General features: G+C 47.6%; 1 protein-coding gene across 1 annotated transcript; it reads left to right on the top strand.

Annotated features, from left to right (window-relative positions):
• Positions 1-55,156: 55,156 nt before the first annotated feature.
• napgb (N-ethylmaleimide-sensitive factor attachment protein, gamma b) lies at positions 55,157-117,508 on the top strand. The gene is made up of 12 exons (XM_038808672.1): positions 55,157-55,451; positions 65,764-65,831; positions 72,415-72,499; positions 74,004-74,021; positions 79,599-79,629; positions 95,234-95,343; positions 96,800-96,866; positions 99,918-99,988; positions 102,384-102,462; positions 104,942-105,021; positions 111,324-111,453; positions 116,302-117,508. Exons 1-12 carry the CDS (start codon positions 55,399-55,401, stop codon positions 116,449-116,451), a joined length of 942 nt encoding a protein of 313 aa, XP_038664600.1. The 5' UTR covers positions 55,157-55,398; the 3' UTR covers positions 116,452-117,508.
• The last annotated feature ends 8,168 nt before the right edge of the window (positions 117,509-125,676 follow it).

Raw genomic sequence — 125,676 nt, 5'->3', positions numbered from 1 at the left:
CCTGTTATATAGAATTCCTCAGCCTTGCAGGACACATTCTCAGTCTATTTGCTTTCGCTTTAGCATTTAGACATGGAATAAAGTCAAGCTGCTGTCAGAACTTCCCCAAGACACAAGACACATCAAAAAGATTTTCTATTCACAAGCTGTTTTAGTGAAGTAGGGCGGAGTTTTAGGGTCCTGCCCCGGCGGGGGAAGGGCAGGAAAATGCAGTGAGCCTGACGAAATTCCATTGATCTCGATGGGAATGGCAAATCCCACCGTGCACGGGGTTGGAAAATTCCACCCATATTTTCTCTTGTTTTCAGTTATTTTAAATGATCAAAGTGCAGTGATTCAGTAATATTTATATGGAAATTCCCATCCAAGCGGATTTCCTGGTCAGCTGTTATTTTATCTGTTGAATTGTAACTATTTAAATCATTAAAAAAAAGCAACAGTACTGGAAACTAATCCATATAGAAACTTCTGGTCAACTAAATTGAAATACCCGGCCTTCTATCGCCAATATTTGTCCAAACCAATAATGTTATAGGAAGTGAACTAGATTGAAGTGATCCTTGATATCCTGTTTATATTGTGGGCTGTGCACGGGCTGCATCCAATTCACATTAGAATGACCTGACCTGAGGGAAACTTAGATACAGTTCATGTGCTGGACGGAATTAGTTACTAGTCCTGGCACATGTACTGAGTTTGTCCAAGGGGCTGGTTTAGCACACTGGGCTAAATCGCTGACTTTTACAGCAGACTAAGGCAGGCCAGCAGCACGGTTCAATTCCCGTACCAGTCACCGGAATGAGGCGACTAGGGGCTTTTCACAGTAACTTCATTTGAAGCCTACTTGTGGCAATAAGCGATTTTCATTTCATTTCTTGCAGGAATTGGCAGGAGATTTACAATCGGTGTTTATACCAGTCTAATGGAAATCTCCTGAGCCACAGCGCAGCCTTGTACTAAGGGCAAGGAGCGTACGTTTGGAGTTTGATATATGATCTCGACCGCGGAGTATAATTCAGCTGTAAATCTGCAACAAATGTGAATTTTCAGCTTAGGTGAGGGCTTTAAATACATTTGTGGTCACCATTTTAAAGTGCCATTGATGTGTGGTTCTAGAGAGTAGATTGGGCACACAGTTAGATAGCTAGTTTGGTTTAATATTCAGTGTTATTTTATAGCATTTACTCTAGTTTATTTATATAGAGTTGTTTATAGAGTTTGTTTATAGAGTTTACTCTATTCACCCGTCTTCACAACCTTGCCTCTCGCCTGAGCTGTGGTGATCCTCAGGTTAAATCACCATCAGTCAGCTCTCCCCCTCAACAGGGAAAGCAGCCTATGGTCATCTGGGACAATGGCCATTGTACATACTTTATTTTATTCTATTTTGTTCCATTATCTGCACTTTTGCTCCTTTTGAGTTTAATCGCAGCACACAGCATGCACCAATCACAGCATACAGCACGCACCACTCACAGCATACAGCACGCACCAATCACAGCATACAGCACGCACCAATCATACAGCACGTACCAATCACAGCACACAGCACGCACCAATCGCAGCATACAGCACGCACCAATCACAGCACACAGCACGCACCACTCACAGCATACAGCATGCACCAATCACAGCATACAGCACGCACCAATCACAGCATACAGCACGCACCAATCACAGCATACAGCACGCACCAATCACAGCATACAGCACGCACCAATCACAGCATACAGCACGCACCAATCATACAGCACGCACCAATCACAGCACACAGCACGCACCAATCGCAGCCTACAGCACGCACCAATCATACAGCACGCACCAATCACAGCATACAGCACGCACCAATCATACAGCACGCACCAATAGCAGCATACAGCACGCACCAATCACAGCATACAGCACGCACCAATCACAGCATACAGCACGCACCAATCATACAGCACGCACCAATCACAGCATACAGCACGCACCAATCATACAGCACGCACCAATCACAGCATACAGCACGCACCAATCATACAGCACGCACCAATCACAGCATACAGCACGCACCAATCGCAGCCTACAGCATGCACCAATCATACAGCACGCACCAATCACAGCATACAGCACGCACCAATCACAGCATACAGCACGCACCAATCACAGCATACAAGCACGCACCAATCACAGCACACAGCACGCACCAATCACAGCATACAGCATGCACCAATCACAGCATACAGCACGCACCAATCACAGCATACAGCACGCACCAATCACAGCACACAGCACGCACCAATCACAGCATACAGCATGCACCAATCACAGCATACAGCACGCACCAATCACAGCACACAGCACGCACCAATCACAGCATACAGCATGCACCAATCACAGCATACAGCATGCACCAATCACAGCATACAGCACGCACCAATCGCAGCATACAGCACACACCAATCACAGCATACAGCACGCACCAATCACAGCATACAGCACGCACCAATCGCAGCATACAGCACACACCAATCACAGCATACAGCACACACCAATCACAGCATACAGCATGCACCAATCACAGCATACAGCACGCACCAATCACAGCATACAGCACGCACCAATCACAGCATACAGCACGCACCAATCACAGCACACACCAATCACAGCATACAGCATGCACCAATCACAGCATACAGCACACACCAATCACAGCACACACCAATCACAACATACAGCACGCACCAATCATACAGCATACAGCACACACCAATCATACAGCATACAGCACACACCAATCATACAGCATACAGCATGCACCAATCATACAGCATACAGCACGCACCAATCACAGCATACAGCACGCACCAATCATACAGCACACACCAATCATACAGCATACAGCATGCACCAATCATACAGCACGCACCAATCATACAGCATACAGCACGCACCAATCACAGCATACAGCACGCACCAATCACAGCATACAGCACGCACCAATCACAGCATACAGCATGCACCAATCATACAGCATACAGCACACACCAATCATACAGCATACAGCACGCACCAATCACAGCATACAGCACGCACCAATCATACAGCATACAGCACACACCAATCATACAGCACACACCAATCATACAGCATACAGCATGCACCAATCATACAGCATACAGCACGCACCAATCACAGCATACAGCACGCACCAATCACAGCATACAGCACGCACCAATCACAGCATACAGCACGCACCAATCACAGCATACAGCACGCACCAATCATACAGCACACACCAATCATACAGCATACAGCACGCACCAATCACAGCATACAGCACGCACCAATCACAGCATACAGCACGCACCAATCACAGCATACAGTACGGACCAATCATACAGCACACACCAATCATACAGCATACAGCACGCACCAATCATACAGCACACACCAATCATACAGCATACAGCACGCACCAATCACAGCATACAGCACGCACCAATCATACAGCACGGACCAATCACAGCATGAATGCAGTACTATTCAGGAATCCTGCCTCATTTACAAGCTGTACAATAACATAAATGCCATTAGAATGCTCATTAAACAGGAGATACGTGTATAAATAAATCAATTGTAGACAGCTCAGCCAGTTTTAATTTTGGAATACTTCAGACTGAACTGTCAAAATTAATTTGACACCATCTACTCAAAATTCAATATGAAAATGAAACAGAAGCATATGTTAGTATCTCTGATGTTCTCACAATGTCCCTCACACACTTGAGACAAATGGGTTGGCTTCTCCGCTTTGCGACACTGGAAGTGAGGATCGCGATCGGGCGGAGAATCATGCGAATGGAAAAAATCCATATTGCGCCCAGCACTAATTCCGATGCCAAGCTCCCTCGCTGGCGGCGATATGGAGGCTGATGTCCCATTCCAGCGGATCCATGTAAAACTGTTATTTGCATGGATTTTAGTATCATTAGCCGCTTTGACACTTCATGCCCCACCCATCACAATGCCCTGCTCCTCCCCGGCGGACGTGTTGCAGGTGCAAATTCATGCAAATATTTATAATTGGGATCTTTGTGCAATGGCTAAGAAGGGGTAGTGGGAGGCTAATAAACTCTCAAAAATCCTCAAGCATTGTTGGGCTTGCTGCGGGGGGTGGGCTTCCCGGGCCGGGGCAGTAAAAGGGAACATCTCAGTACCAAGTTCATGGACTGGGTGGCCTGGCTCAGACGGCCATTGTTTCAGTGTGTGTTTTAAACTCACCCCTCTGGTGCTACTTACAGGCTCCTGGCTGCTCACACTGCTGAGTGCTGCCTGAATGCTCAGAGAGCCTCTAGCCATCTGGGAGCCCACCCAGGCCGCCCCTCTGGACACCTTCATACCCCAGCTGCATCATCAAGGGGATGGGTGTGGCCAAACTCAATCAGGCGACCACCAGGTGTTTACATTACTTAAATGCGCTGCCCCACTGCAGAGGAAGCAGGGGATCGGCAGAATTGGAACCTCCCTGGTTCTCTGCCCCTCTCAGCCACCACCTCCCAAGTGCTGTTTAAGAGGGCAACTCTGCGGCCCACCCTGGGGAAGAGGCTGTCCCTCCACTCCTCAATGGCATAGGTCCGCCACAGGCTCCCGAGCAGGTCTTCTGTTAGCCCTCTTCGTGGCTACAATGAGTGTTAAATGGAACCATTAAAAACAGCTCCAGCTGTCAGGTGAAATGAAATGAAAATCGCTTATTGTCACGAGTAGGCTTCAATTAAGTTACTGTGAAAAGCCCCCAGTCGCCACAATCCGGCGCCTGTTCGGGGAGGCTGTTACGGGAATTGAACCGTGCTACTGGCCTGCCTTGGTCTGCTTTCAAAGCCAGCGATTTAGCCCAGTGTGCTAAATAGCCCCTAGCGCTAGCGTTCTTTAGCGCTAACTCCAACCCCAGTGGTTAGAATGCCGCTGGGCCGGGAATTGCTCTCAATTCACACCGGCAGAATGCTGGCCCATTTGTATATCATGACTTGCTGACCATATAACGCCCCAACGGAAGTGCAAGTCGCATGCTGTTCAGACCAGGCTGAAATTCAGTGGACTGAAGTTAAAATCCGCTGAACAGCACAGAGAGACATCCCACTCATCAGGGCACCATTTTGTCTGGCAACTCTGATCTCCCCCCACCCTTTCAGGCCCCCGCCCCGCTTTTTTGACCCACCCCAACCTTGGGGAGGCCCATGGAATCACTCCTCAGCTCCTCTCTACTTGACAAGTCCTCCAAGGTGGCACTACCAAGGTGCAATGTTGGCAGTGCCACGGTGCCCAGGTGCAAGGGGAGTGCCCTTCCCTGTGCTCACCATACGGGGGTCACCAATAGCCGGGGAGACCCCTCCAGGGGCTATTACGCCTGGTCCACATTTGTACAGGGCAGTACCGAAAAGTGCCCTGGCGACGTCTCCCAGGCATGGCCAGTGAGTGCCAGGCACCTAGGGAAATTGGCGTCAAAGTATTTAAATCAGCCATGACCCAGCGAAGGCGAGATCCAGATCACACCGGGCGGAGCAAGTTGAGTGAGTTGGTATTGGCCTGGCGCCCAACATCGAGCCCGATTTGGGGCTCACCTGTTGCGCCTGGAACAGCAACCTTCGTCTCCCAAACGGCGAATTCCGGCCAATGAATTACTCTATAGTGTACTCACTGTTGTTCAGTCGGCTATTACAACAAGCAAGCATGTCTCAGTCAGGAGAGGACAACACATAGCGGGGATAGTGGTCAACTTTTTTTTTTAACCAGCGTTTCCACCTTCTATTGACAAGCACCACAGTCAGTTCCAAAGTCTGTTCTTCAAGTCTCCACATGTGTGCACTCTTCATTCTGGTCAATGGATAATAATCAGTACTGAGAACTCTGGTTAATGTTGCTGTCCCTAGCCCACAATGTTGTCCCTAGCCCACAATGCTGTCCCTAGCCCACAATGCTGTCCCTAGCCCACAATGCTGTCCCTAGCCCACAATGTTGTCCCTAGCCCACAATGTTGTCCCTAGCCCACAATGTTGTCCCTAGCCCACGATGCTGTCCCTAGCCCACAATGTTGTCCTTAGCCCACAATGCTGTCCCTAGCCCACAATGTTGTCCCTAGCCCACAATGTTGTCCCTAACCCACGATGCTGTCCCAAGTCCACAATGTTGTCCCTAGCCCACAATGCTGTCCCTAGCCCACAATGCTGTCCCTAGCCCACAATGTTGTCCCTAGCCCACAATGCTGTCCCTAGCCCACGATGTTGTCCCTAGCCCACAATGTTGTCCCTAGTCCACGATGTTGCCCCAAGTCCACAATGCTGTCCCTAGCCCACAATGTTGTCCCTAGCCCACAATGTTGTCCCTAACCCACGATGCTGTCCCAAGTCCACAATGTTGTCCCTAGCCCACAATGCTGTCCCTAGCCCACAATGCTGTCCCTAGCCCACAATGTTGTCCCTAGCCCACAATGCTGTCCCTAGCCCACGATGTTGTCCCTAACCCACAATGTTGTCTCTAGTCCACGATGTTGCCCCTAGCCAATGATGCTGTCCCTAGCCCACAATGTTGTCCCTAGCCCACAATGTTGTCCCTAGCCCACAATGTTGTCCCTAGCCCACAATGCTGTCCCTAGGCCACAATGTTGTCCCTAGCCCACGATGCTGTCCCTAGCCCACAATGTTGCCCCTAGCCCACAATGCTGTCCCTAGCCCACAATGCTGTCCCTAGCCCACGATACTGTCCCTAGCCCACAATGTTGTTCTTAGCCCACGATGTTGCCCTTAGCCCACAATGTTGTCCTTAGCCCACGATGTTGTCCCTAACCCACAATGCTGTCCCTAACCCACAATGTTGTCCCTAGCCCACAATGCTGTCCCTAGCCCACAATGTTGCCCTTAGCCCACAATGTTGTCCCTAGCCCACAATGTTGCCCTTAGCCCACAATGCTGTCCCTAGCCCACAATGTTGTCCCTAGCCCACAATGCTGTCCCTAGCCCACGATACTGTCCCTAGCCCACAATGTTGTCCTTAGCCCACGATGTTGTCCCTAGCCCACAATGCTGTCCCTAGCCCACAATGTTGTCCCTAACCCACAATGTTGTCCCTAACCCACAATTCTGTCCCTAGCCCACAATGTTGTCCCTAGCCCACAATGTTGTCCCTAGCCCACAATGCTGTCCCGAGCCCACGATACTGTCCCTAGCCCACAATGTTGTCCTTAGCCCACGATGTTGTCCCTAGCCCACAATGCTGTCCCTAGCCCACAATACTGTCCCTAGCCCACAATGCTGTCCCTAGCCCACAATGCTGTCCCAAGTCCACAATGTTATCCCTCGTCCACAATGTTGTCCCTAACCCATGATGCTGTCCCTAGCCCATGATGCTGTCCCTAGCCCACGATGTTGTCCCTAGCCCATGATGCTGTCCCAAGTCCACAATGTTGTCCCTAACCCACAATGTTGTCCCTAACCCACAATGTTGTCCCTCGCCCACAATGTTGTCCCTAGCCCACAATGTTGTCCCTAGCCCACAATGTTGTCCCTAGCCCACAATGCTGTCCCAAGTCCACAATGTTGTCCCTAGCCCATGATGCTGTCCCAAGTCCACAATGTTGTCCCTAACCCACAATGTTGTCCCTCGCCCACAATGTTGTCCCTAGCCCACAATGTTGTCCCTAGCCCACAATGTTGTCCCTAGCCCACGATGCTGTCCCTAGCCCACGATGCTGTCCCTAGCCCACAATGTTGTCCCTAACCCATGATGCTGTCCCTGGCCCACAATGTTGTCCCTAGCCTACGATGTTGCCCCTAGCCAATGATGCTGTCCCAAGTCCACAATGTTGTCCCTAACCCACAATGTTTCCCCCGGCCCACGATATTGTCCACGATGTTGTCCCTAGCCCATGATGTTGTCCCTAACCCACGATGTTGCCCCCAGCCCACGATGTTGTCCACGATGTTGTCCCTAACCCACGATGTTGCCCCCAGCCCACAATGTTGTCCACGATGTTGTCCCTAGCCCATGATGTTGTCCCTAACCCACGATGTTGCCCCCAGCCCACGATGTTGTCCACGATGTTGTCCCTAACCCACGATGTTGCCCCCAGCCCACAATGTTGTCCACGATGTTGTCCCTAGCCCATGATGTTGTCCCTAACCTACGATGTTGCCCCCAGCCCACGATGTTGTTCCTAGCCCATGATGTTGTCCCTCACCTATGATGTTGCCCCTAGTGCACGATGTTGACCCTAGTCCACGATGTTGTTCCCAAGGGGACATTAGTGAACCAGATGGGTTTTTAGGACAATCGACAATGATTTAATGGTCATCATTCGACTTGTTTTTTAAATACCGGATTTTTTATTGAATTCAAACTTCATCTGCAGTGGCAAGATTTGAAACTGGGTTCCCAGAGCATTACCTTGGGTCTCTGGTTTGCTAGTCCAATGACAATACCACCACATCACCGCCTCCCCCATGAAACAGGGATTAACAAATGGAGCAGGATACGAAGCTCGATTGTCAATTCAATTGAGTTCAATTTTGTAGAAATTATGCTAAACTATTCGCTGTTCTCATTAGGCTGCATTTGGCTTATTTCCTTGTGTCTTAATTGTCACAACTAACTGCTAATGGATGAAGCATAAAGAACAGTTATATAATGTTCTTCTTGAAAACATGGGAATAAAATGTATACAACATTTAACAGGCTTAGTGGCATAAACGTTTGGGATTTGTAAATGTAGCTGAACAAGAGGTACATAATCAGCCACGATCCAGAAACAGACTCAGTAACCCTGATGGACTTCTGCTCCTCTGTCTTATCTTTTTCTGTTCTAAGGTTGTGAAGGGCACTTTAATAGAAGCATCAAGAAGTATTAATTTACACAGAGGGTGACTAACAACTGGAATGGATTGCTACAAATAGCCACTGTGGCCAGATCCGGGACTCATTTAAGAAACAATAAGATGCTGTAGCGAAGAGAGAGGAGGATTGTCGTTCTGTAAGGATGGGACCCTGGAGCTGTGAAGCACCTGTGCTAACCAATACGCTACCGTGCTGCCCTGAAGCAGCACTGCACAATGACTGCTGGGAGTCATTTTTATATTTCAAATGCCCTTTGGGGGGGGGGGGGGGGGGGGGTGACATTTCTTTTAATCTGGAATTTAAATTACTGATTTACTAATTTTGTACTTGTGTATCCATGACCCCGGTTGTCAGGTCTGGCATGTCAGCTGATGACCCATTCATGGTGGTAATTCTGATGAAATGGGCTTTTAGTGGTATCTGTTCCTGTCCAGGGCATGAAAGAGGTTTCAGCAACAGGAAACCCATAATGGAGGTTGGAAAGTTTAGCAGCCTGCGACACCTTGCAAGATAAAACATAACTTGTACATATATTGATTCCATGAAATTTAGAACAAATTCACACAGTTCAAACATCTGTTTGTACGCTATAATAGTGATAGTATGTGTTTTTATTAGACCCTAGGTGTACAAATTTATGAGCAAGCGAAACCTTCATAAATAAAAGGTGGTGTTTATAATATAGCAACATATCGACTTACTGTGCTATTTAAATCCCTTTCAGCATATGTGAAAAGTAACTTGATGGGGTGGGTTAAGGTTATTATAAAGTTAGGTGAATTGGATATTCTGAATTCTCCCTCTGTACCCGAACAGGCACCGGAGTGTGGCGACTGGGGGATTTTCACAGTAACTTCATTGCAGTGTTAATGTAAGCCTACTGTGACAATAATAAAAATGATTAAGATCAAATATTTTCGAATTGAAATTTCTATCAGTAACCATTTAGCAGATTTTAAAATCCCTCAGAAACTTTTCACTAGGGAGTGTTTTAAACTATTGCTAAATATATCCTTGGTTTGACAACTATAAAGTAAGTTTTAGAACTGTTCCATAAAACCACTTTTACAGCTTCTTAACATGGCCAGTGCCGAATTAAAAATAAACAGTGAGATGGAGCCACCTAGTGGTTACAGTGCTTTCACACCTGGTGTATGAGAATTTAAGGAATTGTAAGGGCCAGATCGCCACCATTGTACCGACGCTCACTCTGCGATTTTCATTCCTAAAATATGGAGTTGGGGTATCTATCTCCCTGGCTTGAAAACAGATATCTCCTTCTCTCATCCCTGTCTTCAAATCCCCAGGCCCTCACACCTCTCCATCTGTGTACTGTTCAAGTCCTCCACATCTGGCCTCTTGATGGTCCCTGATTGTAATTGCTTCATTTTTGGCTGCCAAGGCCTTAACCTCTGGAGTTCCTTCACTTGACCAAAATCATTGGGACAAATTCTCCCATTTTGAGACTAAGTGCGGTGGCGGGCAGCTCTGGCCGCACCTGTCCTGCTGCCTGAATATCAGCATTTGGAACCTCGTTAATTATGTGCAGGCTAGTTCTGCTCCAAATCTCCAAGCGGACTGGCAGCTGATTCATTGGCCCACCCTCAGCTGGTGAGTTCAATGGTACCTGGCGCCATATTTAAATATGAGTCCAACAGGCCCAAGAGGATGTCAGGAAACCCAAATGAAAAGGGCTAGCATCCTCAAGAAGAAGGCTTGCTAAAACTATACAAGGCCACATCTGTGAACAGTGTTGGTTCCTTTATCTAAGGAAAGATATACTGACATTGGAGGCAGTCCAGAGAAGGTTCACAAGGTTGATCCTGTCTATGGAGGGATTTTCTTATGAGTGGAGGTTGAGTAGTTTGGGCCTGTAATCATTGGGGCGACATGGTAGCGCCAGGGTTCCGGGTTCGATTCCTGGCTTGGGTCGCTGTCTGTGCGGAGTCTGCACTTCCTCCCCGTGTCTGCGTGGGTTTCCTCCCACAGTCCAAAGATATGCAGGTGGATTGGTCACACTAAATTGCCCCGTAGTGTCCAAAGGTTCGGCGGGTTGCTGGGTTACAGGGATAGGGTGGAGGTGTGGGCTTAGGTAGTTCTTTCAGGGGTCGGTGTCGACTCAATGGGCCAAATGGCCTCCTTCTGTAATATCTATGATTCTAAGAGTTTAGAAAATGAAAGGCGAACCTTACTGAGACACATAGGATGCACATGGGGCTTGACAGGGTAGATGTTGAGAGATCTTTCTCCTTGTGGGAGAGTCAAGGACCATAGCGCATAATCTCAGAGTAAGGGGTTCCCCATTTAAGACAGAGATGAGGAGGAATTTCGTCTCTCAGAAGGCAGTGAATATAGAACTGTAGAACTCCGACAGTGCAAGAGGAGGCTGAGTCCACAACAACCCTCCGAACGAGCATCCTACCTAGGCCGACTCCCCCGCCCTGTCCCCATAACCCCACCTAACCACATGAGGACCAGGCACCTTGACCTTTGGGCAGCACAGTAGCATGGTGGTTAGCATAAATGCTTCACAGCTCCAGGATCCCAGGTTCGGTTCCCGGCTGGGTCACTGTCTGTGCGGAGTCTGCACGTCCTCGCCGTGTGTGCATGGGTTTCCTCCGGGTGCTCCGGTTTCCTCCCACAGTCCAAAGATGTGCGGGTTAGGTGGACAGGGAGCACGAGAATCAGCTGGACACCCCAGGGGGGCTCCATTCAGGATACTCAAAATGTTTGCAGCCACTCAGAGTGTGCAGCACAGTGATACAGTGGTTTGCACTACTACCTCACAGCGCCAGGGACCTGAGTTTGATTCCGACCGTGGGTGACTGTGTGGAGTTTGCACATTCTCCCCGTATCTGGGGCGGTTTCCTCCCACACTCCAAAGATATGCATGATGTCTGGCTGGTTTAGCACACTGGGCTAAATAGCTAGCTTATAAAGCAAACCAAGGCAGGCCAGCAGCACAGTTCAATTCCTGTACCAGCCTCCCCGAACAGGCGCCGGAATGTGGCGACTAAGGGCTTTTCACAGTAACTTCATTTGAAGCCTACTTGTGGCAATAAGCGATTTTCATTTTCATTTCAAATCGCCATGCTAAATTACCCCTTAGTATCCAAAGATGTGTCGGTATGGTTACTATGCTGCGTGAATAGGGTGGGGGGACGAGCCTAGGTCGGGTGCTCTTTCGGAGGGTCGGTACAGACCCGATGGGCCGAATGGCCTCTTTCTGCACTGTATGGATTCTATGTCACTGCCTGTGCCTGCATTAACACCATCATCTCAATCTATTAAGGGTGCCTCCGCACCTGAACAGGAGACCTTTATGGATCCCGGCCCTTCCAGAGCTCAGGCCATCACAGGACATCTGCCAAGCTCAGCTCAGGGTTCAGGGCAGGCTGCATCCAGCCCTGCTTTCAATGTCGGGGCTGCAGTAACCTTAGAGTTCGGAAAGTGAAACGGTTTTCATGTCATCTCAAGGTCAAGGGTGTTCTATTATTATGAATAAATTGTACTTTTTGTAAATTATTCCATGGGCATATGAATGGGCGGCACAGCAGCACAGTGGCTAGCACTGTCACTTCATAGCGCCAATGTCTCGGGTTCGATTGCCACTTGGGTCACTGTCTGTGCGGAGTCTGCACGTTCTCCCTGTATCTGTGTGGGTTTCCTCCGGGTGCTCCGGTTTCCTCCCACAAGTCCCGAAAGACGCGCTGTTAGATGAATTGGATATTCTGAGTTCTCCCTCTGTGTACCCGAACAGGCGCCAGAGTTTTGCAACTAGAGGCTTTTCATAGTAATAACATTGCAGTGTTAATGTTAGCCCACTTGTGACAAGAATAATGATTATTAGATTATTATTATTATTATTATTATTATTAATGGTCAGATAAAAGCATTTTGGTTTGGATCTTTGCAATCCCCTTATTCCGATGTTCAACCTTTATTACACTCGAAGGCCCGGTCCCAGCAGGCCATGGCCCAGACCCAGCAGGCCATGACCCAGTCTCAGCAGGCCATGACCCAGTCTCAGCAGGCCATGACCCAGTCTCAGCAGGCCATGGCCCAGACCCAGCAGGCCATGGCCCAGTCCCAGCAGGCCATGACCCAGTCTCAGCAGGCCATGGCCCAGACCCAGCAGGCCATGACCCAGTCTCAGCAGGCCATGACCCAGTCTCAGCAGGCCATGACCCAGTCTCAGCAGGCCATGGCCCAAACCCAGCAGGCCATGGCCCAGTCCCAGCAGGCCATGGCCCAGACCCAGCAGGCCATGGCCCAGACCCAGTAGGCCATGACCCAGTCTCAGCAGGCCATGACCCAGTCTCAGCAGGCCATGGCCCAAACCCAGCAGGCCATGGCCCAGTCCCAGCAGGCCATGACCCAGTCTCAGCAGGCCATGACCCAGTCTCAGCAGGCCATGACCCAGTCTCAGCAGGCCATCACTGAGGGCATCGGCGCCATTGTCCAGGTGCTGGCTGGCGTCGCCCAGACACAGACAAGAAAGGCCAACTGCCTAAGCTTCATGGCTGCAAACTTGCAGACCCTTGTCGATACCAGGGCGGGCGTCCAGGATGGCAGTGCCAGGTATCGGGGATGCCCCGGTTACTGGATCCACTCGCATCCCCGTCCCATGGAGAGCCCCAGGGGCCATCAGGCACCCCGAGGGAGGAAGAGGTGCTGGGACCTGTTCTGGGACCCCCTGCAGAGGAGGTCCCGGAAAACTGCGATACCTCGGACACACCCCCCTTCCGTCCCAGGTGCATCTGGTGGGCAGCGGGCAGAACAGGCTGGCAGCCCGCCATCCCAGTCGCCCGAGCCGCAGCCTGGCCCATCCAAGCCGGGCCGCCCCAGGAAACGGCCGCAAAAAGGGACCCTTGTCACAGGGCAGGAATCACAGGAGTTCGCCTCCAGTCTGCTGTACCGTCTGGGGAAGCACCTCGACGTAGTCAGAGGGCCCGTAAGGCCAGAAAAATTAGACACGGAGTAAGTTGGCACGGGTGCAGGGCACAGACTAGTTATGGGGGGGAGGGCACGTGTATGAACTGTTTGTCATTAAAATCACTTCTACAACTATAGAAGCTGCCTCTGTGCTCTGTCCGATGCATGTGGGGGTGGGGTGGAAAGTGAGCGACAGTGTATGTGAGGGGTGATAGGACGTCAAGCTTAGATGAGTGTGGCGTGCCCACCCACCCCGGTCGCCCTCGCCACCCTGACCCCAGACAGACGACAGTCCGTGCGCTGCAGTGTCCAGGCAGCATGCAGAGACCTCCCAGGTGGAGGGTGTTACTGTGGCCATGAGTCAGACATTGTCTAACGATGTAGAGCCCGGAGTTCATCGCAGAGCGGCCTGTCATCATCCTCAACGCTGTGCAATAGACCCGCTTCCAGTGGCGACCGTGTGAGCCCAGCCCATTGTGCCACAGCGGGTGGATGTGTAATGGAGGGCTGGTGTGCATGTACTTGGTGGACTAGGTGAGGGCGGTGGGTGATGGATTGGTTGAGGGTGGTGGGTGGGGTGAGGGTGGTGGGGTGTGGTACTGTGCTGTCCATGCCCATGCTCAGCAATTCCGCCCCCCTTCCTGTCTGTGAACCGTGCGGCTATCAGCTGTTCCCGTGCCCGCTGGCCCATCCGGTATCGATGGGCAGCCTTCCATCCCTGTCCAGCCCATATGTCCCGTGCATTCCCACCCCCTTCCACATCCTTCTCACCTGGAGAGGCATGCCCATCATCGTCTTCTGCCTCCTCCTCCTCCTCTGCCTCCAGCACATCACCCCTCTGCTGGGTTATATTGTGCAGGATGCAGCAGACCACAACGATGCAGCCGACCCACTCTGACGGGTACCGAGGGCCCCTCCAGAGCGGTCCAGGCACCTGAAGGGCTTCTTCAGAAACCCAAAGCACCTCTCGACCACACCCCTGGTCGCTGCATGGGCATCATTGTAGCGGGTCTCCGCGGACATCATTGTAGCGGGTCTCCGCGGGCATCATTGTAGCGGGTCTCCGCGGGCATCATTGTAGCGGGTCTCCGCGGGCATCATTGTAGTGGGTCTCCGCGGGCATCATTGTAGCGGGTCCCCGCATCGATCTGTGTCCTCCGTATAGGCGTCATCAGCCTTGACCGCAACGGGTAACCCCTCTCACCCAGAAACCTGCCCCACAGCCGGTGGGGGGTGTCCCTCAAACATGGCAGGGGTGAACGATTGTGCCAAAATGAACGAGTCATGCACACTGCCCGGGTACCGGGTGCAGACGTGCAGGATCTTAATCCGGTGGTCACAGACCACCTGCACGTTCATGGAGTCGGCCCCCTTCCTGTTCGTGACATGGTCCTGCTATCTACTGGTGGCCGCAGGGCGACATGCACCCCATTGATCGCACCCTGGACCATGGGTATCCTGGCCACAGCAGCGAAGCCCGCTGCCCGGGCATCCTGGTGGGCACAGTTCACAGGGAACTGGATGTACCGGTCCGCAATGGCATAAAGGGAGTCAGTCACTGCACGGATGCATCGGTGTACCGATGTCTGGGAGATACCGGACAGGTCCCCACTCGGCGACTGGAACGAGCCCATGGCATAAAGGCTCAGGGCCACCGTCACCTTGACAGACACCGGGAGAGCATGTCCACCCCCAGTGCTACGCGGTGCCAGGTGTGCCATCAGGTGGCAGATATGGACGACGGTTTCCTGCTTCATCCGGAGTCTCCTCTGGCATGCATGCCCAGTCCTTGAGGTCCTGGTATGACGTGCTATGCCGGTGCACGCGGGGCCTCATTGGGCGCCTCCATCGCCGTGGCACCACCACCACCTCCTCCTCGTCCTGTTCGTCCTGTTGGGCGGCCACACGCCCAGCCTGCACGGATGCCATCTTCCCCTCTGCGGGAAGCTCCTCTGCGGCAGCCTCCGCTGCCTCCCTGGCATGTCCATGCTCCAGCTGCCATAGGGCTACATGCATGACGGAGGCCCCTGCCACGGCGGCCAACATTGCTGGGTGATTGCCAAACATAACGGTCTGCAGGTGGTGGGGGATGAGGACGTATCGTCATTGCACATACCCACCTCTGCAACCTGGTGCCATGGGCTGCATGGTTGCCACTCTGACAGGTGTCACCTGGCCACGCTAACCCACCCCCACCCTCCCCGGACACCAGCCCCGACCCTCCCCCCCCCCCCCCCCCCCTCCCCGGACACCAGCCCCGACCCTCCATCCCCACCCCCACCCTCCCCGGACACCAGCCCCGACCCTCCACCCCCACCCCCACCCTCCCCGGACACCAGCCCCGACCCTCCCTCCCACCCCACCCTCCCCGGACACCAGCCCTGACCCTCCCTCCCACCCCACCCCCACCCTCCCCGGACACCAGCCCCGACCCTCCATCCCCACCCCACCCTCCCCGGACACCAGCCCGACCCTCCCTCCCACCCCACCCCCACCCTCCCCGGACACCAGCCCCGACCCTCCCTCCCACCACGCCCACCCTCCCCAGACACCAGCCCCGACCCTCCCTCCCACCCCACCCCCACCCTCCCCAGACACCAGCCCCGACCCTCCCCCCACCACGCCCACCCTCCCCAGACACCAGCCCCGACCCTCCTCCCCCCCCACCCCCACCCTCCCCGGACACCAGCCCCGACCCTCCATCCCCACCCCCACCCTCCCCGGACACCAGCCCTGACCCTCCACCCCCACCCCCACCCTCCCCGGACACCAGCCCCAACCCTCCCTCCCATCCCACCCCCACCCTCCCCTGACACCAGTCCCGACCCTCCATCCCCACCCCCACCCTCCCCGGACACCAGCCCCGACCCTCCATCCCCACCCCCACCCTCCCCGGACACCAGCCCCGACCCTCCTCCCCCCCACCCTCCCCGGACACCAGCCCTGACCCTCCACCCCCACCCCCACCCTCCCCTGACACCAGCCCCGACCCTCCATCCCCACCCCCACCCTCCCCGGACACCAGCCCCGACCCTCCTCCCCCCCCCACCCCCACCCTCCCCGGGCACCAGCCCCGACCCCCCCCCCCACCCTCCCCGGACACCAGCCCCGACCCTCCATCCCCACCCCCACCCTCCCCGGACGCCAGCCCCAACCCTCCATCCCCACCCCCACCCTCCCCAGACACCAGCCCCGACCCTCCTCCCCCCCCACCCCCACCCTCCCCGGACACCAGCCCCGACCCTCCCCCCACCACGCCCACCCTCCCCAGACTCCAGCCCCGACCCTCCCTCCCCCCCCACCCCCACCCTCCACGGACACCAGCCCCGACCCCCCCCCCCCACCCCCACCCTCCCCGGGCACCAGCCCCGACCCCCCCCCCCCACCCTCCCCGGACACCAGCCCCGACCCTCCATCCCCACCCTCACCCTCCCCGGACACCAGCCCCGACCCTCCCACCCCACCCCCACCCTCCCCCGACCCCAGCCCCGACCCTCCCACCCCCCCCCCCCCCTCCCCAGACACCAGCCCCAACCCTCCATTCCCACCCCCACCCTCCCCGGACACCAGCCCTGACCCTCCACCCCCACCCCCACCCTCCCCGGACACCAGCCCGACCCTCCCTCCCACCCCACCCCCACCCCGGACACCAGCCCCGACCCTCCATCCCCACCCCCACCCTCCCCGGACACCAGCCCCGACCCTCCTCCCCCCCCAGCCCCACCCTCCCCGGACACCAGCCCCGACCCTCTATCCCCACCCCCACCGGACACCAGCCCCGACCCTCCCACCCCCATCCCCACCCTCCCCGGACACCAGCCCCGACCCTCCCACCCCACCCCCACCCTCCCCAGACACCAGCCCCGACCCTCCCACCCCACCCCCACCCTCCCCAGACACCAGCCCCGACCCTCCCACCCCATCCCCACCCTCCCCAGACACCAGCCCCGACCCTCCCACCCCACCCCACCTCCACCCTCCCCGGACACCAGCCCCGACCCTCCCCCCACCACGCCCACCCTCCCCAGACTCCAGCCCCGACCCTCCCTCCCCCCCCACCCCCACCCTCCACGGACAACAGCCCCGACCCTCCCACCCACCCCCACCTCCCCAGACACCAGCCCCAACCCTCCCTCCCTCCCCCCCCCCACCCCCACCCTCCCCGGACACCAGCCCTGACCCTCCCACCCCCACCCCCACCCCACCCTCCCCGGACACCAGCCCCGACCCTCCCACCCCCACCCTCCCCAGACACCAGCCCCGACCCTCCCACCCCACCCCCCCCTCCCCAGACACCAGCCCCAACCCTCCCTCCCTCCCCCCCACCCTCCCTGGACACCAGCCCTGACCCTCCCACCCCACCCCCACCCTCCCCAGACTCCAGCCCCGACCCTCCCCCCCCCCACCCCCACCCTCCAGGGACACCAGCCCCGACCCTCCCACCCCACCCCCACCCTCCCTGGACACCAGACCTGACCCTCCCCCCGCCATGCCCACCCTCCCCAGACACCAGCCCCGACACTCCCTCCCCCCCCACCCCCACCCTCCCCGGACCCCAGCCCTGACCCTCGCCCCCATCCCAACCTTCCCAAGACACCAGCCCCGACACCAGCCGACACCCCTGGCCTTGGCCGGCCTTCGCCCCCACCAGATGCACCCCCTGCCCCAGCCACGGCCCAGCCGCCTCGATATGTGGCGCCCCCCCCACACCGACCCCTACCTCCTTCTTCGCCAGCGTCATCCAGTACGACTGGTTGACGCCATTAAATACCATGTTTTATTTACGCCAGCGTGAGCTGCGGTCATGTCGGCGGGACTTCGGCCCATCTACTTGCAGCAGGCCCAGGGAACAGCTCGTCGCGCCAGGTCTGCCGATCTGCGGGCCGCGTGGCGCAATCCCTGTTGGCGAGTCTTTTCCCATTTCAGAGCATCACGGTCCAGGCTTCAGAGCGGCATGGCAGGATTCGCGCGCGCGCGCGCCCCCCCCCCCCCCCCCCGGTGATTCTCCGAGCCGGCAGGGGCTCTGAGAATCCGCCCAATTTGTTTTTTTTAGCTTGGGGAGATGGGGTCATTGCTGGATGGGGCCAAGGAAAGCAGAGAGACCATTGAGAAGCCGTGGAGAGAGAACTCTGTTTGGAGAAAACTTGTTAGAGAGCCAGGATTTTTGGAGAAAGGCTTTTGGAAGCGAATTCTGTTCTCTAATCTGGCAATCCTTGTTTTGACCAGAAGAAAAAGCAGTTGAGACAACTAATTGGAATGTCACTTAACCCATTACTTAACAGTCTCCCCTTCCTTGGAGACAAAAAATAATTAGGTGAAAAATAAATTACAGGAAACTCAAAAACACACACGCAATTTACTCTTTTTTTTTGGAAGAAAAAAAAGTCACAGAAACAGGAGCCTTTCATTAACAATATCCAAAAGTTTCTGTTAACTAGCCCCTCTTTTTGTAAAACAGTCTGACAATTGATAGCTACTGGCGACCCATTTCATTTTTGCTATTTCCCCTCTGTCCAACATCTGCTTCAAACTTGCGATGTCTATCCTTAACCTCTTTTCATTGACACTTTTTGAAGAGTGCACATTTTCCCACAGGGATTTATTGTCACATTCAATAGGTATATTACCCAAATCCTCTATTCCCAAAATTTCTGTCAATATCTGAGATAAATAAAAGGCCATATCCACCGCCTCTACAAGGCTTAACGTCTCAGCAGCCAAAGTACTTTTGACCATTCTCCTTATTGTCTTTGTTTCCCACACGAGAGGGCAACATTTACCATTGTTCCCCAAAAGGAAAATTATAAAACCTCCTGCACTTGAAACCCCATCACATAAATGTTCCCAATCCATTGTCTTGACTCCCTCCCCTGAATGCTGTACATTCAACCAATGTTTCTGGTGGCCTTCCCTGCTCTACTAATAACAGTTGCATCCTTCCATTGACTGGACCATTCTGACAAGTATGTCACTTTTGTACCAACTTTTTGGAAGTTGTCCTTTCAGAAAAACGGCCTGTTCTAATTCATCAGAAGTGTTTTGTTCCTTTACAGAAACCCTGTCTATATCAGTTAACTGGTCCTCATAGTTCTGTAAAACGAGCATACCATATGACCCAGGTTCCTCGTCATGTCTGTCTGCTCTGTCTAAATTTGAAAATTTGTAACCTGTACCCATTATCCTTGATGAATGTACCCTAACAGATTGATTGCCATGTTGCAAAATAATTGTTTTGCCATCTATGCCTATGATCTTCCCCGGGCCTTTACATTCATTAAAATTGTCTCTCTTATAGTATACTATGTCTCCTTGTGAAAAACAGTATTTGATGGCCGTACATTACGCCTTAAAGCTCTGTGAATTCTTTCAGAGACTTCTGCTTCCAAAAAAGCTTTTCTACTGCTATGTAATGCATTTAAATGCTCAGCAAAGGCAGAGCTAATTGTAGTCCCTTCCCAAGTTGGAGGCTGGTCATCCAAAATGGATGGAATTTTAGGATTTCTACCAAACACTAATTGATAAGGACTATAGCCCACAACCATCTGCAATGAATTCTTTGCATGTACCACCCATCTTACAGCTGAATTTAGCTTGCAATTCGGTCTATCTGCCAAAATTTTCCAGAGCATGTCATCAATTACAGCATGGTTTCTTTCACAGACACCATTACTAAATGGGCTTTTCCGCAGCCATATTCATAACTGCAATATTCACATTTTCACACATATCCCTAAACTCATCATTAGCAAATTCTTCCCCATTGTTCATAAGGAATTTTGCTAGTGGGCCCATTCCTGTCCCTATCCATTTTTCCATAATTTGATCCAGAATTAATCTCTTTTTTTTACTTCATACAATCGTTGATTGACTAAATCTGGTTGCTAAATCTACAAAATGCAAAATAAATATATTATTGGCTTTATCCCAGATCTTGAGGTCCATGGCCACAATGTTGTTAAAATCCCTGGCCAGCGGTAGGATTACTATTGGTCGTGCTTGCGGCCTTCTGTACTTCCTGAAAACTTCACAGCGATCACTAACCTGTTCTATCAGCTTAGAATAGTCATCATCCCTTACCCCCGCATCCTTTAATAAATTTTTCAGCCTCCGAGGAGACGGATGCGCAATTTGCCAATGCAGTTTTAATACAACAAGCTTTTTATCAGCTAAAGTCCCATTTCCAACTGCCATTCACACATCCTTAACAACTCTACTTGAAACATTATTTGTCAGTAATAGAATACAATAGCGCCCTGACTGTGTAAATTGTAAGTCCACCGTCTTTCCAAAAACTGTTGCCTTATCCTGTTCCATATCCAGTTTCATGTGTGCTTTCTTCATCGACGCTCTGCTCAGAAGCAAAGGTATCTCCCTCGATGCAACATCTGTGCTAATGAAATTATTCACTCCAGCAATACTGCAAGGGATCACCACTCTTTTCAGCGACTTCAGAGTATTATCATCCCCAAACCTGAAACTTGTGGAACTTTCAAATTCCTTAACCTTGTGATGATTTTCAGAATTCAAAGAGTCCAGGTAACATTTTAACCAGTCAATTCCACACACAGTAGATGTGCAGCCACTGTCCAATACAGCACAATTGAAAGATTCTGCAACAAACACCCTCATTACCAGAGTAAAGCTGCTTGTTAATAGGACAATGCCTTCTTTCTGGTCACTGTTATTTTCCTCTGCTGATTCTTCCGTGTCATGTGTCGCTTCAAACACTCTATTATAACGTGTTGGACAGTTGAAAGCATAATGGTATTGAGAGTCACATCAAAAACATTGATTTATCATGGCCCGTGCATTTCTGGGGTTCACATTTCTATTGTAGGTTCTAACTGGGTTTCTATCTTCATAATTTCCGGGTCCCGATCTCCTTCTATATTCTTGGAACCTGTTCGTAGTCGTACGATTTTGCCATCCTGTTAGTAGTGTATCTTCCATATTCTGCTTTATTGCAGGCTGACCTATTTGGGTCATCAGAGCCATCGGAATCAAATGTTTCCCCAGAAACTTTTTTAAAGCTTCTGTCATCTGATCAAATAAGGAATCCTTATCCGCAAACTGAACTCCTGTCAAAACCAGGAGCCTATCCATGTTGCTCACTCTAGCACAGTCAAGTAATTTAAAGACCAACACAGACTGTGGAAATTCCAGGTTGTGTTTTTGCAGCCTTTTATATAGTCTGCTCCGGGTGCTCCGGTTTCCTCTTACAATCCAAAGATGTGCAGGTTAGGTGGATTGGCCATGATAAATTACCCTTAGTGACCAAAATTGCCCTTAGTGTTGGGTGGGGAAACTGGGTTATGGGGATAGGGTGGAGGTGTTGACCTTTGGTAGGGTGCTCTTTCCAGGAGCCGGTGCAGACTCGATGGGCCGAATGGCCTCCTTTTGCACTGTAAATTCTATGAAATATAACATAATAGAGTCTGCAGACCATCTTCTGAGTCTAACTCTTCCAATTCCAGCTCAGAAAACACTTTGCTCCGGATTTTACTGTCATAAGGTAGAGAAAGAGACAATTAGAGGCTGGTTTAGCACAGGGCTAAATTGCTGTCTTTGAAAGCAGACCAAGGCAGGCCAGCAGCACGGTTCAATTCCCGTACCAGCCTCCCCGAACAGGCGCCAAAATGTGGCAACTAGGGGCTTTTCACAGTAACTTCATTTGAAGCCTACTTGTAACAATAAGTGATTTTCATTTCATTTTTTCATTTCATTCCATATCTTGTTTTCTCTTTCCCAAGGCAGTTACCTTAGTCCACATAACTACTGCACTTCTCCATTGGTCATATGATCCCCTTTCAGAAAATAAGGGGGAATAGTCATACCCAGCCATCTTTATCCTAGGTTCAGCCATATATCTTTTTGTTTTCTTCTCACTCACTCCTTGGTTTGGTCTGGAAAAGTTGTATCTTTCAACCCTTCACATTTGCACAGCAACCATCCTCTGCTACCATTTGTTGGATATTTAGCTGCTGTTGTATAAAGAGTCTAAGGTACTGCTCCTTTTCTCAAACACCTTTATTTCACTTTAACAGACTCTGCACAAAACTCTATCAACACATCACCTGACACAAAGGCCACCTGAAGCCCCTTTACATATCAGTGTCAATTATTAGCTACTTAACATAAATGAGACAACTAATTGAAATGTCTCTTCACCCATTACATAACATTATGAAGGGAATAGATAGGATAGATGCAGGGAGGTTGTTTCAATTAGCGGGTGAAAGCAGAACTAGGGGGCCTCAAAATAAGGGGAAATTGATTTAGGACTGAGCTTAGGAGAAACTTCTTCATCCAAAGGGTTATGAATCCATGGAATTCCCTGCCCAGTGAAGCAGTTGAGGCTCCTTCATTAAATGTTTTCAAGATATAGTTTTTTGAAGAATAAAGCAATAAAGGGTTATGGTGTTTGGGCAGGAAAGTTGAGCTGAGTCCACAAAATATCAGCCATGATCTCATTGAATGGCACAGCAGGCTTGAGGGGCCAGATGGCTTACTCCTGCTCCTAGTTCTTATTGAATGGCGGAGCGGGCTCGAGGGGCCAGATGGCCTATTCTAGCTCCTAGTTCTTATGTTCTTATATTAAGTTACGAAGGCGGGGGATTGGGCTTGGGTGGGGTGCTCTTTTGGTCAATGCAGACTTGAGCCGAATGGTATCCTATCTGCACTGCAGGAATTCTACGATTCTAAGAGACTAAAACTTACTTGACCTCATCCCCACCAGCCAGTCTGCTGCAGATGCATCTGTCCATGACAGTATAGCTAGGAGACAAAGTCCCATCTTAATATTGAGAATACTCTGCATCATGTTTTGTGGCATGACCACCATGCTAAATGAGATAGATTTCGAAGAAATCTCGCAACTCAAGGCTGGACATCCGTGAGGCACTGGGGACCATCAGACGCAGCAGAATTGTACTCAACTACAATTTGTAACCTCATGGGCTGGCCTATTCCTCCACTCTACTATTAGCACCAAGCCAGGGGTTCAACAGTGGTCAATGAAGAGTGCAGGAGGGCATTCATGGACCTGTTTGCTGATGATTGCACAATGTTCAAAATTGTTCACAACTCCTCAGATACTGAAATAGTCCATGTCCAAATTCAGCAAGACCTGGACAATATCCACCTCAGCTGACAAATGGCAAGTAACACTCATGCCACACAAGTGCAAGGCAATGACCATCAGCCACAAGAGAGAATTAAATCATTGTCCCTTGACATTCAATGGCATTATCATCACTGAATCCTCCACTATCAAATCCTGAAGGTTACCATTGACCAGAGACTGACTTGGATGAGTCATATAAATGCTGTGTATAAATGCAGGTCAGAGGCTCAGAATCCTGCAGTGAGTAACTCACCTCCTGACCCCCCCAAAGCCTGTCCACCATCTCCAAGGCACAAGTCAGGAATGTGATATAATACTCGCCACTTGCCTGGATGAGTGCAGCTCCAACAACACTTAAGAAGCTTCACACCAATCAGGACAAAGCAGAGCGCTTGATTGGCACCCCATCCACACACGTTCATTCCCTCTAATACCGATATGCGGTGGTTGCAGTGTGTGCCACCTTACACAATGCACTGCAGGAACTCACCAAGCCTCCTTAAATAGCACCTTTAAAACATACAACTGCTGCCATCTTGAAGGACAAGGGTAGCAGACACATGAGAACATCCCACCTGAATGTTCCCCTCCAAGCCACCAAAGTTCCAAGTTGGAAATACATCGCTAATCCCTCACTGACACTGGGTCAAAATCTGGGAACTCCCTAACCGCAATGTGGGTGTACCTACACCACATGGTCTACAGGAGTTCAAGAAGGCATCTCACCACCAGCGTGTCAACGGCAATTAGAGATGGTAGCTAGGGGTGCCCACATGCCATGACTGGACTTTGAAAAATCTCCAGTGCACAGGGAACACAGCACTGCAATCTTTCACACGAGAAATTCAACTGAAGCCCTGTCCACTCTCTCAATTGGAGACAAAAGATCCCAGGATTATTTCAAAAATATTTATCCCTTATCAATATAAACAAGGTAATCTGATATTGATCACAATGTTGTTTGTGAGAGATTACTGAGCTCAAACTGAGCTGTATCTCCTACATTACAAAAGTAATGAAATGTCTTTTACTATATTAAATATCTGATGTAAAAACAGGTTTCTGTTGTCCTCAGGTGAGAAACATTAGCTGATGGCATTGGCGGATTATCTTACTTTTCTCTTTTACATCCTTTTTATCTCTTCTCGTCCTGTCTGTCTCCCGGGTTCTAATGTTTCTTTCTTTCATTACAAATATTTTCTTTTGCTGTTCCCCCTTTGAACAGCATTCAGAGTACAGCTTAAAAATGTTAAATGATGAAGACAGGTTTCATTGACGAGACTTGCATTGCCTTGAGCGTAGGAGATTAAAGTGTGATCTAATTGAGGTGTTTAAGATGATCAAAAGAGTTCATGGGGTGGATAAAGGGAAAATATTTCCTCTGGTGGGTGAGTCCAGAACAACTTTAACTTTCATGTGTTTGGGACGGTGTCAGAAAGCTTCTCTTCTTACAAAGGAAATCTGTACCTCTTCAACCCAAAGTCTGTTGCAGCACAGTCAGTAAAAAGTTACACAACTGAATTGATAGATTTTTGTTACTTAGATATTTCAGGATAGGGAATCGAGGTGAGTAAATTGAGTTAAAGGTAGTGGTGATGGACCGCACTGTGGAACAGTGGATAGCACTGCCGCCTCATGGAGCCGAGGTCCCAGGTTCGATCCCGGCTCAGGGTCAGTGTCCGTGTGGAGTTTGCACATTCTCCCCGTATTTGCGGGGTTTCGCCCCCCCCCCCACAACCCAAAAGATGTGCAGGGTAGGTAGATTGGCCATGCCAAATTGCCCCTTAATTGGAAAAAATGAATTGGGTACTCTAAATTTTTTTTTAAAAGATAGAGGTCAGCCATGATCGAATTTAATAGCAGAATAACTCTGAGGGGCTGAATGACCTCCTCCTGTAACTAGGGTGAAAGCATTTCATTGAAGTTCCGATAATCAATATAAAAACAGGAATTTCTAATGGGAGAACTGTTAGGAATTCGAGGGATTGTGGGCATAAACAGGAGGTCACATTACTGAGGGAGGAAACCTTGATCGCATTCACAAGCATCCTTCTGAATAAGGCTCACAGAAACATAGATTGTTTACAGCACAGAAGGAGACCTTTCAGTCTGTAGTCCTGTGCCAGCTCTCTGGAAGAGCAGGTCAGGTAGTCCCACTCCTCATGCACTTTTCCATAGCCGTGCAAATTGTTCCTCTTCAGATAATTATTCAATTCCCTTTTGAAAGCCATGATTGAATCTGCCTCCACCTGGAAGAGCATTTCAGACTCTAACCAAGCTCAGCATAAACAAAGCTTTGCCTCATTGTGGCCATTGTGTCTCCTGTCGTTCACCTTAAACTGGGTCCTCTAATAATATTAATAACAAAATAATAATAATAACATTGTGTCTCCTGTCGTTCACCTTAAATCGTGTCCTCTCGTTCTCTACCCTTCCACCAACGGGAAAGGTTTCTCCTTATCTACTCTGTGCAGACCTCAATGATTTTGAAAACCTCTATCAAATTGCCTCTCAATATTCGGTTTCCTGAGGAGAAAACCCCGGCTTCTCCAATCTATCTACGTAATTGGAACTATGTTTGTGATTCTTTCCTGCACTCTATCTAATGCCTTCTACTGACCATCTCCGACAAGTTGGATTCCACCATTGCCTCTTGACATTCAATGACATTACTGTAGTATCCCCCACGGTTTACTGGGTGGGAATGATTATCTTGCCCGTGGTTCTCGCAGAATACGAGCTCCCCCATTGAGGGGTGGGAAACTCAATTTAACACTGGTACCGACCAGAAAGAGACCCGGTAGATATTTACCGGGTAGTGTACATACCATTATTGTAAATAAATCAATGTTCTTTATTTTACTTGGTGTGGACTCCCCATGTCCTTATTAAATATCCATCGCCGAATTCCACTTTCAACATCCTGAGGGGAACCAATGATCAGAAACTGAACTAGACGAGCCATATAAATACTGTGGCTACCAGAGCAGGTCAGAGGTGCAGAGTCCTGCAGTGAGTAACTCATTTCCTGACCTCCAGATAAAAATCTGGATTTAAAAGTCTAAACGTGACTGTGAAACCATTGTCAATTGTCAGGACAATCATGTGGCTCACTCCCTCCACCACCAACGAACAGTAGCAGCAGTGTGCACCATCTACAAGCTGCACAAGGATCTCACTAAGGCTCCTTCAGAACCTTCCAAACACACAATTGCTACCACCCAGAAGGACAAGGGGAGTAGATACCTGGGAACACCACCACTTGGAGATTCGCTTCCAAGTCACTCATTATTCTGACTTGGAAATATATTACCCTTCCTTCACTATCACTGGGTTAACATCCTGGAACTCCCTCCCTAACAGCACTCTAGGTGCACAAACACCTCAGAGACTTGAGACGGGATTCCCTGATGCTGAGGCTGTGTTGACGCCATCGTAAACATTGTCGGGTTTTACGACGGCGTCAACAGGCCCATAGGAGCAGCGATCCTGAGCCCTACAGGCAGCCAGCATGGCACTGGAGTGACTCACGCAGCTCCAGCTGCCGATACTGGCATCAAACAGGCGCCGTGGGTCTGCGCATGCGCGTTACGACCGGCGTGAACTTGCGCATGCGCACTAATTGTCTTCTCCGTGCCAGCCCCGATGCAACATGTCAAAGACCTACGGGGGCCCGACGCGGAGTAAAATAGGGCCTCACCAGGAGAAGCCAGCCCGCCGATCGGTAGGCCCCGATCGCGTGTCAGGCCACAGTGGAGCCACCCCCCCCCCCCCCCCTCCCTCGGGGTCGGATTCCCCCTCCCCCTCGCCAGGCCGCCACATGCAGGATGAACGCCGAGGTCCCGCCGGGTAGGACCACACGTGAACGGCGCCGGTGGGACTCGGCCGAACACGGCGGCCACTAGGCCCAACGTGCGTGGAGAATCACCAGGGGGGGCGCATAGAATCACCGGGGGGGGGCCGGCGCCACACCAACCATGCCGGCGCCAATGACGGCAATTCTCCAGTGACCGGAGAATTGGTGGACCGGCATCGGAGCGGGGTCGGCGAATCCCGCCCTTAATTTTTCTCGAAGAAGTCGATGAACGGCTGCCACCTCTTGGCAGCTCACAACCACCTTCTAAAGGGCAACGGTCAATGAATCCGGGCCTCGGCAGCAACACGCACATCCCTTCAATGAATTACAAAATCAAAATCCTCCATAAAGACTGGTGCCCAGAATTGGACACAACACTCCAGTTGAAGCTGAACCAGCAACTTATAAAGGTTCACCATAACTTCCTTGATTTTGTAATATGAGTGGAATTTAATGCCCTCTCCCGAGATGTGTTCCAAAGTTGGAGGCAGGTTTAATCAGGTGAGACAATGCTGGTGGAGACCCCACCACCTTTCAACCTCCACATGATTAAGCCTGGAGCAGAAAGGCTTGTGGATAGATGCAATGGTCAGCTGCTGGCCTCTGATGCTGTGATTTTCCAATCTACAGTCCAAGCCTTTGCTAGGAAAACTTCCCTTTAAGTGGTCATATCAACAGGATGTAGCCCACTTCAATCAAAGCAAAGATCCTTTGGAGAAATGTAATATACAAACTCTTTCACCTATCTACTTGGGGTATAATCGGATATTCACATAGTTCACATTACACAGTTAAAATTGTCCCACTCTGTACTAGGTTGATATGTGTTTTATGTTTCAATATAGTATAATGCAGTATAATATTTTAACATGGATAGGAGATAGAAAACAAAGAGTGGGTGTAAATGGAGCCTTTTAAAGTTCGCAGGCAGTGAGTAATGGAATGCTGCAAGGGACAATGCTGAGGCCTCAGTTATTTACAAACTATATTAATGACTTAAATGAAGAGACAGAGCAACGTTTCTAAATTTGCTGCTGATTCCAAGCTATTTGGGAAGGTAAGCTGTGGATAGAACACAGAGAGGCTATAAGAGATATAGAGAGGTCAAATAGTGGGCAACAAGATGGCAGTTGGAGTATAATGTAAGGAAGTATGAAGTTAACCACATTAGTCTTGTTAAGAAAACAAAGGTAGTTTTAAGGGATTTATATTTGTGTTGGTAAACATTAGAAATAGACTATAGTTTAAAGTGGGTTTAATTTAATGTCACTGTGCCTGGAAGGATAAAACCTATAGTTAGATTCATGCTGGGTTCTGGTTAATTGCCAACTGGGTTTCGATTGAGTTTAGAGCGGGCTATGCCATGAAACATAAATAAACCAGCTGTGATTGCTTAGCAACTGGGGCCTTGCAAGGTAGAGAAGCTCTTAAGTTTTTGTTTAACTGATTTGATTGCAGTTAAACATAGGCAGTTGAATATAGGTAGCTCTGCCAAAAGCAATCGGCTTGGAAGGCTAGAGGGGGAACATCTCTCTCAGCTTTGCTAGAACAAAAGCCATACCCAAGAGTAATGGCTAAGAAAACAAGTGCAGAGATCTGAAGAGTAGCTAGTTAAGGAAACTATGGAAATGAAAAGAACTGTTCAAGAAGTTAGGGGTTAAGTGAACAGAGACCAAGGTATTGTTCAAAATAATTCAAGGAAGAGTAAACAAAATGTTCTGAGTTAAAGAGACAATTGCAATAACCAGATTTAAAGTGGGATAGCAGCCTTCAAAGGTAAAATAAACATTTGATGTCATTTTAGTACAGTCTGGAAATCAAGAGTTAAAGCAATTGTGAGTAATTTGCACAGCAGTAAGAACAAATAAATCCTTATGGTGTTGGAGTGGACTGGATTCAATGTTAAAAACGGAGTGGAAACTTTGTTTAAAAATGTAATTTGGAAATCTGATCTGGATTTTGAAATACAAACCGCTAAAGGAAAGCATACTTTTGAGAGATTTAAAAGTTGTTTTTGGAAGTGAAGTTTGGAAACTCTCACATGACAACCATCTGATGAGACATCCCCAAACTTTCTGTTGGGGTTCAGTGTGGACAGTAATGGTCTTCAGGTAAGCGTTCTCCAAGACGGCCCTCAGGACGTGTGACAACGCAGTATCGCCGAGCAGAAACTTATAGCCACGTTCCGCACACATGAGTAGGGCCTCAACCGGGACCTTGGATTCATGTTGCATTACATTCACCCCCCCCCCCCCCCCCCACCCCCCCCACCCCCCACCACCACCACCACCATCTGGCCTGGGCTTGCAAAATCCTATCAACTGGGCTTGAAACAATTCACACTTCTTTAACCTGGGATTACCCACCCCCCCCCCCCCCCCCTCTGGATCTGTAAAGACTTAATTACTTGCAAACGCTCGCATTCAAAGTATCGTCTTGCATCTTTGACTTTGTCTATATATATGTTTCTGGAACCCACCTCTTCATTAACCTGAGGGAGGAGCAATGCTACGAAAGCTAGCGACTTGAAACAAACCTATTGGACTTTAACCTGGTGTTGTAAGACTTCTTACTGTGCTCACCCCAGTCTAACGCTGGCATCTCCACATCAAGGAGTCCGAGGAGGAGGAAGCAAGGACAAAAACAAAAGACAGAAAGGGGAATAAGAAAAGTGATCGGCAGGGCCACAGTGAAAAATATTACGAGTGAGAGAAGCAATGTTAAAAAGACAAGCTGACAGGCTTTGTGCCTTAATGGTGGAGCATTAGCAATAGAACGGATGATCTAATTGCGCAAATAGATGTAAACGGGTATGATTGGGATTACGGAGACATGGCTGCAGGGTGACCAAGGATGGGCCATAAGATCTAAGTCTGCTCCTATTTTCTGTGCACTTGTGTTAATTCATCTGTCCGGGGTATAATCAGACATCCACATAGTTCACAATCTACTATTAATATAGTCCCACATTGTACTGAGTTCCTTATGTGTTTTAATGAAGGTGCGCCCTACTACACCAACTTGACATTTCCACTTTCCTACACTAGCAATCTCCTATTCGGAATGATATTTTCCCACAAAGGAGGCATAAAAAACAGTTAATTATTGCCTGATAAATTAACTAAAGAATCCATCACTGTAACCACTAGTTAACAAACCAATCAGTCACACCTCAATGTTGCTTAAATGGAGTTAAAACGTGCCGCAATCCCTCTGGAAAGAAATTGTAACTTCTAAGCTCCTGAAGTATTTCATTTTATCATTTTGGAGATTATGGTTTCTTTTGTGTTACAAAATTAAGTGAAATTTCCACAGACAAAAAGTACAAAAACCTATTTTCCAATTCTGATTGCAAAAAATATAAAGTAGTAGCTTATACTGGTGTACTACAATGGTGGTATATTTTAGACAGTGTTGATCTGGGTAATATGCATTAGCTATAAATTTCATTGGCTCTCTGTTCTGATATAAGGGCTCGTGCTTGAACATGATTACAAATCTCTCAAAGTTCCTACCTATTCCCATGAGACTCAAATTACGATAACCAAATTAATGATGTAAAAACATGTGATCACAGCACACGAGGAAATGCTGTACCGTTGTACTTTTGGAATAAAACATTAAATCAGGAATCTACCTGCCGTCTCAGATCTTACATCACTGTCGGTTTCAAATAGGGGTTAATCCTGGTGCCTTGGCCAATATTTATCCCTCAATCAACATCATTAAAGCAGAGTAGCCTGGATTTCCTGGTCTCACCACCTCCCTCACCCCAACAATGTTCACCTCCTTATCTCACCCCCAACAATGTTCATCCCCGACAATGTTCACCCTTGACAATGTTCACTCTGCCTTCACACCCACCGCTGTTCACCCCATCCCTCACCCCCGACAATGTTCACCCTGTCCTTCACCCCTGACAATGTTCACCCCCCTCACCTCCGACAATGTTCACCCTGTCCCTCACCCCCGACAATGTTCACCCTGATGTGTTATCTGTGCTGGTCTAACATTGACTGCAACTGGATGCAGTAAAACAAGAAACAGGCTTCCGACACAGGAGATGGTCCAACACTGTTTTATTGAACCTGTTGACTGCTGTGCATAATCTGCCGTAGGTTGACACTCTATTAACCTAACTGATAACCTCCTATTGGCTTGACCAGACTAGCTCTCTACCACATGGTGATGATGTTAATTGGCCTGTGCACTGTGACTATCTCCCTAGCCATGTCCTGTGAGAGAGAGAAAGAGCCTTAATGCCCTGTGGGCTTTATAGTGGTGGTTTCCTGTCTGGTGATTGGTTGTTCTGTGCCGTGTGTGTTCATTGGTTATCCTGTGTGTCAATCACTGCCTGTCTGTATCTCATGACATACATGAGTGGATATTATGACACACCCTCGTCCCTCACCCCTGACAATGTTCACCCCCCCCCAGCCCCGACAATGTTCACCCCGTCCTTCACCCCCGACAATGTTCACCCCTCCCCGATCTCACTCCCGACAATGTTCAGCCCTGACAATGCTCAGCACCTCACACTCCCAGAATGTTCACCCCCAACAATGTTTATCCGCTCTCTCACCTCCAGCAATGTTCATCTCTCCCCTCACTCGTAACAATGATCACCCCCCTCACCCACAACAATATTTGCCCCATCCCTCATCCCTAACAATGTTCACGTTCTCTCTCAGCCCTGACAATGTTCACCCCCACACCTTGCCCCCCCCCCCCCACCCCCCAAAAAGAGCTAACCCCCCTCCCTCATCCACAACAAGGGGTGAATATTTTCATGACAGGTGTGGACATTGCATGGAGGGGAGGACAAAATTGCTGGGAGGGGGTGGGGTTAATGTTGTCAGGATGGGGTGAACATTGTCAGGAAGGGTGAACATTATCTTTGGAGGAGAGAACATCATTGGGAGGGGTGAAGATTATCAAGAGGGAGTGGCGAATGTTGTCTGATGGTAAGGCAATTTCTTGAAGTCTCCAGAAAACTGAGGTCCACCTTGTTCACATCACTCTTTTTCAAAAGGGTTTGGCGCCGACATGAATTCCTGCTGGCAGAACATAAGATTGGAAGGCCTGATGAGATTTTGGTGAGTCGCTGTTTCAATGAGCATTCATGAGATGCAAATGGCACTCACGCCACCAGGCAGCAGGAGAACCAACCCACCATTAATCCACCGTTGAGAGAATTTCATATTGTTACATCGGCGGTCAAACCTGTCCACGAGCAGGATGGGAGAATACCGCCCACTATGAGGGTAGAGTAACAGCCAACATGAAAGGGAGAAATCAAAAATCTTCGACTGGCTTGTAAAGAGTATGTGAGTATTACAAGTTGGAGTGGATCCTATTGGGGACAAAGGGAGTGATATAAGCTTAGAGGAGTGGAGCAAGGCTTGAACACTTAATGAGTATTTTGCATCAGTGTTTACAAAGAATGAGGAAGCTGATGAGATATCGGTGGAATCAGAGATGGTTGAGGTAATGGATGGGTTGAAAATTGAGAGTCAGGATGTACTGGAAAGTCTGGATATGCTTAGATTTGATAAGGCCACTGAAGGAAATGAGGTAGGGATGGCAGAAGAGCTTGCCATAATCTTCCAATTTTCCCGAGCTAATGGGGGAGGTGCCAGAGGATTGGATAATAATGTTCAGAAATAAAAATCAGGGGGGAAACATCAACAGCTACACCAGGTTTAAGGCAATTAAAATAGCCATCATGGATCTGTAAAAGGCAAACCAACTTGACTAATCTAATTAAAATTTTTGATCAAATAACACAGAGGATTGATTAAGGGAAAGTAAGGGATGTTGCGTAAATGGATTTTAAGAACATACCTTTCTAATTGCCTGCTGCACATGCATGTTAGCCTTCAAAGACTTATTGATGATGCCACCCAGGTCCTTTGTACATCTACACCTTCTAATCTCTTCTCATTTAACAAATACTCTGTATATCTGTTCCTCCTATCAAAGTGAATAACCTCACATTTTCCACATTCTATTCCATCTGTTCTTGCCCATTCACTATGTCTGTCCAAATCCCGTTGAAGCCGCTTTGCATCTCCCTCACAACACACACATTCATTCATAAACTTGGAAATATTACATTTGGTCCCCACATCCAAAGTACTGATCCCTGCGGTACCCCACTATTCACAGCCTGTCAAAACGAAAATTACCCATTTATTCCTACTCTCTGTTTTCGGCTTGTTAATCAATCCTTAATCAATGCCACTCTATTATCACCATCCCATATGCTTTAATTTTGCTAACCAACCTCCTGTTGGGGTTCTTTGCAAAAGCCTTCTGAAAATCCAAGTATACATCATTTACGTGGACTTTCAGATAGCCTTTGATAAGATATGCTGCACTAGATTACTTCACAAGATTTCATCTTGTAATATCAGTCGAGGTTTGAAATGCCATTTTAGAAATTAGGTCCAATTCCACTTTCAAAAGGGTATAGTTAACAGGTTATGGGGCTGGATTCTCCGTAGCCCTGTGCCAAAATCGCAGCTGGTGATTTTGGGGCCCGGCGCCGGTCTGGCGATTTTCCAGGCCCTGAAAATCGGCGTGACCACGGAGTACGCCGCGTAGCTGGGGGCCCATTGCCAGAGGCCCACCCAGCAAACCTCCGCTCCCGACCAGCCGAGTTCCCGACGGCGTGGAACTAACCACCTATTGCCGGTCGGGATGCTGGCGTGGCGGCTGCGGACAGGGGTGGGTGGATCGGAGGCCGGGGGGGGGGGGGGGGGTGGGGGGGGGGGGGGGCCTTATAGGCGGCTGGGAATTAGATCCGCGGGGTTAGATGCTCGGGTGCACGGCCAATCGGGGGAGTCTTCTTTCTTGGTGTGGCTCTGCGATCCGAGTCCACCATGGAGCCCTGCGCGGCCACTGGAGGCTGGCAGCGTGCGCATACGCGGTTTCCGAACCGGAAGTGTAGGGGCCCATGTCCGCAGCTAAAGCTTTGAGTTTTACTCTGGGTCCCTGCTAGGGCATTGAATTAGCTCAACTTGTTTATCGGAATTTTTTTTTACGCCGGCATGGGGATATAGTCCCATTTTAGGAGAATCCAGCCCATGGTTAGAGACATGTTACTATTGATGATTTTCACGGGTCAGTAGTGTGGCAACTGTTCACCATCAGGGCAGCACGGTGGCGCAGTGGTAGCGCTGCAGTCTCACGGCGCCGAGGTCGACGGTTCGATCCCAGCTCTGGGTTACTCTCCATGTGGAGTTTGCACGTTCTCCCCGTGTTTGCGTGGGTTTCGCCCCCACAACCCAAAGATGTGCAGGGTAGGTCGATTGGCCACGCTAAATTTCCCCTCAATTGGAAAAAATGAATTGGGTACTCTAAATTTAAAAAAAAACTCTTCACCATCAATGACCTGAAGAGTGATGTTGTGAGTATAATAGGTAAGTTTGTAGATGACGCCAAAATTCGTGCAAAAGTAAAATAGAATCATATCCCCAACAAATTAGATGTATTACAATGGTAGGCCACATATTGGCAAATGGTGTTTAATTTAGATAAATATTGTGTTCTGCATGTTGGGCCAACACATAGTATACATGCCATTTGCAGGGAACAATATTGAAAGAGGTGAGATAGTGTGGGCGGAATTCTCCGCTCCCGCGATAAATCGGGAAGGCCTTCGTGAACTCTGCCGAGTTTCACGACGGCCTCGGAGGCCGCTCCTCGCACCTTATTCACCCCCACCTGGGGGGCTAGGAGAGGCGCTCCATAGCTCTCGGCTGCTGGGCCATGACGCTTGCGTCAAGACGGCGCGCCGAGAATGACGTAACGGCGGCACCTAAGTGACGTCAGCCGCGCATGCGCAGGTTGGCCGGCTCCAACCCACGCTTCGTGGCTGACGTCACGACGGCTGACGGCTCAAACCCACGCATGCGCGGTTGCCGTCTTCCCCTCCGCTGCCCTGCAAGACGTGGCAGCTTGATCTTGCAGGGCGGCAGAGGGGAACGAATGCGTCGCTTTGAGACGGTGGGCACCGATCGCGGGCCAGTCACCTCCCGAGCATGGCCGTGGTGCTCACTCCCCTCTCCGCCCCCACAAGCTTCAAACAAGCATTTGGTGCCCATGTTCACGACAGCATCAACCAGGTGTGGTTGCCGCCGTCGTGAACCGGTCGGGAACGGCAGGCCGCTCGGCCCATCCGGGCCGGAGAATCGGCGGTCGCCGTGAAAAACGGCGAGCGCCCATTCTTCCAAGCGGGGGGTGGGAGAATCGCGGGGGGCGCCAGGGGGGCGTGTCATCCAGCCCTCCCGCGATTCTCCCACCCGCGTGGGGAGCAGAGAATCGCGCCCAGAGATCTGGATGATATTGTGCACTGATCATTAATGACGAATGTAGCGAAACTGTAGCTAAAATTAATAAGGTATTGGGTTTTAGCAATAGAACCATTTGGTATAAATTAAAGGACATAATTGGATTGGATTGGATTTGTTTATTGTCACGTGTACCGAGGTACAGTGAAAAGTATTTTTCTGCAAGCAGCTCAACAGATCATTCAGTACATGGGAAGAAAAGGGAATTAAACAGAATTCAAGAAAATACATGAGAATAGATAATAGGGCAACACAATATATACAATGTAACTACATAATTTTGCGATTCTACAGTTGTTGGTCAGATCACATAGAGAGATGAATTTTATGGGGCCTGCAAGAGTGGATAGAAGGTGGTGAAGGAGTGCTGGGTTAGGGGAACTGCGGTGTTGAAAGGTTGGAAAGGCGGGCTGATGGGAGGGTGGCCTCCCGTTGCCTTTCTGGTGCTGAGGCCTGCTGCCAGAGGCAGGGAACATAAAGGTTGGTTTCTTGCCCAGAGGTCAATTGTGCCACTTAAATGGCCAATTCAGGGCCTCTTCTAGCAGCTGCTGGCGTAGGCCTTCTGCTTGGTAACCTCCCTGTGGGGTTGTTGGAGATGGCTCTCCGAATTGAACTGCCTGTGATACACAGAATGGTCTTTTGGCTGCAATAGCTGCTCCTGTAGCAACAGCACCACTGCCTTCACCTACTGCCAGGTTCCCAATGATACCTTCGCTCCATTTACCTCACTGTAAAGGGAGTAGAGCGGTCTTCCATCACGGCGTGTCACACCTGGTTTCAGTATCAACAGCGGCTACCACTCCCTTTGCTGCCAGGACTGAAGAGCTTCTGGCCTTTTAATTGACCAGCAGCCCTTGGAGGCAGACTCTTGTCCTTAAAGAGTCAGGGGACTGGATTTTCCGTTCCTGAGGCTAAGTGCCGGCGCCAACGGAGGTTCCATGGGGTTTCATGATGGTAAAACCAGCCCAAAAACCTCAGCGATTCCGGTACTAATGAGGGGCCAGCACCGGCGCCGCGTGAAACAACCAAGGAACGTGCGGAAAACAGTCAGAGAATCGCCGGGCCGCACATGCACACGGCTGACAAGCTGCAACAGCACACGCCTGAAACCCCCCCACACACATACCGGTCGTGGCAGAAAACATGGTGCCGGCCATGCTGGACTGTGTACCCGCCCACCCCGACCCCACAGCCCACTTCCTGGCCACTCCCCACCACACCCCCAGCCTGAGCAGAAGCTCCACAGCCAGCGGCACGGATCGCGACCGAGTGTGGCGGCGCTGGACAAGGTCTGCAGCTGGCACGCCAGGCTCCTGACCGCTGGGACCACACGTGGCCTGCGTCGTCGGGAACCCGGCCCATCGGAGGTGGAACATTGTGGCTGGGCCGGCTGATGACACTCCAACGGGGCTGCGACTGTGCATGGTGCGCGTCCCAATGACACCAATTTGGAGGTGGCGGAGCATCATGAACCGGAGCCTGCCCCGATTTCGGCGTCAGGAGCCATTCTAAACCCCATAGCCATTCTCGATTTCAGTGTCGGGCTACGGAGAATCCCATCCAGGATCTCCAGCAACATCCGTTGCAAGATGGACCTGAAATCAACTCGGGTCCTCCGAATGGAGCTGGCAATATTCCCCAGTCTTTCCAGTACCTCTGAATTAGTTCACCCCTTAATCATCTCTAGAATTAGCACATATGCTTGCTCTGACTCTGGTTCAATGAGTAGTGCAGGAGAGCATACAAAGAGTTTTCTTATACCAAGAATCAATCTAAATTTTACAAAGTAAGAAAACTACAAATAAAATTAGTTAAATGTTCATACGAGCAGTCCGACCAGAATCATTAGTTTATGTTTTGCTGTTAGATGCTAATTGCTCTGCTGTGCATTTCCAGAACTTTGCTTTTATTCCGTATTACATATCCAGCAGTTAAGTTTGGGTGCTATGGGTTCGAACCTCGGCAGTGCCTCTATGTTTAACTCTGACATGATGGGCTGAATGGCCTCCTTCTATGCTGTAACAAATTTGCTATTGTGAGTTCCGTTTTCATTATTCAAAATGAATGTGGTAAAATAGGGATATTGTCTGTGCCATTTAAAGTTAAATATGAGCCCATTTTCAAGGTGGCCATTTTCCTTTACAATCCTTCACTATTTCAGATACTTAATTAAAAACAATAAGAACTTGAAGACATTTTTAAAAAATTCGACAGAAACAAGGAAAGAAAAATAAACTTTCTGAATTCAATTAAAAATACTTCAGCCATTTGTGAGCTTCACTCAAGTTTATTTTCCTAAAAGAACTTAAAGTATCAAATCCTTGGAAGTATTTGAATGTGTTCAAAATGATCTATCACCTTGAAGAAGACATTTCTCCCCATAATTAAACCACTCTGAAGTTAGATTTAATAATTAAGTCATATTTCGTCAATGTTCTTGCCATTTAAAGGGAAGATTGGTTGTAACAATCATCTGAGCAGAATAAATCATTACTGTGATCAGAGGCATTTCAAGCTTTTTTTTGTAAAAATGTGATTTACTTCATTTCAAATATTTCAACTTTTGTGTCAGAATTTTACTTGCTAAGTGATGTATTGATATTTAATGATAAGGCACGACTACAAAGAAGGTAATAAGAAGCAGAGAGGATAATGAAAAAAGGGCTTGTGAAGAATATCAAAGCTGTAATACAGGTTATTATAAATATATTTACAGTATAGCAGTGGTGAAAGGGATTATTGGCCTCTTGAAAAAACGATGCAGCGAAGCAAATATTGACAATACTCTGGGCTGGATTTTACAGGACGCTGTGGTCCCCACCCGCTAAATAATCAGGAGCAGCACGCCCAAGAGAAGAACACCTGCCTTGCAGTTATTTAACAGCTGATTGGCCATTAATACATTCTAGGTGGCACTTCCCTCCCTCAAGGACATGAAGTCGCACCTCAGAGAGCAGCCTGCCAGTCAAAGGTGTTTTTTGTGCTCAGGGGAGTCTCCTCGGCCTAACCATCTTCAGCTGCTTCATCAATGACCTTCCCTCCATCACAAAGTCAGAAGTTGGGTGTTCGCTGACGATTGCACAATGTTCAGCAACAGTTCCTCAGATACTGAAGCAGTCTGTGCCCATATACAGCAAGACCTACACCATGTTCAGGCTTCAGCTGATCAGTGGCAAAAAATATTACACGCCACACAAATGCAAGGCAGTGACTGTCTCCAACAAGAGAATTTTTTTTCTTTTAAATGCATTTTGTTCCAAACAGATTCAATAGTGCAATAGTGCAAAGATGTTTCACCCCTCCCACTCTCTACCCCCCCCCCCCCCCCCCATAACAAACAATTTCTCGAACATTGTCATGAACAGTCCCCACCGTGTCTCAAAGCCCTCCGCTGATTCCCTCAACTCAAACTTGATCTTTTCCAGCTGGAGAAAATGGTACAGGTCCCCCAGCTCGTCCGCCACCCCCCCAGTAGCGCTGTCGATCACCATTCCAACAGAATTCTTCGCAGGGCAACAAGAGAGGTGAAGGCCACAACATCGGCCCTCCAGCAACCCCGGCATTTCCGATAAGCCAAAAATGGCCACCATTGGATCTGGCCTGGCCTCTACCCCCCACAATCCCTGATATAGCATCCCAAACACCCACTTCCAGTATTACTCCAACTTCTCGCAGCCCCAGAACATATGTGTGTGATTTGGTGGTCCTGACCCATACTTCTCGCACTAATCTGCTACCCTCTGGAACAACCCACTCATCCTCGCCCGAGAACTCTGCACCCTGTGTACCACCTTAAACTGAATCAAACTCATCCTCACACACGAGGAGGTCGAATTTATTTTACTCGTCGCCTCACGTCTCACGCCCCATCCTATCTCCCCCACTTAATCCTCACCACCTGCACCTCCCCCTGCTCCCCCAGCCACCCATATCTATCACCAATCCTCCCCTCCCCTTCCACACCCGGGAGCAGCAACCGCTCCAACATGCTACAGTCCGGCAACTTGGGAAGCCCTCGCCATTCCTTCTGCGCAAAGACCCTCATTTATATACCTGAACTGGCTTCCCTTTGGCAGCTCAACCCTCTTCTCCAACTCTTCCAGACATGCAAACCTCTCCTCCAGATATCCTTGCCCTCACCAGCCACACCTCCCTCCACTTCCCAACATGAGAAATTCTATCCATCTCCCTTGCCATTCAATGGCATTACCATTGCTGAATTCCCCACTATCAGCATCCTGGGAGGTTATCATTGACAGAAGTTGAACTGGACTAGCCATATAAATACTACCAGGGTAGATCACTACCTTAAGCATTCACTCCCTCCACCATCGGCAGCAGTGTATCATCTTGGCAGACAGCATTACCAAGTCCACAACTTCTATCAGCTACAGGAATAGGGATAGTAGATACATGGGAACAGCACAACTCCAAGTCACACACCACCCTGTGTTGGAACTATGTCACTGCTTCTTCACCATCACTGGGTCAAAGTCCCAGAACGTCTTCCCTAAGAGCACTGTAGATGTAACTACACCACATGGACTTCAGTGGTTCAAGAAGGTGGCTCACCACATTCTCAAGTTTAATTATAGATGGGCAATCGATACTGGGCTTTCCAGCCATGTTCATGTCCCACAGATGAATTAAAGAAATTGTGCTCAAGCACATAAATCACTAAAAGCTAAATCATGGAACGCTGGCTTTTATCTCAAAGGGTTTGGAAAGCAAAGTGAAGAAGCAGTGCCTTCAGATTCCCATCTGAAGTAATGTGTTCAATATTACCCAGAGAGTGGGCGGGATTCTCTGTTGACCGACTCCAGAATCGGAATCCAGGTTGGAGAGCGAGCCGCCTGACAGGCCGAGGAGGAGGCGGTGTCAAGGAGGCGCTGCATGAGGCATCGCGTTGTGGCGCTAACAATTGCACACAAAGACTCGAATCGGTACAAGAGAGGCTTTATTACAGTGAGATGCTATTCCTTCGGCTGCAGCTATCGAATGGCATCTCAGGGAATCTCAGAGGAATGTCGGAATTCGGAGGCATAGAGGGTGTGGGAAAAGAATGCCATGGGTCTGCCAGCCTGGTTTAGAGTGGCGGCAAGGGCGACATCTGAAGCGTCGCTCTCTACTTGGAAGGGCAGTGTCTCGTCTACTGCGTGCATCCCGGCCTTGGCTATGTCTGAGCGAATACGAGCGAAGGCCTGTTGTGCCTCGGCCGTGAGGGGAAATTGCGTGGACTGCATCAGTGGGCGGGCCTTGTCTGCGTATTGTGGAACCCACTGGGCGTAGTAAGAAAAGAACCCCAGGCAGCGTTTGAGAGCTTTGGGGCAGTGGGGGAGGGGAAGCTCCATGAGGGGGCGCATGCAGTCAGGATCGGGCCCCAGTAGTCCACTTTGGACTACGTAGCCGAGGATGGCTAAGCGGTCTGTGCTGAATACGCACTTCTCTTTGTTATAAGTGAGGTTGAGGAGAGATGCGGTGTGGAGGAATTTTGCAAGGTTGGCGTCATGTTCCTGCTGGTCGTGGCCGCGGATGGTGACATTGTCTAAGTATGGAAACGTGGCCCGCAGTCCGTACTGGTCAACCATTCGGTCCATTTCTCGCTGAAATACCAAGACCCCGTTAGTGATGCCGAAGGGAACCCTAAGAAATTGATACAGTCGACCGTCCGCCTCGAAGGCTGTGTAGGGACGGTCCGATTTACAGATGGGGAGCTGGTGGTAGGCGGATTTCAGGTCAATTGTTGAGAAGACCCGGTACTGTGCAATCTGATTGACCATATCAGATATGCGAGGGATGGGGTACGCGTCGAGCTGCGTGTACCGGTTGATGGTCTTGCTGTAGTCCACGACCTTCCTGTGTTTCTCCCCAGTTTTAACCACCACCACTTGGGCTCTCCAGGGACCGTTGCTGGCCTCGATGATACGCTCCGCTGGACTTCGAACCTGATGAAGGCCTTGTCCTGGGTGCTGTCCTGGTGGCGACGGGCTTGCAATCTGCGGTCAGATTGGCAAAGAGGGAGGGAGGGTCAACCTTGAGGGTCGTGAGGCCACAAACGGTGAGGGGAGGTAGGGGTCTGCCGAATTTGAGGGTGAGGCTCTGGAGGTTACATTGGAAATCCAGGCCCAGTAACAGTGTCGCACAGAGGTTGGGGAGAACGTACAGGCGGAAACGGTTGAATTCAACGCCTTGTACGGTGGGTTTGACCAGACAGAAGCCCCGGTTCGGGACAGAGTGGGATCCGGAGACAGTGAGATCCGCTGGTTGGCGGGATGGACCGCGAGGGAGCAGCGCCTTACCGTGTCCGGATGGATGAAACTGTCCGTGCTCCCGGAGTCGATGAGGCAGGAGGTCGTTGACAAGCACCGTCGTAGAAGCGGTGGCCAGGTTGCGAGGAAGGGATTGGTCGAGCGTCATGGAGGCGAGTAGTGGGCGATCGACCGTAGAGTCCGATGAGTAGTGGCAGCGACCTGGGTCCCGTGGTCCAGTTCCGAGGGGAGGACAAAATGGTGGTGTCTGGAGTACCTGCGGGGAAGAAGATGGCGGCGCCCATGCAGCACACGTTGCGGGGGTGGGGCAAGATGTCAGTGACCATGGAGCGCACTTTGTGGGGGCGGGGCAAGATGGCAGCGACCATGGAACGCACATGGAGTCGGAGGATGAAGATGACACCGCCCATGGTGCGCACATGGCGGGGGCGGCGAAAGATGGCGGCGCCCACTGTCGGGGGGTCGGTTGCGGGGTCCACGAGGAGTAGGATGGGTGGGCCGCGTGGCGGGCGGGGTAGGATTGCACATTACGGGAAGCGGCCGTCATTGAGAGCGCTAAAGTCTTTATTGCCGCAGGGTCGAGAGTGGTCCCTTCCAGCAGTCGTTGCCGGATGGGGTCCAATGCAATACCCGTCACAAAGGCATCCCGCATGAGGAGATTCGAATGTTCCGTGGCCGAGACGGCCTGGCAGTCGCAGTCCCGTACTAGAGGGATAAGGGCCCGCCAGAAGTCCTCAATCGACTCACCTGGTTGCTGAACGCGAGTGGCGAGTACATGTCTCGCAAACAGAGTGTTCGTCGACTGGGCGTAATTCTCTTTGAGAAGTTCCATGGCCCGGGCGTAGGTAGGCGCGTCCTGAATCAGCGGGAACACGCTGGAGCTCAACCTTGAGTATAGGAGTTGTACCTTCTGAGCCTCCGATGGTGTAGGGTCCGCTGAGGTGATGTAGGCCTCGAAAACAGCCAGCCAGTGGTTAAAGTCTTTCCTGGCGTGCGGCGACTGCGGATCCAGCTGCAGGCGATCAGGCTTAATTCTGATGTCCATGATTTTGGAAAATCTCACCGTAATAAATTGTGGCGCTAACAATTGCACACAAAGACTCAAATTGGTACAAGAGAGGCTTTATTACAGTGAGATGCTATTCCTTCGGCTGCAGCTGGAGAATGGCATCTCAGGGAAACTTATGAATATTTATACAGCTCCCTGTGGGCGGGGCTAGCCGGCAGGGGCTTACCGGAAAACCTGTAATACAGGTACTGTCATACATCACCTAATGCTAGCACGCACATATATACAGTGGTAGATCACCACACGCATGTACTGGCACCACCTGTCATTTGAAGACCTGCCGGACTGGACATGCATCGAAGATTAAGCTGAGCAGAGAGACCATGCAACATATCTGCCAAATGTTGGCACACCTGGCACCACGGGCGGTATGGGGGAGGACACCAGCTTCTGCTGGCCATCAGGGTGACGATTGCTCTCAACTTTTACACGAGGCGTTGGAGTAGTGGTATTGTCACTGAACTAGTTACCCAGAGTAATGCTCAGGGAACCCAGGTTTAAATCACACCACTGCAGATGGTGAAATTTAAAATCTGGAATTAAAAGTCAAATGATGACCATGAAACAATTGTCGATTGTCGTAAAAACCCATTTGGTTCACTAATGTCCTTTAGGGAAGGAAATCTGACATCCTTACCTGATCTGGCCAACATGTGACTCCAGACCCTCAGCAATGTGGTTGACACTTTACTGCCAGCTCAAGGGCAATTAGGGCCGGCAATAAATGCTGGCACAGCCTCCAACACTTACATCCCATGAATTAATTTCAAAAAAAGGTGCCTGGACCGCTCTGGTGGGGCCCTGCAGTATGATACTGAGAGGTTCGTCCACACCATGGCAGCCTGCTGCATCCCCACATTATCGCACAGCAGTGGGACGGTGTGCTGGAGAAGGAGGAACCCCAGGCCTCATCCGACAAGGAGGATGCGGGGGAGGGAGAGGATGGGCAGGACATGGAACCCAGGCAGGCACAGGAGACCACACGCTCTGACCACCACCAGGTTCACTGACCAGGGGGGGAGGGGGACTGGCCAGGGGCATGGACACTGCATCTACCCTCACACCCCCTCCGCCACCCTCCTGCGTGCAACCCCCTCCGAGATACATACCTGCCGCACTACGGGGTAGAGCCCGAGGTTGGCAGTAACAGCGGGTCCGGTCCATGGGATGGAGGGTGATGACAACCCGCTCTGTGATGAGCTCTGGTGCTCCACATCATCTGCCAATGTCTGACTCCTGCGCATGGTGGCACTTTCCACTGTCCACCTGGGAGATCCCTGCATGCGAGCTGGCCATTACATCACACAGTCCCATCGATTCCTTGGGGTGATGATGGTGGGGACGGCCGGATGCCCCAGGTGCCGTGGTGCCATCCTATTCTGCCCGCTGCCCAACAGATGCGCCGGGGTAGGAGGGGGGGGGGAGCCCGAGGTGCTGCGGTGTGCCGGGACCTCCCCTGCGGGAGTCACCGGTCTGGGCCCCATCACCTCCTCCTCTCTTGGGGTGCCCAATTGTCCTTGGGCCTTGGGCTACTCCATGCAACGGGGGTGCAAGCAAAGCTATCCCCTGAGGCTCCCCTGCCACCTAGCGCTGCCAGCCCTGGAGGCCCACTCTGGTCTCGACCAGCGTCTACATACTCCTGGCCATAGAGCATGGGGAGTGGACCATCTCCGTCTGGAACTGCGCCACATCACCCATTGACTGTGCCACCACCTTTTGGGTTTGTGTGACATCAGCCAGTGACTGCGCCTTCTCCCTCTGGGACTGGGCCACCTCCCTTTGTGACTGCACCACGTTGGCCAGCGCTTGGGCAATGCCGCCGACGTTCCCGGCCATGGCCCGCTGTGACTGGGCCACACTCAGGTGCGTCACTGCGATGTCCAGGTGGCTCCGGCACATGGTTGCCTGTGAGGCGGAAACCCTCTCCTGGGCCTTGGCCAGCGTCCGCACAGAATTCCCCAGGCCTTGGACATGCTGATCCATAGCCAAAAATGTGCCCGCCTGCCTCCACCATGGACACCACCCGTGCGGTGTTGGCCTGGGTGGCTCGCATTGTCGGCACCACCTCCTGCCGCTGCACGCTGTTGATCTCCTCCAACTGCACCTGCAGGCATTGGATGCTCGCTGACAACCTCTCATGTAGTCCCTGGTTCTGCGACTGCATCTCCACTGTAGATGGGACTGTCCGTACCAAGAGCCCAAAACCTGTCTGGGCGGCAGCTAGTCCCTGGGATCGGCCTGACCTCCGACTGTCCGCCCCTCGGGTGTTGCTACCTCCACCTGCTGTACCAAATCAGCTGGATCTGATGAGCACCAGAGAGTGTCCCAAGAGCCTCTTCATTAAAGTGCCCAACTGAGGTGAGAGTCTCTGAGATGGTGGAGGGTGTTAGAGACACCTATGATGGGCAATCACTGTCATCCTCCAACCCAAGCTCCAGGGTCTCCACAGTCTCAGGTGGAGGATTGGTGTTCGAGCTGCTCTCGTCACTGCTCGGCTCACAGGGCGGGGGGGTTGGGGGGGGGGGGGGACACGCCAGAGGGACCCACCCCATCACTAACAGGTCCTATAAGACAAAAGACAAGATGCATGATTAGACCTTGCACCAGGGGCTGGTGGGGGTGAGCGTGTGGATGGGAGTGGGGTATGGTGAGGGTGGAGGTGGTGTAGGGTGAGGATGGTGTGGGGTGGTGTTGAGGTGGTATGGGGGTGTGGGTGATGTGTGGGGTGAGGGTGGTGTGAGGATGAGGGTGGGGGTTGACACACATGCCATGGGAACCGCACTAAGCGGGGTCTCACTTCCTTGCCCTGCGGCCGAGCTCCACCTCGGCGACCTCCATTTCCTCCGGGCTGCCGACCACATCCAGGGGCCTCTGCTCAGCCACAGTTAGGGCCATAGATCCGGCGGTCCCCCTCCTGTCTTCTCCCGCTCCCAGCGTTGTGCACGGCTTTCTCCTGGGGGAGGGGAAGAAAACAACAGCGTTAGACAGTCCGACGCATGCGGCCCAGCGAGTGGGTAGCTGGTGGCCTCAGTTGCCATGGCACATGGTGGCTGGTATGGGTACCGACATGTGGTGCTAGGTGTGGGTTCGCCCGCTCAATAGCCAATGCAAACAAAAACGCTGACAGCGGGCACCCCTGCCATATTCCCCGATACAGCCTGAAATACCCTGAATTCATCACATTCATTCTCGCACTCACCGTGGCGGCTGCATAGAGCAACTGCACTCATGAAACAAACATTGGTCCAAAACCAAACCTCCTCAGGATCTCGAACATGTACCTCCATTCTACCCAGTCAAAGGCCTCTGGGCATCCATTGTTATGATAACCTCTCGCGCTTTATCCCTTGACTGAGTCATTACCACATTCAACAGCCTCCTGATGTTGCTTGACAACTGCCGCCCTTTAACAACCCTGCTTGGTCCACCGAGACCACATTTGGCACGCACACTTCCAACCGCCTTGCCAACACCTTAGCCAATACCTTCACATCTGTATTCAGCAGGGAGATGGGCCTCTAAGACCCACACTCTGCTGGGTCCTTATCTTTCTTTGGGATCAAAGGATTGGAGCTTGCGCAAGTGTGGCCGGCGACTCCCCGCGTGCCAACTACTCGTTGTATATATCCAGGAGATGGGGGGGCAACTCTGCCAAAAACGGTGTAAAATTCTACCGGGAAGCCATCTGGCCCCGGTGCATAAACCTATGCACACTGTCATGTGAGAGTACCTTTAAGAAATGGGTGTTTAAGAAATGTACCTTTAAGAAATGAGTGTTTATCAGTGATGTCAGAGTGTGGGTGGAGCTGGGCTGTCTGCCAGCTTTTTACTTTCGTTTCAGGCTGTTTGCTGCAGGGTGTGTTTTAGTTTTGCTTTCAGAGCTGGATAGCTGCAGTCACAGCCAGAAGGGGTATTAGTCTCTCTCTCTCTGTAATCAAAAGACTGTAAATCGATCCCTTGGTGATTTACAACTAATAACTGCTCTCAGTAGTGACTTTAACCTGATGTGCTTCTGTTTAAAGGATTTTTTTAAAGTCTTATGGATGTTAAAAGGACAGCTTAAGGGTTACTTAGTGTCGTATTCTCTGGGGGTTGTATTTGAATTAATGGTCACTGAGATGTTCAATGTATGTTTTAAAAAATGTTAACTTGAGTTCATAGAATAAACAAAAATACTTTTCCATTTCTGCTGTACCATACCTGTAGAGTGGGCTGTGTGCTCCCCATACCACAATCTATTAAAAGTTGTGGGTCAGGTGAACTCCATGATACACTTTGGTGTTCTCTAAACCCTGGCCTATAACAAATCCATTATCTCCTGCAACTCCAATGGCCTCCAATCCCTGTCTCTTTCTATTCTCCACCCCGGGAAACACCAACCCATCCAAAATATGCCCCATTTCCGCGTCCTTCTCTCTGGACTCTGATTTATACAAACCCCGATCCCTGACAGCGTTGCCTTCCCCACCACAAAAAAAACAATACGGGAGTAAATCCAATGTACATGGGAGAAGAAGGAATATGCCCTCTCTCCCGGATGCCTAAGCCTCCATAAATCTACCCTTCCCATCTGATCCATAAATATCCCCAGCTCCTTTGTCTTCCCCAACATGGCCATGAACTTGGGGTTGGGTCTACCCCTCCAAGCGTCCAACACGCAATTATATGACCTCCATTATCAGTTGATATGAATTTAAGTCTGGGATGGACACTAACATCTTCTTCACAAAGTCCGCATTGTCCCAGTTGGCCGCATATACATTTTTTTTTAACAAACAATTTTAATGAGGTATTTTTGGCATTACAAACAACAACAGTATAAAAATAATGTACAAAGAACAATATTCATAGTGCAACCGCCAACATCCGTCCCTCCAAGGTCTGCCTATTTAACCCCCTACTCTATGCTACCCTAGCCCCCCTCTGCTGACGATTAATTCTCCGCAAAGAAGTCGATGAATGGTTGCCACCTCCGGGCGAACCCGAACACTGACCCTCTCAAGGCGAACTTAATCTTTTCCAGGCCGAGAAAACTCGCCATGTCGGTTAACCAGGCCTCCGACTTTGGAGGTTTAAAGTCCCTCCAAGCTAGCAGTGTCCGTCGCCGGGCTACCAGAGAGGCAAAGGCCAGAACATCTGCCTCCTTCTCCTCCTGGACTCCCGGATTTTTGAACACCCCAGAAATCGCTACCCCTGGACTCATTCCCACCCTTGTCTTCAATACTCTGCACATGATGTCCGCAAACCCCTGCCAGTATCCCCTAAGTTTGGACATGCCCAGAACATACGGACATGGTTCGCTGGTCCACCCGCACATTTTACACACTTGCCTTCCACCCCAAAGAATCTGCTTATCCGGGCCACTGTCATGTGCGCCCGGTGTACCACCTTGAATTGGATCAAGCTAAGCCTTGCGCATGTAGCGGTCGTGTTGACCCTGCTCAACGCATCCGCCCATAGGCCGTCCTCTATCTCTCCCCCCAGTTCCTCCTCCCGCTTACGCTTCAGCTCCTCGATCTGCATCTCCACCACCCCCATTAGCTCTTTGTAGATGTCTGAGACGCTCCCCTCCCCCATCCATCCCCTAGACACTACCCTGTCCTGGATCCCTCTTAGTGGCAGGAGTGGGAAGGATGATATCTGCCTGCGCAGAAAGTCCCGCACCTGTAGATATCTGAAGTAATTCCCTGTTGCCAACCCAAACTTCTTCTCCAGCGCCCTAAAGCTAGGGAAGCTCCCTTCCAGGAACAGGTCCCACATCTTCTCAATTCCTACTCTTTGCCATACCCGAAACCCCCCATCTAAGCTTCCCGGAGTAAACCGGTGGTTGTCACATATTGGGGACCAACCCGATGCACCCACTGCTACAACGTACCTCCTCCACTGACCCCAAATCCGGCGGGAATGGCAGAGGTGCCGTTATCAACGCCCCCAAGCTGGTGCCCCTGCATGAAGCTGTCTCTATCTGCTCCCAAACCCACCACATCTCCAACACCCACTTCCTTATCATAGCAATATAGCCCAGTAGTAATTACTGAAATTTGGCAGGGCAAGCCCCCCTCTCCCCGATTCCTCTCGAGCATCACCTTCTTCACCCGTGGGGACTTACCCGTCCAGACAAAGCCCAAAATGATTTTGTTAATCCTTTTAAAAAAGGACCACGGGATGAAAATCGGGAGGCATTGGAACACAACTAAAAATCTCGGCTGGACCGTCATCTTAACCGTCTGCACCCTCCCAGTCAGCGACAACGGTAGCACATCCCATCTCCGAAACTCGCCCCTCATCTGCTCGACCAACTGGGACAAGTTCAGCTTATGCAACTGCCCCAGTCGCGCACTACTTGTATCCCCAGATATCTAAAATTCTCCCCCACTAACCTAAACGGTAACTCCCCCAGCCGACCCTCCTGACCTCTTGCCTGGACTACAAACATCTCGCTCTTTGTCATATTCAGTTTGTATCCTGAAAACCGGCCAAATTCCCCCAGAATCGCCATGATCTTCCCCATCCCTGCCCCTGGATCTGTTACATATAGGAGCAGGTCATCCACATACAGCGATACCCTATGTTCCACCCCCCCCCCCCCCCACCCCCCCCCCCCCCCCACACACACAACCAGCCCCTTGAAGCTCTAAGAGCAATTGCCAGCGGCTCTATGGCTAACGCAAACAGCAGTGGGGAGAGGGGACATCCCTGTCTTGTCCCCCGGTGCAGCCTAAAATAGTCCGAAGTCACCCTGTTTGTCCTTACACTAGCCTCTGGGGCCTGGTACAGCAACCTAACCCAGTCAATAAAGCTCCTACCGAACCCAAACCGTCCCAACACCTCCTATAGATAGTCCCACTCCACCCGGTCGGACGCCTTCTCTGCATCCATGGCCACAACTACCTCAACTTCCCTGCTCTCCAGGGGCATCATAATCACGTTGAGCAGTCTTCTTATATTGGCCACCAACTGCCTACCCTTGACAAATCCGGTTTGGTCCTCCACAGGCACACAGTCTTCAATCCTGGAGGCCAAAACTTTGGCCAGCAGCTTAGCGTCCACATTAAGCAGTGAGTTCGGCCAATAGGACCCACACAGCTCCGGGTTCTTGTCCCGCTTCAATATTAACGAAATGGTGGTCTGTGACATCGTCGGGGGCAGAATCCCTCTATCCCGCACCTCGTTAAAAACCTTGACCAGCAACGGCTCCAGTATCCCCGAGAATTTCTTGCAGAATTCCACCGGGAACCTGTCCGGCCCCAGGGCTTTACCCGACTGCATTGCCTTCAAATCCTCAGATATTTCTTTGGCCCTGATCGGAGTCCCCAACCCATCCACCAGCTCCCTGCCCACCCTTGGGAAGGTTAGCCCGTCCAAAAAGTGTCTCATCTCCTCAGGCCCCGTGGGGGATTCAGAGTGATAGAGTTCGCTGTAAAAGTCCCTGAACGACCTGCTTAACCCAGCCGAATCCCCTGCCAGGTTCCCATCCCCATCAACCACCTTATCTATTCCCCTGGCCGCCTACCTCTTCCTAAACTGCTGTGCCAGCATTCTGCTGGCCTTCTCCCCATAATCATAAAACATCCCCCTCACCTTTCTAAACTGCTTCACTGCCTTGCCCGTGGACAGTATCGCAAACTCAGCCTGCAGCCTCAACGTTTCCTTAACAGTTCCACCCCGGGGTCACTGCATACCTCCAATCTATCTGTAGAATTTCATTAATCAGTCGGTCCGTCTCTGCCCTATCCGTCCTGTCCCTATGAGCTCGGATCGAAATTAGCTCTCCTCTCACCACCGCCTTCAGCGCCTCCCAGACCATCGCTGCTAAGACTTCCCCCATGTCGTTGACCTGCAGGTAGTTCTGCATTCACTTCCTTACTCTCTCGCACACCGCCTCGTCAGCCAACAAGCCCACGTCCAATCGCCATGGCGGGCGCTGGAAGCTCTCCTCACTAACTTGCAGTTCCACCCAATGTGGGGCATGATCCGAAATAGTGATGGCCGAATACCCCGCGTCCACCATCCCCGCCAGCAGATCCCTGCTCAAAATGAAAAAGTCAATCCGGGAGTACACTTTACGCACATGCGAGTAGAAAGATAACTCCCTCCCCGTCGGCTGCCTAAACCTCCATGGGTCGGGCGCATATACATTAACTAAAACAACCGATGTCCAGGCCAGGAACAAACTCAACAACACAAACCCTTCCCCCCACCCACCACCGCCCCCACCCCCGCCCCCCGGTCCCACACCTCCCTGGCCACCACAAATGCCACCATTTTGATAAACAGGATTGCAACCCCCCTCAACTTTGAGTCAAATCCCAAATGGAATGTTTGTCCCACCCATTCCTTAACTGCGTGGGGTCCTTCATCCATAGGTGTGTCTCCTGAAAGAAAACCACATCTGCCTTCAAATGTTTTAGGTGCACGAACAACCAAGACCGTTTAACCAGACCATTCAGACCTTGCATGTTCCACCGTACTATCCTCACTGTGGGGTTGCTGATCCCTACCCTGCTAAAAGGGAGAGAGAGTTGGGCTGACGGTGGGGGGGGGGGGGGGGGGGGGGGGGGGGTGGGGGGGGTGGGGGGAGTGAGACTGAAAGGGGGAGAAAGAGTTGGGTTGGAATGGAGAATGGGGTTGGAGGGGAGAGAGAGTGGTGAGGGGGAGGGAGAGTGGGGCGGGAGGGAGAGTTGGGCAGAGGGGAGAGAGTGTGCGGCAGGGGGCGAGAGTGTGGGAGGGGGAGAGAATGTGAACTAGGTTGGAAAAGAGCTTGTGTGGGAGAGTGTTGCTGGGAGAGACAGAATTGGGGGGAGAGAGTGGGAGGAAGAAGTGGGGGGTAGAAAGAGTGGGGCGAGGGAGAGTGGGGGAAAGAGCGTCGGGGAGAGAGTGGGGGAGGGAGTGGGATATAGAGTGTGGGGGGGTTCAGAGAATGGGGAGTGGAGAGGGTGGGGGGAGGCAGAGTGGAAGGTAGTATGGGATTGGGGGAGAGAGTGTGGGGGAGCGAAAGAGTGAGGTGATGGGGAGTGAGTATGTGGGGGAGGGTGTGGGGGAGAGAGTGTGGGGGGAATATAGTGGGGGTTAGTGATTGTGGGAGGGATAGTGCGTGCGGGGGAATAGAGAGTGTGGGGGAGAGATTGTGGGGGAGAGAGAGTGAGGGGATGGGGAGTGAGCATGTTGGGGAGGAAGTGTTGGGGGAGAGTGTGTGGGGGGAATAGAGTGGGGGTAGTAAGTGTGGGGGGTAGTGAGTGTGGGGGGGATAGTGAGTATGGGGGAGAGTGTGAAATGAAAAATGAAATGAAAATCGCTTATTGTCACGAGTAGGCTTCAATGAAGTTACTGTGAAAAGCCCCTAGTCGCCACATTCCGGCGCCTGTCCGGGGAGGCTGGTACGGGAATCGAACCGTGCTGCTGGCCTGCTTGAAAAGCCAGCGATTTAGCTGAGTGAGCTAAACCAGCCCCTGGGGGGATGGAGAGTGTGGAGGGATAGAGAATGTGGGGGGATAGAGAGTGTGGGAGGAGAGAAAGTGAGAGGATGGGGAGTGAGTGTGTGGGAGAGGGAATGTGGGGGGAGTGTGGGGGAAGGAGTTGGGGGAAGAGAGTGCAAAGGGGTAGAGGTGTTGAGGCATAGAGAGGGTTACAGAGTGCGTGGAGGGGTGGAGAGAGTTGTGGGGGGGGGGGCTGAGTGTGTATGCTTTTGACAGGAGTGTGTATGTGGAGGCAGAATCTAGCTCACTCCCAGTATCAGGGCTCTCTTTCACCCTCTCCCATATACGCTATCATGAACTCTCTGTAGATAAGGATGACTAAGTGAGCACGCTGAGCCTGGCAATGAGCCAGAAATACCGACTCTCATCCTCTTACTCTAATACTCTGCTTTACTTATTGCATCACTTTATTTTGCTGAGCAAATAGTTTCTTTTCACAGCTCAGTTTAAAAAAAGTTCATGTTTGATTTTTGTTTTATTTATTGATGGGATGTGGGCATTGCTGGCAGGGCCAGCATTTATTGTCCATCCCTTAGGGCACTGAAGAATTAACCACATTGCTGTGGATTTGGAGTCATATGTAGGCCGTTCAGTTTTTTTTTAAATATAATTTTTATTGGAATTTTTTACAGAAAATATAAAACATAACGACAAGCAATGAAATGCAACAAAATAACCCATAATAACTGTAACACCCCCAGACCATATGTATCCCATCCCCCCCACCCCCAATGAACAACAAAAGAACTTAAAAATAAATTAAAATTAAATAAACAAACATAGTCATTGACCGCCCCCCCCCCCCCCTTTTCCCTCCCCCTCCCCCCCCGGGTTGCTGCTGCTACTGTCCCTGTACCCTATCGTTGAGCCAGAAAGTCGAGAAAAGGTTGCCACCGCCTAAAGAACCCTTGTACCGACCCTCTCAGGGCGAATTTGACCTTCTCAAGCTTAATGAAACCCGCCATGTCATTGATCCAGGTCTCCACGCTTGGGGGCCTCGCATCCTTCCATTGTAGCAACATCCTTCGCCGGGCTACTAGGGACGCAAAGGCCAGCACACCGGCCTATTTCGCCTCCTGCACTCCCGGCTCTACCCCAACCCCAAAAATCGCGAGTCCCCAGCCTGGCTTGACCCTGGATCCCACCACCCTCGACACCGTCCTCGCCACCCCCTTCCAGAACTCCTCCAGTGCCGGGCATGCCCAGAACATATGGGCATGGTTCGCTGGACTCCCCGAGCACCTGACACACCTGTCTTCACCCCCAAAGAACCTACTCATCCTCGTCCCAGTCATGTGGGCCCGGTGCAGCACCTTGAACTGGATGAGGCTAAGCCGCGCACACGAGGAGGAAGAATTAACCCTCTCCAGAGCATCTGCCCATGTCCCGTCTTCGATCTGTTCCCCCAGTTCCCCCTCCCACTTAGCTTTCAGCTCCTCACACTGATGCCTCCTCCGCCTCCTGCATAACCTTGTAGATGTAGGCCGTTCAGTTCTCTATGAGTTTGACTCTCCTGCTAATCTAGCTATAGTAACTCAGTCTAACTAACCAGTCTGCTCTCAGCCACGTGGTGGGTGTGATGGTTCTGATCTGTCCCTGTCCTACTCTCTGAGTGTTGCCTGTGGAAACAAAAAGAGTATGGGTGCCCTGTCCTTATATATGGGTTGTGTAATTCCCCCTTGTGGTAATGTCACCTCTGGGTGTCTTGACTGCCCATTGATTGTGTCCTATTCTATGTGTTCATTAGCTGTATGTATTTACATTAACCCCTTGTGTATTTACAGTGATGCATATCACCACAGTCAGATTTTTAAAATTGAATTTGAATTTCCCCATCTGCCATGGTGGGATTCGAACCCAGATTCCCACAGCACGATTCTGGGTCACTGGCTTACTCGCCCAATGACAATACGACTACCTCCCCACACAATTTGTGCCAAATTTTGTCTTTCCGAAACTAGTTTATCGACCTCTCCGAGTGAGGAAACATTTGAAACGTGACCAAAAAGTTGGGTAAATCGGATCTACTCTATCACAGCTAGGGGAACTACCCAAAGGCAGCTGGGGCTGACGCGCCTGCGCGGCTGGAAGGAATGCGGGTGGGCGGACGCGCCTGCGCGGCTGGAAGGAATGCGGGTGGGCAGTAATGCGGGTGGGGAGACGCGCCTGCGCGGCTGGAAGGAAAGCCGGGGGCGCGCCTGCGCATTGTGGTCAGACGGCCGTTCCTACATCTTGTCGGTTTAAGCGAGTCTAGCCGGCCGAGACAAGAGGGAGGGGGGCGGACAGCAGGTCTGGGCAAGACTAGCAATATCGCTCTTCGCCTGTCATTTTTTCAGGAGGGGAGGGTAAAAAGTCTTTCCGCACGCAGATAAGTTGTTTTCTGTTCCTTCCCCCAATCTTATTTCCAAACGGAAAAGAAAGTGCGAGATTTCGTGAAGGGTGAGGCGAATGGCTCAGAAAATCAACGAGGCATTGGAACACATAGCGGCAGCCGAAAAATAGTAAGTAAGCCAACGACAGCGGTGAATCTTTTTATATTTCCCTCCCTGTTACAATGTTCAATGAGGTGACGCCAGGCCTTTAACTGAAGTGACTCGCGCGACCGCCTTCCTGACCTTCTGGGGGTCACACGGAGCATTCTGGGTGTTGTAGTCCTCTCCTCGCTGGCTGCTGCTGGCCCGTATCAGCTGACGCACTACAACCCCCGGTACCCTTTGCGGGTTGGCATGTTTCCTGGTTTCTGTCCAGCAACATCAATACTGATCAGTGAAAAAAAATTATTAGGTTCTGCTACAAAACCTGCGGCCAATCCTGTTTATGGAACTGGTGCATTACAAATAAGTCCTTAAATGCTTTCAATCATTTTTGACACCACTTAGTATCCAAGGGGCTGGTTTAGCACAGGGCTAAAGAGCTGGCTTTTAAAGCTGACCAAGGCAGTCCAGCAGCACGATTTAATTCCTGTCCCAGCCTTCCTTAACAGGCGCTGAAATGTTGCGACGAGGGGCTTTTCACAGTAACTTCATTTGAAGCCTACATTTCCATTTCAATCGAAGTGTTAACTACTGGCATCAGTTCTTAAAATCATCCTTTATCATTTCAGATATGCAGCATACCTTTATGAGTTATTTGTAATTATAAATATTATATACAGGGATGAGGAACTTCAGCTGGATAAGTGGGGAAGTTGGGGCTGTTCCCCTTGGAGAAAAGCTGAAGAGGCTTTTTAATAGATGTTTTCAAAATCATAAGGGGTCTCGGTAGATGCTGAGGAGGACGTTGGCCCTCATTGGGGAATTTAGAACGGTAGGGGGGCAAATTTAAAGATACATTTAAGATGGAGCTGGGTGGCACAGTGACACAGTGGTTAGCACTGGAGCCTCATAGTACCAGCCACTCGGGTTCGATTCCAGCCTTGTCTGTGTGGTAGTTGAATATTCTCCCTTTGTCTGTGTGGGTTTCCACTAGATGCTCCGGTTTCCTTCCACAGTCCAGGTTAGGTGGATTGGTCATGCTAAATTGCCCCTTATGTGCAGGTATATGCAGGTTGGGTTACAGGGATAAGGGTTGGGTTGGTGGGGAAGTGGATCTCGATAGAGAGCTCTATCAGAGGGTCGGTGCAGACTTTTGCACCAAATGGCCTCCTTCTGCACTGTAGGAATTCTATGAGGTGGGATTTCTTTTCTCAAGGGGTCTGTGGAATTCTCTTTCTTGGAGAGCAGTGGAGGCTAGAATAATAGAATTGTTGCGATGCAGAAGGAAGCCATTTGGTCTATTGTGTCTGTACCAGCTCTCCAAATAAACATTATGACTTATTGCCATTCACCTGCCTTTTCCTCGTCCTCCTGCATGCTGTTTCATTTCAAATAATCGTCCAATACCCTCTTAAATTCCTCGATTGAACCTGCCTTCACCACACTTCCAGACCCAATCCACTCATCGTGTGAAAAGGCTTTTTTCTCACATCTCATTTGCAATTCTCAGTTTTGTTCTCGATCCTTTTACGAGCAGGAACCATTTCTCCCTATCTACTCTGGTCAGCCCCCTCATGATTTTGAACATTGCTATTAAATCTTTTCCTAGCCTCCTCTCCAAGGACAGCCTCAACTTCTCCAATCCATCCTCATAACTGAAGTTTCTCATCCCTGGAACTATTCTTGGAAACCTCTTCTGCACACTCTCCAATGCGTTCATAACCTTTCTATAGTGTGGCATCCAGAACTGCACATAATATTACAGCTGAGGTCTAAGTGGTGTCATGTATAAGTTCAGCAACACCTCTTTGCTCTTGTCCTCTATGCCCTTATTAATAAAGCCCAGGACACAGTATGCTTCATTATAGAACAGTATAGCACAGAACAGGCCCTTCGGCCCTCGATGTTGTGCCGAGCAATGATCACCCTACTTAAACCCACGTAACCCGTATACCCGTAACCCAACAACTCCCCCATTAACCTTACACTACGGGCAATTTAGCATGGCCAATCCACCTAACCCGCACATCTTTGGACTGTGGGAGGAAACCGGAGCACCCGGAGGAAACCCACGCACACACGGGGAGAACGTGCAGACTCCACACAGACAGTGACCCAGCCGGGAATCGAACCTGGGACCCTGGAGCTGTGAAGCATTGATGCTAACCACCATGGTGGGGGGAAGCAGGCAAAAAGTGGAGTTAAGGCAAAAATCTGATCAGCCATGATCTTATTGAATTGCAGAGCAGGCTTATTGGACTGAATGGCCTACTCTGATCTTATAAGAATTGAGAACCAAGGGGTAACGATTTAAGATGTTTTTCAAAAGAAGTGAAGGTCACATGAGTAAAAACCGTTTAATGCAGAGTATGGTTAGGATCTGGAGTGCTCTGAGTACGGCGGAGGCAAATTCAACCGGGATCTTCAAAAAATAATTGGCAAATGATCTGATGTTTGCAGGGCCACTGAGACTTTTTGCCTTCGTGGACCAAGTAGGTGTGTGCTGTGAAGTCGAATACAAACATTATTGCAGATGCTGGAAATGCAGAATAAAAACTGCAAATGCTGAGTAGATCAGACTGTTTCTGGTGAGCAGTCATTAACCTGAAATGTTAACTCTGTTTCTGTCCACAGATGCTGTCTAATCTGCTCAGTGTTTCCAGCATTTTCTGCTTTTATAGTGTAGTGGAGCCCCTGGCTACATATATGAAATTTAAATCCATAAGGTTTTTAATTTTCCCAAATTTTTCTTACTAATTAAACTGGTTGTTGTAATTCACCAGTACTGTAACACCACTTAAACAGCCCTTCTCAATCTCTAGGTCTGAAAATTGAAGCAGGCCACACCAGGTAAAAAGGGCTTTAAGAACTGAATTGTGAACGATATTATGGCTGTTAAGCTAGATGAGCAGCATTTGTGCAGATGGTGATTTGTGATCCACTTATTTTTAGGTTTAGCACCCAAACTTCCAGAAATGGCATGGATTACAGTTTAGTTCCTACAAGCGTTAATTTTTCTCATCTTTTGATTTTAAAAACACTTCTATTGGGATCACTTGATGCAGGCGTAGGAATAGCAGCATTTCCATGAGCAGCTTTTCCATTCATTTATTAATGCTTGCCTAAACTGGGAGTTATTGTATGTCCCAAGAAGACTTTTAGTTGAGTGCTGGTGGAAAAATGCCGAGGAATCATAGAATCCCTACAGTGCAGAAGGAGGCCATTCGGCCCATCGATTCTGCACCGACCCTTTAAATGAGTACTCTAACCATGTCCACCCCACTCTATCCCATAACCTAACCTGCACATCCCTGGACACTTAAGGGGCAATTTAGCATAGATAATCCACCATGCCCGCACATCTTTGGTCTGTGCGAGGAAACCGGTGCGCCCGGAGGAAACCCACGCAGACATGGAAAAAACGTGCAAACTCCATACATAGTGACCCAAGGCCGGAATTGAACTCGGGTCCCTAGCACTGCGAGGCAGCAGTGCTAACCACTGTGGCTGCCCTTAATTCTCCGTAAAACTTCACATACCCTGCATCATTCTCTGCTCACACGGAGACAGGCAAATCTGTTCCGAAGGTCTAGGATAAGGAAATCCAGGTGAAGCAGAGCATGTATAAGCAAAAGTAAGTGAAGAAATATGCACTGATGATATATACATATAGCCTTTCAAGCCAATTACTTTATTCCCTGCTCCGCAATAGTAAAAGTTATAACAAAGCAAGTTGGAGGGTCATCTTGTGCTTCCCTACGAAGAAGCAGATGCCCACTGTAATCCAAATCTTGCAATTATTTTCATTGTCTCAGAAAAATCAATGATTGGGCTTCTTCTGACAAAATATTCCTCCATAGGGAAAGTGCTTCCAAATCTTGAACTATTTGAAATTGCATCACAAAAACATTTTCCGAAAACAAAAACCCTGTGTCTCTTTAGACTGACTTCCTCACGCTCTGAATGAAAAGCACTTCCAGCTAAACATCAGGAAAATAAGGAGCCAATTGAAAGGTCCTTGTTGGCATGTGAAATCAGCTAGTGATAAAAAGGGGTAGTCGGATGCAACGGGAGTGGAGCCGTCATCTCAATGTGGTGACCTGATCCTCAAGCAGGCTCTTGACTCATCAGAAATCCTGGAGAACCGAGGCCAGAGGAAGAAGGTCCAGGTCATCGGTCTGCCAGAAGCAGCATGGTATGTCAGAAATCCTGGAGGAGATCTGAAGAACCGAGGCCAGTGGAAGAATGTCCAGGCCATCGGTCTGCCACAAGTTACGTGGTATGTCAGAAATCCTGGAGAACCGAGGCAGGAGGAAGAATGTCCAGGCCATTGGCCGGCCAGAAGGAGTAGAGGGGAAGAACCTCTTTGAGAGCTGGCTATCGTGTTTCCTTAAGCTGGATGTGAAAACTGGGCATTTCAAAAGTGCTAGAACGGGAAAGGGCACATTGTTTGTTGTATTGGAGGCTGGGGCAATCAATATGCCAGACCCATATTGATTTGCTTTCACAACTTCAAAGATCGGCAGAAGGCTCTGGGTCAGTGAGACGTGGCAGGATCTGGTTCCATGAGGGGACGAAGATCTAATTTTTCCAGGACTTCTCAGCAGTGACACAGGAAAGTGTAGACACTTCAATGAAGTCAGAAAACAGCTCCAGACAGCTGGAGTGAATTATGCTCTGCTTTATCCATGCGACACCGAGGGTGATATTCGACAACTCCATTAAGTCTTTTGACAATCCGGTTAGTGCCTTGGCCTTCGTAAAGTTCATAGAAGGCGAGGATTTACACTCTGTCTGCAGCACATTGAAATATTTGAACTTTCTTATAATATCTTTTATCTGTTCTTATATTGTCATATATCATGTTTATTGGGAGGTGTTAACAATTGAGCACTATGCATGCTCTATCCATACGAATTTCAGGGACCTTCATTTATGGTATTTGTGCCGCACGTTAGTTACCTGTCGTTTTCTCCTCTTATCCATACTTTTATGGATAGTAAAACTGTATTCTTTTTTTTAATCATGTAGAATCGAATTGCACCATTGCCAGGAGGTGGGTGAGGGGTTTATGTCTTCATGGGTGGGCCCAAAATGTGGTGGGGACATAACTTCTACTCTCTTGTTTTTTTTCCTCTCTGCATTGGAGTATGCCTCTTGATGGTAATGATAGCATGGCTGTAGGGTTAACCTTATGGCCCTTACTTGTGTTGAGGAATATCATCTTAGTGGTCGTGATTATTTTGTACTTTGGTTGTGTTGGGGTTTGTAAGGTGTTGACTGGATCCTGCAGTGGTATAGACAGGTAAGGACTTTGTGGTGCCTCTGGTGTGGTGTGACTTGAGATGGGGAGGTATGTTTTGGTACATGCTTGAATGTGCTGTGAAAATCCTATCCTATATTTCTTCTGGTGGATTGTGCAATGGCGGTAGCTTTAAAACAATGCTCCTGGAATGTGTGGAGAATTCATCATATTAAAAGGAAAAGATCCTTTCCTTCTTTAAAAAGGAGAAAGTGGACACAGCCTTGTACAGGAAGCTTATTTGAACGACGAGCACTTAAAAGTTAAATCGGGACTGGGAGGGGTAGGTTTACTTCACTTCATTCTCTGCCAATAGTAAGCTAAGGGGGGATTGGGGGTGCTGAATATTAGAATGTACCAATTAGCCTCTCACCTTAGATTCATAAGGGTTTGGGTTAGAAAGGACCCCATCTCCATTTGGCTCGATATTGAAGCAGGCCAGTTGGTGTATCCTTTACAGGCCTTGTTGTTTAGCAGGGACTTGAGATCGGGCACTGCTAGATATGAGAATCTTATCATTATTAACACTCTTAGAGCGTGAAGATAAGCCTTCAATTAGGAGGGAGATCTAAACTGACCTCTGCTCTCTCTCTCCCATTCAGGGCAACATGGACTTTCCACCAGGTTTTATGGACCATGGATTTGATATTTGAAGAGATAGAAGCATTTGTAGGCTGGGAGATACGTTTAGTGGTGTCTCCTTGTCATCTTTTGAGGAGCTATGACAGCAATTTGTTCGTCTGAGATATTCCTTTTTGAAGTATTTGCAACTTAGAGACTTTATCCTGAATGAGACAACTATGCATCTAGACACTTCGGGACACATTTTCCCCAATGGAAAAAATCCTGACTTCTGCAGAGCGTAAACAGTTAATTAGCAAGTTTTATGATACTTGGTGTTCTTGATCCTGTGTGAATATATTGGGTACGTTGCAGCCTTTGAAAAGACACTTGACAACTAATATTAAGAGACAAGTTTAGTATATGGGATTACACCAATAACATTTTGGTATGTAACAGAATGAAGGAGACTTAGTTCAACGATACTACACCATAATAATACAATTATTATTATTGAAAGAGACTTGGTTCACGATACTACACCATTTTCATATTACTTACACCAAGCTTGAGAGACACATTTGATCCTGCTATTTCCCCAATAAAGTGCCGGATGGATGAGGGTGATTACCTACGCTGCGTCTAGCCCTGTGTCAAGATTCAATCCTATTGAATCTTGTAAGGGATCTAGTTTGAGAGCTATGGTGACATGAGCATTGCCAATTGCTCTGAGTAGGTATTCAGGGAGCCCAGTGGTGCAGTCCACGGTAAAAATATGGAATCAGCTGAGGAGGCATTTTAGGATGGACTGGATGTTGGTGCTAACGCCGCTGTGCGGGAATTGTGCGTTTGAGCCGGGGGGTGGGGATAATGTATATAGGAGGTGGAGGGAAGTGGGGCTGGTCAAGGTGAAGGATTTTTATTTGGAGGAAGGGTTCGCCAGTCTGGAGGAGCTAAGGGAGAGGGTAGAGCTGCCGAGGGGTAGTGAGTTCAGGTGGGCAGCACGGTAGCATGGTGGTTAGCATAAATGCTTCACAGCTCCAGGGCCCCAGGTTCAATTCCCGGCTGGGTCACTGTCTGTGTGGAGTCTGCACGTCCTCCCCGTGTGTGCGTGGGTTTCCTCCGGGTGCTCCGGTTTCCTCCCACAGTCCAAAGATGTGCGGGTTAGGTGGATTGGCCATGCTAAATTGCCCGTAGTGTCCTAAAAAGTAAGGTTAAGAGGGGGGGTTGTTGGGTTGCGGGTATAGGGTGGATACGTGGGTTTGAGTAGGGTGATCATTGCTCGGCACAACATCGAGGGCCGAAGGGCCTGTTCTGTGCTGTACTGTTCTATGTTCTATATCTGCAGGTTAGGGACTTTGCGTGAAAGGTCTGGAGGGCTTTCCCTAGGTTGCTGTGATACACCCTGCTGGAGCGACTGCTGCTTCCGGATGTGGAAGGGGAGGGAAAAATTAGAGATATATATAAGTAGCTGGGGGAGCACGGAGGTGAGCAGGCCGTGAAGATAAGGAGAAATGGGAAGCGGAGTTGAGAATGGAGATTAATCGCGGAGTATGGAGTGAGGCACTGTGGAGGGTAAACGGGACCTCCTCTTGTGCAAGGATGAAGCTGATACAGTTTAAGGTGGTGCACAGGTGCATAAGACTCGGGCGAGAATGAGTGAGCGGGTGAAAAAGGGAACAATCTGTACAGACTGTATAGTTGATTGTTGGGAAGTATGTTTCCCGGGGTGTTTACTTGCTGTCACCTGCTTTGATACAAGTTTGTAATAAAATACTTTTTCAAAAAAAAAAGATTCAATCCTACTGGTTTGGTGTAGTTAAGGAACTTGAAAGGATGTTTGGCAGGGCCTTGGAATTTGATCTTTATTCCTAAGGAAAGAACGGTAGCACAGTGGGTAGCACTGTTGCTTCACAGCTCCAGAGTCCCATGTTCAATTCCCAGCTTGGGTCACTGTCTGTGTGGCGTCTGCACCTTCTCCCTGTGTCTGCGTGGGTTTCCTCCCACAAGTCCCGAAAGATGTGCTGTTCGGTAATTTGGACATTCTGAACTCTGCTTCTGTGTACCCGAACATGCGCTGGAATATGGCGACTAAGGGCTTTTCACAGTAACTTCATTGCCGTGTTAATGTGTGCCTACTTATGACAATAAAGATTATTATTAATTAATTAATTCTTGTCTTCCAGACAGGAGAATTATTGCGCTAATGAAAAAAGGTTGTATCCCATCCTAACATTTGCAGCTCAGAAAAAGATCCTTTATTCCTGAATTAGTGACAAATATCCTTTGATTCAAAATTAGCATGAAGTAGTTATAGAATATAGAACAGTACAGCACAGTACATGCCCTTCAGCCCACAATGTTGTGCCGACCATGTATCCTAATCTAAGATTAGCCTAACCTACACCTCTTCAATTTACTGCTGTCCATGTGCCTGTCCAAGAGTCGCTTAAATGTCCCTAATGACTCTGACTCCCCAACCTCTGCTGGCAGTGCATTCCACACACCCACTACTCTGTGTAAATAACCTACCTCTGACATCGGTTATGGATTATTTCCTATGGAATTCCTGACTTCTGTGTCCCAAGCCAGATACATTGCGTCCTAAGTCAGATACATTCTGTAAAGTATGGGACCCCCACCTCCAGTTTATAGGACCCATTCTGTCTGACCTGCCCCTACAAGATTTTCGGTGAACCATTTTCGTTAAAATCAAAGGTGTGCATCTTGTTCTGTCATTCTACCACATTTGTATGGCTTTGTCCTCTTTTATTTCCCCCCCCCACTCTTTGATCTGTTGTGTAATTAGAGGCACTAGTTCTGAAGGACCATAGTTCTGAAATTATCCTGTCTTTCTGTACTGTATAGTACCAGTTTACGTTTTGAAAGTTTGTTGCGTCATCTGTAAAAATGATAAAACTCTAATTAAATATCTATTAAATAACACTTTTATTTTACATAATGCTTTATTTTTAATATGGAGGTGCTTCACAGGAGTGTAACGGAACCAAAATTGACACTTCCAAGAAGAGAAAGGTGGAGAGGTTCAATTTGAAACAAAGAAACATAGTAAATAGGAGCAGGAGGAGGCCTTTTGACCTGCTCCACCATTCATTATGATCATGGCTGAGCATCCAACTAAAAAGCGTGTTCCTGCCTCCCCACGATCCTCCCTCCCCCATACCCTTTGACCCCTTTCGCCATGAGCTATATCTAACTCCTTCAAAACATACAATGCGGGATTCTCCGTTGTGCCGACAGCGCACCCACCCCTGCAGGTTTCCCGGTCGTATGGGGTGGCCACAATGGAGAATCCCGTGGCTGGTGAGGGCTGAGGAACATGTGGCTGGCGGACCAGAAAATCCCGCTAACAATGTTTTGGCCTCAACTACTTTCTGTGATAGCGAATTCCACAGGCTCACCACTCTAGGTTAAGTCATTTAATGGCGCATTAACGGTGAAATGAAGGGCTTTCAGCTCATTGTGTCTGTGTTAGAGCTATCCAATTAATCCCACCCTGCTACTCATTCCCAGAGTCTTGTACTTTTTTCTCCTTCCAGTAATTGTTCTCTTTTGCATGTTACTATTGAATCTGCTTCCACCACTCGCTCAGGCAGTGCATTCGTGATCACTCGCTGTATAAAAACAAAAAGGCTTTTTTCATATCAATCTTTTGCCAATCATTTTAAAACCTGTTTTTTCTGATTACTAAGCGTTCTGCCACTGTAAACAGTTTCTCCTTATTTACTGTATCAAAGTCATTCAAGACTTTGCTTATCATTACCAAAACTCCTTTTAACCTTTTCTGCCTTAAGGTGAACAACCTCTGCTTTCTCCAGTCTCCCTACATAACTGAAGTATAATTGCCATTCTAGTGAATCTCCTCTCCGCCCTGTCTAAGGCCTTTATATCCTTCCCTAAAGTGTGGTGCCCACAATTGAATATAAAATTCCAATTGAGACTGAGCCAGTATTTTATAAAGGTTTAGTGTAACTTACTTCCTTTTGTACTCTATTTCTCTATGAATGAAGCCATGGATCCCATATGCATTTTAATAGCCTTCTCAATGTGACCTATCACCAATGATTTTTGAGCATGACCCCCCCGGATCTTTCTGTTCCTGCAAACCCTGTAAAATTGAATCGTTTAGTTCATATTGCCTCATTATTCCTGTCAAAACATGTCACTTCACATTTCTCTGTACTGAATTTCATCTGCCATGCTTCTCCCAAATTCACCAGTCTTATCTACCTTCTCCTGAAGTCTTTTTTTCTCCTCCTCATTGTTCACTATATTTCTGAGATTTGTGTCATCTACAAAGTTTGAAATTATACGCAAGTCCAGATCGTTAATATCGCTAAAAGAATCAGTGTATGTATTTTACTACAATCTAATGTAAACCTGCTTTTGCAGCTGAGAAAATATGTTAAAGTACATGGAATAAGATTCATGTAATTGATCCTCATTTATTTTCAGTTTGAAAACAGGATTTCTGAAGTGGAAACCTGATTATGACAGTGCAGCATCTGAATATGCAAAGGCAGGTAAGAGACAGAAAATCTTTGCATCTGAAGTTACTTGGTGGAGTATCAATCACACAATTCAAGTTGGTCTCATCCTAAAGCATATCGGTTTCCTCTGTGGAGTGTTACTTCTACTGAGTACTGCAATAAAAGCCACACAATAAAATTCATAGCAAAACATAGATGTAAATTTATCACGCTGTCTTGTCGGGTATGTAAGATTTTGGACTTGTAGCATCTATAAAGCAGAATGATTCAAAAGAAATATATCATAATTGAAAATACCTCTGTTAAACCACAATTAAACATTAAAAAAATAGTTTATTAGGTTTTTAGCATTTTATACAAAATATAAATCAAATCATGTATCAACACCCTCAACAAACTTCAACTGATCAAAAACAGAAATCCCACTAACAGCTAACAATGACCAGATCCTTAAATGCAATATAAAAGGACACCATCTCAGATAGAACCCATGAGTCGCTCCCCTCACCACGAACGTAACGCTCTCGAGATACAAGAACTCCATTAAATCACCCAGCCATGCTTTGGCAATGGGTGCCACCTGTCTCCAACTCAGCAGGATCCGCTGTCGAACCAGCAATGAGGCAAAAGCCAAAGCATCCACCATCACCCTGTCCTCAGTTTGGCTGGTCTGACACCCCAAATATCGCTACTAATGGGCAGGGCTCCAAATTCACATTTAAAATTGCTGATATGGTGTTTAACAAATGGCCTCCAAAAACCCACCAACTTGGGCCAGGAACAGAACATGTGCGTATGCTTCGCAGACCCCCTCGATAACCGGCTGTGCCTATCCTCAACCCCCTCAAAAAACTGACTCATTCTGGCCTAGGTGAGATGTGCTCTGAACACCACCTTAAATTGTATCAAATTTAACCTCGCACATGATGACGTAGCATTCACCCTCCAGAGAGACTCACTCCACACCTCCTCCAAAATGGGACACCCCCCCCCCCCCCCCCCCACCGAGACCCCCCCCCCCCCCCCCCCCCCGCCCATGAACCGTCTGCATATCCTGGAGGTGCTGCCCTCCTCCAACCCTACATATTAAATAATTCTCTCCAGGAAAGTAGACGGCTGTGCCACTGGGAATGCCGGGAACTCTGCTGGACTCAGTCATGCACCTGGCAGTACCTGAACACATCCATCCCACCAATGCCTGTCTTCTCCCTCGGCTCCCCCCAATCAGCAAACCAATCCTCCAAAAATAAGTCCTTTTTCCACTCCCCAAACGTTAAAAAAAATATTTATCTTTTTAATAAATTTAGAGTATCCAATTCATTTTTCCAATGGAGGGGCAATTTAGCATGGCCAATCCACCTCCCCTGCACATCTTTGGACTGTGTCTAGATATCTGCACATTTGTGTTACTGGAAGGCTGTTTCTAGTGGGGTTTCACACAGCTCAGTTCCAGCTCCTTATCAGGGTATATGTCAATGATATACATTTAAAAGTGGAGGAATGATTAAAAAGTTTCCAGATGATACAAAAATTTGTTGTGATTTATAGTGAGGAAGGATGCTGTAGTCTGCAGGCAGATATCCTGTCTGACTGATCGGGTGGGAAGAAAAATGGCAAATAGAATTCAATCCAGAGACATCTCAGCAGATCTGTCAGCATCTGTGGGTGGTACATCTCCCTATCTGGCGAGATGTTGGGATAATGGTCACGGTACCGTCTGATGCTCTGGGTGGGGCGGGCAGGGGCAGTGATTCAGATCCCACCATGGTCATTTTATAAATGTTGAATTGAAAACTACCCCTAGCAATGGTGACAAGGAAATGATCATCCACTGTCATAAAAATCCAGCTTGTACACTCATGTATTTTTGTGAAGGAGACCCGCCAAATATCACAAACCCGAGTGAGGAGGAATGACTGGATCTGTGTCTTTAATCAACGCACATTCTGTTGGTCGCAACAAAGATTCAATGTAACAAGGTTCCCTTTTCCTTGGATATCTTTTCCAGACCCAGATTGGGCGGCACAGTGGTAAACACTGCTGCCTCACAGTGCCAGGGACCCGGGTTCAATTGCGGCCTTAGGTGACTGTGGAGTTTGCACTTTCTACCCGTGTCCGGTTTCCTTCCACAGTCCAAGGATGTGAATGTTAGGTGGATTGCCATGATAAATTGCCCCTTAGCGTCCAGGAATGTACTGGTTCGGAGGGGTTACGGGGATAGGATGGGGGAATTGGGCCTGGGTGGGGTCTTTCAAAGGGTCGGTGCAGACTCGCTGGGCTGAATGGCCTCCTTCTGCAGTGCAGGGATTCTATGATTCTACAAATAGTTATGCTTAAAAATGGGCCACTTTAACCAGGCTTTCCTGAGTTAAGGTAGAGTAAGTTCATTAAATACCAAAGACATGAAGAGGAAGGAGGCATAACTATAAGGCTCAGGGCGGGAGATATAGGAGGGATGTCCGAGGTAGGTTCTTTACTCAGAGAGTGGTTAGGGTGTGGAATGGACTGCCTGCTGTGATAGTGGAGTTGGACACTTTAGGAACTTTCAAGCGGTTATTGGATAGGCACATGAAGCACACCAGAATGGCAGGGAGTGGGATAGCTTGATCTTGGTTTCAGACAATCCTCGGCACAACATCGAGGGCCGAAGGGCCTGTTCTGTGTTGTACTGTTCTATGTTCTAAGTGTGAAGTTAATAGATTTGGGAAGGGAAAACAAGGCAGTGAAATACATGATAAATAGAACATAGAACATTACAGCGCAGTACGGGCCCTTCGGCCCTCAATGTTGCGCCGACCTGTGAAACCATCTGAAGCCTATCTGACCTACACTATTCCATTTTCATCCATATGTCTATCCAGTGACCACTTAAATGCCCTTAAAGTTGGCGAGTCTACTACTGTTCCACACCCCGACTACTCTCTGAGTAAAGAAACTGCCTCTGACATCTGTCCTATATCTACTACCCCTCAATTTAAAGCTATGTCCCCTCGTGTTGGTCCTCGCCATCCGAGGAAAGAGAGACTCACTGTCCACCCTATCTAACCCTCTGACTATCTTGTATGTCTCTATTAAGTCACCTCTCAGCCTTCTCCTCTCTAACGAAAACAACCTCAAGTCCCTGAGCCTTTCCTCATAAGACCTTCCCTCCATACAAGGCAACATCCTAGTAAATCTCCTCTGAATCCTTTCCAAAGCTTCCACATCCTTCCTATAATGTGGTGACCAGAACTACACGCAGTACTCCAGGAGCGGCCGCACCAGAGTTATGTACAGCTGCAGCATGACCTTGTGGCTCCGAAACTCAATCCCCCTACTGATAAAGGCTAGCACACCATATGCCTTCTTAACAGCCCTATTAACCTGGGTGGCAACTTTCAGGGATTTATGTACCTGGATGCCGAGATCTCTCTGTTCATCTACACTACTAAGAATCTTGCCATTAGCCCAGTACTCTGCATTCCTGTTGCTCCTTCCAAAGTGAACCACCTCACACTTTTCCGCATTAAACTCCATCTGCCACCTCTCAGCCCAGCTCTGCAGCTTATGTATGTCCCTCTGTATCCTATAACATCCTTCAGCACTATCCACAACTCCACTGACCTTCGTGTCATCTGCAAATTTACTAACCCATCCTTCTACACACACTTCCAGGTCATTTATAAAAATGATAAACAGCAGTGGCCCCAAAACATATCCTTGCGGTACACCACTAGTAACTGAACTCCAGGATGAACATTTGCCATCAACCACCACCCTCTGTCTTCTTTCAGCTAGCCAATTACTGATGCAAACCGCGAAATCACCTTCAATCCCATACTTCCTTATTTTCTGCAATAGCCTACCGTGTGGAACCTTATCAAACGCCTTACTGAAATCCATATACACCACATCAACCACTTTACCCTCATCCACCTGTTTGGTCACCTTCTCGAAAAACTCAATAAGGTTTGTGAGGCATGACCTACCCTTTACAAAACCGTGTTGAGTATCGCTAATCAACTTGTTCTTTTCAAGATGATTATAAACCCTATCTCTTATAACCTTTTCCAACATTTTACCCACAACCGAAGTAAGGCTCACAGGTCTATAATTACCAGAGTTGTCTCTACTCCCCTTCTTGAACAAGGGGACAACATTTGCTATCCTCCAGTCTTCCGGCACTATTCCTCTCGACAAAGACGACATAAAGATCAAGGACAAAGGCTCTGCAATCTCCTCCCTGGCTTCCCAGAGAATCCTAGGATAAATCCCATCTGGCCCAGGGGACTTGCCTATTTTTACACTTTCCAAAATTGCTAACACCTCCTCCTTGTGAACCTCAATCCCATCTAGCCTGGTCGACTGTACCTGAGTATTCTCCTCGACAACATTGTCTTTCTCCAGTGTAGACACTGATGAAAAATATCAATTTAACGCTTCCCCTATCTCCTATGATTCCAAATACAACTTTCCACTACTATCCTTGATTGGCCCTAATCTTACTCTAGTTATTCTTTTGTTCCTGATATACCTATAGAAAGCCTTAAGGTTTTCCTTGATCCTATCCGCCAACGACTTTTTGTGTCCTCTTTCTTCTTAACTCTCCCTTTAGGTCCTTCCTGGCTAACTTGTAACTCTCAAGTGACCTAACTGAGCCTTCATGTCTCATCCTAACATAAGCCTTCTTCTTCCTCTTGACAAGTGCTTCAACTTCCTTAGTAAACCACGGTTACCTTGCTCGACAACTTCCTCCCTGCCTGACAGGTACATACTTATCAAGGACACGCAGTAGCTGTTCCTTGAAAAAGCTCCACATTTCGATTGTACCCATCCCCTGCAGTTTCCTTCCCCATCCTATGCATCCTAAATCTTGCCGAATAGCATCATAATTGCCTTTCCCCCAGCTATAATTCTTGCCTTGCGGTATATACCTATCCCTGCCCATTGCTAACTTAAACATAACCGAATCCCCCTGGGCCAGATTGGATTTATCCTAGGATTCTCTGGGAAGCCAGGGAGGAGATTGCAGAGCCTTTGTCCTTGATCTTTATGTCGTCTTTGTTGAGAGGAATAGTGCCGGAAGACTGGAGGATAGCAAATGTTGTCCCCTTGTTCAAGAAGGGGAGTAGAGACAACCCTGGTAATTATAGACCTGTGAGCCTTACTTCGGTTGTGGGTAAAATGTTGGAAAAGGTTATAAGAGATAGGGTTTATAATCATCTTGAAAAGAACAAGTTGATTAGCGATACTCAACACGGTTTTGTGAAGGGTAGGTCATGCCTCACAAACCTTATTGAGTTTTTCGAGAAGGTGACCAAACAGGTGGATGAGGGTAAAGTGGTTGATGTGGTGTATATGGATTTCAGTAAGGTGTTTGATAAGGTTCCTAAAATTAAAATAGCCTAAAATTAAACATAACCGAATTGTGATCACTATCACCAAAGTGCTCACCTGCATCTAAATCTAACACCTGGCCGGGTTCATTACCCAGTACCAAATCCAATGTGGCCTCGCCCCTTGTTGGCCTGTCTACATACTGTGTCAGAAAATCCTCCTGCACACACTGCACAAAAACTGATCCATCTTAGTACTCAAACTATAGTATTTCCAGTCAATATTTGGAAAGTTAAAGTCCCCCATAACAACTACCCTATTACTCTCGCTCCTGTCGAGAATCATCTTTGCAATCCTTTCCTCTACATCTCTGGAACTATTTGGAGGTCTATAGACAACTCCCAACAGGGTGACCTCTCCTCTGTTAGGATGCTGATAAGTGTGGTGGAGCATAGATTCTTGAAGGTAGATAAAATGGTTGAGAAGGCAGATAGGATGCTTCTATTATTGGTTAAGGCATAGGATCTAAGAACAGGCAATTTACATTAGAACTGTATAAAACAATAGTTAAGCCACAGCTAGATTACTGCTCACAGTTCTCACTGCGCTATACCACCGAGGATACAGAGGAGATATATGAAGGTACTGCCAGGAATGGAGAATTTGAATTTTGAGGAAAGTTTGGATAGGCTGGATTTTATTTTATTGGAACAGACAAGGCTGAGGGGAGGTTTAACTGATGTATATAAAATGATGAGGGGTCTAGTATGGAGTCCATGTGGATAGTATGGAGTTCAGCAACCAGGTGCATAGATAAAAAAAATTATGGAATCATTAGTGAGGAATTGAGCTTTATTTCATCCAGAGGTTGATGGGAATCTGAATGAATGAATCTGATGAAGGAGCTATGCTCCGAAAGCGAGTGATTACAAACAAATCTGTTGGACTTTAACCTGGTGTTGTAAGACTTCTTACTGTGCTAACCCCAGTCCATCGGCGGCATCGCCACATCATGGAATCTGAAAGGGTAGTGGAGACAGAAACCCTCATTGCAATAACAAAAAATACTTGCAGATGCATTTGAAGTGCTGTAGTTTGCAGAGCACGAGTTGAGATGTGGCGGTTTTGGGCCTTCATCCATGCTGTACACTTTCTGTGTTTCCATGGTTGAGGAAGACTGAAGGATTAACTGAAAATTGCTATATATAGTGTTGTTCGTTCACATCTCTCCTCCACTTGGAATTAAAATAAAGATGGTTCTTTTTAAAAATACATGTATTTCTATTCTGTTTATTTATAGCTGTTGCATTCAAAAATGCAAAACAGTATGACCAAGCAAAGGATGCCTACCTAAGAGAAGCCGAGTCACATCAGAACAATAGAGCGTATCCTTTTATTATGTTGAAATGGCTGGCTAACTGAAGGAAGTCCTTTTATTGGTTTTATATGTAATATTTTCAAATGGTATTGATCAAAAATTTTAGTTTTTATAGAAATAAGGTACATCAGAGGATGTTTCAAGTTGTTCAGTTCTGTACATACCATTGTTATGTAAGTTGAAGGCTAGATGTTGAGAGGCCTGTGGCAAGTAACGGGAAGGCCAGGGTCCTGAATGCACACATTCCAAAGGCGCTCAGCAAAGCGATCATGCCAGTCTGTTTAACCCAGATGCTTACACATTCCAGGCCCAAAACACTCATTCCAGGTTAAGCAGTTTCACTAGTACCTCTTTCAATCTGGTCCATTGCATTCGCTGCTCCCCATGTGGTCTCCTCTATGTCGGAGAGACCAAAAGTAGATTGGGTGATCGCTTTGCTGAGCACCTTCGGTCTGTGCGCATTAGGGCTGGTTAGCACACTGGGCTAAATCACTGGCTTTAAAAGCAGACCAAAGGCAGGCCAGCAGCACGGTTCAATTCCAGTACCAGCCTCTGCCGAACAGGCGCAGGAATGTGGCGACTAGGGGGCTTTTCACAGTAAACTTCATTGAAGCCTACTCGTGGCAATAAGCAATTTTCATTTCATTTCATTTCATTTCATTCAGGACCTTGACCTTCCCGTTGCTTGCCATTTTAACACAAGACCCTGCTCCCATGCCCACATGTCTGTCCTTGGCCAGCTGCAATGCTCCAGTGAAGTTCAATACAAACTGGAGGAACAACATCTCATCTTCCGGTTTCAATATCGAATTCAACAACTTCAGATGATTAGCTCTACCCCGCCTTGACCCATTTTTTTTCATCCCATTTCATTTTAACTGTCTTTTACCATTTATTTCTCTCTTATCTTTCTTTATATATATTTACCCCCCCACCATCTTATCCACCTTTCCTTACTCTTTCTCCCCTCTGCTTCCCCCTTCCCCTCTCCCCACATCTACATCTGTCACAGTTTACCCTCTGATAGTTTCTCTGCTGTTTGGCCTTCATGCCTTTTGTTCCCTCTGGGGACTGCATTTGGTTTCTATGGCTATTAGCACCCCGTTTCCCTGGGTTTCTGTGGCTATGACTCGGCTTTCATTCTCACTCCACAGTATAAATATTTCCCACTTTTTCTGTCTTATAGCTTTGACAAAGGGTCATCTGTACTCGAAACGTTAGCTTTTTTCTCCCCCTACAGATGCTGCCAGACCTGCTGAGATTTTCCAGCATTTTCTCTTTGGAATCTATTACAAGATCCTGAAGTCAGCACAGTAAAGAAAGTTTCTAAACACTATGAACCCCAAAAGGAACTAATGACTTCTCATTGGCATATTTTAAACAGCGCTAAAACCCAGATGAGACGTTGGTCTGTCTGAGATCAAATTGACTAGTTGAATTAACAATGTGTAATGATATGATTTTGCTGCTGATACTTTTGTTTGTCTTCCTTAACAGTCTGTTCATTCTAGTTTCTTCCATGCTGCTAAGTAAGTACTGTAAATTCCTACTGTTCTTATTTTTATTGCAGCACAGAATTAAATGAAACTTATTGTAAATAGTGAAGTTGGAGGCTGAACTAGTGCCCTTCAAATGGGTTGGAGCCATCGAGGACAAACATGTCCTTTGTATATCTGATCAATTCAAATTTCAGAATCTCTGGAATTTGGTAATGATGACAAAGGCATTGAAAGATGCAGGGTGGAAGAATCAAACTTCCTAACTGAGATAATTTTAAAAAATAATGAGCATTAAAGTTTTCTGAATAAAAGTGGAATTTTAATTACATGCAGCTCAAGCTCAGATAATGCCAGGACCCTGTGCCTGCCAACATTTTTTTTTTTCATTTTGTTGGGATTTTATTAGTGGTTTATACAAAATGGGCAGAACAAAACTGCTTTATTGCATGTGCGCATGAAACTTCAAACTTCACATGGCAGCAATCTCATGGGCTTTATTCCTTCTACTTCAATTCTATCTATTTGTCTTGCTGCTAGGTGGTAAAGATCCATTTTGTTCCATTTTTAGGGGCAAACTTTTTTTTGTTCTGCTATTGCAGCTTCTTTATAATTGTGCTTGTGTCCATTACAATAGCAAGAAAAATGTATTGCTTATTCAAACCTTACACACTAGTATTATGATTTTGCAGTACCTTGCTATAATTGATATCTGATTTTGGCCTCATGCAGTTTCTCACCAACTTGCTGTTTTATTGTATAGAACCAGAAAGGTTTGGTGACCTCTTTTGCACTTGGGGCGGAATTCTCCGACCCCCTCCCCGCCTCAGGGAATCGCCCGGGGCCTTCGTAAATCTCGCCCCCGCCGTGGCCGGAATTCTGCGCCACCCGGGAATCGGCGGGGGTGGGAATCCCCGCGCCAGTCGGCGGGCCCCCCGCGGCGATTCTCCGGCACGCGATGGGCCAAAATCCCGCCGCTGTCCGGCCTCTCCCGCCGACGTGGTTTAAACCACCTCTGGTGCCGGCGGGAGCAGGCAGCGCGAGCGGCCCCCGGGGTCCTGTTGGGGTGGGGGGGCGTGGGGGTGGCGCTGAAGCCTATATGACCTACACTATTCCATTTTCATTCATATGTCTATCCAGTGACCACTTAAATGCCCTTAAAGCTGGCGAGTCTACTACTGTTGCAGGCAGGGCGTTCCATACCCCGACTACTCTCTGAGTAAAGAAACTGCCTCTGACATCTGTCCTATATCTATCACCCCTCAATTTAAAGCTATGTCCCCTCATGTTGGTCATCACCATCCGAGGAAAGAGACTCTCACTGTCCACCCTATCTAACCCTCTGACTATCTTGTATGTCTCTATTAAGTCACCTTTTAGCCTTCTCCTCTCTAACGAAAACAACCTCAAGTCCCTGAGCCTTTCCTGGTATGACCTTCCCTCCATACCAGGCAACATCCTAGTAAATCTCCTCTGAACCTTTCCAAAGCTTCCACATCCTTCCTATAATGTGGTGACCAGAACTGCACGCAGTACTCCAGGTGCGGCCGCACCAGAGTTATGTACAGCTGCAGCATGACCTCGTGGCTCCGAAACTCAATCCCCCTACTGATAAAGGCTAGCACACCATATGCCTTCTTAACAGCCCTATTAACCTGGGTGGCAACTTTCAGGGATTTATGTACCTGGATGCCGAGATCTCTGGTCATCTACACTACCAAGAATCTTGCCATTAGCCCAGTACTCTGCATTCCTGTTGCTCCTTCCAAAGTGAACCACCTCACACTTTTCCGCATTAAACTCCATCTGCCACCTCTCAACCCAGCTCTGCAGCTTATGTATGTCCCTCTGTATCCTATAACATCCTTCAGCACTATCCACGACTCCACTGACCTTCGTGTCATCTGCAAATTTACTAACCCATCCTTCTACACCCTCTTCCAGGTCATTTATAAAAATGATAAACAGCAGTGGCCCCAAAACAGATCCTTGCGGTACACCACTAGTAACTGAACTCCAGGATGAACATTTGCCATCAACCACCACCCTCTGTCTTCTTTCAGCTAGCCAATTACTGATGCAAACCGCGAAATCACCTTCAATCCCATACTACCTTATATTCTGCAATAGCCTACCGTGTGGAACCTTAACAAACGCCTTTCTGAAATCCATATACACCACATCAACCACTTTACCCTCATCCACCTGTTTGGTCACCTTCTCGAAAAACTCAATAAGGTTTGTGAGGCATGACCTACCCTTCACAAAACCGTGTTGAGTATCGCTAATCAACTTGTTCTTTTCAAGATGATTATAAACCCTATCTCTTATAACCTTTCCAACATTTTACCCACAACCGAAGTAAGGCTCACAGGTCTATAATTACCAGGGTTGTCTCTACTCCCCTTCTTGAACAAGGGGACAACATTTGCTATCCTCCAGTCTTCCGGCACTATTCCTCTCAACAAAGACGACATAAAGATCAAGGACAAAGGCTCTGCAATCTCCTCCCTGGCTTCCCAGAGAATCCTAGGATAAATCCCATCTGGCCCAGGGGACTTACCTATTTTTACACTTTCCAAAATTGCTAACACCTCCTCCTTGTGAACCTCAATCCCATCTAGCCTGGTCGACTGTACCTGAGTATTCTCCTTGACAACATTGTCTTTCTCCAGTGTAAACACTGATGAAAAATATCCATTTAACGCTTCCCCTATCTCCTCTGATTCCACACACAACTTTCCACTACTATCCTTGATTGGCCCTAATGTTACTCTAGTTATTCTTTTGTTCCTGCTATACGTATAGAAAACCTTAAGGTTTTCCTTGATCCTATCCGCCAACGACTTTTCGTGTCCTCTCCCCGCTCTTCTTAACTCTCCCTTTAGGTCCTTCCTGGCTAACTTGTAACTCTCAAGTGCCCTAACTGAGCCTTCCTGTCTCACCCTAACATAAGCCGCCTTCTTTCTCTTGACAAGTGCTTCATCTTCCTTAGTAAACCACGGTTCCCTTGCTCGACAACTTCCTCCCTGCCTGACAGGTACATACTTATCAAGGACACGCAGTAGCTGTTCCTTGAAAAAGCTCCACATTTCGATTGTACCCATCCCCTGCAGTTTCCTTCCCCATCCTATACATTCTAAATCTTGCCGAATAGCATCATAATTGCCTTTCCCACAGCTATAATTCTTGCCTTGCGGTATATACCTATCCCTGCCCATTGCTAAAGTAAACGTAACCAAATTGTGATCACTATCACCAAAGTGCTCACCTACATCTAGATCTAACACCTGGCCAGGTTCATCACCCAGTACCAAATCCAATGTGGCATCGCCCCTTGTTGGCCTGTCTACATACTGTGTCAGAAATCCCTCCTGCGCACACTGCACAAAAACTGACCCATCTATAGTACTCGAACTATAGTGTTTCCAGTCAATATTTGGAAAGTTAAAGTCCCCCATAACAACTACCCTGTTACTCTCGCTCCTGTCGAGAATCATCGTTGCTATCCTTTCCTCTACATCTCTGGAACTATTTGGAGGTCTATAGACAACTCCCAACAGGGTGACCTCTCCTCTCCTGTTCCTAACCTCGACCCATACTACCTCAGTAGACGAATCCTCAAACGTCCTTTCTGCCGCCGTAATACTTTCCTTGATTAACAATGCCACACGGCCCCCTCATTTACCATCTTCTCTGTTCTTACAGAAACATCTAAATCCAGGAACCTGCATCAACCATTCCTGTCCCTGCTCTACCCATGTCTCCGAAATCGCCACAACATCAAGATCGCAGGTATCAACCCATGCTGCAAGCTCACCCACCTTATTCCGGATGCTCCTGGCGTTGAAGTAGACACACTTCAAACCAGCATCTTGCTTGCCGGTGCCCTCTTTCGAACTTTTAACCCTATCCCTGACCTCACTACTCTCAACATCCTGTACACTGGGACTACAATTTAGGTTCCCATCCCCCTGCTGAATTAGTTTAAACCCCCCCCCCCCCCCCAAAGAGCACTAGCAAATCTCTCCCCCCTCCCCCCCCCCCCCCCCCCCCCCCGGATATTGGTACCCCTCTGGTTCAGGTGAAGACCATCCTGTTTGTAGAGGTCCCACCTACCCCAGAATGAGCCCCAATTATCCAGGAACCAAAACCCTCCCTCCTGCACCATCCCTGTAGCCACGTGTTCAACTCCTCTCTCTCCTTATTTCTCACTTCGCTAGCACGTGGCACGGGTAACATGTTCTAGCTCTCAGCTTCCACCCTAGCTCCCTGGATTTCTGTCTCAAATCCCCATCTCTCTTCCTACCTATGTAGTTGGTACCTATGTGGACCACGACTTGGGGCTGCTCCCCCTCCCCCTTAAGGATCCCAAAAACACGATCAGAGACATCACAAACCCTGGCACCTGGAAGGCAACACACCAACCGTGAGTCTCTTTCGTTCCCACAGAACCTCCTGTCTGATCCTCTAACTATGGAGTCCCCAATGACAAGTGCTCTGTTCCTCTTCTCCCTTCCCTTCTGAGCAACAGGGACAGACTCTGTGCCAGAGATCAGTGCCCCATTGCTTACCCCTGGTAAGTCGTCGTCGTCGTCGTCCCCCCCCCCCCCCCCCCCCCCCCCCCAAACAGTATCCAAACGGTATACTTGATACTTGTTATTGAGGGGAACGACCACAGGGGATCCCTGCACTGCCTGCCGGTTCCCTCTCGTTCCCCTGACGGTAACCCATCTACCTTCTTTTACCTGAGGTGTGACTACCTCCCTATAACTCCTCTCAATAACCCCCTCCGCCTCCCGATAGACATCAGTAGCTGGTAAACTTCATATCCCACAAGTGCTATACAATAACCATCTCGAACAAGAGAGAATCCACTGATTTCCCTTTGATATTCAATGGCATTACCATCACTGAATCCATCACCATCAGCAAACCATTGACCAGAAATTGAACTGGATCTGTCATATAAATATTGTGACTACAAGAGGTCAGAAGCTCAATTCTGTGCCAAAGACAGTTTACCATCTATAAAGCGCAAGTGAGGGGTTTGATGGAATACTCTCCACTTGCCTGGATGAGTGCAGCTCCAATAACACTCGAAGTTCCCATCCAAGACAAAGCAATCCGCTTGATTGACAGCCCATCCACCACCTTAAACATTCACTTCCTTCACCACTGGTAACAGTGCGTACCATCTACAAGATGCACTGCAGCAACTGATCAATGCTCCTTCGACAACATCTTCCAACCCATGATCCTTCCCATTTAGAAGGTCACTAGGTGAGTACAAGTTCATCTCCAAGCCACACACCATGTTGACTGGGAACTATATATTTGGCCAAAATGTTGGAACTCTGTGGGTGTGGGTGTGTGGCCTGGTGAATTCATTCTTAACCGCAGCAATCTGTGTTGGAACATGGCGATTGCCTCCTGAGTAGTGCTATTATGCATTATCAGTTCGGTATGACGTGGACTACATCTGTCTGGGACAGCATCACCTATCTTTTACCTCTCTTGTTATGTGAAATTAATGAATTATTGCCAGTTTTGTACTGTAGATTTATGATGCAATATTTCCTCAACCTGTGATTCCTTTGTTCTCCACAGAGCATTTGAGCAGGCTGGAATGATGTTGAAGGTTGGTTCCTTGGCTTTATTTTTCATTTCTAAAATCTAAAACTTTAAATGAGTTATTTTTGATTACAAAAAGGTAATGCATAAACTTTCCTTTTCAGCAAAAAAACTAAGAATATTCATTCCTTTGTCTCTGGCTAACTTGCTAACAATATGGCAGAAATGTCCCAACTTTGATTAGTGAAAGTTCTGAAAATGCAATTTTGTTAGTTTGTATTTACGGAAGAAAATTGGTATTCTTCATGTTATTATGGAGATTATTCTTGCTTTCTTAAGGACTGAGATTTAATGGCCATGCTGGTTGCAACTCCTCCATGACTGTTTTCTGAAGCTCTATTGGGTTTAACCGTGAATCCAGCAGTTAATTGCCTGCCACTTAGGCTTCGATGCTTTTAAGGGTGAAGCACCTGCCGTCGAGCTGCTGGCCAATCTTTTACTGGGTGTCTTTTCCATGTGGCTTGTTGTGCCTCCAGCGGCAGCTACGTGAAGACCTGAAGTGGTCATTAATTGTCCACCTGAGGGGCTCACTTGGCCTCAGGGCGGGAATGCTCTCATCACCTTCTCTGCTCCTTACTTAATCGGGGTGGAGGGTGAGTCGGGAAGGTGATGGGCACTCCCCCTTCCCTATGGTGGAGCCTACTGCCCCACCCACCCCTCGCCTCAGCATGTTCCCTCCCTAAGTTTCAGATAACTTTGTCCATGTGGAAACTATCTTTGCTTTTATTTCTTGACACACAATCTTAACAAAAGTGATATTACACTACAGATTTATTATAATATAACCGTTGGTTACTACTGATATTATAATATATATATATATAATATATACTTGGTGTGTCATTGTGAATGTATCAAATAATTTGAAGGAAGGCCTCAGCTCCACCTAGTCCTGATGAGAAGCAGCCAGGCACACATTTCATCCCTAGTGTTGTTGCTCATTAATTTATTTGTCTACTATTTGAAAAAAATGTATATCTCCATTTGACCTTTCAACTCTGAAGAGCAGGAAGTGATGTGGCTGTGTTTGAGTCAATAGCTTCTTTACTTCTCCCATTAACTGTGAGGCATTTTCCCTTCGTGGGTCAAGCGACGGTTCAAAAATCTCCATTTAATATGGAGATGAGTTAAAGAGATGAGGTTTTTTTTCTTAAGAATGTTGTTAGTCTTTGGAATTCTCTTCCCCAGAAAGCAAACGAATCTGGGCCATTGGATGTATTCCAGGCTCAGTTGGACAATTTTGATTGACAAGAGAGTTATGGTTTATGGGGGACAGGTAGCAAAGTGGAATTAAGGCCACAATCAGATCAATCATGATTTTGTTGAATAGCGGTGAAGACTCGAAGGCCTGAATAGCCTCAAAACTAAAAGAAATAGGAGCAGGAGTAGGCCATTCAGCGCATTCAGCCTGCTGCATCATTCAATGAAACGAAAGTCGCTGAAGTCCCAGAGGACCATAGGTTGGTCTCTCCTTTGAGAGAGGCGAGGGGCAGCATTGAGAAGGTGGGACCATCATGGATAACCTCAGCCAGCACAAGAAACCCGCACTGTTGGCGTCACTCCACATCACAAACCGGCCGTCCAGCCAACTGAGCTGACTGACCCCCACCATTCAATAAGACTATGGCTGATCTCATTGTGATCTTAACTCCACTTTTCTGCCTGCCCCTGCTCCTTTGTTAATGTACAAGTAAATCTTATGTTTTAAGTACCGTCTTCATGAGTATTTTTATTATCCTGATCATCCAGCAAAATGCATTTGAAAACTTTATTTAAAAAACAATACTCAGGATCATTGCAAAGTCACATTTATTGCCCACCCATTTTTGGCCTGAATGTAGTCATCCCTTGAAAATTGTTATAGTAAGGGACGGGAATCATATATAGGTTTGAGAGACATCCGTGAACCAGTTGAATTTTTAATGACAAGCTGGTAGCTCTTGTGATCATTTTGTCTGGTGTTAGTTGGTGCTCACAGTAGAAATTTATGTTTCTCCACGTCACAAATGGATTGTTTTAAACCTTGTAATTGAATAGCTAACAGTACACAAAATGTCAAAGGGTCATACAATACAGAAGCGGTTCTTTGGATTGGATTGGATTTGTTTATTGTCACGTGTACCGAGGTACAGTGAAAAGTATTTTTCTGCAAGCAGCTCAACAGATCATTCAGTACATGGGAAGAAAAGGGAATTGAACAGAATTCAAGAAAATACATGAGAATACATAATAGGGCAACACAAGATATACAATGTAACTACATAAGCATTGGCATCGGATGAAGCAGACAAGGGTGTAGTGTTAATGAGGACAGTCCATAAAAGGGTCATTTAGGAGTCTGGTGACAGTGGGGAAGAAGCTGTTTTTGAGTCTGTTCGTCCGTGTTCTCAGACTTCTGAATCTCCTGCCCGATGGAAGAAGTTGGAAAAGTGAGTAAGCCGGGTGGGAGGGATCCTTGATTATGCTGCCTGCTTTCCCCCGGCAGCGGGAGGTGTAGATGGAATCAATGGATGGGAGGCAGGTTCGTGTGATGGACTGGGCGGTATTCACGACTCTCTGAAGTTCCTTGCGGTCCTGGGCCGAGCAGTTGCCATACCAGGCTGTGATGCAGCCCGAGAGGATGCTCTCTATAGTGCATCTGTAAAAGTTGGTAAGGGTTAATGTGGACATGCCAAATTTCCTTAGTTTCCTGAGGAAGTAAAGGCGCTGTTGTGCTTTCTTGGTGATAGCGTCGACATGAGTGGACCAGGATAGATTTTGGTGATGTGCACCCCAAGGAATTTGAAACTGCTCACCATCTCTACCTCGGCTCCGTTGATGCTGACAGGGGTGTGTACAGTACTATGCTTCCTGAAGTCGATGACCAGCTCTTTAGTTTTGCTGGCATTAAGGGAGAGATTGTTGTCGTTGCACCACTCCACTAAGTTCTCTATCTCCCTCCTGTATTCAGACTCGTCGTTGTTCGAGATCCGGCCCACTATGGTCGTATCGTCAGCAAACTTGTAGATGGAGTTGGAACCAAGTTTTGCCATGCAGTCGTGTGTGTACAGGGAGTAGAGTAGGGGGCTAAGTACGCAGCCTTGCGGGGCACCGGTGTTGAGGACTATTGTGGACGAGGTGTTGGTGTTCATTCTTACTGATTGTGGTCTGTTGGTCAGAAAGTCAAGGATCCAGTTGCAGAGTGGCGAGTCAAGTCCTAGGTTTTGGAGCTTTGATATGAGCTTGGCTGGGATTATGGTGTTGAAGGCAGAGCTGTAGTCAATAAATAAGAGTCTGATGTAGGAGTCCTTGTTTTCGAGATGCTCTAGGGATGAGTGTAGGGCCAGGGAAATGGCGTCTGATGTGGACCGGTTGCGACGGTATGCGAATTGAAGTGGGTCAAGGCGTTCCGGGAGTATGGAGGTGATGCGCTTCATGATCAGCCTCTCAAAGCACTTCATTACAACTGACGTCAGGGCCACCGGGCGGTAGTCATTGAGGCACGTTGCCTGGTTCTTCTTTGGTACCGGTATGATGGTGGTCTTCTTGAAGCAGGTGGGGACCTCGGAGTGGAGTAGGGATAGGTTAAAGATGTCTGTGATAACCAGATGTCTGTGGCCGATCGAATCTGCATTGACAAAACTGCACTAAATCTACACTAATCCCATTTTACAGCACTTGGCCCATAGCGTTGAATATCACAACATTTTAAATGCTTATCCACGTACATAGAACATAGAACAGTACAGCACAGAACAGGCCCTTCGGCCCTCGATGTTGTGCCGAGCAATGATCACCCTACTCAAACCCACGTATCCACCCTATACCCGTAACCCAAACAACCCCCCCTTAACCTTACTTTTTAGGACACTACGGGCAATTTAGCATGGCCAATCCACCTAACCCGCACATCTTTGGACGTACTTTATAATGCTTATACACCCCAATCAGGTGCCACTTCAGCCTTCTCTGCTCTAAATAAAACAACCCGAGTCTATCGAGCCTCTCTTCATAGCTCAACTGCTCCATCCCAGGCAGCATCCTAGTGAATCTCCTCTGGGTGGCACATGATGCCTTTTTGAAGTCCGTAAACATGATATCAACTGCTCATCAAAAAACTCATGTAAGTTAGCTGAACACAATTTGTCTTTAACAAATCCATGCTGGCTAGCCTTAATTGATCCCCATTTGTCCCAAATTGACCGGTCCATAGTTCCTGGGTTCATCCCCACACACTTTGTTTTTGAACAAGTGTCCTTTGGTACCACCTCTGTATCTAAGATGATTATGAGGAGGCATGGTAGCACAGTGATTAGCACTGTTGCTTCACAGCGCCAGGGTCCCAGGTTCGATTCCTGCTTGGGTCATTGTCTGTGCGGAGGTTGAGACATACCAGTCACACACATAGGTTTCTACCACCACTTTCTGTCTCCTACCACTAAGCCAATTTTAGATCCAACTTGCCAGGTTACCCGGGATCCCATGTGCTTTTACCTTTTTTATCAGTCTCCCATCTGGGACCTTGTCAAAGGGATATGCAAAAATCCATATAAACTACATCAACTACACTACCCTCATCTACACAAACGGTCACCTTGGAAATGTCAATCAAATATGTTCGGTATGACCTCTGACAAAGCCATGCCGACTATCTCTGATCAAATTTTCTCTACCAGAATTTTCTCCAATTGTTCCTCTCCCACTGATGTGAGACCCACTGTTCTGTAATTCCCTGGTTTATCTCTACCACTCTTACTGAAAAGTGAAACCATGTTAGATTTCCTCCAATCCTCTGGCACCGCCCCTGTAGCCAGAGAGGAATTAACATTTGGATCAGAGCCCCTGTAATTTACTCCTTTCCCTCCCACAGCAGCCTGGGATACAGCTCATCTGGACATGGGGATTTGTCCATTTTTAGGCCCGCCAAAACCTCTGGTACCTCCTCACTCCCTATGTCAAACTGTTCAAGAACCTCACAGTTCCTCCCCAAATTCTGTACCTACATCCTTCTGTCCCCGAGTGAAGGCAGAAGTGAAGTACTCGTTTAACACCAAACCAATGCCCTCCGCCTCCACGGACAGATTGTCCCCTTGTCCGTAATGGGCCCTGGTTATCCTCATCCCCTTAATGTTCTTATAGAATATCTTGGGATTCTCTCTAATCCTACCTGCCTGTGCGTTTTCGAGCTCCTCTTTGTTCTCTTATTTGCTTTCTTAAGTTCGTCCTGCACTTGCGATGCTCCCAAGAGTGGCATGGTGGCACAGTGGTTAGCACTGCTGCCTCACTGTGCCAGGGACCCGGGTTTAATTCCAGCCTTTGGTGACTGTGTGCAGTTTGCCTTTCTCCTTGTGTCTGTGTGGTTTCCTCCGGGTGCTCCGGTTCCCTCCCATAGTCCAACGATGTGCAGGCTAGATAGATTGGCAAAGCTAAAATTGCCCCTGAATGTCAAAGATGTGCAGGTTAAGTGGGATTACGGGGATAGGGTGGGGAATGAACCTAGGTATGGTGCTCTGTCAGAGGGTCAGTGTAGACTCAATGGGCTGAATGGCCTCCTTCTGCACTGGAGGTATTCTATAGTTTCTAGGTCAAAAGCCTCTGCTGATTTGCTCCCTTTGTACCTGCTAAAGGCCTCTCTTGTCCAGCCCTGAATATTCCAAGAGATCCAGTGTTCTCTGGGTTTGTTGCTCCTACATTTCACCTTAAATGGAACATGTTGGGTCTGTACTCTCCCCATTTTCTTTTTGAATGCCCCCCCGCCCCCAACAGCTCTGCTGTAGATTTTTCCTCAAGAAGCTGTTCCCAGTCTACTTTGTCCAGATCTTGTCTTTTTCTAATAAAATCTGTCTTCCCCAATCCAAAACCACTTTTTGCAGACCATCTTTTCCTTTTCCATAACAAACTTAATGCTACGAATGTTACAGGTAAGACTGATGAGTTAAGGGCATGGATTGACACATGGAATTATGATATTGTTGCCATCACAGAACGTAGAACATAGATTATTACAGCGCAGTACAGGCCCTTCGGCCCTCGATGTTGCGCCGACCTGTGAAACCACTCTAACGCCCATCTACACTATTCTCTTATCATCCATATGTCTATCCAATGACCATTTGAATGCCCTTAGTGTTGGCGAGTCCACTACTGTTGCAGGCAGGGCATTCCACGCCCTTACTACTCTGAGTAAAGAACCTACCTCTGACATCTGTCCTGTATCTATCTCCCCTCAATTTAAAGCTATGTCCCCTCGTGCTAGACATCACCATCCGAGGAAAAAGGCTCTCACTGTCCACGCTATCTAATCCTCTGATCATCTTGTATGCCTCAATTAAGTCACCTCTTAACCTTCTTCTCTCTAACGAAAACAGCCTTAAGTCCCTCAGTCTTCCCTCATAAGATCTTCCCTCCATAACCAGGCAACATTCTGGTAAATCTCCTCTGCACCCTTTCCAATGTTTCCACATCGTTCCTATAATGCGGCGACCAGAATTGCACGCAATACTCCAAATGTGGCCGCACCAGTTTTATACAGCTGCAACATGACCTCATGGCTCCGAAACTCAATCCCTCTACCAATAAAAGCTAACACACCGTACTTTCTTAACAACCCTCTCAACCTGGGTGCCAACTTTCAGGGATCTATGTACATGGACACAGAGCTCTCTCTGCTCATCCACACTACCAAGAATCTTACCATTAGCCCAGTACTCTGTCTTCCTGTTACTCCTTCCAAAATGAATCACCTCACACTTTTCTGCATTAAACTCCATTTGCCACCTCTCAGCCCAGCTCTGCAGCTTATCTATGTCCCTCTGTAACTTGTAACATCCTTCCGCACTGTCCACAACTCCACCGACTTTCGTGTCATCTGCAAATTTACTCACCCATCCTTCTACGCCCTCCTCCAGGTCATTTATAAAAATGACAAACAGCAGTGGCCCCAAAACAGATCCTTGTGGCACACCACTAGTAACTGGACTCCAGTCTGAACATTTCCCATCAACCACCACCCTTTGTCTTCTTCCAGCTAGCCAATTTCTGATCCAAACTGCTAAATCACCCTGAATCCCATGCCTCTGTATTTTCTGTATAGCCTACCGTGGGGAACCTTATCAAACGCTTTACTGAAATCCATATACACCACATCAACTGGTTTACCCTCATCCACCTGTTTGGTCACCTTCTCAAAGAACTCAATAAGGTTTGTGAGGCACGACCTACCCTTCACAAAATCGTGTTGACTATCTCTAATCAAAGTATTCCTTTCCAGATGATTATACATCCTATCTCTTATAAACCTTTCCAAGACTTTGCCCACAACAGAAGTAAGGCTCACTGGTCTATAGTTACCAGGGTTGTCTCTACTCCCCTTCTTGAACAACAGGACAACATTTGCTATCCTCTAGTCTTCTGGCACTATTCCTGTAGACAAAGATGACTTAAAGATCAAAGCCAAAGGTGAAGTGTTGGCTAGTGTAGACTTGAGAGATGAACAGACACTTCCAACACTGATGAAGGTTCAACTCAATTTTATTAACTATTTCTAACTAACTAACACACGATGATTGTGGGTCTAAATGATGCTAACTTAAACTAGAGACCTAAGCCTTGTCCGAACCAGTTGATTCTCTCAGCACGTGTTGTAAGTCTGCTGGGCTGAATGAGTTCTTGTTACACTCAGAGGCAGCACCCAGAATGAGCGGGAACCGTGGTGCCCTCTGCCTTTATAGTGTGTGTATTCTAACTGGTGATTGGCTGCGGTGTTTGTACATGTTGATTGGTCCCTGTGTGTGTCCATCAGTGTGTGTCTGCACCATGATATACTGGTGTATATTATGACATCCCCCTTTTATTAAAAAAAAATGTTGATATAGGCATGTGATAATAAATAGTGTGGTTGAGTGGAGAATGTACCTAGCTACGTGTGAGATGCGAAGACATATATACAAAGCTATATACAGGGAACAAGACTATTTACAGAGGAAGGTGCCTGGTGCAGATGACTACCATGAACTGGAACAACCAACGAATCTATTTACAAATCACTGGATAAAGAATGCAACAATAAAGGATATAGGGGAAAAAAAAACATTTCAGAGAGTCCACATGTGTACAGAGTTCATATGTTCAGTTTCTGAGGTGGGCGACGAACACTGGTTGACCGTCTCAAGGGTGGGGCAATGGCTGGTGCCTCAGGAGCCGGGAGGGCTGCAGCACTGTCAGGGGCAGGCAGAGTGACTGGACGCGCCACACAGTCCACGGTGGGATCAGTAGAAGAGCTGGTCGGAGGATCCTGTTACGACCCTGGAACCAGGCGAAGAGCACGCCTGTTGCGGTGCCGAATGGATCCATCCGGTAAGCGAACCAGGAAGGAGAGGAGGGCCACCTGCCTTAGAACGACAGCAGGCGCAGCCCAGCCACCATCCAGGAGGTGGATGTGAACCTTGTCGTGTGGATGGATGTCAGGAAGGTCAGCAGCCCGTGAGTCGTAGGAAGTTTTCTGCTGCAGTTGAGACATGTGCAGGCGGTGGAGCACGGGAACATAATCGAGGTTGGGAGCGAGAATTGATGGCACCGTCATTCTGAGGGTGCGATTCATTAGCAGCTGAGCAGGCGACAGGCCGGTGGAGAGCGGGGCGGAGCGATAGGCCAGCAGAGCAAGATAGAAATCTGAGCTGGCATCGGCGGCCTTGCTGAGGAGCCGCTTGAAGATATGGAACCCCTTTTCCGCCTTCAAATTGGATTGGGGGTATAGGGGACTGGACGTAACGTGCTCGAAGTTGTAGTGTCGGGTGAAGCTGCCCCATTCCTGGCTCACGAAATGGGCCATTGTCTGACATGACCATCAGCGGAATGCCATGTCGGGCAAATATCTCCTTACAAGCCCTGATCACAGCCGAGGATGTGAGATCGTGCAGCTAGATGACCTCCGGGTAACTGGAGAAGTAGTCGATGATAATGACGTCGTCCCTGCCCAATGCATGGAACAAGTCGATGCCTACTTTGGTCCAAGGAGATGTGACGAGTTAATGGGGCATCAGGGTCTCCCATGGTTGGGCGGGCTGAAAACGCTGGCAGGTAGAACAGTTGAGCACAACATTGGCGATGTCATCATTGATGCCCGGCCAGTAGACGGCTTCTCTGGCCCTGCGGCGGCACTTCTCGATTCCTAAATGGCCTTCATGGATTTGCTCCAACACTAGCTGGCGCATGCTTTGTGGGACAACGATGCGATCCAATTTCAGGAGCACCCTGTTGACAACCGCCAGGTCATCGCGGACGTTGTAAAATTACGGGCATTGGCCCTCGAGTCACCCGTCTAACATTAGGCACATCACCCACTGCAGAAGTGGATCAACCGCTGTCTGGCGGCGAATTTGCATCAGTCGTGCATCCGTAGCTGGGAAATGGGAGGCTGCAAACTGAACGTGGGCATCTATTTGGCAAATGAAGCCGTCATGATCACACGGAGTTGTGAGCGACCTTGAGAGGGCATCGACAACGGCAAGGTCCTTGCCAGGATTTTAGATCAGTTGAAAGTCGTACCTGCGCAGCTTGGGTAGGATACGCTGGAGGCGAGGCGTCGTGTCATTCAAGTCCTTTTTGATAATATTTACAAGGTGGTCGGTTTCAACCGTGAACTGCGGAAGTCCGTAGACGTAGTCGTGGAACTTCACGACTCCAGTGAGAAGGTCGAGACACCCTTACTCAATTTGCGCATAGCGCTGCTCTGTGGGAGTCATTGCCCGTGACGCATACGCAACGGGGGCCCATGACGAGGCCTCGTCTCGTTGCAGGAGCACGGCACCAATCCCCGACTGACTGGCATCAGTAGAGATTTTGGTCTCTTTGGTCGGGTCGGAAAAGGCCAACACTGGGGCCATGGAAAGCTTGGCCTTCAGCTCCTGCCATTCACGCTCGTGAGCAGGAAGCCATCGGAAATCTGTGGTTTTGCGAATCAGGTCTCTGAGGGCCGTGGTGTGTGAGGCGAGATTTGGGATGAACTTCCCGAGGAAATTCACCATACCCAGGAACCGGAGGACCACTTTCTTGTCCTCTGGCGTCTTCATGGACGTGATTGCTGCAATCTTGTCCTCGTCCGGACGCACCCCCTGGGGGGAGATTTGATCCCCCAGAAACTTGATACTTAGAACATAGAACATAGAACATAGAACAGTACAGCACAGAACAGGCCCTTCAGCCCTCAATGTTGTGCCGAGCCATGATCACCCTACTCAAACCCACATATCCACCCTATACCCTTAACTCAACAACCCCCCCCCCCCCCCCCCCCCCCCTTAACCTTACTTTTATTAGGACACTACGGGCAATTTAGCATGGCCAATCCACCTAACCCGCACATCTTTGGACTGTGGGAGGAAACCGGAGCACCCGGAGGAAACCCACGCACACAGGGGGAGGACGTGCAGACTCCACACAGACAGTGACCCAGCCGGGAATCGAACCTGGGACCCTGGAGCTGTGAAGCATTTATGCTAACCACCATGCTACCCTGCTGCCCTGTGGTTTTGACTGGTCGAAGATGCATTTGGCCCTATTGAGGCGGAGGCCGTGTTCGTGGATGCGCCTGAAAACACGCTGAAGGCGGGAAATGTGTTCCTGCGGGGTGGTTGACCAGATAATAATGTTGTCGACATATATCCGGACGCCGTCGATCCCCTCCATCGTCTGCTCCATGATCCGGTGGAAAACTTCGGACGCAGAGATGATGCCGAATGGCATCCGGTTGTAGCAGAACCTCCCAAAGGGTGTGTTGAATGTACACAGCTTCCTGCTTGACTCATCTAGTTGGATCTGCCCGAAACCCTTCGAGGAATCCAGTTTTGACAATAGTTTGGCGTGGGCCATCTCGGACGTGAGCTCCTCGCGTTTCAGAATCGGGTAGTGCTCCCGCATGATATTCTGATTCAGATCTTTAGGATCAATACAGATCCGCAGCTCGCCGGATGGCTTCTTGACACAGACCATGGAGCTTACCCAGTCTGTGGATTCCGTGACCCTAGAAATGAGGCGGTCCTTGAGGGGCGCTGGGACTCTGCGAGGTGCGTGAACGACAGGCATGGCGTTGGGCTTGAGTAAGATTTTGTATGTGTAGGGGACCGTGCCCATGCCTTAGAAAACATCATGGTATTGCTGGATGATGGAGTTGAGTTGCGCCCTGAAGTCTGTGTCAGAGGATGCAGACACATCGTTTGAAGAGAGAGTGTACTCTCTGCACTAAGTGGAGCAGCTTGCATGCCTGCTCACCAAGCAAGGAGGCTTGGCAGCAACAATCTCGAACGAGAGAATGACTGTGAGCACGATGTGTCACCTCAAGGCGGCAGGAGCCGCTGGCGGCGATGGCAGTGCCATTGTAGTCCAGCAATTTACACGCAGATGGCAGGACAGCAGGCTGTACGCAGAGTTTGCGAAAATCAGATGACTCAATGAGATTGGCAGAAGCGCCAGTGTCCAGGCGGAACCTGACAGGGGACCGGTTGACCGTAAGGGTGGCACACCACTCATCATCCTGGCTGACGCTGTGGACGTGGACATGTTCAGTGCCATGCTTGGGGGACATCCTGTTCGTAGTAACAACGCCGATTTGGAACGGGACCTGTGGGTCATTGCAAGCACATTTCGGAATCAAGGTCTAGAGTAGGTTCATTGATGGCAGGCTGGATAGCCCTGACGTCTCTGTGGGGTTGGGTGGACGTTCGAAAAACAGCAGGCATGGAAGATCTGCACATTGCAGCGTAGTGGCCTCGTTTGCCACACTGCAGGCAACGTCGGGACTTCGTGGGACATTGCCGCTTTAAGTGGGTGGAGCTGCAGTTGCCGCACGCCGGAGCGTCGGAACATTCGTTGCGCCACCATGCATGCGCGGGGCGATCCAGCGTAGCGCGCATCTGCGCGAAGTGGTCCGTGATGTCAGCACGTCCCGCGCTTACACGCAGCGAACTCCGCGAAAAGCGCACGAAATGGGCGCCATTGTTCAGATCCAGAGCCTGAAAAAATTCAATAATTTGGACCCGTTCTGCCTCGTAAGGGGCTTGCCGCGCCGTTTCAGCAGCCTGGATGCAGGAGTAGCACATGGAGGCATGCTCATGAAGTACACAGGTCTCAATGGCCGTGGAGAGAGTTAGCTGCATTACTTTTAGTAGCTGCTGGCACAGGGGCTCAGATTGAACACCAAAAGCAATCTGGTCACGGAGCATGGAATCAGGTAGACCCGTAGTTGCAGGACTGCACAAGGACACGGAGGTGGGTAATGAAGGACTGGAAAGGCTCGTCTTACCCTGAATTCGCTGCTGAAACATGTATCTATCGAAGCTCTCATTGACCTCGACCGCGCAGTGGCTGTCGAACTTCAGAATTATGGTCCTGAACTTCGATTTGTCGTCTCCCCGCCCCCCCCCCCCTCATCGAAGGTGAGCGAGTTGTAAATGTGCAGAGCATGGTCACCGGCTGTGAAGAGGAAGTGAGCAATCTTCCGTGCGTCCGAGGCAGCTTCCAGTTCCCTGGCTTAGAGGTACAGCTGGAAGCGCTGTTTGAAAAGTTTCCAGTTCGAGCTCAGATTCCCTGCAATGCGGAGAGGTGGCGGTGGGCGAACGGAGTCCATTCTGTAGGATGGCACGAGACTGGTGGAAGGCAGATCACTGAAAGGTAGGTCTCCGAAGTGCGAGAATCCCTCAACTCCTGGTATCATGAAGTGTTGGCTAGTGTAGACTTGAGAGATGAACAGACACTTCCAACACTGATGAAGGTTCAACTCAATTTTATTAACTACTTCTAACTAACTAACACACGATGACTGTGGGTCTAAATGATGCTAACTTAAACTAGAGACTTAAGCCTTGTCCGAACCAGTTGATTCTCTCAGCACGTGTTGTAAGTCTGTGCTGGGCTGAATGAGTTCTTGTTACACTCAGAGGCAGCACCCAGAATGAGCGGGAACCGTGGTGCCCTCTGCCTTTATAGTGTGTGTATTCTAACTGGTGATTGGCTGCCGTGTTTGTACATGTTGATTGGTCCCTGCTTGTGTCCATCAGTGTGTGTCCGCACCATGATATACTGGTGTATATTATGACAAAAGGCTCCGCAATCTCCTCCCTAGCTTCCCAGAGAATCCTAGGATAAATCCCATCCGGTCCACGGGACTTATCTATTTTCACTCTTTCCAGAATTGCTGACACCTCCTCCTTATGAACCTCAAGCCCTTCTAGTCTGGTAGTCTGTATCTCCGTATTCTCCTTGACAGCATTGTCTTTTTCCTGCGTGAATACTGTCGAAAAATATTCATTTAGCACCTCTCCTATCTCCTCGGACTCGATGCACAACTTCCCACTACTGTCCTTGACTGGCCCTACTCTTACTCTAGTCTTTTATTCTTTTATTCCTGACATATCTATAGAAAGCTTTAGGGTTATCCTTGCCAAAGACTTCTCATGTCCCCTCCTGGCTCTTCTTAGCTCTCTCTTTGGGTCCTTCCTAGCTAACTTGTAACTCTCGAGCGCCCTAACTGAACCTTCACGTCTCATCTTTACATAAGCCTCCTTCTTCCTCTTGACAAGTGTTTCAACTACTTTAGTAAACCACGGTTGCCTCGCTCGACCACTTCCTCCCTGCCTGACAGGTACATACTTATCAAGGACATGCAGTAGCTGTTTCTTGAACAAGCTCCACATTTCCATTGTGCCCATCCCCTGAAATTTCCCTCCCCATCCGATGCATCCTAAGTCTTGCCTCATCGTATCATAATCGCCTTTCCCCCAGATATAACTCTTGCCTTGCGGTATATACCTATCCCTTTCCATCACTAAAGTAAATATAATCGAATTGTGGTCACTATCACCAATGTGCTCACCTACCTCCAAATCTAACACCTGTCCTGGTTCATTACCCAGTACCAAATCCAATATGGCCTCGCCTCTCGTTGGCCTATCTACTTACTGTGTCAGGAAAGTCTCCTGCACGCATTGGACAAAAACAGACCCATCTAAAGTACTCAAACTATAGCGTTTTCAGTCAATATTTGGAAAGTTATATAACAACTACTCTGTTACTTTCACTCCTATCCAGAATCATCTTTGCAATCCTTTCCTCTACATCTCCGGAACTTTTCGGAGGCCTTTAGAAAATCCCTAACAGGGTAACCTCTCCTTTCCTGTTTCTAACTTCAGCCCATACGAGTCCTCGTCAAACGTCCTTTCTGCCACCATAATATTGTCCTTGACTAACAATGCCACCCCTCCCCCTCTTTTACCACCTTCCCTGACCTTACTGAAATATCTGAACCCCGGCACCTGCAACAGCCATTCCTGTCCCTGCTCTATCCATGTCTCCGAAATGGCCACAACATCGAAGTCCCAGGTACCAACCCATGCCGCAGGTTCACCCACCCAATGCTCCTGTCATTGAAGTAAACACACTTTAAACCACCTTCCTGCCTGCCGGTACACTCCTGCAACTTTGAAACCTTACTCATGACCTCACTGCTCTCAACCTCCTGTATACTGGAGCTACAATTCAGGTTCCCTATCCCCTGTTGAACTAGTTTAAACCCTCCCAAAGAGCATTAGCAAATTTCCCCCCCCCAGGATATTGGTATCCCTCTGGTCCAGGTCTAGACCATCCCGTTTGTAGAGGTCCCACCGACCCCAGAATGAGCTCCAACTATCCCAGAATCTGAAACCCTCCCTCCTGCACCATCCCTGTAGCCACATGTTCAACTGCTCTCTGTCCCTATTCCTCGTCTCGCTAGCACTTGGCACGGGTAACAACACAGAGATAATAACTCTGTTTGTCCTAGATCTAAGTTTCCACCCTAGCTCCCTGAATTCCTGTCTTACATCCCTATCCCCTTTCCTACGTATGTTGTTGATACCTATGCGGACCACAACTTGGGGCTGCTCCCCCTCCACCTTAAGAATCCCGAAAACACAGAGATCCGGTTGATGGAGGCACAGGTCTTGCAACGCATCATTCTGGGGTATAGGATCTTCATGCAAGACGATTGCTCGCTATGTGTTGTGCTCGCTATTACTAAAATGCTCTCACTGCCATCTTAAATGCCTTTCTGGATTTGTTCCTCAGAATTAGGTCCAGCACTGCTCCATCCCTTGTTGGACCTTCTGCACATTGACATAAAAAGCTCTTCTGAATACATTTTAAGAACTCTACCCCCTCTAAACCCTTTGCACTATGATTATCCCAATTAAAATTGGGGGAATAACCGGGCCTTGTATAGACTATATTGTTGTTAAATAAATGTCTTTACTTCACCTTGCTGTGGATTCCCTGTGCCTTATTAAACCACCTTCCCCAGAAACTGTCCCAGTCCCAAAGGTGATGCTAAATAATTTGAAGATGATTGTTTTAGCTACGGAAATAATTAGATGCCATCATTTTAGAAGCAGAGATACTCTGGGAATGTTTGATAAAAGCTCTTTTGTTTTAATAAATTATTATCAGTAATATTTTAAGTCTGCATGGGAAAGAGCACATAACTTGCATAATGTATTTCTATTTTCCCCATCGCTTATCCTCCAATTTCGAATGAGTGTTGCACTCACTGATATTTAACTTCAACTATAACAGATTAAATATCCTGCACTAATGTTTTTAAATAGGAAATGCACAGATTGCCAGAAGCAGTTCATCTCATTGAGAAAGCCAGCATGATGTTCATTGAGAGTGGTACACCTGATACTGCTGCCATGGCACTAGACCGTGCTGGGAAGTAAGAAACTTTATTCTCATGCTATCTCTCTCTCTCTCTCTCTCTCTCTCTCTCTCTCTCTCTCTCTCTCTCTCTCTCTCTCTCTCTCTCTCTCTCTCTCTCTCTCTCAGGAATGGATGGGATTGGATTGGATTTGTTTAATGTCATGTGTACCTAGATATAGTGAAAAGTATTGTTCTGCGTACAGTTCAGACAGATCATTCCATACATGAAAAGAAAATACATAAGGAAAACATAAAATACTCAATGTAAATACATAGACATTGGGCAGCACGGTGGCGCAGTGGTTAGCACTGCTGCATCACGCGCCGAGGACCTGGGTTCAATCCCGGCCCCGGGTCACTGTGCATGTAGAGTTTGCATATTCTTCCCGTGTTTGCGTGGGTCACGCCCCCACAACCCAAAAAGATGTGCAGGCTAGGCGGATTGGCCATCCTAAATTGCCCCTTAATTGAAAAGAAAAGAAAAAGAATTGGGTACTCTAAATGTATTTAAAAAAAAGTAAATACATAGACACAGGCATTGGGTAAAGCATACAGGAGTGTAGTACTACTCAGTAGAGAAGATGTGTGAAGAGATCAGATCAGTCCACAAGAGGGTCATTTAGGAGTCTGGTAACAGCGGGGAAGAAGCTGTTTTTGAATCTGTTAGTGTGTGTTCTCACTTTTGTACCTCCTGCCCGATGGAAGAAGTTGGAAGAATGAATAAGCTGGGTGGGCGGGGACTTTTATTATGGTACACACTTTCCCCAGGCAACGGGAGGTGTAGACAGTCAGTGGATTGGAGGCGGGTTTGTGTGATGGACTGGGCGGTGTTCACGACTCTCTGTAGTTTCTAACGGTCTTGGGCCGAGCAGTTGCCATATGAGGCTGCGATGCAGCCAGATAGGATACTTTCTCTGGTGCATCTGTAAAAGTTGGTAAGAGCCAATGTGGACATGCCGAATTTCCTTAGTTTCCTGAGAAAGTATAAACGTGTTGTGCTTTCTTGGTCGTATGTGAACCTGTCCTGCTGGCACCAGCGCTACCACCATATATCGATCTTCCTAACCTTCCTCTCTATTCAGTAGGTAGCAGAGGAAGCAACCCAAAGCACGCCTTTCTTGCAACCCGTGTACTTTTCATAATTGATGCATAGCTCCTTAAATTTCTTCTGCATGACCTGAAACACACTTTAATTCATGGTTAAAACATAGACTAAGCTGCTCTCCTCCCACCCATGAAGTTTGCCCACTTGTTCTGTGGTATCCTTCACCTTGATGACAGAAAAGTAGCATACGATTCAGGACTCCCAGTCATGACTGCCATAAAAAACTATTCACTTGATTATGGAATCTTCCACTTTCTGTGGTCTACCTGCCTGTCCCTTAGATGGTAATTGTGTTAGTATGTTTTACAATACTATTAACTGACTAAAAGGTAGTGCCAGATTAAATAATATTTTTGTTCTGTTTCAGGCTGATAGAAAATGTAAACTTGGAAAAAGCTGTAGATCTTTACCAACAGGCTGCTTCAGTGTTTGAGGTAAGTTGTGGATACTCACGCACCTCTTGGTCTGTAACATTGTAGGTAGCAGATGAGGAACATATTAGCCATGATAGAATGGTGGAACAGACTCGATGGGCCGAATAGCCTAATTCTGCTCCTATATTTTATGAATTATGAAATTCAATGTTTTAATTGCCAACTTAAAAATTCAGTTTTCAACTTTTTCAGTTTATATTCTTAGCATCAAAACCTGGAGAAAATTGGATGTACAAATCAACCCAAAAGAAGTATAGCAAAATCAAATCCTGCGGATCCTCGACATGGAAAGCAGGGGGCAGCAGGGTAGCATGGTGGTTAGCATAAATGCTTCACAGCTCCAGGGTCCCAGGTTCGATTCCCGGCTGGGTCACTGTCTGTGTGGAGTCTGCACGTCCTCCCCCTGTGTGCGTGGGTTTCCTCCGGGTGCTCCGGTTTCCTCCCACAGTCCAAAGATGTGCGGGTTAGGTGGATTGGCCATGCTAAATTGCCCGTAGTGTCCTAATAAAAGTAAGGTTAAGGGGGGGGGGGGTTGTTGGGTTACGGGTATAGGGTGGATACGTGGGTTTGAGTAGGGTGATCATGGCTCGGCACAACATTGAGGGCCGAAGGGCCTGTTCTGTGCTGTACTGTTCTATGTCTATGTTCTATGAAAGTACAAAACAAAGAGCTGGAAGTCCTGAAGAATCTGTGGAGAGAGAAGTAGAGTTAATGTTATAACTCAAGTATGACTGCAGATTCGACTGTCTTACCCGGGAGTCATACTCAACTTGTCACGCTAATTCTCTCTCCGTAGATGCTGCAGGACTTGGAGTTTTTCCAGCTCTTTCTGTCTTATTTCAAAAAAATTGTAAGTTTAGACAAAATCAGAAACGGCTCAGTTTTCATTTTGAATACTGGTGAGCCTCAAAATATAAAGAACAGACTAATAAGGCACAGTTAAACTAAACTCAATTATTTATTCAGTTCGAATGAACCACTTATCTGGGAAATGGCAGTTCTAAAAGTTCTGGTAAGTGTGCTCACAACGTGTGTGTCAAAATATGTTTGCCAAAGTTGGATCCACTAGAAATCTGAATGTTGCCTAGTCTGGAAAACATTCTCTCAACATCGGCTGAGACAAATTGAATACTGCGGATGTGAGAAGCGACTAAAATGCTTTTTCTTGAGGTCAATAATCCAGCATTATCCTGTAACTCTATATTTCTGGATTGTGGGATTCAATACCATGAAGGATTTTGCTATGTATCTGTTCAGAAGCAAATTCATAACAGTTGCATACAGGGTGAATTACTAGCTCAACAGAAAAACATTGTGTCCACTTAGCTTCCTCCCCCAAAATGCTCATTAAATTATTTTTCACTTTAGATGTCTGAAATTTCCAAAATTGCTTAGGATCGGAAAGATCAAATCAAATTATTTTTAAGGTTTGAACGGGCTGTGAACAGTATAAGTGAACTTACTTCAAGCTACTTCCCTTTCTGAATTTGATGCTGGAAGTTGGGTTGGGTCAAAACCAGCAGATACTTGGGAACCCCATCACCTGGAGGTTCCTCTCCATGTCACTCGCCACGCTGACTTGGAAATGTATCGTCTTTCCTTAACTGTCGCTGGGTCAAAATCCTGGAACTCCCTCTCTAACAGCACTGGGTGTACCTACACCTTGGACTGCAGCGGTTCAAGAAGGCAACTCACCACCACCTTCTGAAGGGCAACTAAGGATGGGCAAAAAATGCTGGCCTAACCGAGCGACGCCCACATCCCGTAAATGAATAAATGAGCAGATTTGGAATCATCATGCTAGAGATGCTGTTATCTGCATAACATGACTAGCAAGACCAGCATATCTCATGATCTACTAGGATCAGATTTCCTCTGTTTGCAACCAGAATTGGACTGAAATAACCAATTGCATTTATGTGGTGGCGTGAGGGTTGGATTGGGTCAGGTTGTCTGATACGTCAACCCAACTTGCCTGATGGGGGATAGGGAGAGATTAAAATCGAGGCCAATCTTTGAATCTATGGAATAGGCTTCTGATGTAGAAGTTTGTGCTGACCTTTTCAGAAGATTTCATTTTGGTTTACATGCTTGAAAGAAACAGGTAGCTTTGGACCTTGATTCCAAAAGCCCTCCACCACTGAGGTTTTCCTTGTGTCATGAAATTAAATGAAAATCGCTTATTGTCACAAGTAGGCTTCAAATGAAGTTACTGAGAAAAGCCCCGAGTCGCCACATTCCGACACCTGTTCGGGGAGGCCCGTTTTGGGAATCGAACCGTGCTGCTGGCCTGCCTTGGTCTGCTTTCAAAGCCAGCGATTTAGCCCTGTGGTCTGTTGTAAACTAATTCCTATAACTAAGGAGTAACTATTGTGTCATGCAACCACAAGGATGCAAATTAAATGGTCCTTGATCTTTTCTTAATTTAGCAGTTCCTATATTTCACTGGAGGAAATTGCATCTGATGCAGAACTAAATGTTGGAAAAGTGGCCTGGCAGCACAGGCAATGGAGGACTGCAGGGATATAGTGTAGAGGTGAAGCTGAAGTTGACTCCATGTCTAGGTGAAGCCTGTCATTGATCGGCTCAGAGTAGTTTAGTGGGATGGGAACAGATGCCATTGCTTGAGATGTTCTTGCAGTGATTGAATAGAGGAGAGTGGAACCTAACAAGGGCATCCATTGAGCTTCATGGTGGAGAGGTGGCATGGAGGAGGATGGTTTTTATTAACTGTCAAAGGCTGTGCAGCAGTGAAGGGAGGATAATGCTCCAAGGTTGCAATCAATTTCACTTGTGACTTCAAGCAGGACTGTTTCAGTGCAAATGTTAGATAGATTCAAATGAGAGGGAGACAACAACACAAAAAGCGAAAGGAGGTTAGTGATGATGCCGATAACCAGAAAAATCAAGGAATTTATTTAAAAGAAGAGTTTAGTAGTCTGCAGATATCTCATTTAAGAATGCAAACTGCATGTTGTGATTAAGTATGCTGTGTAGTTGATTATTAAATGTTTGACTTTACTTTGTAACAGTGAACTTTTCATTTGGTAGAATGAAGAGCGTTTACGTCAGTCTGCTGAATTGCTTGGAAAAGTTTCACGGTTGCTGGTTCGGGCTCGCAGGTAAGAACCTTTCCACGAACTAGATTTGGCTACCTGTAGATTTAAAATGAAGATAAATGTAGGGAATAGTGCTTTCTGTTTATAGACTTTTATCCAATCCGATCATTTGTTGGAAAACTGTAGCTGTAAATAGAACCATAAAAATGTTACAGTGCAGAAAGAGGCCATTCAGCCCATTGTGTCTGCGCCAGCCAAAAAAGAAAAAAGAAACTAGCTGCTCATTTTAATCCCATTTTCCAGCACCTGGTCTGTAGCACTTCAGATGCAGATCCAGGTACCTTTTAAATGCGTTGAGCATTTCAGCTTCAACCACCAACTTCCAGACATCCACTACCCTCTGTGTTTTTCCCTATGACTCCTCTAATCCTTTCCCGAATCTATGCCCTCTGGCCCCTCAGCTAGGGGAAACAAGTCATTCCTGTCTACGCTCCTCAATTTTGAACACCTCAGTTGGGTCACCCCTTATGCTCCTCTATTTTAAGGAAAACAACCTTCGCCTATCCTGGGCGCAATTCTCTCAAAGGGAGACAAACAGCCGACGTCGGAGTGAAACCCGGAGTGTTTCACTCCGGTGTCGGAGGCTGCTCCTCGCCCCCTATTCTCTCCCCCCCTCCGGGGCTAGGAGCGACGGTGCGTGAATTCCGAGCGCTCGGCCTCGACGCTGGCATCAAAGCGGCGTGCCGGGAATGATGCGGCCGGCGGCGCCTAAGTGATGTCAGCCGCGCATGCGCAGGTTGGCCGGCGCCAACCCGCGTATGCGCGGTTGCCGTCTTCCCCTCCGCTGCCCCACAAGACATGGCGGCTTGATCTTGCGGGTCGGTGGAGGGAAAAGAGTGCGTCTTTTAGAGACGCCGGCCTGACGATCGGTGGGCACCGATCGCGGGCCAAACATCTCCTGAGCACGCCCGTGGTTCTCGATCCTCCCTCCGCCCCCCCACAGGCCCCACACACAGCGGTCGCGCGCTGTTCACGCCGGCAGCGACCAGGTGTGGTTGGCGCCGGCGTGAACTGGTCGGGTTCGGCAGGCTGCTCGGCCCATCCGGGCCGGAGAATCGCCGGTCGCCGTGAGAAACGGCGAGCGGCGATTCTCCGAGCGGCCTGTCGCAAAACGCGACACGCCATTTTGGGGGGGTGGGAGAATCGCGGGGGGTGCCAGGGCGACGTGCGCGATTCGCTCGGCCCTCCCGTGATTCTCCCACCCGGCTTGGGGTGCGGAGAATCGCGCCCCCAATCTTTCCTCATCGCTGCAATTTTCAAATATGCATATTATAGTTCGATGAGGAGGAAGGGTGAGGGGAGCCTTGATGGAGCAGAAACACTGGGAAGCATTGGACCAAATGGTCTGTTTCTGTGCTGTATATCCAATGTAAAGTTTAATCTGATATTGCAGCACTATTTGGGTAACCTTTACCCTACTGATTGGTGACTTTGTTCGTGGAGAACTGACCATCTGTCCTGGAGCAATTTAGTTTGCTTTTTAAAACTAGGTTTAGCACATTAGGTTGTCTGGGAAATAATCTCCTTCAGCTTTGGCTTTGCTAGTTTTGTGTCTTTCTCTACTGTCCTAACTCCAGAATCCTAGCTGTGATCATAGATCATAGAATTTACAGTGCAGAAGGAGGCCATTCGGCCCATTGAGTCTGCACCGGCTCCTGGAAAGAGCACCCAACCCAAGGTTAACACCTCCACCCTATCCCCATAACCCAGTAACCCCACCCAACACTAAGGGCTTTTTTGGACACTAAGGGCAATTTATCATGTCCAATCCACCTAACTTGCACATCTTTGGACTGTGGGAGGAAACCGGAGCACCCGGAGGAAACCCACGCACATGGGGAGGATGTGCAGACTCCGAACAGACAGTGACCCAAGCCAGAATCGAACCTGGGACCCTGGAGCTGTGAAGCGATTGTGCTATTCACAATGCTACCATGCTGCCCAGACATCTCCTGAGCACGCCCGTGGTGCTCGATCCTCCCTCCACCCACCACAGGCCCCACACATAGCGGTCGTGAACTTATTGTAAATTGAACCTTTTTCTTGTGTGCAACCATTTTGTGGTACACCATTCACAATTGTCTGTGTTTCTCTACTGCTGTTTGTATTTTCAGTATTAAATTCTTTGCATTTACAATTTCAAGAATAGCCATCGATATGTTCTAAAATGACTGAACGCTGACTGATTTATCGGTAGAAAATAGAATCTCACATTTGTGCTTGACTGGTATTAACTTTTCAAATGCCAAAGTAATTGGCTATAGTAGATATGGTTAAGGTTCTATTTATGGAATAAGTATTTGTTAATTTAGAGTATTTTTAAAAAATCTATTTGTCACAGCAAAGTCAGGTTGTATAAATGCTTTATAACTGTTAAATTATTCTTTCTGTCTTTAAGACTTGATGAAGCTGCAACATCTCTTCTAAAGGAAAAGAACATGTATAAGGAAGTTGAGAATTACCCAACATGTTTTAAGGTAGGCAAAGATTTTCTTGCATTGATGGTTGAAAATTGTGGTTTAAATTTCTGTCTACTGTTGACACTTCTATCTGATAAACAGTGTAATCAGGAATTATATAAAATTCTAAAGCTAAGCCTGCTAGTATATTGTCCACTTGATCCTGATTTAGATACTAATTTGAAAGTACTTGATTCATTATACAATGAATTGAAAGAAAAATCTATAACGTCCATGCCCTGCCTGCTCAAAATGCTATTAAAGTTAATTGGTAATCTAGTTGATTAGTATTTAGTGAACAATCCTTCGTATAGCAGAACTGGTTGGCTTTCAAAAATACCCTGATGGTTTAACAGGTTATGTTCAGTGTGAAATTAATTTAGGGAGTCTGTACCCAATTCCTACTGAGTTGAGTAAATTTGCTCGTATATCAACATAAATTAAGATTGAATGTCAATCTAGCTCAGATGTTTTAAGAACGTTTGCTGTGAGTAATCAAATTTATATCAATGCAGTAAAATGTTTAAACCCCCCCCCCCCACACACACACACACACACACACACACACTAGGAAGGGGTTTGACTTTACTTCAGTATATGCTGTATTTGACCTGAGACTCAAAAATATTGTTCCATTCCACAGGACTGAACACAAATTTGAATATCAAAAACATAATTATAATGTGGTTAAATATGTCTCCCATTCTAGGAAGATTTTCTATACATGTGATATTATGCTCCTTTTATTTTTGGGTACAATTCTAAATGTTGTTAGGAAGAGACCTAAGTTAAATAGAAAAAACATTTGTAGTGTTCATGGGTCAAAAACTGGAGGGCATAAACTTGTGATCACATTCAAAGAACAAATAGCTGGAGGGGAGTTTTCTTTACATAGGAAAAGCCTGCCACTTCAGTTAAAGCAGAATCTACAGTAAATTATGCAAAGAAAAGTGGATAAATATTTGAAAAACATAAAATAGCATGGAAAGAAGAAATTTGCAACAAATAGATAGCTTTTAGATAGTCTGCACAGCAACAATGGCCCTCTGATGCTTTATACAATAAGAGGCCTTGAGTGATCAATGCAAGTTGGTGCACAAATGTTGTTTTCTAATTATTAAGTATGGAGATAAAATTCAACATGCCAGGTGGGTAAAACAGATAGTAGCGAATCAGTCACTGAGTTATATGCTTCATTTCTTTCCGTTGACTTCAAAAGAAAGCTAGGCAGAATGTATGACAGGTGGTCAATCTGCTCCTTCCCATTTAAAGACCCATCAAAGTTAAATTTAAGCCCCACAGTCTTTCTGATTTTCATGATTGGGCAGTGGTTAAATGTAACAATCTGCTCCAGCTGTGGCTGGGATTTTGTGGTCGGCTGCCAAGTGATTGTGCTTGCTGCTGACCTCTGAGACAGCTGCCATGAAGATCTAGCAATCTCAGTAGTATGGATTTCCCTTTTCCCGACCTCAGTTTGAATCCATGATGCCATCAATCAAGGTAAGCAATCGATTAAATTAAAGTATTCTCATAGACAGCAAACCAGAAAATAAAAATCACTGAATTTTTTACTCTTTAGTTGAAATTTAAAAGAAAGTTAAATAAATGATTTGGACATACACATGGGATTACGGTAGAACTGAAATATCATAAACTTAAAAAAAATATAAATGTGCTTTTTTTTATCTTCATTGGAAAAATTGAAATTCTACTCAAACTAGTTTTCAGGGTCAGTAAGGTTCCGCAGCAGTAATTGAGGTTGGTGCGGCATTTCAAAACACAGCTACACCCCATTTTACAGTGAGACTAGATCATAAAAGGGAAGCTTTCTTAACTGCAGTGAATGCTACTTGATTGCAATTTGGGGGAACCTCTGCAGTCAATATCGGCAACTGAAGTCTGAATTTCAATGTTTAATTGTGCACATGTGGACTCTGGAAGTTGTTGTCCATTTCTGAGGATGAATGATGGCGAGAGTTGACCTTTTCATTATCATTACAACTACAGAAATTTGGGACAATATGTTTTAACTTTGGTCTCAAAAACTTCAATTTGCTCCATCAACACCATTACGCCAACAGGCCACATTTGCAATGAAAATATACACAACTCAGTTGGCTGGACTTTTGGTATGTGATGCAGAGTGAAGCCAACAGCGTGGGTTTAATTCCCATACCGGCTGAAGTTATTCATGAAGGCCCATCTTCTCAACCTTGCCCCTCATCTGAGGTGTGGTGATCCTTGGGATAAATCACCACCAGTTAACTCTTCCCCCTCAAAAGGGAAATCAGCCTATGGTCATCTGGCACTATGGCTACTTACCTTTTATATACATAATGGTGAAAGTCTTGGTGGGGAGGAGGTAAAACATAACATTTTAAGAGCTTGACATTGAAATATGTTTTACACAAGGAAGGAAAAACTGTAAGCACTATTTCTTCAAATGTATATATTACATTAATGTGTTTTTAATTGTATTACTGCCTATTTGTTCTAGAAAACAATTGCACAAGTCTTGGTCCATCTGCATAGGAACGACTATGTAGCTGCAGACAAATGTGTTCGAGAAAGCTATAGGTAAGCATTAACATTATTTCTGGGTGTTTCTTGTCTGTTTTGGTGAAAGGAGGGAATACGTTGTTTTAATTGGTTGAAAATGGTAAAGTTAGTTTGCTAGCTTGGTGATCAACTCAAACTAATAGCTTAGATATTTTGTTTACTGGCTGAACCGTTTCAATCTAGTCAAATGGATGTAGCGTTAGATTATTTCCAAATTATGACCATTGTCGCTGGGTGGCATAACTCACTGGTAGTTTGTGTCATGTGGTATCACAGTGCATCAAAAGTTATGGGTTCAAGCCAGCAGTGGAATGTCCCCTGTTGCATGCCCAGGCCACCAGCTTAATTTAGTGCCTATCTGCAGCAGATTGGGTGATGGCTGGAGCCACAATGCTCCAAAAAGGGGAAGAAAAGGCCGGCTGGCCCTGTGGCCCAATGAGCCATTGAGAGTGGTTTCACCTCTGACCTGAGGGACCTTTTGGCTTCCTTTCCTCATCATTTAATTTAATGTAACCCCTCTGAGGATGCCTCCATTTAACCTGTCTCTTGGTGACACGCTGAGGCTTCAGAGCCTGTCTGTCATCCTCAGTAGAATGGTGAGCTAGGAGATGGTCAGTTAGGAAACCACCTCACAGAATCTTGCTGTGCCATTCTTGCTGCTGATAGGTTCGAGCTCAGTATCCCATTTGGTCCCATCACTGGAGTTCTGAATTCCACAGTGAAATCCTGCCCTTTGTGTTTGAAATGAGGGACAGGATTCTCCGTTTGGGAGACTATGGTCTAATTCTCGGCTCATTGTGATTCACTTTCCTATCAGTAGCGTACTCCGCCAGCGGGTTTCGTGGTGTCATGGGGTGGATTCAATGGGTAACCCCATTGACATGTGGCAATAAGATAACATCCTGCCACCATCGAACGGCGTGCTGCCGAGAAACACACGGCTGGGGAACCGGAAAATCCTCTCCAATGTTCTTCCGCCAGAGCTGAATTCCACCTGCCGCACATCAGGAATAGATTCCCAATCCGTAGCCATGCAAATCTCCTGCAACAGCACTTAACTCTGTTTGAAGTGGTCCAGGAGCTGTCAATCAAAGTTTGATGTTTGTAGGGGCAGTGTCTGGGGGGATCTTCTTATTTCGGGGGTCTCTGTGGGTGACTCTCTGATGGACGTTGGGGCAACTGCCTTAAAGCGTTGCCCCCTTGGCTCACCACAAGGTCCACTGTTCCGGGTACATGTTTGTCAGGCCCAATAGGGGCCTCACAGTAGCATGGTGGTTAGCATCAATGCTTCACAGCTCCAGGGTCCCAGGTTCGATTCCCGGCTGGGTCACTGTCTGTGTGGAATCTGCACGTCCTCCCTGTGTGTGCGTGGGTTTTCTCCGGGTGCTCCGGTTTCCTCCCACAGTCCAAAGATGTGCGGGTTAGGTGGATTGGCCATGCTAAATTGCCCGTAGTGTAAGGTTAATGGGGGGATTGTTGGGATATGGGTTACGTGGGTTTAAGTAGGGTGATTGTTGCTCGGCACAACATCGAGGGCCGAAGGGCCTGTTCTGTGCTGTACTGTTCTATCTTCTATCTAGTAGTAATTGTCAGAGGACTAGAGAATCATGCAGATCTGGAAAATGTGGTACCCCCATGATAAGTGGATGCAAATGGGTCTTATAACCTTTGATGTGGCAGCTTATCAAATGCCTTCTGGAAGTCTAGTAAGTACAGTACATCCGCTGTTTTTTTTTCCTTCTCCACAGCACATGTTACTTCAATGAACTTATAATCCTCCATAGTGAAGACCAACTCATATGCCATCTCCTTACTTTTCATGACTCACTTTCCAAACTCGTTTTCTGTCGGACCAATGCTCAGTTTATTTGTTTTTTTAAATATATTTTATTCCAAACACGGTAAGATACAAACAACAAATGACACCTCAAATAAACATGTTACACAACATTTATAAAGTTTCCCCCACTCCGACAAACAAGTTCTCTTCTGACCTCCTAAGGGCAAATTGATTTTTTTCAAAGTCAAAATTTGTACAAATCCCCCAACCACGCTGTGATCCCCAGAAGCCACAGCCGGGCAATCAGAAAGGTGAAGGCTACAACATCGGCTCCCTTCTCCTCTGTCAGCTCCGGCAAGTCCGACACCCCAGAAATCGCCTCAAAGGGCATGGCGCCATCCTGACCCCCACTATCCTTGCCAAAGCCTCGAACGCTGCCCTCCAGAAATCCTCCAGCTTTGCACTTCCCCAAAACATATGTGGATGGTTTGCTGGCCTCCTTCCAACACCTCTCATACAGTTCAAATTATTATACCTGGGACTTTTGGTGACTTCATGTAAGGGCAAGACACATGAAAAGTGGCTCCCGGCAAGGTCTTCGTTTTTGATCTCTTTTACCCATTTTTGGGGGCGTATTTGGTATCCAAGCTCAGTTTGTTGAGTGGGTGGACTCTCTTTCGATGGCGGCATGTCGAAAACGTCGACGGAGAAGCTTAATGCAAAAAAGACTCGGGAGGGTAGCCCATTGAAAGAAATTGAAGGAGGGAAGATAGCCTCCACGCCCATTACACTGGAAAAATTGGTGGTGGTGATGACGCAGGAGCTGGAAAAAATTGGGAAACGGATGAATAGGCAGTTCGGGCGGCAGTGCAAAGAAATAAAGGAATCCTTTAAAGCTACTGTTGAGGAGGTTTTGGGCCCGATTCATGATCAGCTGGTGAAAATCTTGAATGTGGTGCAAGCACAAGGTGAAGGGTGTGGAGGAGGCCTTGTCGCAGCATGAGGTCTGGCTCATCTTCTTGGAAGCAAAGTTGATGCTCGTGGCGGGTAGCAATAAAGGCCTGACGTTAAAAGTGGAGGATTTCGAGAACTGGTCAAGGTGGTTAAACCTCAGGTTGGTGGGGCTGCAGGAGGGTTTGAGGGCTCAAACCCGATCCAGTATTTTTCGGAGATGTTTCCTCGACTGGTGGGAGGGGGGTGAAGTGTTTGCCTTTCTGGAGTTGGACAGAGCTCATCGGGCTCTCTGGCAGAAGCCAAGGCCGAAGGAGCCAATATGGATGGTGATCATCCGCTTTCATAGCTATCAAAGGATAGAGAGGGTCTTGGAGTGGGTGAAAAGGATCCAGAACATTGATTGGGATGGACACACGGTGCGGATATATCAGGGCATTAGAACTGAGCTGGTGAAGAGACGTTCGACCTTCAAGAGGTTGAAGGCCATGTTTTACAGCAAGGGCATCCAATTTGGGATGGTGTACCTGGCATGACTGTGGGTCACATTGGACTCAAAAGACTACTTTTTCAACATGCCGGAGCAGGCAGAGGCCTTCATCAGAGAGAAAAGGTTTGGACCAGTGTGAGGAGGACTGTTTGGAACTATGTGTATGCGCCAGCTGTAGCAGGTAAATGGGGAGATATAAGAGTATGGGGAGAAGGCTAGCTGCCTTTTTGCCCATCAGTTAAGGCAGCAAGAGGCTGCTAGAGAATGGTGCAGGAGCAGAGGGGTGTGTTAGTTTCCGCCCCAGAAAAGGTCAACGGGGTGTTTTGGTCCTTCTAAGAGAGGCTTCATAAGTCGGAGTGGCTTGAGGACGATCAGGGGATGATCGAGTTCTTAGAGGGGTTGGAGTTAGGAATTGCGGAAGGAGTTGGAGGCGCCATTGTGGTTGGAGGAGGTTGGGAAAGATGCAGATGGGGAAGCCGCTGGGGTCAGATTGGACGCGGAACAACCATTGTTGCTGGGGATGTTTAATAATTCATTGGATTGGGGTCCCGTCCCGGAGACGTTGGGGCAAGCATCCATCTCCATTCTAAGGATAAGGACTGCCAAGAGTGTCGGTCATACCGACCAATTTCTCTTCTCAATGAGGATGCAAACCTTTGGGTTAAGGTCTTGGCATTGAGGTTGGAGCCCTGTCTCCAGGAGGTTGTGGGGGAAGATCAGACAGGCTTTGTGAAGGGCAGACTAGTGAGTTCCAATGTGAGGCTGTTATTTATTTATTTTTTATAATCTTCATTGTCACAAGTAGGCTTACATTAACACTGCAATGAAGTTGTTGTGAAAATTCCCTAGTTGCCACATTCCGGCGCCTGTTCGGGTACACACAGGGAGAATTCAGAATGTCCAAATTATCTAACAGCACGTCTTTCGGGACTTGTGGGGGGAAACCGGAGCACATGGAGGAAACCCCCACAGACACGGGGAGAACGTGCAGACTCCGCACAGAGTGACCCAGCCGGGAATCGAACCGGGGACCCTGGAGCAGTGATGCCACAGTGCTACTGTGCTGCCCATCTTACTTTGCATAATTCTTACACCAGCGGCAGGGCTGGAGCCGGAACCAGTGATAATAGTGTTTCTGGGTGCAGAATAGGCGTTCAGTAGGGTTGAATGGAGCTACCTGTTTGAGGTTCTGGCGAAGTTAGAGAGGTCCTAGTTTGTGTCGTGGGTGTGGCTGTTTCAATGCCTCCCAATTTTTCTACCTAAGGCTTTTTTTTGGGGGGTTGGAGCAGCTCATAAAGGGTTTTATATGGGTGGGGAGAAGTCTTCGAATTTGGAGGGGGGTTTGACGGAGTGATAGGCAGGTGGCGAGATTGGTGCTGTCGACTTTGATGTTTTATTATTGGGCAACCAATGCGGAGAAGATATTGGGTTGGTTTGGGGACCAGGAGGTTATTTGGATGCGGATGGAGTCAGGATCATGGAAGTGGTCGTGTTTGAAAGCGCTGGTGACGGCATCTCTGCCGTTTGTCCCAACAAAATATTCTTTGAACCCGGTGTCCGCCTCCATGTTACAAATATGGTTGCAACACCGTCAGCCTTTTACATTGAGGGTGGTGTCAAGGTGGGCCACTATCTGTAGGAACTATTTATTTGAACCGGTGAAATTGAATGCCACATTTGGGGGGTGGAAAGGTAAGGAACTGGAGAGGGTGAAGGACTTGTTCCTCGAAGGACGGTTTGCTGGCTGGGAACAGTTGAAGGAGAAAGCAGAACTTGGGGGAGGGGGTGCAGATATGTTTAGGTGCGGAATGTTGCTCGGCGGGCATTTCCGACATCTACTCATCTACTTTGCTGGAAACGATACTCTCCTGTGTGGGGTCGGAGGAGGGCAGCACGTCAGGGGTATATGGATGGCTCATGGGGAAGAGCAGGTTTAGGTAGAAGAAGTGAAGACCAGGTGGAGGAGGAGCTGGGACCTATTTTGGAGGAGGATGTGTGGAGTGAGTCCTTCCGCAGGGTAAATGCTACGTCATCCTGCACGAGGTTGATTTTGATGCGGCTCAAAATGGTGTTCAGGGCACAACTCACCAAGGCCAGATTTGAGAGGGTTGAGGATAGGTGTGAGCTCAAGATGCCCAGTAAACCACACGCACATTTTCTGGTCCTGCCCCAAATGGAGGTTATTGGGGGTATGTTTTCAACACCATATCAGCACTCCTGAACATTGATTTAGAGCCCTGCCCATTAGTAGCTATATTTGAGGTGTTGGATCAGCAGGAGTTGAGGACGGATGTCGGGGCAGATGTTCTAGCATTCGTATTGGTGCTGGCTCAGCGATACGTTCTGCTGAGTTGGAGGCAGGCGACACCACCTAGTGGCTAGGTGACTTGATGGGGTTTTTGCACCTTGAGAACATCAAGTTCACTATGAGGGGGATAATCGATGGGTTCTATCATAGATGGTGGCTGTTCAAATTGCACTTTAAGGATGGGGTGTTGTTCTATGTTGTTTTCTTTGGGAGTGTTGCCATAGTTGTCGGTAGGAGCCTTTTTCTATTGTTGACATTATTGTTGTTTTGATTTGTATAAAATGTTAAAAGTTCAATAAAAATATTTTCAAAAAAATTATATCTTTATATTTCCTGTTTCGAACTGTATCTTACAGTGGTCAATAAGAATTTGTAGTACTTGTTAGAAATTGAGTATTTTCCATTTTTATAATGTGACCAAGTTGGAAAAAATTGAGATAGTTGAATATTAATCTGCTTAAAAGATATTTTATCCAAATACAAAGTTGTAATTAGACCTCCTAACAAAGATTTTATCTTAAATTCGAATGATCTTTAGTTTTGACAAAGAGGCCCGTCATGCTTTTATGGAGATGATGGAGCAAGCTGAAAAATACACAGTACTGATCTGTGTGTGTTTGACATCCCGAATGTGTAAGCTAGATGGACAAATCTTATTTTCTGATCCCAAGTTTGAACCACGAAAAATTAACCAAAAAGCTGATGAAGCATGTTTATTTGTTTTTTTTCCTCAAAGTTCATAAGGTATAAATTACTAATACAATTTCTGATATGGTTCTTATTGTGCCTAGTATACCTGGATTTAATGGCAGTGAAGACTCCATTGCTTTGGAGCAGCTATTGGAAGGATTTGATCAACAAGACCAGGATCAGGTTTCTGCAATCTGTAATTCACCTCTATTCAAATACATGGATAATGATGTAAGCTTGGTTAACAATACTTTCTATAGTGCTAATATTTTATGTTAGAACACATGTATATAACAAGAAAAGCCAGACAGTCCATCAGACCTGCTGCATCAGTCAGTAAGATTGTGGCTGATCTTCTACTTCCAAGTTCACTATTCCTGCCCTATCCCTATACCCCTTTATTTCCTTAGATAAAACTCCACCAATCTCTACTCCTCAGGATTTACAACCCAAGTGAAGACATTTCTCATGGTATCAGTCTTAAATGGCTGATCCCTTATCCTGAGGCTGTGACCTACTAGTTATAGGCTGTGCAGTTAGGAAAAACAACTTCTCAACATCAACCCCACCAATTCCTCTAATAATTTTGTACATTTTATTACTGTAAAAAATGATGTGGTTTACTTCTGTAAAAATCCTGTGATTTATTTTCCATAATCATAATTTTTTTCACCAACACCTCTGACCCCCTGACCTTCAGACTAGCCCCCCTCGACCCTCCAACGCCCTCCATGACTCTGACCCCCCACCCCCCGCCGACCTTCTGACTCTACAAGACCTGACTTGGCCTCGCCACCCTGCCCTCCTCTTGTTTCGCCGTCGCTGCCCTGCCAACGTATCTCAGTCGCACTCATTCACTAACACACTGAACAGCTATTTAAATGTCCCAAAGCTTTTCCGTGTGTTTAGTGAATGAAGGTTTACCGGAATACGACAGCAAGTGCTATTGAAAGTGGGTGCAGCTTGGCTTCCCCTGATGATCCTGCATGAATAAGGACTCCGAGAACAGGTATGCTCTGCATTTCTGAAGCGGCTTGGTTGAGAGGTTCGGGCCAGAAATGTGGAGCTCCAGCATTGGATGAGAAAATAGAAACAATTGGCAATCTGATCGTGATGCTGCTGTCGGGAGTATTTGGCCCAATGACCTTTGAGGCAGCACAGTTCAGATTTACCAAAATCAATTGTTCAAAAAGATCGACTTTTACTAAAAATCATGCACGTAATGTTGTTTCATTAAATAATGTTACTTCCTGTGAATTGTTGTCGAATGAAGGTTTTATGGCAGCTTAACAGCTAATAGCCATTGACATGACATAATGCTATTTCTATCTTCGGATACCATGTGAAAATTAATTGAAACAAAACATTTTGCTTCATGAATATTATGAAGAACCCTAATGTCCGTATGGGTAACATGTGAAACTCTGCACAAATAATTCTGATTGTAATTTATCCTTTATCCTGTGCTCCCAATGTTTCTTTTACAGAAAAAGCTGTTGCCTTCTGAAAATAATTCCATGATTAATGTGTGCCCTGCCAAATACCTAGCATGGCAAATATCTTCTGAGGTGACTTCAAAGCTTTATACGATGGCACCTTTCATTTTTATGTGAAATGCTGTCCCCGATGCACATGCATTATATGTATTATTGTGCAGCATATGGCATGGTTTAGTATATTGTAAAGCAGAGACAGATAAATAATAATAGTTTGGTGAGAAGAGTGGGGCCAATTAGTGACCAAACTGTGGATTTATGCACGGAGACAGGGAGCATGGCTGAGGTGCTAAATTAATGCTTTGTATCTACCTTTACAAAGTAAGAAGTTGCAAGTCATGGTGAAAGAAGAGATATACTAAAAATTGATAAAGTGCTGGCTGTGCTTAAAAGCTGTTAAATCACCAGGGATGGATGAGACACATCTGAGTAACTGAGGAAGGTAAGGGTGGAAATGGCAGTGGCATTGATCATAATCTTCCAATCCTCCTTCGATACAGGGGTGGTACCAGAGGACCCTTGTTCAAAAGTAGTGTAGGGATGAACCCAGCAACTACAGACCGCTCAATTTAACATTGGTCCTGAGAGAGCTTTTCAAAAAGATAATTTGGGACAAAATTAACAGTCACTTGGACAAATGGGAATCAATTAAGGCTAGAAAGCATAGATTTGTTAAAGACAAATCGTGTTCAGATAGCTTGCTTAAGGTTTTGATGAGGTTGCGCAGTCGATGTAATGTATACGGACTTCAAAAAGGCATCTGACAAACTGCCAGATACCAGGCCTGTCAACAAAGTTGAAAGCCATGGAATAAAACAATGTGGCAGTGTGGATACAAAGTTGGCTGAGCAGTGTTGGACAGTTGTTTTTTGGACTGGAAGAAGATGAATAGTGGGATTCTCCAGATGACAGTGTTGGGATCAGTGCTTCTTTTGATCTGTATTGATCTTTGGTGTTCATAAGAACATAAGAACTAGGAGCAGGAGTAGGCCATCTGGCCCCTCGAGCCTGCTCCGCCATTCAATTAGATCATGGCTGATCTTTTGTGGACTCAGCTCCACTTTCCGGCCCGAACACCATAACCCTTAATCCCTTTATTCTTCAAAAAACTATCTATCTTTACCTTAAAAACATGTAATGAAGGAGCCTCAACTGCTTCACTGGGCAAGGAATTCCATAGATTCACAACCCTTTGGGTGAAGAAGTTCCTCCTAAACTCAGTCCTAAATCTACTTCCCCTTATTTTGAGGCTATGCCCCCTAGTTCTGCTGTCACCCGCCAGTGGAAACAACCTGCCCGCATCTATCCTATCTATTCCCTTCATAATTTTAAATGTTTCTATAAGATCCCCCCTCATCCTTCTAAATTCCAACGAGTACAGTCCCAGTCTACTCAACCTCTCCTCATAATCCAACCCCTTCAGCTCTGGGATTAACCTAGTGAATCTCCTCTGCACACCCTCCAGCGCCAGTACGTCCTTTCTCAAGTAAGGAGACCAAAACTGAACACAATACTCCAGGTGTGGCCGCACTAACACCTTATACAATTGCAACATAACCTCCCTAGTCTTAAACTCCATCCCTCTAGCAATGAAGGACAAAATTCCATTTGCCTTCTTAATCACCTGTTGCACTTGTAAACCAACCTTCTGTGACTCATGCACTAGCACACCCAAGTCTCTCTGAACAGCGGCATGCTTTAATATTTTATCGTTTAAATAATAATCCCGTTTGCTGTTATTCCTACCAAAATGGATAACCTCACATTTGTCAACATTGTATTCCATCTGCCAGACCCGAGCCCATTCACTTAACCTATCCAAATCCCTCTGCAGACTTCCAGTATCCTCTGCACTTTTCGCTTTACCACTCATCTTAGTGTCATCTGCAAACTTGGACACATTGCCCTTGGTCCCCAACTCCAAATCATCTATGTAAATTGTGAACAATTGTGGGCCCAACACGGATCCCTGAGGGACACCACTAGCTACTGATTGCCAACCAGAGAAACACCCATTTATCCCAACTCTTTGCTTTCTATTAATTAACCAATCCTCTATCCATGCTACTACTTTACCCTTAATGCCATGCATCTTTATCTTATGCAGCAACCTTTTGTGTGGCACCTTGTCAAAGGCTTTCTGGAAATCCAGATATACCACATCCATCGGCTCCCCGTTATCTACTGCACTGGTAATGTCCTCTCAAAATTCCACTAAATTAGTTAGGCATGACCTGCCTTTAACGAACCCATGCTGCGTCTGCCCAATGGGACAATTTCTATCCAGATGCCTCGCAATTTCTTCCTTGATGATAGATTCCAGCATCTTCCCTATTACCGAAGTTAAACTCACTGGCCTATAATTTCCTGCTTTCTGCCTACCTCCTTTTTTAAATAGTGGCGTCACGTTTGCTAATTTCCAATCCACCGGGACCACCCCAGAGTCTAGTGAATTTCGGTAAATTATCACTAGTGCATCTGCAATTTCCCTAGCCATCTCTTTTAGCACTCTGGGATGCATTCCATCAGGGCCAGGAAACTTGTCTACCTTTAGCCCCATTAGCTTGCCCATCACTCCCTCCTTAGTGATAAGCCCCTATTCGGGCACAGTTTCAAAATTGACTGAAAACTTGGGAAGTATTGGAGTAAGTTTCCTTGGAGAAGAGCTGATTAAAAGGAGATTTGTATAGGTTTTCAAAATCTTAAGAGGATGGGACAGAATAGATAGGGAGCAACTGTTCCCATTGGCGGAAGGATTAAGATGGGCAGCACGGTAGCACAGTGGTTAGCACTGTAGCTTCACAACGCCAGGGACCTGGGTTCGATTCCCGACCTGGGTCACTGTCTGTGCGGAGTCTCCATGTTCTCCCTGTGCCTGCGTGGGTTTACTCCGGGTGCTCCAGTTTCCTACCTCAAGTCCAGAAAGACGTGCTTGTTAGATGAATTGGACATTCTGAATTCTCCCTCTGTGTACCCGAACTGGTGCCGGAATGTGGCGAATAGGGGCTTTTCACAGTAACTTCATCGCAGTGTTAATGTAAGCCTACTTGTGACACTAATAAAGATTATTATTATGAACTGTAGGACACTTATTTAATGTGACTGACAGAAGAAGCAAAGATGACATGAAAAAATTAGTTTCATGCAGTACTTGGTTAAGATCTGGACGCTCGACCTCAGAATGTGGTGGAGGCTGATTTAACTGAGACCTCCAAAAGAGAACATGATAATTATCTGAAGAAAAAATTATTCTAGGGCTATGGGGAAAAAGTGAAACTCGGTGAGTTCCTCTTGCAGTGAGCTACCATGGATATGATGGACTGAATGGCCGCCTCCTGTGCTGTAACCAATTGCATGATTCTGTGAACAAGCAGATATCTTCTGCCAATAACAAGCCTAGGATAAAGTATTGCTAACTGCCACCAGTTGAATCATCTTGGTTTTTATGAGTTTGCACAACGAGAACTGACAATTATCGGCTGAAAAAAATCTTAAATGTGTGTATATTAGAAAACAATTACTGTCACCAAATTAAACATTTGAGCATTTTCTGTACCTAAGATTATTTAATCATTTTTTCTAGTATGCCAAACTGTCTCTAAGTTTGAGAGTCCCTGGAGGCGGAACAAAAAAGAAGTCACCTGAATCTCAGCAAGAAGCTGGAGAATCTGCACAAAATGCAACTGGTACTGTTAATGAAGAGGATGATGAGTACTCTTCTGGATTGTGCTAGTTATGGACAGATCTCTTATTTGACCTCTTTCAGGTCCAATTGAGTTGCTTAGAAGTGAAGGCCAAAGCTCAAAACAATCCAGACTCGTGTTTAGCTGCCAACTGTTAACCTGCGAGATTCTGGGTTGCATAGGAATTACTCGAGAAACAGATTGATTTAAAAATGACATTGTGAAGTATTTAAGCTTGGTGACAACATTTAGATTTGGCTAATTCTGCATTATGTATAATTTGTTAGATAACCTTATGTGTGCTTTTTTGTTTTGGAAATGTAATCTTAAAGGTACAATTTCTTCTGGTTCTACCTAGACTATTTTAAATTGGTGTAAAGAAATCTTGCTGTAAAGAACACTTTCTTTTTAAAGACTTCTGAACATATATCACACTATCCCAAATTAATGCAGTTTATTTATTGTACCAGCACAACAACAGATTTGTTTTTTGTCTAGTAAGACTTTGAGGATGTTGAATAATGACACAGAACTTTTGGAAGATTATAAAATGGGAGAAGTTTAAAAATATGTTCAGAATTAACGTTGTAGCTTTGAAATACTATTGCACACAGCGAAATGAAACGTACCATTAAGGCTGGATCTCGCTACCATTAAAGTGTTCCTTTTACACTTATCCCGTGATGTGGAAACATATGCTTAAAAGTTTAAATATTTGTACATGTTAAATAGAATTCCGTATTTATGATCTATCATGTATATATGTGTTGTCTAAATCAAGTGATAATGTGCATGCTTCGGCAATTGTTAGTTAATCTATCCTATGAAACTGGAGTACAAACTTGCAGAAAGCTTTTTGAAAGTGCATTTTCAATCTTCGTTATTTTAACTTAAACCAACACAATAATGCAACTCGCTATGTTGATGCAAATGATAACTTTTCCCTGAGCTTGCTGCCACTGAGAAAATAAAGCTAGCGAGTCAGCACATAATTGTTGATGTTCTTTATCTGTATTTGTCAATGGTGTCACACTGCAAACATGAAAAGCTGCTTTGTTCTGTATACAGGTTTGAAATTTGTCCAAAGTAAAGTATTGTACTCATCTGGATTGTTTTTTTTTAATGCTAATTGTTTTACTGAATCTGTTGCAATTCACTTTACTCATGCTTGGCACAAAGAGTCGCTTCTTGTATTTGTCAAAATTTGAAGAGGTTTCTGAGCACATTGTTTTAAAACCTGGTTTAATTATCAATGGTGCATCTTGATCAGTAAATAATTGATTTAATAATGTTTTTCAACTTGTCCAGGCCTCTTGTATAGAATTACTCTTAAATGTGGTCAGTTTTTTTCCGACTGTTTTTCAAATTAAAGCACTGCCCTATATCATGCCAAATTATTTTTAGTAAGAAATCTTACAACACCAGGTTAAAGTCCAACAGGTTTGTTTCAAATCACTAGCTTTCGGAGCACTGCTCCTTCATCAGGTGAATCATTGTGTGAAATAATTTCCCCTCTGGTCCCTTTTGTACCCCTCCCCTCTCACCTTAAACCTATGCCCTGTGGTTTTAGACTCCCCTACCTTTCGGAAAAGATGTTGACTATCTACCTGATCTATGCCCCTCATCATTTTATAGACCTCTATAAGTTCACCCCTAAGCCTCCTATGGTCCAGGGAAAAAAGTTCCAGTCTATCCAGCCTCTCCTTATAACTCCAACCATCAAGTCCCGGTAACATTCTATTAAATCTTTCTGCACTCTTTTTCTAGTTTATTAATCTCCTTTATATAATAGGATGACCAGAACTGTACTAATGTCTTGTATAACTTCAACAAGACGTCCCAAATCATGTATTCAATGTTCTGACCAATGAAACCAAGCATGCCGAATGCCTTCTTCACCATCCTGTCCACCTGTGACTCCACTTTCAAGGAGCTATGAACCTGTACCCCTAGATCACTTTGTTCTATAACTCTCCCCAACTCCCTGCCATTAACTGAGTAGGTCCTGCCCTGATTTGATCTACCAAATGCATCACCTCACATTTATCCAAATGAAACTCCATCTGCCATTCACGGCCATGGCCTAATTGATCAAGATCCCGTTGCAATCCCGTCCATTGTGCCACCAATCTTGGTGTCATCTGCAAACGTACTAACCATGTCTCTTAAATTCACATCCAAATCATTAATAAAATGTGAGGCAATGCATTTTGGTAGGTCATAGAATCGTAGAATTTAGAGTGCAGAAAGAGGCTATTCGGCCCATCGCGTCTGCACCGGAGATGTGTGAGGCACGCTTTTTTTTTACACAGGGTGGTGAATGCCTGGACGGCGTTGCAAGGGAAGGTTGTGGAAGCAGATACATTAAGGGCGTTCAAAAGGCATCTCAACAAATACATGAATAAGATGAGTATAGATGGATTCGGAGCTAGGAAGTGCTGAGGGCATTTGCCAAGGGTGGTATTATGACCGGTACATGCTTGAGGGCCAAAGGGCCTGCTCCTGTGCTTTGTTCTATAAATTACAGTGATCCCATAGGCCCCTCAGTTTGAAAAACAACCCTCTACAACCACCCTTTGTCTTCTGTTGTCAAGCCAATTTTGTATCCAATTGGCTACCTCACCCTGGATCCCGTGAGATTTAACCTTGTGCAACAATGATACCTATGATACCTTGTCAAAAGCCTTACTAAAGTCCATGTAGACAACGTCGACTGCACGGCCCTCATCTACCTTCTTGGTTACTCCTTCAAAAATCAATCAAATTCGTGAACATGAGTTTCCACTCACAAAGCCATGCTGACTGTCCCAATTCAGTCCTTGCCTCTCTAAATGCCTGTAGATCCTGTCTCTCAGAATACCTTTGAACAACTTGCACCAAAGATGTTCGGCTCACCAGTCTGTAGTTCCCAGGCTTTTTCCTGCAGCCCTTCTTAAACAAAGGCACAACATGTGCTACCCTCCAATCTTCAGGCACCTCACCTGTGCCTGTCGACGATTCAAATATCTCTGCGGGTCCCCTAGCAATTTCCTCCCTAGCCTCCCACAACATCCTGGGGTACAGAGGTGTTTCTGTGGCTGCAATTGTGAATCCAGGATGGTGAATTGCCTCCCTGGTCACAAGTTCAAGGATGTCACTTGGTGCAAGAATTTTACAAAAAGTATCCTACCACCTTCGTTGATTGAGGAATACCCATGTATCTCTGCTCCTGCCTCCCCCACTTTAGAATTGTACCTTTTTTTTTACACAATGGCTGCCAGGATTGCACTTTGCATGCTGGTCCAGTACAGCTACAATGCTGGCATCTAGCCAGCAATGTGGAAAATTATTCAGATGTGCTCTGTTCACAAGAAACAGGACAAATCCAACCCAGCCAATTACCACCCTATCAGTCTACTCTTCATCATCAGCAAATCGATGAAAGGAGTCATCAACAGTGCTATCTAACAGCACTTACTCAGCAATAACTTGCTCACGGACGCTCAGTTTCGGTTCCTCCAGGGTCACTCAGCTCCTCACCTCATTACAGCCTTGGTTCAAACATGTACAAAAGAGCTGAATGCCAGAGGTGAGGTGAGAGTGACTGCCCTTGACATCAAGGCAGCATTTGACAGAGTATGGCCTCAAGGAACCCGAGCAGAATCAGGAAGAAAAGTCTCCACTGGTTGGAATTCTACCTGGCACAAAGGAAGGTGATTGGAGGTCAATGATCTCGGCTCCAGGATATCGCTGCAGGAGTTCCTCAGGTTAGTGTCCTAGGCCCAACCATAAGACACAGGAGCAGAATTAGGCCACTCGGCCCAACAAGTCTGCTCAACCATTCAATCATGGCTGATATTTTTCTCATCCCCATTTTCCTGCCTTCGCCCCATAACCCCTGATCCCTTTATTAATCAAGAACCGATCCATCTCTGTCTTAAAGACACTCAGTGATTTGGCCTTCACAGCCTTTTGTGGCAAAGAGTTCCACAGATTCCTGGATGAAGAAATTCCTCCTCACCTGGTTTAAAGCATATACCTTTAGTCTCTGGTTCTAGTTTTTCCTACAAGTGTAAACATCCTCTCCACGTCCACTATCCAGGCCTCGCAGTATCCTGTAAGTTTCCATAAGATTCCCCCTCATCCTTCTAAACGCCCAACAAATACAGACCCAGAGTCCTCAACCGTTCCTCATACGACAAGCTCTTCACTCCAGGGATGATTCCTGTGAACCTTCTCTGAACCGTTTCCAAGGCCAGCATATCCTTCCTTAGATACAGGGCCCAAAACTGCTCACAATGTTCCAAATGTGGTCTGACCAAAGCCTAAGACAGCCTCAGAAGTACATCTCTGTTCTTGTATTCTAGCTCTCTCGACATGAATGCTTCATCAATGACCTCCCTTCCATCATAAGGTCAGAAGTGGGGCTGTTGCGGATGACTGCACAATGTTCAGCACCATTTGCGACAACTCAGATAATGAAGCATTCCATGTCCAAATGCAGCAAGATCTGGACACTATCCAGGCTTGGGCTGACAAGTGGCAAGTTACATTCTTGCCACACAAGTGGCAGGAGATTACCATCTCCTACAAGAGAGGATTTAGCCACCGCCTCTTGACATTCAATGGCATTACCAGTGCTGAATCCACCACAATCAACATCCTGGGGGTTACCATTGATCAGAAACTGAATTGGACTAGCCATAGACAGAGTACCCACATCAGGGCAGCACAGTAGCACACGTAATTAGCACTGTGGCTTCACAGCGCCAGGATCCCAGGTTCTATTCCCTGCTGGGTCACTGTGCGGAGTCTGCACATTCTCCCTGTCTCTGCGTGGGTTTCCTTCCACAGTCCAAAGATGTGCACATTAGGTGGATTGGCCATGATAAATTTCCCTTAGTGACCAAAAAAGATTAGGAGGGGTTAGTGGGTTACCGGGATAGGGTGGGTGAAGGCTTAAGTGGGTCGCTGCAGACCCGATGGGCCGAATGGCCTCCTGCACTGTATGTTCTATGTTCTAAAAAATAATATTAATATTGTGGCTACCAGGGCTGGTTGAAGGCTAGGAATCCTGTGGTGAGTAACTCACCTCCTGATCCCCCCAAAGCCTGTCCACCATCCACAAGGCTCAAGTCAGGAGTGTAATTAAATACTCTCCACTTGCCTGGATGAAGCAGCTCTAACAATGCTCAAGAAGTTTGACAGTTACACGGGCAGGGTGGGTATAGAGGGATATGGGACAAATGTGGGAAGTGGGACTGGCTTAGTGATAGAAACTGGGCAGCATGGACAAGATGGGCCGAAGGGCCTGTTTCCATCCTGTAAACATCTATGACTCTATGATTATCCAGGCAAAGCAGCCTGCTTGATTGCTCCTCATTCCACAGTAAGAAGTTTTACAACACCAGGTTAAAGACAACAGGTTTGTTTCAAACACGAGCTTTCGGAGCAATGCTCCTTCCTCAGGTGAATCCTGACTCATCATGGCTCATTCCACAAACATTCAAACCCTCCACCACCGACGAACAGTGGCAGCCGTGTGTGCCATTTACAAGATGCACTGCAGTAACTCACCAAGGTTCCTCAGACATCACCTTCCAAGCTCACCACCACTACCATCTAGAAGCAGACATCTACAGACGCTGAAAGATGCCCTCGTACTCATCGATCGACAGTTTCAACACGCCACAGCAAAAAACTGCACCGACCTCCTCAGAAGACAAACACGGGACACAACCGACAGAGTACCCATCATCGTCCAGTACTTCCCAGAACAGAGAAACTACGACATCTTCTTTGCAGACTTCAACACGTCAGCAATGAAGACGAACATCTTGCCAAGGTCATCCCCACACCATTACACTAGCCTTCAAACAACCATGCAACCTCAAACAGACTTATTTTTAGAAAAATACAGCACAGAACAGGCCCTTCGGCCCACGATGTTGTGCCGAAACTTTGTCCCAGATTAATCATAGATTATCATAGAATTTACAGTGCAGAAGGGGGCCATTCGGCCCATCGAGTCTGCACCGGCTATTGGAAAGAGCACCCTACCCAAGGTCAACACGTCCACCCTATCCCATAACCCAGTAACCCCACCCAACACTAAGGGCAATTTTGGACACTAAGGGCAGATATGGCCAATCCACCTTACCTGCACATCTTTGGACTGTGGTAGAAAACCGGAGCACCCGGAGGAAACCCACGCACACATGAAAATGAAAAATGAAAATCGCTTATTGTCACGAGTAGGCTTCAATAAAGTTACTGTGAAAAGCCCCTAGTCGCCACATTCCGGCTCCTGTCCAGGGAGGCTGGTACGGGAATCGAACCGTGCTGCTGGCCTGCTTGGTCTGCTTTAAAAGCCAGCGATTTAGCTGGAGGAGCTAAACCAGCCCCTGGTTTAAACCAGCCCCATGGGGAGGATATGCAGACTCCGCACAGACAGTGCTCCGGCTTTGACCAAGAACTTCAACCTGTATCCTGACTCCAGCCGTTGAGCACCAGCCGCCGAACCGTAAGTGACAATACGACGCTCGCTACGCGAACCAGGCCCACTAGACCCCCAGCGACCAGCACACTCTCTGAAGGTTGCAGACCAAGATCGGAACGAAGGCCTCGCTCCCTGACCTTGCCTGTTCCTGTTTAGTTAAGTATTCTGATCGCTTAGTTTAGTTATAGCTTAGTCCCTTAGCGTGTGCATGCGTATTTATTATATTTGTATAATAAATATTGATCGTTTGGAACTTACTAATCGGTGTATCGTTTTATTGCTTTGAACCTGACCTTGGAATATCTGTGAGTTGTCTAGATACGGCAACTGGCGACTCCCGAGCTGAAAATACATACATAGAGCCTAGCAGTGTTAAGCACACGGCCTTTAAACGGAGGCGTGTTAATACACTCCAATAAACGCGAATTACACTCAAGTAAAACGTGCAACAATGCCCCCACTACTCTCTGGGTAAAGAACCTACCTCTGACATCCCCCCTATATCTTCCACCATTCACCTTAAATTTATGTCCCCTCATAATAGTTTGTTCCACCCGGGGGAAAAGTCTCTGACTGTCTACTCTATCTATTCCCCTGATCATCTTATAAACCTCTATCAAGTCGCCCCTCATCCTTCTCCGTTCTAATAAGAAAAGGCCTAGTACCCTCAACCTTTCCTCGTAAGACCTACTCTCCATTTCAGGCAACATCCTGGTAAATCTCCTTTGCACCTTTTCCAAAGCTTCCACATCCTTCCTAAAATGAGGCGACCAGAACTGCACACAGTACTCCAAATTGATTTGGACAAACTATCCAGACTTCAGAACAGCGACCACGACACCACACAACCCTGCCATGGCAATCTCTGCAAGACGTGCCAGATCATCGACATGGGTACCACCATTACACGTGAGAACACCACCCACCAGGTATGTGGTACATACTCGTGCGACTCGGCCAATTTTGTCTACCACATACTCTGCAGGAAAGGATGTCCAAAGCTTGGTACATTGGATTGGATTGGATTGAATTTGTTTATTGTCACGTGTACCGAGGTACAGTGAAAAGTATTTTTCTGCAAGCAGCTCAACAGATCATTCAGTACATGGGAAGAAAAGGGAATTAAACAAAATTCAAGGACATGCATAATAGGGCAACGCAAGATATACAATGTAACTACATAAGCATTGGCATCGGATGAAGCATACAGGGTGTAGTGTTAATTAGTTCAGTCGATAAGAGGGTCATTTAGGAGTCTGGTGACAGTGGGGAAGAAGCTGTTTTTGAGTCTGTTCGTGCGTGTTCTCAGACTTCTGTATCTCCTGCCCGATGGAAGAAGTTGGAAAAGTGAGTAAGCCGGGTGGGAGGGATCCTTGATTATGCTGCCCGCTTTCCCCAGGCAGCGGGAGGTGTAGGATGGGAAGCAGTCCATGGATGGGAAGCAGATTCGTGTGATGGACTGGGCTGTGTTCACGACTCTCTGAAGTTCCTTGCAGTCCTGGGCCAAGCAGTTGCCATACCAGGCTGTGATGCAGCCCGATAGGATGCTTTCTATGGTGCATCTGTAAAAGTTGGTAAGGGTTAATGTGGACATGCCGAATTTCCTTAGTTTCCTGAGGAGGTATAGGCGCTGTTGTGCTTTCTTGGTGATAGCGTCGACGTGAGTGGACCAGGACAGAGTTTTGGTGATGTGCACCCCTAGGAATTTGAAACTGCTAACCATCTCCACCTCGGCCCCGTTGATGCTGACAGGGGTGTGTACAGTACTTTGCTTCCTGAAGTCAATGACCAGCTCTTTAGTTTTGCTGGCATTGAGGGAGAGATTGTTGTCGTTACACCACTCCACTAGGTTCTCTATCTCCCTCCTGTATTCTGACTCGTCGTTATTCGATATCCGGCCCACTATGGTCGTATCGTCAGCAAGCTTGTAGATGGAGTTGGAACCAAGTTTTGCCACGCAGTCCTGTGTGTACAGGGAGTAAAGTAGGGGGCTTGCGGGGCACCGGTATTGAGGACTATTGTGGAGGAGGTGTTGGTGTTCATTCTTACTGACTGTGGTCTGTTGGTCAGAAAATCGAGGATCCAGTTGCAGAGTGGAGAGCCAAGTCCTAGGTTTTGGAGCTTTGATATGAGCTTGGCTGGGATTATGGTGTTGAAGGCGGAGCTGTAGTCAATAAATAGGAATCAGATGTGAGAGTCCTTGTTTTCGAGATGCTGTTGGGATGAGTGTAGGGCCAGGGAAATGGCGTCTGATGTGGACCGGTTGCAGCGGTATGCAAATTGAAGTGGGTCAAGGCATTCCGGGAGTATGGAGGTGATGCGCTTCATGATCAGCCTCTCAAAGCACTTCATTACAACTGAAGTCAGGGCCACTGGGCGGTAGTCATTGAGGCATGTTGCCTGGTTCTTCTTTGGTACCGTTATGATGGTGGTCTTCTTGAAGCAGGTGGGGACCTCAGAGTGGAGTAGGGACAGGTTAAAGATGTCTGTGAATACCTCTGCCAGCTGGTCTGCGCAGGCTCTGAGTGCACGACCAGGGATCCCGTCCGGTCCCATCGCCTTCCGCGGGTTCACTTTCAGGAAGGCCGATCTGACTTCGGAAGCTGTGATGGTGGGTATGGGTGAATTATGGGCTGCTGGGGCACTCAACAGCAGATTGTTGGTTACCTGCTCGAACTGAGCATAGAATGCATTAAGTTCATCGGGGAGGGGTGCGCTGCTGCCAGAGATACTGCTCGGCTTCGCTTTGTAGCCCGTTATGTTGTTTAGTCCTTGCCACAACCGCCGAGAGTCTGTC

This window comes from Scyliorhinus canicula, chromosome 10, assembly GCF_902713615.1.
Source record: "Scyliorhinus canicula chromosome 10, sScyCan1.1, whole genome shotgun sequence".
NCBI lineage: Eukaryota > Metazoa > Chordata > Chondrichthyes > Carcharhiniformes > Scyliorhinidae > Scyliorhinus > Scyliorhinus canicula.
The sequence above is the reverse complement of the archived record's forward strand: the minus strand, read 5'-3'. Positions and strand labels throughout refer to the sequence as shown.

Coding starts and splice junctions, on each gene's coding strand:
- napgb (XM_038808672.1), top strand. CDS start 55,399: ATGGCTCAGAAAATCAACGAGGCATTGGAACACATAGCGGCAGCCGAA. Junction 55,452..65,763: donor ATAGCGGCAGCCGAAAAATA/GTAAGTAAGCCA, acceptor ATTTATTTTCAG/TTTGAAAACAGGATTTCTGA. Junction 102,463..104,941: donor ATTACCCAACATGTTTTAAG/GTAGGCAAAGAT, acceptor TATTTGTTCTAG/AAAACAATTGCACAAGTCTT.